We start from the raw sequence: 106,036 nt of genomic DNA on the forward strand, positions 1-106,036 counted from the left end.
GGAGATGCGCGTATTACCTTCGTGATTTGGTTGGATAATTTTTCACTGATTTATTACCCTTTGATTATTCAACATTAGTAAACTATAGCGCCATCATAGTCAGGAGTATTTCTCAGTAACCACTGCCTGGAATTCAGCAAAAATTCATAGGACGCAAAATCAGCATTGTATTATGTAAAAATGGCTGCGAAAGAATTGTATGTTGAAAAGAGACAATTGAAAGAAGCGTAAAGGAGTAAATTCAGTGGGTTGTAGTTTTTTCTTTTTAGCTCGACTATACGAAGTATAAGGAGAGCTATCCTACTCGCCCCGACGTCGGCGTCTTTCCGCGTCCCCACCTTTGTTAAAGTTTTGGTGCACTTTCTCTTTTTTCAACATATCTCTGTAATTACTTGATGGATTTGATTCAAACTTGAAATACTTATTCCTCATCATCATCCACATCATCTGACATAAGGGCCATAACTCTGGCACCAATATTTCATGAATTATCCCCCCTTTTCACTTAGATTTTCAGGTTAAAGTTTTGATGCACTTTCACTCTATCTCTCTTATGACTGAACGGATTTGATTCAAACTTAAAATAGTTGTTCAACATCATCACCCACATCATATGACACAAGGTGCATAACTCTGGCACCATTTTTTCGTGAATTATTCCCCCTTTTTACTTAGAATTTCAGGTTAAAGTTTTGGTGCACTTCCACTCTACCTCTGTTATTACTGAATGGATTTGATTCAAACTTAAAATAGTTGTTCAGCATCATCACCCACATCATATGACACAAGATGCATAACTCTGGCACCATTCTTTCATGAATTATTCCCCCTTTTTACTTAGAATTTCAGGTTAAAGTTTTGGTGCTCTTTCACTCTACCTCTGTTATTACTGAATGGATTTGATTCAAACTTAAAATAGTTGTTCAGCATTATCACCCACACCATATGACACAAGCTGCACAACTCTGGCACCAATATTTAATGAATTATTCCCCTTTTTACTTAGAATTTCAGGTTAAAGTTTTATGCACTTTCACTCTATCTCTGTTATTACTGAATGGATCTGATTCAAACTTAAAATAGTTCTTCAACATCATCACCCACACCATATGACGCAAGGTGCATAACTCTGGCACCAATTTTTTATTAATTATTCCCCCTTTTTACTTAGAATTTTAGGTTAAAGTTTTGATGCACTTTCACTCTGTCTCTGTTATTACTGAATGGATTTGATTCAAACTTAAAATAGTTGTTCAACATCATCACCCACACTATATGACACAAGCTGCACAACTCTGGCACCAATATTTAATGAATTATGCCCCTTTTTGCTTAGGATATACTTATATAGTGTTTTGATACATTTTACTTTAAGTTGATATTTTTGACATAGACTCAGGCTATTGTGCAATATCTTCATCCACAATTGGAGTCATTAAACACTCCAGTGACGGCTTTAGTTTCCTCAGATGTGCCCAGTTTCACTATCCAGCATCGAAATAGTCGAGCGCGCTGTCTCCTGTGACAGCTCTTGTTCCTTTTGTTTTTCTGTTTTTTTTTTTTTTTTTTTTTTGTTGGGTTTAACGTCGCACCGACACATGATAGGTCATATGGCGACTTTCCAGCTTTAATGGTGGAGGAAGACACCAGGTGCCCCTTCATGCATTATTAAATCACGAGGGGGCACCTAGGTAGAACCACCGACCTTCCGTAAGCCAGCTGGATGGCTTCCTCACATGAAGAATTCAACGCCCCGAGTGAGGCTCGAACCCACATCGTTGAGGGGCAAGTGATTTGAAGTCAGTGACCTTAACCACTCGGCCATGGAGGCCCCCTTGTTTTTCTGTAGCAGCGATAAAGTTCTTTATAGGAATATAAGTCTGTAAAAATCTGATATGCTAGAAAATGTTGAGAAAACGTTATAAAGTATTAAGGTAGTTCTGCAGGTTTGATAAACCGGAAGTGATGGCGTAATGTCATTTTTCCGGAAAACGTAGAATAATGCCTGGACTTGGCGTACGGAAATGAAAATCAGTTTATGAATTATGGACAACCTGTGAGTAAATGGCATTGTTACTATCTTTCTAAAGTTAAAATATGAATTAGCTTGAAATAGGTGGTTCTCTTTAATCATAGCCAAATATCTCAAAATTATGCACATGGACCTATACATTTTATTTCACCATATTATAGGCCAAATGTTTTATTTACGCCTTAGAGAAGTTTCATAAAAATCTACATTGTAGAAAAATTTGTATTTGCAGAAATGTTACGAAAATTGCGTTTTTCCCATAGACTTCCATTATGAAAAATTGACTGATTTCGAAATTTTTCAAATCAGTCTAGCAAAAAATCAAGCACACGACCCGATCTTTTTTATTTGCTGAATTTTCTCAATATATTCCGAAGTTTTGAAAAATCAGAGTTTAATCAAACACTACGTTGTAGAAGAAATTTCGAGCCTAAGGTGCAGAACTACCTCAAAGTGGGTTTTATATGAAATAAAGAACATCTGGATTTAGCGGTGTTCAGCCTTTGTAGTATGGTAGAGACTTTAATACGTAAGCGTCTGCCGGAAAAGATCATATGCCTACCAGGAAATGATAAATTGATAAATATTGGCGATACGTGAAGTTTTAGTCGATCTTAATTACATTCGGAAACGGTAAGTGAAAATGTTTAATTCATTTCTCCGTTTGTTCTTAACATTTGTTTTCTGTAAGTCCTGGTTGACAACTAATAAATGTCTCTCATGTGAAAACATTTCGGACATGTATATTCGGATACATCATTCTCGGGTTTTAGAGTTGTGTTGCTTATTATAAACTAGATTATTTCAGAAGGTAGATTTTATTAGTCAGTTGTTAAAGTGTTTGAGTACCCTTGTATCTACATCTTTCACCCAGCCGTCGATTTTGGACTATCACTGGGCAGGTATATCTGGTCAGGTAATGCCACTCTCCCAGGTACCCATTCACTATAGACTAGTAAATCAAAAAGGAATAGAGAATATATTCATAACTTTATCTTGACATCACAGTACATTAGGGGTTCTTACTGACCAATCAGAGAGATGCAATTTAATTTATTTTAGTTAAAAGTTTTAGATTTTACACAGGGAGTCTAAGATAAAGTCTGAGTAAAATGTAATCATTACCCAAGTGAAATTAGTATCATTCCGCAATGTTTTGGACATGTTAAAATTATGTCATCATACTCTTTGATAACACAATGTCTCTGAGAACTAATAATACAATTATTTGTATTGTACATAGCTCTTTGACCTGTGAATGTCAGTAAAACATAGCAAATCACAAAATGCATATTCACTTTTGTGGATAGTCCAAATAATAGGATGTTTTTGGACAGCGTGATAACTTTTGACTGTCCCTGTCCCGTCACGTCCAAACTTAATCTGCATATTTCTGTTAAGAATCTGTCAGGGATGTTTTCTGGTACATGTACAATGTATTTGTAAGATTACATCTCTGATAATGAATTTACATTAAAGCTTAAAATTACCTCCCTGACATATTTTGTGTATTGTTTGTGCAATTTTGTGTCATCAGCAGTCTGCTGTGTATTGAAACCAGTGTCAGGGTAGATCTACTTGCATCTGTTCACATCATATTTCTGATAATTGATCTTATTTAAAATTATCTTTAGGTATATTAAACCCATTTGAAGTTTCTACACAAATATTAATGTTTAATTTATTGGAGCAAGTTAGTCTGATGAGTTTTTTATGACTTTTTGGATTTTTCATTGTCTTCATTTTCCTAATGGTAAAATTAAGATACGGGTAAGGTTTAGAGGGATGACTAATATCAGCGATTTTTTTCCTTCTTTAATAGGGTCCGTAAAACGGACCTTTTCCCAATTGAAAATAATGACCATTTTTCCCAATTTCAAACCAAATTATTCCCAAAAATGACCTACAAACATTTTTGAAACGGCTGCTGTCCCGACATCGTGAAATTCGCCGATTATAGAAAATATGTTCCGAATTTTAATCGAGTGTTTCCTAATTTTGACCAAAGGGCAAATACCCGATTAAAATTCAGAACATGTTCTCTGTCATCACAAGCGCGAATTTAATCAATCGCACCATGTATTGTTTTCGGTAATCGGTTTCCACGATCTTTTTCTGTAGAACCAGTGACAAACTGTGCGAACAATGAGTCACAACAGCAAATATAATGTTCAAAGGCTAACAAAATCCAAGCTTGCTGGCTGCAAAACCTTGTGGAGTTCAGATTCTCACGGGCATCTTCACAGCCTGTTCTAACTTAGGAAACATCCGTTGAATCGTCGACACCGGTGTCTTTTTCATGTCAGAGTCAGGAGAACTCTTGTGTAACTCCGGTTGAATTTGTGCCAGAGTGTGTGCCTTTAGAACAACCATTGTTATCTCAGAGTCAGGCCACTGTATCATGTTGTGATGGTCAGAACACTAGCTCTAGTGTAACTCAATTAGATCCAGGAAAGGGGTTATTCTAATTTTGTATGTTATACAAAATTCCCAATTAGGATGAAAACAACGCTATTTTTCCCAAATCGTCCGGACGCGGACGCTTTCCCAAAATGGCAAAAAAAATCGCTGAATATTTAATACCAGATCATAAAATAAGTCATCCTGATAAGCCAAATGAGTACGGCTATTTAGTGGGGTGATTCAGGTTGGGTATACAAGTGACACTGTGACAAGATACTATCTGTTTGGAGATTTTCCTCAATAAGGTACCGTCTTATTCAGATCAGCAGATAAGTTATTGTACAACAAAAATTAGAACTAACTATAATGCATTCAAAAATACATATACAAAACTAAAATTATGCAGTCCCCCATTTGATGAATGTTTACTCATGCATAGATTTTAATATCAAGATGACCCCTGGTGCTATAATATTGCCAAAGCACTTTTAAATTACATGCGTGGCTTTAAATTTACCAGTTATGTATATACAAGGGCTTCGGAAATTCGCTGGTTTGTAGGTTTTGGACCGATTTTTGACTTTTCAGACCGATTCGTGAAGTGAAAAAACGAAAAAAAATTGGTCCCGTAAAAATGGAGAAAAGTATTAATTTTGGTCTGATATCTCAATACACGATCACCTGCCAAGTAGGAAATTGTTGGTCGCACCTTCAGATAATCAGTAAACGTGTCAATCGTCTGATTGTCACTTTGATAATCGGTCCGTAATTAGTGCGTGACACAATCAGTGCTCGCGCGGCACATCCTTTAATGTTTGCAGACAGCCAACTGCGGTGTATTAAACATTTTTGACTTGTTTCCTAACGTTTCTGACTGGATCCAAATAATTTCGACGGGGATCCACTTCTTTTATTTAGAATCTGACGGATGGTTTATTTCAAAAGGCAATGTTTGATCACGGTAACAAACAAATGGTCGCTGCATTTAGTCAAAGAGCTATAATTGTACATTATAGGTCTTTGATTTAATGAGACATCACATGGAAAACCGATAAAAATAATTTTTATAATTACTTGATTTGAAAAAATTACATGATTCATTTGTTGGGGCTCCAGTTGAAACAAATGCAGAAAATCGTCTTTGCAACCCGACTGTACAAAAAAGAAAAAAATAGACGGGCAACCACGAATGATAAAGAAAACCGGAGTGGCACTGTTTATCAAATCGGTCTTTTAAAAAACGTTTCAAATATATTTTTGGTACTATACATGCGGGAAATTCGATCTCAGCGTTCAAATAACGTACACATTCGGTCCACGGCAGAGTATTCTTTAAATACTGAGGCTGTTTAGCAGAGAATATGTGTCGTGTAACTCACTTTGACGCATTGTATTTTATAAAATTCCGTCAAAGAATGAGGAAACATCACAAAGTATCTGCCGTGTATACGGTATCGAAGTCACGTACGTTGGCTTTTAGACTAGTTACGCACACGGTGTCAATGCCTCGTATTATCTCGGAAAAACATCGAAATTTAAACAAAGTAAGGATCACACATAACACTGAATAACTGTCTTCATTGTATGTTAACGTGCGGTGACTGGTAACTCAGTTTTAATGCATGAAATGTTTATTTCTTTACCCTGTCACGTTTTACAAAATATGTAATATTGGGAATGCGGTGGGTGGGGTAGCGCCGATGTCAGGATTTTCGTTTCGGACTGATTGAGTTATCAAAATTTCCGGAGCCCTGGTATATACCATTATGTAAATTTATATTTGGATGCATTGCACCTTTAATTTTGAACATGACACTTGTCTTCAACAAGCTTACAAAGTATTGTTAGCCAAATTGCAAGTGACATGTTTACGCTGAAAATATATTTGTCAATTCACTCAGTAACAGACTTCACTTCTAAAAATTTCTGTTTTTAGCTTACCTAGTGACAGGGTGAGCTTTTGTGATCGCATTTTGTCCGTCGTCCGTTCACATTTTCTTGTGAACACGATAGAGACCACATTTTGCAATCAATTTTAATCAAACTTGCACACAACTTGTATTGACATAATATCTCGGTTCCTTTCGAAAACTGGCCAGATCCCATCATGGGTTCGAGAGTTATGGCCCCTTAAAGGGCCAAAATTTGCTTTTGTGATCGCATTTTTGTCTGTCGTCCGTCATCCGTTCACAATTTCTTGTGAACACGATAGAGACCACATTTTGCAATGAATTTTAATCAAACTTGCACACAACTTGTATTGGCATAATATCTCAGTTTTTTTTTAAAAACTGGCCAGATCCCATCTTTGGTTCCAGAGTTATGGCCCCTTAAAGGGCCAAAATTTGCCATTTTGGCTTTTGCAGCCATATAGAGACTTCATTTATGATTTGATTTGATACAAACTTGCAAAATATCTTCAACAACAATAAATATTGGATTCCATGATGAATCTGTCAGATCCAATTGTAGGTTCCAGAGTTACAGCCCCTGATTGACCCCTGAAAGAGCCAAACACGATAGAAGTGACATTTTAAATTTGATTTTAGCCACACTTACACACAACTTAAGTCACAATAAGATCTCAGTTTTTTAGCTCACCTGTCACAAAGTGACAAGGTGAGCTATTGTGACCGCTTGATGTCCGTCGTCAGTCGTGCGTAGTCCGTCGTCCATCAACAATTTCTAAAAAAATCTTCTTCTTGAAAACCACTGGACAGAATTACACCAAACTTCACAGGGATGATCCTTGGCTGGCCCCCTTTCAAAGTTGTTCAAAGAATTGAATTCCATACAGAACTCTGGTTGCCATGGCAACCGAAAGGAAAAACTTTAAAAATCTTCTTCTCAAAAACCAGAAGCCCTTGAGCTTAGATATTTGGTGTAAAGCATTGCCTAGTAGACCTCTACCAAATTTGTTCAAATCATGACCCCGGGGTCAAAATTGGCCCCGCCCCAGGGGTCACTTGATTTTACATAGGAAAATCTTAAAAAATCTTCTTCTCAAAAACCAGAAGCCCTAGAGCTTAGATATTTGACATGTAGCATTGCCTAGTGGACCTCTACTAAAGTTGTTCAAATCATGACCCCAGGGTTAAAATTGACCCCGCCCCAGGGGTCACTTGATTTTACATAGGAAAATCTTCAAAATTTTTCTAAAAATAAACCAGTAGCCCTAAAGCTTAGATATTTGACATGTAGCATTACCTAGTGGACCTCTACAAAATTTGTTCAGATCATGACCCCGGGGTCAAAATTGACCCCGCCCCAGGGGTCATTGATTTTCTTTTTCTTTTTGGTTAAATCAATTTCTTGTCCTTAAGCGCAATGATAACAGGTGAGCGATATAGGGCCATTATGGCCCTCTTGTTTCAAAAACTGGCTAGATTCCTTCATGGGTTCTGGAGTTACTGCCCCTGAAAGGCAAATTTTGTGAATAAGTTCCTTTTATTGATTGCACTAAAAAATTTAGCAGTATTGTGGACAAGGTGTTATTTAAAGTTCTGTTTATACATTTTATTTTGTGTGCTCAGATTTCAGAGTGGACTAGAAAAGAAAGAAAAGAGTAATAAAACTTACTTTACATAGAAATATCAGGTAGCAAATAGGAAAATGCATTCTTGCGATTGTGTAGGTAAAACTTGTAAGTGAATTTGTTTTCGTAGTATAAAAGGATGTTTGAACTTAAAGACTAAAGTATTGATTAAGTGCTGGGACCTACAATAACATAACTTTAATTCATAAAAATTGCATTTTGACTTGACTGTAAGCTGTTTCAGGCAGACATGAAGGAAAGGAAGACAATGGAATAAAGAAAAGCAAAAACCTCAATTGAAATATAATATTTTCTAAAATGTTTGTATCTTTTTTGTTATATTTAGAAAGTATATATTAAGTATATACGTTTTTGGAAAGGTTTTTTAAAAGCACTCTTCATACAAAACAAAAAATACCATACCCACGTAACCAGGCAGAAATGGTCTTTAAAATGAAACAAACCTTTTTTTTTTTTTTAAAAATCTGTAATATAGTTCCGCGAATCAAGAAGTGCTGTATAAATTGCTGTAAACCTTTGAACCTTTGAGTATATAAGGGGAGACGGCTAGCTTTAAGCCTGGTCAAACATTGATGATTCCAGGAAGTGACCTGTAAGTTTTGTAGTTAAAAAGAAATATTATCAGTTTTGTTTGTATGTTTAGAGCTTTTTAAAGACCTTTTAAAAAATTCCAAAATATATAGGTTTATATGTTTTCTAAATATGATGAAAAAGATGCAAGCATTGGAAGTCTGTTAATAAAATTTCTTGGCGCTTAAGAATAATGGGCACCCAGACACCCATGGGTAATATAGTGGCATGTGTCTGGATATAAAATTGTTGCCCATCCCAGCTGTTGCATTTAGATTTCGGCTTAAGTTACACATTTTGATTGCAGTTAATTACATTATATCACAAACAGGGAAGTAAAATGGCATTATTTAACATAAAAGTTTTTTTTCTTCAGTTTTATAGAATAAGAAAGAGTAGATTCTTCACCTATATCTATTTGTTTATGCTTGTTTAGTTGGTAGTCTTCTTTGTGTATTGATTATTAAAGGTAGTTTTTGCTTTTCTTGCAGGTACATGTAACTTAGAATGTAGGATTTGATATCATGCATCATATAAAGGTATACTGAAACAAAATGGGATCTACGACAAAAGCTGCTGAAAGGAAAGTGATTATAGAATTAACAGAACTGCTCAAGAAAAATTGTAAGTCTTTTATTCTGTAAGCAGCGCACTTCTTTACAGTGAAATAATCGTGGATTGAAAATGTTCTAAAATTGTTTTATTTGTAGCTATTTGACATTAAAATCAGTCATGCATGTTTGCATAATGGTTGTAAATAATTTTATTTGAAACATCAAACAATTTTCCATATGCATGAAATATTGAAACATTACAGTGTTAAAAGTTGTAACATAAGGGCAAAATTACAGCATTTTGACTGATATATATGTTTTTGTTTTTTTCAAACATCTTGAAGTCAGAAAAGTGGTGGAGCAAATTTATTTGCCATCTTTTGTTCTTTCTGTAATAATATTGCTGTATGGTATATGTATTTGCTTAAAATCTTGTGTGTAAATCATTTACTAGAATTTATTTTCTATATGGCCAGTAGATCTGTATGCATACATATTATGATATTAAGTTTTTAGCTCACCTGAGCAATGCTCAGGTGAGTTTTTCTGATCGCTCGATGTCCGTCGTCTGTCTGTCGTCTGTCATCTGTCGTCCGTCAACATTTAGCTTGTGTATGCAAAGAGGCTGTATTTTTCAACTGATCTTCATGAAGTTTGGTCAGAATGATTACCTTGATGAAATCTAGGCAGAGTTTGAAAATGGGCCATCTGGGGTCAAAAACTAGGTCACTAGGTCAAATCAAAGAAAAACCTTGTGTATGTGATAGAGGCTGTATTTTTCAGTTGGTCTTCATGAATTTTTGTCAGAATGATTACTTTGATAAAATCTAGGCCGAGTTCGAAAATGGGTCATCTAGGGTCAAAAACTAGGTCACTAGGTCAAATCAAAGAAAAACCTTGTGTATGCGATAGAGGCTGTATTTTTCAACTGATCTTCATGAAATTTGGTCAGAATGATTACCTTGATAAAATCTAGGCCAAGTTGGAAAGTGGGTCATCTGGGAACAAAAACTAGGTCACTAGGTCAAATCAAAGAAAAACCTTGTGTATGCGATAGAAGCTGTATTTTTCGATTGAGGTTCATGAATTTTGATCAGAATGATAACCTTGATAATATCTAGGCCAAGTTCAAAAATGGGTCATCTGGGGTCAAAAACTAGGTCACTAGGTCAAATCAAAGAAAAACCTTGTGTATGCGATAGAGGCTGTATTTTTCAATTGATCTTCATGAAATTTGGTCAGAATGATTACTTTGATAAACTCTAGGCTGAGTTCGAAAATGGGTCATCTGGGGTCAGAAACTAGGTCAAATCAAAGAAAAACATTGTGTATGCAATAGATGCTATATTTTTCAATTGATCTTCATGAAATTTGGTCAGAATGATTGCCTTGATAAAATCTAGGCCAGTTACGAATATGGGTCATCTGGGGTCAAAAACTAGGACACAAGGTCAAATCAAAGAAAAACCTTGTGTATGCAATAGGGGCTGCATTTTACACCGGATCTTCATGAAATTTGATCAGAATGTTTGTCTGGATGAAATCTAGGTTGAATTTGAATATGGATTATCTAGGGTCAAAAACTAGATCACCCTGTCAAATTAAAGAAAAACCTTGTGTACGCAATAGGGGCTGCATTTTACACTGGATATACATACAATTTAGTCAGAATGATTGCCTTAATGAAATCTAGGTCAAGTTAGAATATGGGTCATCTGTGGTTAAAAACTAGGTCACTAGGTCAAATAAAAAAACCCTTGTGTATGCAATAGAGACTGTATTTTTCAATTGATCTTCATGTAATTTGGTCAGAATGATAGCCTTGATGAAATTAAGGTCAATTTTGAATACGGGTCATCTGGGATCAAAAACTAGGTCACTAGGACAAATCAAAGAAAAAGGTTTTGTATGCGATAGAGGCTGTATTTTTCAATTGAGGTTCATGAAATTTAGTCAGAATGATTGCCTTGATCAAATCTAGGCCAAGTTTGAATGTAGGTTACCTTGGCTTAAAAACTAGGTCATTATGTTAAATTGAAGAAAATACTTGTTTACACTTCAAGAGACTACATTTTTGGTCCAATCTTAATGAAAATTGGTCAGAATATTTGTTTCCATGAAACCACTATGTCAAACATGTTAACACTGTTATGGTGTGTTTAGGTGAACGACCTAGGGCCATCTTGGCCCTCTTGTTAAAAGTAACCGTAATATACAGAATTATGATGTTTTCTTATTTTCAACCATGAAATGAGGTCATATTTGTATTTAGACCAAAACTCTTGTGCAGTGGGTATATATATTATATACATGTAGTTAATCAAATTGTACAAAGTTTTACATTTTGCATTTTCTGTTTTTTAGCTCACCTCAGCACGAACAGATTTTTTGTACAAAGTTCAGATATCATGTTCCCTTCCTTCAGTCACTTTAGATTGTTGTAGTTATAGTATACCATTAACTTCAGAAATAAATCATGTAAAATATAAGGATTAATTCATTATTAGCTCTAATGTACCCTCAGTATACTGTATCTTTAAAGTTGATTGACTCTATATTGACAGAAATATTTAAAATCACCTACCTACCTAATCGTCTGGAAAATTCTGGGTCAGAGCAAAGCAAAAACAAATAAGGATGACTTTAGATTTGTTAATTTCTTGGTACTGTTATGTTGATTCCTGCTTATGTCTAAAATAATTTGTATTTCAGCTGATAAATTATTGTCGGGGGAGACAAACTTGTGTCTTACCACAAGCTCACTGAGTGTTCTAGCAGTGAATTTCCGGAGGTTCAGTGAGAATACTGGAGAAGGCGAATCATCAGGAACTCATTCTGGAAAAAACAGGAAAAAAGATGAGATAGATTTAAAAACATGGAAAGAAAACATCAGAATATTGATAGATTTTGTCTGGAAAGTAAAAGCTTTAAAGGTAATAAAAACCTTCTACATTTTTCTTCAAATGGCATCTCCTCTGAAACTGTGTAATGGAAGTTGATGAAACTTTGCCTTGATATTTCTTGAGTGGTCTTCTGAAATTGTTCAAACCATTCCACCTGGTTGCATAATTATAGGGGCTAAAAGAGCTAGAAATAGAAAAATCTTCAAACAACATCTCTTAAACTGCTAGTCAGATTTTGAAATATTTGAAACCTTCTACCAAGATTGTCCAAATTATTCATGGCCACCAGGGGCTGTTCTCACTTATCCCTATTTATATAAGTATATAGTGGAAACTGTAAAAAAAATCTTTTTGTATGAAACAGAAGGCCCAATTTTAAAATAATTTTACGCAAATGTTCCTTTGGTGAACCTTTATGATTTTAAAAGAATTTTACACAAATGTTCCTTTGGTTACCCTTTATGATGGGTGTTAAGATCATTCTGGTGGCTGCCAGTGGGCATGGTCACTCTCCCCATATATAAATATTGGAAACTTAAAAAATCTCATTGTCAAAAACTGCTTGTCCAATTATAAAATAATTTTACACAATTTAATGTTTCTTGGGTGACTCTTTATGAAGATTATACAAATTGTTCTGTTTTGTTGAAAAACATGGCCACCAAGGGGTATGGTCACTTTCTACTATATATTGTGGAAACTCTAAAAATCTGCTTGTTTGATTTTGTCTCTTAGTATTGTATGTCATCATCCCTCAACTTTTTACCATACCTCCGCCCCAGAAATTTGGAAAAAAAGCTCGTCATGAACTTTTGTTGTCTGCATTAGTCTTCTGCTAACCAGTACATGGAATAGCAGCTTGCCATGAACTAAATGCCCTCTGAACAGTCTAACAAAAAACCATACATACTGTAGCAGCTTACCATGAACTAAATACTGTAATACTGTCTAAACAGTCTCCCAAATAGTTTACTAATTTATTCACCCCATCCTATATATGGAAAATTAAAAGCAAATTTATTTTTAAGCACAAACCTGTCTTATGGAACAACAATGCAATATATTAGATACCTGTTTCATTTTATTTACTAATTTTTAAGTCTTCATGCTATGTAGCAAGGTTGTATAGATATCATTATTATTCATTGGGGATTAATTTTCGTGGATTTTGTGGTTCAGCTCAACCCCGAAATTAAGTCCCAACAAACAAATTGGTGTCCAAGATAATGTAAATTGTACCCAGTGTCACCAAAAAGACACCATAGCCATCCATTCTGGTCCATAGTTGTGTGCATGCAGCAGTACTGACCTGCAGCTTTTGTGTAGTTTATGTAGGCTTCATCAACTATAAACATATAGGTATGCATTGGAACAAAAACGACCATTTCATTCAGACATTTACCTGTGGTTTGTTTACGACATGCTCATCAAAGTAAAAGTAGATACTAAAAATAGTAGTTTGATGTAGCGTCACGTGACAGACTGCACTATGCTGCGGCTGTTATTTCAATTTTTTCGGCCCGCTCTGCAATGTTTATATATTAGCCTTTATTTTTACTCGATTCGATTATGAATGCTAATTGTGCAAGGCTATATCCCAGGTGCTACAGTTTGACACTTTTTATTTGACTTTTGTCATTGAATATTTCACAGTTTCTTAATAAGTTTTACAAATTAGGGGTCCTATAAGATAACACGGTCGTTAATTGGCATATGATCACTCGCTAATCTCTGGCGGCATAGATTGCAAATTCGATAACCATGATAGTGTTGTCTGACACGTGTAGGTTTCACATGTAAGAACAAAATGATATACTAGATCTATTCCTGTGAAATTATGAAGAAAAAAAATGAAATCCATGAATTTTCATTCCCACGAAACAGCCGTTTTAGCCAAAGCCACAAAATTTCATGCCGAAGAAATTAAATGATTTCACAGTAGGCTGGTCCATCATCCAATTAGGGCCGTACCATTAATTTTTATGCCACCTGCATGTACTGATGCAGGAGGCATATAGTGATTGTCCTGTCCGTCCGTTCATCCGTCTGTCCGTACTAGAATGACTTGATACTAATGCAGATGTAACATGTGACCATTCCTCATCTTCAGACATCACCTGACCTCAGTGTGACCTTGACCTTGAACTTGACCTCGTTTGGACTTGGGTTGCTTTATATGGGCCATCTCTTGGTTAACCAAATGGGACCGTTTTGTCTAGCATCAATACCGCTTACAAGAATGAATTGATACTAATACAGATGTAATCTGTGACCATTCCTCATCTTCAAACATCACCCGACCTCAGTTTGACCTCATTTTGGACGTAGGTTGCTTTGTATCGACAAGGATGCCACCGGGGGCATCAAGCGTTTATTGAATGCTGCTCCTTGCTTGAAGGGGTGTTTACTGAAAGTTTACTCACTGAATAGCGAACAGTGCAGACCATGATCAGCCTGCATGGATATGCAGGCTGACCTTGGTCTACACTGTTCGCATAGGCAGAACCACTTGCTGTCAGCAGACTAAAAGTTAAGAAAACTGTTGCTAAATTTCAGTTGAAGCTCGGTATCATGAATGCCAAGGAGTTGAGTGTTTTACTTTGAGATAACCAGAATTCGACTTAAAATGACATTTTGTGCACATGTTTTCGGTAGGGCTGTCATCGATAGAAACGATATCGATGTATCAACGATTTTTTTTGGTCGATCGATTATCGATTCCCATTTTCAAAAATCGATATTTTACAGGGAGAAAAAACTACCCAAATAAACACTCAGACCCTAAAAAACATCTTAAGTTCACAAAGTTGTAAATTTGGATGAATCCAAAAAAGGAGTGAAGGCAAAATAAAAATGAAAGATGTTATTAATTTTTATGTATTTCTTTTATTTCATAAATACAAATACACACAATCAAACAGAAATATAGAAAGTAGGCAATAAAACTTAAAATAGCATTTACAGGAAGGTATATAGTATTATATGAACAAATAGGTCGTTAATCTAACTTAATAATCAATATATCGATGTATCGTCGATATTTGTCTTCTGATATATCGGTATCGTCGATACGCCTAAGACCCAATCAATGACAGCCCTAGTTTTCGGGATGGGACTTCAAGATAGGTGGAATTTTGAGACACAGAGTTTCAGCTGTATATAAAATATGTTGTAATAATACAAAATGTGATAATAATGCTTTTAACAAGAAAAGAGAGGAATCAAAAATGGTCAGCAGAAAATGCTTCACAATTCTTTCCTTGAGGTTTAGTTACTATTGATTATATTTAGATTATCCATGGCTCGTACACCATGAAGGCACCCATACAGATCCACAGGTTCAGGTCCTTACAAGTGTTGGAAGTGAAGAGGGTACCAATCCATATGGTTGAAGGACTATCGAAATTGAGGGGTCAGCTACAGGAGTTAACTGTGTCCAAAAGTTTGCAGACATTAAAGGTAAAGAAAAATATTTAAATTGGAGACATTAAGTATATTAGAGTTGGACATTTAGATTTGAGATTTTTTTTGGTACATTTTGTTGTTTTCATACTTCCTGTTGGACAGTTATTTAACAAACAGCATGCATTGCTTGTTACAGTGTCAAATTCCTTTAACAAGATGTTCATTTCTATTCAGTTTAAGAAAATTCTTTTAACTACATTATCTAACAGAGATTGGCCAGGCAACTTCATTTATCCTAGCAGTTCAGTTGGTTTGTGACATTTACCTCCCCCACCCCACCCACCAAACCCACTCACCCATTACACCCTCACAAAAACTTTTTTTTTTAGCTCACCTGTCACAAAGTGACAAGGTGAGCTTTTGTGATCGCGCGGTGTCCGTCGTCCGTCGTCCGTGCGTGCGTGCGTCCGTCCGTAAACTTTTGCTTGTGACCACTCTAGAGGTCACATTTTTCATGGGATCTTTATGAAAGTTGGTCAGAATGTTCACCTTGATGATATCTAGGTCAAGTTCGAAACTGGGTCACGTGTCATCAAAAACTAGGTCAGTAGGTCTAAAAATAGAAAAACCTTGTGACCTCTCTAGAGGCCATAATTTTCAATGGATCTTCATGAAAATTGGTCAGAATATTCATCTTGATGATATCTAGGTCAAGTTCGAAACTGGGTCACGTGCGGTCAAAAACTAGGTCAGTAGGTCTAAAAATAGAAAAACCTTGTGACCTCTCTAGAGGCCATATATTTCACAAGATCTTCATGAAAGTTGGTCAGAACGTTCACCTTGATGATATCTAGGTCAAGTTTGAAAGTGGGTCACGTGCCTTCAAAAACTAGGTCAATAGGTCAAATAATAGAAAAACCTTGTGACCTCTCTAGAGGCCATATTTTTCATGGGACCTGTATAAAAGTTGGTCTGAATGTTCATCTTGATGATATCTAGGTCAAGTTTGAAACTGGGTCACGTGTGGTCAAAAACTAGGTCGGTAGGTCTAAAAATAGAAAAACCTTGTGACCTTTCTAGAGGCCATATATTTCACAAGATCTTCATGAAAATTGGTCAGAATGTTCACCTTGATGATATCTAGGTCAAGTTTGAAAGTGGGTCACGTGCCGTCAAAAACTAGGTCAGTAGGTCAAATAATAGAAAAACCTTGTGACCTCTCTAAAGGCCATAATTTTCAATGGATCTTCATGAAAGTTGGTCTGAATGTTCATCTTGATGATGTCTAGGTCTAGTTCGAAACTGGGTCACGTGTCATCAAAAACTAGGTCAGTAGGTCTAAAAATAGAAAAACCTTGTGACCTCTCTAGAGGCCATACTTGTGAATGGATCTCCATAAAAATTGGTCAGAATGTTCATCTTGATGATATCTAGGTCAAGTTCGAAAGTGGGTCACGTGCCATCAAAAAGTAGGTCAGTAGGTCAAATAATGAAAAAACGTTGTGACCTCTCTAGAGGCCATATTTTTCATGGGATCTGTATGAAAGTTGGTCTGAATGTTTATCTTGATGATATCTAGGTCAAGTTTGAAACTGGGTCAACTGCGATCAAAAACTAGGTCAGTAGGTCTTGAAATAGAAAAACCTTGTGACCTCTCTAGAGGCCATACCCTTGAATGGATCTTCATGAAAATTGGTCAGAATGTTCTCCTTGATGATATCTAGGTCAAGTTTGAAACTGGGTCACGTGCCTTAAAAAACTAGGTCAATAGGTCAAAGAATAGAAAAACCTTGTGACCTCTCTAGAGACCATATTTTTCAATGGATCTTCATGAAAATTGGTCAGAATTTTTATCTTGATAATATCTAGTTCAAGTTAAAAACTGGGTCACATGAGCTCAAAAACTAGGTCACTATGTCAAATAATAGAAAAAACGACGTCATACTCAAAACTGGATCATGTGGGAAGAGGTGAGCGATTCAGGACCATCATGGTCCTCTTGTTTACATTTCTCATGATTATCACATTGTTTCTTGATATCCCTTAATTCACCACCTGAACTTTTGAACACACACTCTTTGACAGAAAAATAATAAAAGGAAACTGTTGTAAAGCAGACATTCATTTCATTATATGACATCTGCAGAATCCCTGAGCTATGTTGCTGCACATTAGGCTCATGCACAAACCAATCCCTTGGCATTGTGCAGGGGTTATTACACAAAAACATGCATTAATATCTTGTTGATACATTGATCAAATGAAACAAAGTTCTGATTGTTACTTTATTTAGGACTTGTTGGAGATCTGTGGTGGGGACAGGACCCCAGGTTTAGTATGGCCTCATTTGAAAACAGCATATCTCAGTTTCAACACGTTACAGGAGCTTGACCAGTCACTGGTAAGTCTGTCTTTATATACTTGATATACAGTACATACCAACTGTTTTGTATTAGAAATTTGAAGAATGTGGATGAAAGTGTTGTGTTGTCACACATATTTCACAAAAATGTATTTTTTTTGCTATGTTTGTCACTTGAAATCACTTTGCTTTTTTTATCATGTAACTGTACAGAAATACATTATGAAGTTTACCCTCTAATATCTGAAAAATATTTATACGTATGAAATAAGTTATACCTATGAAATAATATAAAGCATAACCATGTTTAAATATATGTTTAAACATGACAAAGAGGTAGTACACCTGGGGTTTGATTTGATTTGCTAGGGTGTATAACCCTCTTAGAGTGTTTAACATCGTTTTTATCATGCAAGCTATGTCTGTGTATTTTTTATGCTTTCAGAATTATATTCCATTTATTGAAGTGATAGACTTGAGTCACAACAGCATAACTAAAACTGGAGACTGTCTACAGGTATTATTACATAATCCCTTTCAAATTAGGGAATGATTCTATTTTCATTCTGCATAGACTAAAGACATTACTAATGCATTTAGTCTATGTGGAATGAATAAGAAATGCCTTTAGTCTACATGGAATGAATCAGTTATGACTGTTGTCTATATGGAATGTACAGACTAAAGGCATTACTTATTCAATCCACTTAGTTTAAAGGCATGACTGATTCATTCCACATAGTCCAAAGGCATAACTAATTCATTCCACATAGTCTGAAGGCACAACTTATTCATTGCACATAGACTAAAGGCATTACTTATTTATTCCACATACTCTACCATATAGACTAAAGGCATTACTTATTTATTCCACATACTCTACCGTATAGACTAAAGGCATTACTTATTTATTCCACATAGTCTGAAGGCATGACTAAATTTATACACATGTATCTTGGTGCAGGTAATATTCAGTCAGTGTATAGAGGAGCTGTCTTGGACTTATTTAAATGTGGATGAATGATGTTTTACATGAAAAACATTTTCCTATTTTAGGCCACGTAAAAAACAGAGCAGAATCAATAACTTGTTGTGACATTTTAGTCCACGTAAGAAGCAGAGCAGATTCAGTTGATTATTTTGACTTAATGAATTATTACATGCCCTTAAAGCATCAAGTGTGTGTAGTTATGAAATTACATGCTTACTAAGAGTATTCTTTGGTGAATGTTTTATGGATTAAATATGATAAAGATCTACAGCATTCTGTAGACTAGTATTTCTTTGATTCTAGTCTGAGCCTAAATCTACCAGTCACGCACTAGCAGACTCTCCTTTAATGAAGTTTATAGTTGACAAAATAGAAAGCCTGACAACAAGATAAAGATATGTGCAGAGTAACTTATGAAAACTGCACACTTGTGGGACCAGAAAAAAAGTCTGGTGTTTAGATGTTTCTAATATTTTGAAAGTCTGGTATTCAGATGTTCCACTGTAGTGGAGTCCAGAGATAATATTAATCTTGTCTGAAATTATATATTTTGACTTCCATTATTATCGCAAGTTAGAAGTTATTTGTGTAACCCATTTAGTATTTGGTTAAGAATACTTGGTTTACACGGTATAAAGGAGAATTTCGAAGGGCATAAACTGCAGAATAAATTTGATTCACACTATTATATTATTTTATTTTATATTTTATGTTTTTCAGAGTCTGTTAGAATTAAAGAGAATCAACTTTGGCTATAACATGCTGAAGTCAGTGCCTCATTTTTCCTCTGCGAGAAGAATGAAAGTGAAAACATTGGTATTGCGCAATAACAACTTGGAGAGTCTAGATGGTAAATTTCCATACTTACTGTTTGATCCACCTCTTCATGTTTTTCATTGTTTTTTCTTAAATGTAATATGGTAAATACAGTTCACATTTGACGTCATTCTAAAGAACTGTGAAGATGGCAACTATACCCTATTGCATCAAGATGGCAACTATACCCTATTGCATCATTTATTTGTGACATTGGTGTCTGTGTCAGTGTCACAATTTGGTTAAGTTCTTATACATAAGTTGGAATCTCAATCTGCTTCTATGAATGAATGGCAATTATCTGACATGGAGTGCACAGGTTCCATAGCTCTATTTTGCATTTTTACAATGTTATGCCCCTTTTTAGCTCTATTATGCTTTTTAGAAAGTAATGCCCCTTTTTTACTTAAGAATGTTATTCAACATAATTATGAAGTTTAGCATATGGGATTGGTTTGGGACTTCACTCAGGCAGACCAGAGTTACTGCTCTTGATTAGTCAAAAATGTGCCTTAAGTGTCAAAATGTTTGTGTCTCTTATATCTCAAAAGGTAGTTGACCTAGAGTCATTAAACCTTACAAGGTTATTATTCAGCATTGAAGTTGTGCACCATATTTCTGTTTAGAATTTCACTGATCCAGACTAGAGTTATGGTCTGTGACTTTGGAAAAAAATGCATAAAGGGCTTAACAGTTTGTGCCACATACAGTATATCTTTAAATAAAAAAAAATTGACATAGAGACATGAAACCATATACGAATATTATTCATTATCAGCATGTGAATTTTTGCATCTTAAGTTTTGTTTGAGAACTCACTCCACAAGACCAGAGCTATTGCCCTTGACTCTTAGTCAAAAATATGCATGAAAGGCCTAAAAGTTTGTGTCCCATATATCTCAAAAAGTATTTGACCTGGATTTGTGAAACTGTATAGGAAATTTGTTCAGCATGTGAAGTTGTGCACCTAGGGTTTTATTTGGGAAGTAAACCCTCTAACACCCCCTTTCCCCTATCCATAGCCCCCTGCCCAACCCCACCCCCCAACAACGATGACTCGCACACAACCCAGGTAGTATGAAAGTTTACTTAGTCTTGCATTGTCAACTTGTAACATATGACAATACATTGAAAAGAAGAGGGGGCACCAGTGTCTTATGGACACACATCTAATTATTTTAAAGATATATGTGTATTACATCTTGGTAGATCTCTTCTTTCATGCTACTTGAAAGTATTCTTTGCAGTTAATCAAGTGATCTTTTCTAGTACAGTATTGAAATATGTAGAAGGGGTATGCCCATCAAGAACCTGCTGGTTTTATTGCAGGTATAGAAGAGCTGGTTGCCTTGGAGGAACTGGATGTATCAGAGAACTTCCTGCTGGATCACAGGGTCCTGCAAGGTCTGGCAGCCCTCAAAAGACTTCAAGTGGTGAGCCATTAATATGATAATGTTTCAAACAGCAGTATTTCTCAAACTATTTATTCACTTACTTAAATCTTCTTTTGACAAAAAGACACTTGATGGGCATGTAAGTGATAGATGCATGTTTTTTTAGCTAGACTATTTGAAGAATGGTCCGAGCTATTCTACTCACCCTGGCGTTGGCATCGGCGTCACACCTTAAGTTTTGCTATCAAGTACGTATAGCTATCATTTTAAGGCATATAGCTTTGAAATTTATTTTTCCTTTTTTCTAGGTCAATTACCAACCTCAGTATGTCAAGTCCTGTAACTCTGACATATATTTTTGGCAAATTATGCCCCCTTTTGTACTTAAGAAATCCAGGGTAAAGTTTTGCATGCAATTTACTATCTCCAAAACTAATGCAGATATTGATTCGAAATTTCTCATGTGTCTTTGGGGTAATAAAACCAGGTGATAGCAGCAAGTCTCATAACTCTGACCTGCATTTTGGCCTAATTATGCCCCCTTTTGGACTTAGAAAACCCTGGCTAAAGTTAAGTCTCATAACTCAGACCTGCATTTTGGCCAAATTATGCCCCCTTTTGGACTTAGAAAATCCTGGTTGAAGTTTTACTTTGCTATCTCCAAAACTAATGCAGATATTGATTCGAAACTTCTCATGTGTCTTTGGGGTAATACAACTAGGTGAGAGCATTAAGTTCCATAACTCTGACAGGTATTTTGCAAAATTATGTCCCCTTTATAAACTTAAAAAACGTCTTGTTAAAGGTGGATAATCAGATTTTGGCCATGTAACGGATTTGTTCGAAACTTTAGCATCTGATCATTTACACTCATTTATGTTCACTTAACACTTAATAAAAATTAGCTTTTCATTGGAGGTTTTTTTAAAATTTCATTTTCCTATCCTGGTTGCCCAACCAAGATAGAGTTATTTTATCATAAGTATAAATTTGATAAACATACTTTGCCTAAGGAAATGTATAAATATTAGACATATTGTAATATATTTGTAAAATATTTGCATTAAAAATTATGTATTTAGATGGAATTCATTAGAAACGCAAGTTTGAAAAATTATTATTACCTCCCTTTGCCTATCTTGGTTGCGCAACCAAGATAGATTGGAAATAAATGAATTCAGAAGCTACACACAGCTTTAAAACTTGCATTTTGGTTCAGATTGTTCAATAGTTGATATGTCTATCAAATGCAAATATAAAACTAGACATTGTATTGAAATAAAAAGAAATACCCAGCTTTTTATATACTTTCATATTGAAGGGGAGTAATTACAAAATTTTATAAAAATAATAAAATATACATTGCAAATAGGAATCTAACTCTATGTAATCGGTCTTTTTGTTCCTTAAATAATTCTCTACCAGAATATACAAAAAGTAAAAAATGTCATTAAATGTTGATTAAATGTGATTGACCACCTTTAAAGCTTTGCATGCAAGTTATTATCTCCAAAACTAATGCAGATACTTGATTGAAACTCTATATATATTTTAACATTTAGGGTAATATTCCTGCTTCAGGAATTCTGAACAATTCTATTTGTCATGCATTGGCTGCTTATGGACAGCTCTTGTTGAAAAAGTTATACCACATTATATATTTACACTAGTGATAAGTAAATTGTTGCAGAGTGGGTTAGAACTGTAGTTGAACCGGTATATAATAGCCATGCTTGTAAGAGCCAAAACATGGCCGGTATTCACAGGTTATAATACACAGTAGATGTATATGGTGGGAAATATATCCAATGGTCTTACAAGCAACATGGTGTCTGTCGCCAGGTAGGTTTCAGCACAAATTTGACTGTATCATCTATAGACTGCTTGTGTAACACATAAACTCCTTTTTAGCTCGACTATTCGAAGAATAGGGGAGCTATCCTACTCGCCCCGGCGTCAGTGTTAGCGTGAGTGTCACACAAATGTTAAAGTTTGCGTACCACCCCAAATATTTTCAAAGTCCATTGAGATATTGCTTTCATATTTTGCATACTTGTTTACCATCATGACCCCAGTCTGTAAAAAGGAGGAGGCAACTCTATCAAGCATTTTGACTGTATTATGGCCCCTTTTCGACTTAGAATAAATGTTAAAGTTTGCGTACGACCCCAAATATTTTCAAAGTCCATTGAGATATTGCTTTCATATTTTGCATACTTGTTTACCATCATGACCCCAGTCTGTAAAAAGGAAGAGGCAACTCTATCAAGCATTTTGACTGAATTATGGCCACTTTTCGACTTAGAATATTTTTATTGTAATGTTAAAGTTTGCGTACCACCCCAAATATTTTCAAAGTCAATTGAGATATTGCTTTTATATTTTGCATACTTGTTTACCATCATGACCCCAGTCTGTAAAAAGGAGGAGGCAACTCTATCAAGCAGTTTGACTGAATTATGGCCCCTTTTCGACTTAGAATATGCTTATTGTAATGTTAAAGTTTTACTCATAGCTTATATTATACTATCAAGCACTGAGAATAGTTGAGAATGCTGTCCACAGACAGCTCTTGTTATTATAGACTCATAATGCCTTTGTTTAAATGTGGTAGCCACATATTCTTTTGTGAACCCAGTATATATATATATTTCTTGTTTAAGTCCTATTTCTGATCATTATTTCCTGAAATATTTGTCAAAGAGATGAATATTGATGAACATACAATGTAGTAGAAAGTTTTGATAACCTTCATTTATGGCTCTAACTTTAAAAGTTAATGTGCAGTATCTAAAGTAGCACTTTTTTAACCATGTAGTTATGCATAACATGTTTTTGGACAGCTGTTTTATACCTTTTTATGCCCCCACTTTGGGGGGTGGGGGCATGTAGATTTGCCCTTGTCCGTCCGTCCTTCCGAGAATGTTGTGTCGCGCCTAGCTCCAAAAATATTTGACGTAGAGTCACAAAACGTTACAGGAATGTTGGTCAGCATGTGTTGTTGTGCACCTGGGGTTTCGTGTCCGGATTCATTCAGATATGTAGGAGTTATGGCCCCTGACTTTGTAAAAATTGGTCATTTTAGTGTTGTGTCGCGCTTGCTCCAAAAGTATTTGACGTAGAGTCACAAAACTTTACAGGAATGTTGGTCAGCATGTGTAGTTGTGCACCTGGGGTTTCGCGTCCGGATTCATTCAGTCATGTAGGAGTTATGGCCCCTGACTTAGTAAAAAATTGGTCATTTTAATGTGTCACGCGTAGCTCCAAAAGTATTTGACGTAGAGTCACCAAAGTTTACAGTAATGTTGGTCAGCATGTGCAGTTGTGCACCTGGAGTTTCGCGTCCAGATTCATTCAGTCATGTAGGAGTTATGGCCCCTGACTTAGTTAAAAATTGGTAATTTTAATGTTGTGTCGCGCGTAGCTCCAAAAGTATTTGACCTAGAGTCACCAAAGTTTACAGGAATGTTGGTCAGCATTTGCAGTTATGGCCCCTGACTTTGTCATGTAGTGGGGGCATCTGTGTCCCATGGACACATTTCTATTTTAACATAGAATTTAACATAGAATTTAAAACCTTATGGAACTTTACATAAAGTAGTCCCATGTTAAACAGTGACATACCACCCAGCAAGAATTATCTTTAAAACTGAGTGTTGTTCAACTTTTAAAGTACTTAAGCCACTGACCTTTTAAAACAAATTTAACCCATAACCATGCTGGACAGGATTGATTCTGCCTTTGCGACCAGGGTAGATCATGGTCAGCCTGCACATCTGTGCAGTCTGATCATGATCTGCACTGTTCCCTATTCAGTCAGTATCTTTTTGGTAAGCACCCCTTTTAGACAGTTAATGGTACTGTCCAAACTGGAAGATGGACAAGTTCATTTTAGAAATTCAGCAGGGTAAAGGTTAACTGACTGAAATATTTTTATGGTAAACTCTGTAAATCAATAAGAAATAGATATAAATTATATTTGTTACTGTGGTAATGGGCTAAAACACAAGCTCTTTTTTACAGCTTATTTGTGGACTATAAAAACAAACTTTTTTTCAATATTTTTTGTGTTTTTGTGATGAATGATATTTTGTTTGCAGCTCTGCTTGCTTGGAAATCCTTTGAGTTACAGGACTGACCATAGGAACCTGTCACTACAGTACATACATCCACATGCTGGACTGGGTGTGTTTTTGTTGGATGGAAAAAAACTTTCTCACCATGAAATTGAAGTATGTTGCTGTTGTTCCTTTTGGATATGAGCCGCGCCATGAGAAAACCAACATAGTGGCTTTGTGACCAGCATGGATCCAGACCAGCCTGCGCATCCACGCAGTCTGGTCAGGATCCATGCTGTTCGCTTTCAAAGCCTATAGTATTTAGAGAAACTGTTAGCGAACAGCATGGATCCTGACCAGACTGCGCGGATGCGCAGGCTGGTCTGGATCCATGCTGGTCGCAAAGCCACTATGTTGGTTTTCTCATGGCACGTCTCATATATTTTTATGTTGTTAAGCTCTTAGATATGAATGGAGTCTGACAAATAAAGTTAAGAATAAAATTGTTTACAAAATAACCCGATACAGCTTTATGTTCAGAAAATCATAATTTTGTAAGTAATGAGTCAAGTTTTAAATACTGGATATTTGCTCCAAACTATATATTTTGTTTAACCAGTTTAGGCTGCCAATTTTAGGTTTTACAAGAAAATCAGTACCGAAGTATTTATGATCGGGAAACCCCAAGTGTTTTAAATGGTTCTGGTAAGCATGATCTCAGAGAGCCGGAATCAAATATAGCTGTTTCCCAGCTCAGTCCCCATGGCAGCAAGAAGAAACGGGGACACAGGAGAAAACGAAGCAAGGGGAGATTACCAAAGATTGCAAATATTGAAGACTCTCTAGAAGAAGAATACTTGGCCAAGTCATCAGGTACTATTATTTGATTTTGGTTGACGATATCATGGTTTTCAGTCATTTTATGCCCGCCAGGTATTGAGTAGACGGGGGAGGCATATAGTGTTTGAACTGTCCGTCCTCCAGTCAGTCCATTATGCTTTATTGTGTACTCACCTCTTACCATTTTCATTTAAATGAAACTTGGTATATATCATTTGCATAAAATGGAAATGCACATTATTGGTGAGACTTTCATGTCTGGTACCATATTTTTAGCTCACCTGTCACAAAGTGACAAGGTGAGCTTTTGTGATCGCGCGGTGTCCGTCGTCCGTCCGTGCGTCCGTAAACTTTTGCTTGTGACCACTCTAGAGGTCACATTTTTCATGGGATCTTTATGAAAGTTGGTCAGAATGTTCATCTTGATGATATCTAGGTCAAGTTCGAAACTGGGTCACGTGCCATCAAAAACTAGGTCAGTAGGTCTAAAAATAGAAAAACCTTGTGACCTCTCTAGAGGCCATATATTTCACAAGATCTTCATGAAAATTGGTCAGAATGTTCACCTTGATGATATCTAGGTCAATTTCGAAACTGGGTCACGTGGGATCAAAAACTAGGTCAGTAGGTCTAAAAATAGAAAAACCTTGTGACCTCTCTAGAGGCCATATTTTTCATGAGATCTTCATGAATATTGGTCAGAATGTTAACCTTGATGATATCTAGGTCAAGTTCGAATCTGGGTCACGTAGGGTCAAAAACTAGGTCATTAGGTCTAAAAATAGAAAAACCTTGTGACCTCTCTAGAGGCAATATTTCTCAATGCATCTTCATGAAAATTGGTCAGAATGTTCATCTTGATGATATCTAGGTCAAGTTCGAAACTGGGTCACGTGGGGTTAAAAACTAGGTCAGTAGATCTAAGAAGAGGACCATGATGGTCTTGAATCGCTCACCTGTCCCCACATGACCCAGTTTTGAACTGAGTATGACGTCGTTTTTTTCTATTATTTGACATAGTGACCTAGTATTTGAGCTCATGTGACCCAGTTCTGAACTTGACCTAGATATCGAGATAAAAATTCTGATCAAGTTTCATGAAGATCCATTGAAAAATATGGCCTCTAGAGAGGTCACAAGGTTTTTCTATTATCTGACCTAATGACCTAGTTTTTGAAGGCACTTGACCCAGTTTCGAACCTGATCTAGATACCATCAAGGTGAACATTCTCACCAATTTTCATGAAGATCTCATGAAAAGTACGGCCTCTAGAGAGGTCACAAGGTTTTTCTATTAATTGACCTAAGGACCTAGTTTTTAAAGGCACGTGACCCAGTTTCGAACTAGACCTAGATATCATCAAGATGAACATTCTGACCAATTTTCATGAAGATCTCATGAAAAGTATGGCCTCTAGAGAGGTCGCAAGGTTTTTCTATTTTTAGACCTAATGACCTAGTTTTTGATCACACGTCATCCACTTTCGAACTTGACCAAGATATCATCAAGGTGAACATTCTGACTAATTTTCATGAAGATCCGTTGAAAAATAAGGCCTCTAGAGAGGTCACATGGTTTTTCTATTTTTAGACCTAATGACCTAGTTTTTGACCGCATGTGACCCACTATCAAACTTGACCTAGATATCATCAAAGTGAACATTCAGACTAACTTTCATGAAGATCCATGGAAAAATATGGCCTCTAGAGAGGTCACAAGGTTTTTCTATTTTTAGACCTAATGACCTAGTTTTTGATCGCATGTGACCCAGTTTCGAACCTGACCTAGATATCATCAAGTTGAACATTCTGACTAATTTTCATGAAGATCCATTGAAAAATATGGCCTCTAGAGAGGTCACAAAGTTTTTCTATTTTTAGACCTACTGACCTAGTTTTTGACCGCACATGACCCTCTTTCGAACACGGCCTAGATATCATCAAGATGAACATTCTGATCAATTTTCATGAAGATCCATAGAAAATTATGGCCTCTAGGGAGGTCACAAGGTTTTTCTATTTTTAGACCTACTGACCTAGTTTTGGACAGCACGTGACCCAGTTTTGAACTTGACCTAGATATCATCAAGATGAACACTCAGACCAACTTTCATACAGATCCCATGAAAAATATGGCCTCTAGAGAGGTCACAAGGTTTTTCTATTATTTGACCTACTGACCTAGTTTTTGATGGCACGTGACCCAGTTTCGAACTTGACCTAGATATCATCAAGGTAAACATTCTGACTAATTTTCATTAAGATCCATTGAAAAATATGGCCTCTAGAGAGGTCACAAGGTTTTTCTATTTTTAGACCTACTGACCTAGTTTTTGACCGCAGTTGACCCAGTTTCGAACTTAACCTAGATATCATCAAGATGAACATTCTGACCAACTTTCACAAAGATCCCATGAAAAATGTGACCTCTAGAGTGGTCACAAGCAAAAGTTTACGCACGGACGGACGCTGCGCGATCCCAAAAGCTCACACTGTCACTTTGTGACATGTGAGCTAAAAATAGAAAAACCTTGTGACCTCTCTAGAGGCCATATTTTTCATGAGATCTTCATGAATATTGGTCAGAATGTTCACCTTGATGATATCTAGGTCAAGTTCGAAACTGGGTCATGTGGGGTCAAAAACTAGGTCAGTAGATCTAAAAATAGAAAAACCTTGTGACCGCTCTAGTGGCCATATTTCTCAATGGATCTTCATGAAAATTGGCCAGAATGTTCACCTTGATGATATCTAGGTCAAGTTCGAAACTGGGTCATGTGCGGTCAAAAACTAGGTCAGTAGGTCTAAAAATAGGAAAACCTTGTGACCTCTCTAGAGGAGATATTTTTCAATGGATCTTCATGAAAATTGGTCAGAATGTTTACCTTGAAGATATCTAGGTCAAGTTCGAAACTGGGTCACGTGGGGTTAAAAACTAGGTCAGTAGATCTAAAAATAGAAAAACCTTGTGACCTCTCTAGAGGCCATATTTTTCATGAGATCTTCATGAATATTGGTCAGAATGTTCATCTTGATGATATCTAAGTCAGATTCGAAACTGGGTCACGTGGGATCAAAAACTAGGTCAGTAGATCTAAAAATAGAAAAAACCTTGTGACCTCTCTAGAGGCCATATTTCTCAATGGATCTTCATGAAAATTGGTGAGAATGTTCAGCTTGATGATATCTAGGTCAGGTTCGTAACTGGGTCATGTGCGGTCAAAAACTAGGTCAGTAGGTCGAAAAATAGAAAAACCTTGTGACCTCTCTAGAGGCCATATTTTTCACGAGATCTTCATGAAAATTGGTGAGAATGTTCACCTTGATGATATCTAGGTCAAGTTTAAAAGTGGGTCACGTGCCTTCAAAAACTAGGTCATTAGGTCAAATAATAGAAAAACCTTGTGACCTCTCTAGAGGCCATATTTTTCAATGGATCTTCATGAAAATTGGTCAGAATTTTTTATCTTGATGATATCTAGGTCACATGTGCTCAAAAACTAGGTCACTATGTCAAATAATAGAAATAACGATGTCATACTCAGTTGAACACTTGGTCATGTGGAGATAGGTGAGCGATTCAGGACCATCATGGTCCTCTTGTTTATAAAGTCAAATATCTCTGTTACTATTAAAGCTTTTGATTTGAAACTCAAAGTAGTTATTTGCTATCAAAGTCTATACCAGGAGACACAATTCCTATAACTCTGATTTGAATTTTGACAGAGTTATGTCCCATTTTAACTTGGATTTTTTTTTACTGGCAAAGCTCTAATTCAGAGTCAAGCACTGAGAAAAGTCGAGCGCGCTTTCTTACGGACAGCTCTTGTTACTCTTGTCCGCACTATAAGTCAAACATTTCTCATCTGATCTTCACCAAACTTGAACAAAATGTGTTTGACCATGACACCTCGACCAAGTTCGATAAGTAGCCAAAGCGGTTCAGGCATTTTGGAGTTACGGCCCTTGAATTACGGAAAAATCGGCCTTTTTACTCTTGTCCGCACTCTAAGTCAAACATTTCTCATCTGATCTTCACCAAACTTGAACAAAATGTGTTTGACCATGAAACCTCGGGCAAGTTCGATAACTAGCCAAAGCGGTCTAAGCATTTTTGAAGTTACGGCCCTTGAATTACCGAAAAATCAGCATTTTTAGACATTTTTCATACGGGCAGTTGTGGGAGACATAGGCTTTTCTCAAATGCATCTCTAGTTTGGAATGATTTTGCTCCCCTGAAATATGTCCTAAATCAGGATTCAAGCAAATTTGATTGGTGATGTAACTTAGACTAGCAGACTCATATATTGTCTGCTCAATAGGTTAAGTTTTGTATGATATACTGAAATGAAACTTGACCTATAGGTAGCTTACAGCTAGGCCATGCAATGTTTTGATTGCATATGGGGTCAGAGGTTTCAAATACTAAAAATAGATAAACAGTTTCTGCTCAGTAACTTAAGTTTCCATAAAGAGAAGCAAGTTTAACATTGCTTATAGGAAGCTTATATTTTTTATATTATTGAATCACCTAACCTCACATAATGACTGACTGTCAGATTAGCATATTACCATCGCTCATATGTAGTATTATTCCCCTTGACATAGTAAAAGCAGAGTTCTTCCCCTTGACTAAGTAAACATTAGTGATTTTTGACTGTATCTAAGTAACTGATTGATTGATCACCATGAAACTTTACACAAATTTAGATCAGTATAGGGCTGTGGAGCACACACAGTTTAGTTAGGATCACTTCATAAACCAGATTTATTGTCCTTTAATTTACAATCCATTAATTCCCAGATAAAAATGTAATCCAATGATGGACCTCGTGACATTTTACACAAAGATAGATCACTAAAAGGCAGTAGTGCATGCGCATCTTTCATTGAGTTATTGCCCTTTGTATTAAGATAAATAAATTCAAAAAACAAAGTAACCAGTTGATAGATCTTCATGAAACTTAATACAGTATAGATCACTAAATGGCAGATCTTTTCCCCTTGATTTTGTAAAAAAAGGAACCAACAAACTATTGCACAGTCCTTTTGTACATATCATTGTGTATATCTAGAAATGAAATAGCTTTCAAATATAGTCCCCTCATTCACAAACAACTTACTCGGCAGGAGATATAAATTCACTGAATTTGCTTGTCTTTATTTTAAAATGGTTTTGTAGTTTGAAAAACCTGCTTTTTAGCTCACCTGTCACGAAGTGACAAGGTGAGCTGTTGTGACCGCTTGATGTCCATCGTCCGTCGTGCGTAGTCTGTTGTGCATCGTCCATCAAAAATTTCTAAAAAAATCTTCTTCTTGAAAACCACTGGGCAGAATTACACCAAACTTCTTAGGAATGATCCTTAGGTGGCCCCCTTTTAAAATTGTTCAAAGAATTGAATTCCATGCAGAACTCTGGTTGCCATGGCAACCGAAAGGAAAAACTTTAAAAATCTTCTTGTCCAAAACCACAGGGCCTAGGGCCTTGATATCTGGTATGTAGCATCATCTAGTGGTCCTCTACCAAAATTGTTCAAATTATCCTCCTAGAGTCAAATATGGCCCCACCCCAGGGGTCACATGGTTTATATAGACTTATATAGGGAAAACTTTGAAAATCTTCTTGTACAAAACCACATGGCCTAGGGCTTTGATATTTGGTATGTAGCATCATCTAGTGGTCCTCTACCAAGATTGTTCAAATTATCCCCCTAGGGTCAAATATGGTCCCACCCCAGGGGTCACATGGTTTATGCAGACTTATATTTAGGGAAAACTTTGAAAATCTTCTTGTACAAAACCACATGGCCTAGGGCTTTGATATTTGGTATGTAGCATCATCTAGTGGTCCTCTACCAAAGTTGTTCAAATTATCCCCCTAGAGTCAAATATGGCCCTGCCCCGGGGGTCCCAAGTTTTACTTATATAGGAAAAAGCTTTAAAAATCTTCTTGTCTTAAACCATACAACCTAGGCTTTTGATATTTGGTTTGATGCATTGTCTAGTAGTCCTCTACCAAAATTATTCAAATTATGCCCCTGGGGTTAAAAGAGGCCCTGCCCTGGGGTCACTTAGTTATTAAGAGAGTTACCGGTATATAGAAAAAATACTTAAAAAATCATCTGATCCTATTTCCAAGACTGTTTAATTATAATTACCTGACGACCCCAAGTGATATGATGTCACTTGACTGTGACCTTGACCTACTGACCTACTGTCTTGTTTTTTAAGATACAGCCTTTAAATTTTGATGACATACACAGTTTTGCACACAAATCATAAAGCTGAATTTCATTGACCATGAATGTTACCTACTGACTTTCTTAATATTTTATTATCAGTTTGACATTTGAAACATGTAGCTCATATTATCAGGTGAGCGATCCAGGGTCATCATGACCTCTTGTTTAGTTATGGCTCTTTTTTTGGTCTTTGAAATGCTACATTTAAATGTCATGTACTAAATTTCTAAAGTTTCCATCTTATTCAAATGAAAGTTGGTATACATCGTCTACATCAAGCAGACATATGCATATTAGCAGGAGTTTTGTGTCCAGAAACTTTTTTTAGCTCACCTGTCACAAAGTGACAAGGTGAGCTTTTGTGATCGCGCTGCGTCCGTCGTATGTGCGTGCGTGCGTAAACTTTTGCTTGTGACATCTCTAGAGGTCACATTTTTAATGGGATCTTTATGAAAGTTGGTCAGAATGTTCACCTTGATGATATCTAGGTTAAGTTCGAAACTGGGTCACGTGCCATCAAAAACTAGGTCAGTAGGTCTAAAAATAGAAAAACCTTGTGACCTCTCTAGAGGCCATATTTTTCACAAGATCTTCATGAAAGTTAGTCTGAATGTTCACCTTGATGATATCTAGGTCAAGTTCGAAACTGGGTCACGTGCCGTCAAAAACTAGGTCAGTAGGTCAAATAATAGAAAATCCTTGTGACCTCTCTAAAGGCCATATTTTTCATGGAATCTGTATGAAAGTTGGTCTGAATGTTTATCTTGATGATATCTAGGTCAAGTTTGAAACTGGGTCACGTGCGGTCAAAAACTAGGTCAGTAGGTCTAAAAATAGAAAAACCTTGTGACCTTTCTAGAGGCCGTATATTTCACAGGATCTTCATGAAAATTGGTCAGAACGTTCACCTTGATGTTATCTAGGTCAAGTTCGAAATTGGGTCACGTGCCGTCAAAAACTAGGTCAGTAGGTCAAATAATAGAAAAACCTTGTGACCTCGTTAAAGGCCATATTTTTCATGAGATCTGTATGAAAGTTGGTCTGAATGTTCATCTTGATGATATCTAGGTCAAGTTCGAAACTGGGTCACGTGCGGTCAAAAACTAGGTCAGTAGGTCTAAAAATAGAAAAACCTTGTGACCTCTCTAGAGGCCATATATTTCATGAAATCTTCATGAAAATTGGTCAAAATGTTCACCTTGATGATATCTAAGTCAAGTTCGAAAGTGGATCACGTGCCATCAAAAACTAGGTCAGTAGGTCAAATAATAGAAAAACCTTGTGACCTCTCTAGAGGCCATAGTTTCCATGGGATCTGTATGAAAGTTGGTCTGAATGTTCATCTTGATGATATCTAGGTCAAGTTCGAAAGTGGGTTACGTGCCATCAAAAACTAGGTCAGTAGGTCAAATAATAGAAAAACCTTGTGACCTCTCTAAAGGCCATATTTTTCAATGGATCTTCATGAAAGTTGGTCTGAATGTTCATCTTGATGATATCTAGGTCAAGTTCGAAACAGGGTCATGTGCGGTCAAAAACTAGGTCAGTAGGTCTGAAAATAGAAAAACCATGTGACCTCTCGAGAGGCCATACTTGTGAATGGATCTCCATAAAAATTGGTCAGAATGTTCATCTTGATGATATCTAGGTCAAGTTCGAAACTGGGTCACGTGCCATCAAAAAGTAGGTCAGTAGGTCAAATAATGAAAAAACGTTGTGACCTCTCTAGAGGCCATATTTTTCATGGGATCTGTATGAAAGTTGGTCTGAATGTTTATCCTGATGATATCTAGGTTAAGTTTGAAACTGGGTCAACTGCGATCAAAAACTAGGTCAGTAGGTCTTGAAATAGAAAAACCTTGTGACCTCTCTAGAGGCCATACCCTTGAATGGATCTTCATGAAAATTGGTCAGAATTTTCACCTTGATGATATCAAGGTCAAGTTTGGAACTGGGTCACGTGCCTTAAAAAACTAGGTCAATAGGTTAAATAATAGAAAAACCTTGTGACCTCTCTAGAGACCATATTTTTCAATGGATCTTCATGAAAATTGATCAGAATTTTTATCTTGATAATATCTAGGTCAAGTTCAAAACTGGGTCACATGAGCTCAAAAACCAGGTCACTATGCCAAATAATAGAAAAAACGATGTCATACTCAAAACTGGATCATGTGGGAAGAGGTGAGCGATTCATGGTCCTCTTGTTTGAAAAAGCTCCTTTCAAGACTTTATGATATAATTCTGTCAGGCATTTTCAGGGAGGCTGTTGCAGACAGTGTTGATATCATTCTTATTCAATATTTTAGTTGCTATAGTTATGTAGTATGTTTCAGCTGTTGCTAAGGCTGTCATGTGAGAGTTACACTGCTGCTAAGGCTCTCTTGTGAGAGATAAGCTGTCGTTTATACCATCTTGTGAGAGATAAGCTATCAAGACTGTCAGTGACTCATGTGAAAGATAAACTGTCGTTAATACCGTCTTGTGAGAGATAAGCTGTTGTTAATGCAAGTGAAAAGGAAGTGTTGACTGGCATGTGAGAGATAAGCAGTCATTAAGTTTTTTTTGTTTATTTCAGGTAATTCACCATCTACATCCTATGTAGAGGATTCTGAACTTGAAGCTCAGAGACAAGAAGATGAGAAGTATTACGAGAGAATGAGAGAATATTATAAAGATGATTGGTTAAATGCTTTGTCAGCCAACCAAAGTGATATGTTGCAGAAGAACCAGGCTGACACAACACCTGAAGATGTTCCAGACACTCATCATGGCGAGAACAAAAATTTGAAAGAGAATGGTATCAGTAAAGAGGAAAAAGAGAAAGATGAAAATCTGTATAAAGGCGATACTAAAGGTATGCTGCATCTTAAGAAAAAAGACAGTCATGTTTAGGGTAGTTCTAAATGTTTGATACACCAGTAAGTCCTAGTTTAATGAATATTCATTAGGATAATCTAACATTAAACTTGTTTCTTGCATACTGAAAACTGAAACATGCAAGAAATAACTCCTTGTGTATAGTAATGAGATTAGCAATTGTAATGTTCCTTTCCTTCTAAAGATTAAAATAAAAAATGAGCCGTGCCATGAGAAAACCAACATAGTGGGTTTGCGACCAGCATGGATCCAGACCAGCCTGCGCATCCGCGCAGTCTGGTCAGGAGCCATGCTGTTCGCTGTCAGAGTCTATTGCCATTAGAGAGTCTGTTAGCAAACAGCATGGATCCTGACCAGACTGCGCAGATGCGCAGGCTGGTCTGGATCCATGCTGGTCGCAAACCCATTATGTTGGTTTTCTTATGGCGCGGCTCAAATAACAGTTGAAACTTGGTGTCTTAGACTTGCTTATCTTGAAATTCCAGCTGTCTCAAAGAAATTTTCAAGTCCTGCCAAAATTCCTTCTTGATATAAATTGTATGTATTTTCACTCAAGAGTCAGTTACCAGTTACCTACAACCAACGTTTTGAAAACACAAAAATAGATAAATCTTGAAATGTCGTAGTCTCATTAACTGCTAGTCAGATTTTGAATTAATTTTATGTAAGTAGTTCAGATTATTCTGGTTTGGCAAACATGGTTTCTAGGGTGTAGTCTTTTCTTTTCTATAATCTTTATTATAGTGGTTCCTATATGTACATGTATTTATTGAAAAAACCTTTTTGTCAGAAATGGCTGAGCCATTCCAGGATATTTTCCTTGTGTGATCCTGTACTGAAATTGTTAAAGCCACCTAAGGTCATCATGTTCCATTTCTTTCTCAATTTTTTCCAATTGATGACCTTGCAATTTTACTCAAATGGCACTAAATGAAGCAATTTTCACCAGCATATTAATAGCTCCAGTTTACTTCATCATGTTTGTAAACATCATTGTATATGTTCTTGTACAGAGACACCACAACCTGTGGTTGAAGAGGTCATACATCCAGAAGTCCATAGCCCAGTTACCTCTCCTGGCTCCCAGGGTCAGGGGCCAGTTCTCTCCCCTACATCCCCACCGGGTGTCAAGATTGGAGAAACAACAGATATTTATTCCTTGCCGAAGTCAGAATCTGGTAGCAAAACTAAGGAAAAGAATACTAGAAGAATTTTCCACATGTATTCAGATGACGCTCCTGATTCTCCAACATCACCTACAGAAGATAATTCTGAACAGTATGGTAGGGCTTTTGAGTGATTAGCTTCAAATATAGATTTGTTTTCATTTATATTTAAATTGTATGAATATTTCGCTTTAACATAAATAAGTCTCAAGATAGAAGTATTTGTTTGAAATACCTACATATTTTACCTATAGCCAGAAAGTAGGGTTTTTAGCTCATCTGATTTTTGCGTTGCCTGGTTAAGTTTTATGTTTAGGTCAGCTTTTCTCCTAAACTATCAAAGCTATTGCTTTGAAACTTGAAACACTTGTTCACCATCATAAGCTGACCCTGTACAGCAGGAAAAATAACTCCATCCTGCTTTTTGCAAGATTTATGGCCCCTTTTGTACTTAGAAAATATCAGATTTCTTAGTTAAGTTTTATGTTTAGGTCAACTTTTTCTCTTAAACTATGAAAGCTATTGCTTTGAAACTTGCAACATTTGTTCACCATCATAAGCTGACCCTGTACAGCAAGAAACATAACTCCATACTGCTTTTTACAATAATTATTGCCCCTTTTGGACTTAGAAAATCAGTTTTCTTGGTTGAGTATTATGATTGTCAGCTTTTCTCATAAACTACCAAAGCTATTGCTTTAAAACTTGCAACACTTTTTCACCATCATAAGCGGACTCTGTACATCAAGAAACATAACTCTATCCTGCTTTTTGCAAATTTTTTGGCCCTTTTTAGACTTAGAAAATCATGGGTAGGACAATATTTCTATTATACAAAAAAATCAGATGAGCGTCAGCACCCGCAAGGCGGTGCTTATTCAGTAGGGACTAATAAATTTTAAAATCCGCAAAAATAAATTCCCAGAAACAAAAGTTCCCATTCATTCTGTCTGCAAAAGTGGAAATCAACAAGTTCATATTCCTGAGAAATAATTTATTTGCCAAAAACCCACACAGTTTCATTCCTTCGAAATTATATGATTTTACATTCAGTGTGGTAGCTAAATTGTATGAAGTGTGTGTGAATCCATGTAAGCTGACTTGGTGATATTAGACTTGTGTGTCGTTCATGTTTCATTGATTAGTACAGAATTTGTGCAGTAAGTTTTTCATTAATATTTCCCATGTAAGACATTTTAATTAAAACCACAGTCTGAGTTAGTAAAATATACCACAGCCCCTGCAGGACTTTTTAAAGTTACAAAGTTTTTGTATAAGTTGTTACTGAGCACAAATTTGGTATTCTGAGAGTGGCCTCCAAACTAGAGTTAATGACCTTTGACTGTTCTTTTACAAAATGTTCAACTTTTAGAGCTGATATATTATGGAATACTGTAAAATCATTTAATTTCGTGGGCATGAAATTTCGTGGTTTTGGTCAAAATTGCAATTTTGTGGGGATATGAATTCGTGGATTTCAACTTTTGAACATAGAATGAATGGGAATTTTACTTGTTCGTTGGGATTAAATTTCGTGGATTGACTCAACCACGAAATCCACGAACATTAGTCCCCCACGAATATTTAATTTTAATGATTTCACAGTATGTAAGTAAGTGAAAACATTACTTTCAGGATCAGAATGTGAGCCATTCATCATGATGTTACCAGATGATGAGATGAAACAGTTGATTGTGACGATCAATCAGAGATTTATCACAGAGAAAGATCTCAGTGGGAACAAAATAGCTGCCTTAGATCTCAAAAGTTTGAAGGTAACTTCTGTTAGCTGTTTTATATTTTGCTTGCTGTAAAATTGAATACTTAATTGAAGGAAAAGAAATCCTCACACATTAATTCCAGTAAAAAAAAAAGAGCCCAGGACCTAGTTGTTTGAAACTTTAACAGATGATTAAGCTAACGGTCGATTAAGTTTTGGGGTTATATTTCAACATTGCAGAAGACTTAGAAAAATCAAATGTATGAGTTGAGGGTTATGAACACTAAAAAGTCTTCACAGTAAAATCAAAACGGCATACTAGTGTTTCCCACCAAGACTAATATTTTGAATCAAAATTTAAGTAGCATTTAACAGCAGATTAAAGTGTCGAACAAGCGGCCTTTAGTGTATGCCAGATCTTTTACACTACCAGCAACATCACCTTTAAAGTAAAGTATATATATACACACCAAATTGAAGATTCCATTATAATCAACAGTTCCATTGCTCTTTTCATGCCCCCCTTCGAAGAAGGAGGGGTATATTGTTTTGCAGATGGTCAATCGGTCGGTCGGAATGTAGACCAATCCATTTCCGGATTATAACTCAAGAACGCTTGGGCCTAGGATCATGAAAATTGATAGGGAGGTTGTTCATCATCAGTAGATGACCCCTATTGATTTTGAGGTCTGTATATCAAAGGTCAAGGTCACAGTGACCCTGAATAGTAAAACGGTTTCCAGATGATAACTCAAGAACGCTTAGGCCTAGGGTCACGAAAGTTGATAGGGAGGTTGGTCATGACCAGCAGATGACCATATTAATTTTGAGTTCAGTATGTCAAAGGTCAAGATCACAGTGACCAGGAACACTAAAATGGTTTCCAGGCAATAACTCAAGAACGCTTGAGCCTAGTTTCAGGAAAATTGATAGTTAGGTTGGCCATGACCAGCAGATGACCCTTATTGATTTGGAGGTCATTAGGTCAAAGGTCAAGGTCACATTGGCCAGGAACAGTAAAACGGTTTCTGATCTTCTTGTCCAAAACCATAGGGCCTAGGGCTTTGATATTTGGTATGTAGCAAAATCTAGTGGTCCTCTACTAAGATTTTTCAAATTATTCCCCTAGGGTCAAATATGGCTCCGCCCTGGGGGTCACATGGTTTACATAGACTTATATAGGGAAAAACTTTGAAAATCTTCTTGTCCAAACCACAAAGACTATGGCTTTGATATTTTGTAATGTAGCATCATTTAGTGGTTCTCTACCAAGTTTGTTCAAATTATCCCTCTAGGGTCAAAAATGGCCCCGCCCAGGGGTCATATGGTTCATATAAACTTATATAGGGAAAAACTTAGAATCTTCATGTCCATAACTTACATCATTCAAATTTGGACCACATGTATAGTTTTGAGTGGCAAGATGAACCTTGACATGAGCTGACCTTGATCTTGACCTAGTGACCTACTTTCACATTCCTGTAGCTACGGCCTTCAAATTTGGACCACATGCATAGGTTTGTGTACCGAAAAAAACTTTGACCTTATTATTGACCTAGTGACCTACTTTCACATTTTTGAAGGTACAGGCTTCAAATTTGGACCACATGCATAGTTTTTTGTTCCAAAATAGAATTTGACCTTGATTTTGACCTAGTGAATTACTTTAACATTTCTCAAGCTACAGCCTTCAGATTTGAACCACAAGCATAGTTTTGTGTACTAAAATGAACTTTGATCTTGAGATTGACCTAGTGACCTACTTTCACATTTCTGAAGGTACAGGCTTCAAATTTGGACCACTTGCATAGTTTTGTGTTCCGAAATAAAATTTGACCTTGATTTTGACCTAGTGACCTACTTTCGCATTTCTCAAGCTACAGCCTTCAAATTTGAATCACATGCATAGTTTTGTGTACCGAAATGAACTTTGATCTTGAGATTGACCTAGTGACCTACTTCCACATTTTTGAAGCTACAGGCTTCAACCGCTTCGGTAGCCTAGTGGTAGGGCATCCGCTTCGAGTGCGGGAGGTCGTGGGTACGATCCCTGGCCGCGTCATACCAAAGACGTAAAAAATGGTACTAGTAGCTTCCTCGCTTGGCGCTCAGCATTAAGAGGGTAGTGCTAGGACTGGTCAGCCCGGTGTCAGTATAATGTGATTGGGTGGGGTATCATGTCACGTGTCTACGGAGTGATATTCCAGTGAGGCAGCACTATAAAGTTGGGAATTGTGCTCACTGCTACAAGTAGGCACTGTCGTTTATATGACTGAAAAATTGTTGAAAAATACGTTAAACCTCGAACACACACACACACACACACACACACACACGCATGCATATTTTTGTGTTCTGAATTGAAATTTGACATTGATTTTTACCTATTACCTACTTTCACATTTCTCAAGCTACAGCCTCCAAATTTGAAGCACATGCATAGTTCTGTCTACCAAAATTAACTTTGACCTTGGAATTTGTTCTAGTGACCTGCCTTTCACATTTCTCAAGCCACAGCTTTCAAATTTGGACCACATACACATTGGTCTGTACCGAAATGAAATTTGACCTTGATTTTGACCTTGAGCTAGTCTTGAAATTTGGAACATTCAAAAATGGCTCAGTGGATGGCGCCAAGATCACTCTGTAATCTCTTGTTAGGTTAATAGGTTAAAGGTCAAGGTCAGATTAAACCAGAATGGTAGAACTTTTGTTTACAGTGAGCATATAATTTCTGTTCCTTGTGCAATTACTGAATGCATCAAGGGGGGCATTTCGTGTTCGACGAGCTCTTGTTCACATTAAAAATAATGTGAAGCTTTACTTCTATATATATATATATAAAATAGAAAATGTATGTTTGTTTTACTCTGTAGTGAAAATGCAATAAAAGATGTGTTAGATATTAAATTGTCTATTTAAACAGAGAATAAGAAGAACAGAGGAGAAATGCTATGGGCATGATATTATTGGAGGCTTTGTGTTTACAATACTCAATCTGGACTTTGATTATGTACGTAAGGATCTGAGGCACAGACGATATGCTGTGGAGTCGGAGGATGAGGCTAGAGTATGAATATAACATTACATTATTATAACACAGTCTGCATTGTTGCCAAACCTGAACCACTTGTGCTCCTACAAAGTGGGAGAACGATGCATATAGAACTGTCATTGTCTATATTTCCAGTTTTGCACAATATTTGCACTAATTTATGAACATCATACATATATACCTCAAATCTTACATGCCAAATTTCTCATTCAGTATCGGATGGAGTGGTGTCAAACATTTACAGTTAACTACCAAAGAGGTTCATTTAAAATAGACTTTTTTACACACCATGAATTATGTCCCATTGTTAATCTAAAAAAAATCATTTTAAACAGAGTTTTTAATCACTGCAAATGAAGCTGAGGTCGGGGTGTATTTGGGAGTTATCTCACTGTTGGTTGGCTAGTTGATTTATTCTTTGCAAAATATTTGTGGCACTAACATTCTCCACAAGGGACTACAATGAAATTTCATACACTTGATCAACATGAAGTGGTAGGTGTGCATGACAGTTGCTTTTGGGGTCAGTTTAAGCATTGCAGAGTTCTGCACCCTAAAACATATACACTGGCATTATTGGTATTTGGGAGTTTGTGGCATGAATTACTTCAACAGTTTTTTGTGGGTTCCAATGCAATTTTATACACATTTTCACCTTGAAGTGTTTGTCTAAGTGAGGTTTACTTAGAATTTCAGATTAAAATTTTTTATGCACTTTCACTCTATTTAGATTATTACTGAATACATGTAGTTTTCATTCATACTCAAAATAGTTGTTACTCTTCAACATACAAATTATATGCAACATGATACATAACTCTGAGAATGATATTTCATGAATTATGCCCCTGTTTACTTAGAATTTAAGATTTTTTTAAATTTGTTGCTCTCAGTTCTGAATGGACCTGATTTTGACCATTACCATTATCTACATTGTCTATGACAAGAGCAGTAACTCTGGCACCAATCTTTTATAGATTATGTCCCCTCATTTCTGATTGCAGTATTCAGCAATGAAATATATTGTCTCCTCTGACAGTTTTGCTCAAATTGTTATCATGGTAATAATTTCAGCTGCACTTAATCTGGTTTCATTTTCAAGTCGCCACAATTAAAGCTACCTTTTTATGGTTATGAGTTTACACTTTTTGTTTTCAGAGGTTTGAATTACTTTCATCACTTCATATAAAGTCTGACAGAGTGGAAAAGGACCAAATGCAGGTACTGCTTTTATCATTTTCTCCATTTTGTTATGTTTCACATGAACATATTGAAATACTTCGCAATTGCAGTATATAAACAAAGTGTCTCTCTTTTGTAACCGTAGCAACTAAGATTCCAAAGGAAGAACAAGAATTGCAGAAATCGGAGCAAGTTGTTTATTCAGTAATATGTAAGGGAGGCTAATCAACTTCGACTAGGCTGATTAAAAATGATTCGTCATATGGAAACTTGTTTTGATTGGCTAATTCACAGACATCTGTGTCATGCTGAAGGTGTTTTTTTTCCCTCACAAATCTGTTACATAGTTGCTGTTGCATATATATGTTAGAACCAGGAAGAAACAAAAATTTATTGGTCAACAAAATCTTGCTTCCATCTCAGCTGGTACCGGAATTGTGTATTAATTGATTTTAAATAATTTTTCCAGTGTTTGAAGTGTCACCATGATTTTGAAGTGGGTTCTCAAGAATCAACAGATTTAATTAAATGCCCAAAATGTGCCAGTAAAATGCTGATCAAGTCAGAAACAGTAAAAGTTTCCTCATCAATGAATGAGAAAACAGGTGAAAAATCAGTTGAATCATCGTTAGAGGTTGAAAGAGGGACAGAAAACAAGTAAGTGTTCATTTTTAGCTCACCTGTCACATAGTGACAAGGTGAGCTTTTGTGATCACCCTTCGTCCGTCGTCCGTCCGTGCGTCCGTCAACAATTTCTTGTCTGCACGATAGTGGTTTCATTTATGATTTTATTTTAACCAAACTTGCACACAACTTGTATCACCATAAGATCTCGGTTCCTTTCTTGAACTGGCCAGATCCCATTATGGGTTCCAGAGTTATGGCCTCTGAAAGGGCCAAAATTAGCTATTTTGACCTTGTCTGGACAGTAGCAGCTTTATTTCTATTTTTGATTTTTACCAAACTGGCACACAACTTGTATCACCATAAGATCTTGGTTCCTTTCTTGAACTGGCGAGATTCCCTTATGGGTTCCAGAGTTATGGCCCCTGAAAGGGCCAGAATTAGCTATTTTGACCTTGTCTGCACTTTAGCAGCTTCATTTATGATTTTATTTCAACCAGACTTGCACACAACTTGTATCACCATAAGATCTTGGTTCCTTTCTTCAACTGGCGAGATTCCATTATGGGTTCCAGAGTTATGGCCCCTGAAAGGGCCAGAATCAGCTATTTTGACCTTGTCTGCACAATAGCAGCTTCATTTATGATTTGAATTTAATCAAACTTGCACAAAACTTGTGTCACCATAAGATTTCGGTCCCTTTTTTAAACTGGCCAGATCCCTTAATGGGTTCCAGAGTTATGGCCCCTGAAAGGGCCAAAATTAGCTATTTTGACCTTGTCTGCACAATAGCAGCTTCATTTATGATTTGATTTTAACCAAACTTGCACACAACTTGTATTACCACAAGATCTTGGTTCCTTTCTTGAACTGGCCAGATTCCATCATGGGTTCCAGAGTTATGGCCCCTTAAAGGTCCAAAATTGGCTATTTTGGCTTTTGCAGCCATATAGAGACTTCATTTATGGTTTTATTTGATACAAACTTCCAAAATATCTTCAACAACAATAAATCTTGGATTCCATGACAAATCAGATCCAATCGTAGGTTCCAGAGTTATTTTATATCTGATTACCTCCCCTGATTGTAATCAAAATGGATTTTTATCAGTAAGTACTTATAAGACTTATTTGAAATTTCATTATAATTGTCATTAGTTGGACTGAGCCAATCAGGGTAGATAACTATGGACTGATTTTATGTCCAATTACCTCCCTTTATTTCAAATTAAAATGGGTATATCTCCGTAACTAATGAAGATACTGATCTGAAATTTCATTTATGTCAACAGATTTATTTGGCAGATCCTTCTTTTGTTCACTTGCAATAATTTGTTTTTTAATTACTTCCCTTTTACGTTACTATAAATAGCTTATTTTTAGTAACTTTTTTATTATTGGCCGTAGGGAAAAACCGAGACCACTTTTCTGTGGTACGACATGGATGGTACCTCTAATTTTTAGGTGTATTTTGACATATCTGTACCTTGTAAGAATTTTTTTTTTCTTTTTGGTTAAATTTCTTCCCTTTGTTGTTCCTGTCCTTTGGACTTAGATATTTTTTCTGAGGACCTTCTTGTCCTCAAGTGCAATGATAACAGGTGAGCGATATAGGGCCATCATGGCCCTCTTGTTATTGAGGTTGGTAGCCAGAAAATTGCAAACATAGAACTATAAACTGCTCCAACTGTTCTTGCCATAATTTTTATAGCTGTTGCTTAAAGGTTAAAATTTTATGGCACAGTGTGCCCAGTTTGAATTCATCTTCTGAACTAATCCTTTAAGCATCAAACCTTACTTAAGGATTGGTCTTAGTAAAGGACATATTGTGGCGACCTTGGGAGTATTATAAAATTTGTTTGTTTCGGTAGCGTAATATGGAGGTTTTCATTATTTGAAATTCTTATAAAACTGACATCAAAACAACACAAGTTTCCATTTTAATCATATTTTACTCTTGCAATGATTTAATCATCTATAAGATATGTAAAAGAATTAATTCTCCTCAAATATATCAACTGAATCATTCAAATCCAAATTTCAATAGTCTACAACTGTATATCAGTAATACTATAATAAATATCAGTTAATTACCATAAATGCTATTTGAGGTAAAATCCTTTAATCTTGATTGAACTATTCTTTTCAGTTCTAAAAATAGCCAAAGTGTAAGCCAAAATATTTATTAGTTAAATCAAATAACTAAATATAAGTTTCAGTTTTCCTGACTGTTCTGCCAGCTTCTGCTGAAATCTGTGCTTATATACCCTTCGCCCCCTCCCTGGCAGAATCCAGCGAGCGGTGTAAAAATCGCAGAAAAGCTCAGAATCCCGCAGGACTGCAGAATCTCCGGCAGAATTCCGCTGAATTCTGCCGGTAAATAAATCACAGTTTTAAAGAAATCTTGAATGAAACATAATAAGATTTTACCCCAAATCAATGCACAAATACATTATTAATCAGTACCTAAAATATCATAAAGATCAGGGTCTTGTAACTTAATAAATCTTCACATGTTTTTGATCAGTGGTAAATGTAAACAAAACATCCCAATGTTTACTATAGACGACCTACTTAGTGACGTAATTTACAGAGGGCCACCTACATTAACCAGTACACACTATACATGTCTTAAACATCTAACATGTGAAATAAAAGTTTACGGCTTAAATAAATGGATTTATAGGATATTAGGTAGGTAAACATTGAGATTTATCATTTAACTATACAAGGATACAGACTATCCTGCATGACTATTTAACAGTAATGATTTAAACTCCTAAAACATACTATGTTTACATGTACATACCCCACCCATGTTCATAACAAAGCGGGAATTTCAACTTGCAAACATTTATACAGATTAATACATATTTCAGTATCAATACATTTGATAACAGTGAGACTAGGAAATACTGACAATACCTAGGGGTTACATTACCTCCCCCTTAAATAAACTTTTGTGTCCTCACAAAACGCTTAAGAAAACGGTGCAGCTGATAGAAGTGTTCTTACAGTAAATTTTTCTCAATGTCTTAAGATACTGCAATCTCTGATATAACAATTTAACTTATCTTATAACATTACTTACATCACAGAATAAAGGTAACTGATACATATTACAACAATATGTATTTATGAGTTAATAACAACAATACTTTTAAAATAACAATAACATTATGATATAACAATTAGAAAATTTAATACAAATGTTTATTAACATGTACTTAGTAATATAGTGAAATCAGGCAAATATAAGAATTAGCTTGATTAGTAATTTTATACTACCTTAAATAAACTTTAACAATGTTTGAGCAACAATATGGTTAAAATGTAACAAACTGTAACAAATCTGTAAGAACCATTAACAATTTTATTACGCAAAGTCTTAAAGTACTAAATACTGGTAAAATCTCAACAGTCAGCATTTGCGTTAACAACTTATTAACCTTAAGTGTAAGCATAAACATAAGTATATCATTAAAATGTATCAGTACATTAATACCTGAAGACCACATAACAGATAACAAATATAATTGAACATCATAAAATATATTCAAGATCATGCAATATATCATAAAATACATCATTATGCAAATATCAATTGTCAATTTTGCAATTGTTCAGCTAATATTCAATGTGTAAAGTAAGTCCATGGTAATTTACACTTAAACATATTTTCCATACTACAAATAAAAAGCATTGTAGCTGTGCATTGGCCTTAATGCTAAATGCATAGGCTGAATCCTTATGTTTGGAAACTTGACTAGACAACAAGTGTTTAAGGATTTTGAATTTTCATTATCACCATTAGTATCAATACAATAATAGGTATAACATATATCCCATGAAGTTCACTCAAGTAAAAAAAAAATATGGCATTCATGTGGCATATGCACTACAGAGTAAAATTAATAGCAACGACAGCATTCACAATGCTAAATACATATAAACAACAACTGGTAATATATTTCATGAAAATTACAATTAATTACTGAACTAATTTCAGTGTGGCCTTCACAAAACAAGGGTTATCTTTTACCCTATAACAAACACAAGTTAGCATCCCAAGTGTTTAAATTCTGCCTGCCATTTCCTTTAGCATTTATGCTAAATACTATTAATGTTATTCATTTGACTTTAGATATCTCTATACAATAACACTTATAATTTCCATATATCATAGATATTTACTATTGGTATATTTAATACCATTATTCTTAAGTACATCCATAAATTTTATATCAGCTAAATACTGTATATCAAACTCTTGGTACATATTTGTATCACCTTACTTGTACAAACTGTATTTCACAGATGTTTTCCTATTAGTATGCTTAATATGCTATCAAGCTGAAGTACATTCACTTGTCAGTAAATAATAATACCAGTAAAAAACTGTATATAGACTCTCAATACATACTTGTATTCATATTACTTGTACAATCTGTATCTCACAAATGTTTTACTAATTGTTAGCTAAAGTGAATAACTTTATACAACATTATGAATTTTGTTACAGTGAATTACTGTATAGATTCTCATTACATACTTGTATTCATATTACTTGTACAATTTGTATTTCACAAACACTTTACTATGAATGTGCTTAATATGCTGTTAAGCTAAAGTACAGTCATTTGTACTCATCCATAAATAATATACAAATAAGATACTGTATAGTTTCTCAATACATACTTGTATTCGTATTACTTGTACAATCTGTATTCCACAAACATTTTACTATTACTATGCTTAATATACCATTAAGCTAATATTTGTGCTAAACTATAAATTTTGTACCAGTAAAATACTTATTCTGAGATATCAATATTCATTTTACTTAAAACCTAATGTGTGTGTTTAGTCTGTGGTATGGCTGTTCATGAATGTTTGGTATTCTTATGTTGTGACTGTGCTTGTTCTTGTGAATATATGTAGGTTTCTGTGCAAGGTAATTTGACTGAAAGTATGGTCTGTGCGTGAGAATGTGGTTATCTGATCTGTGAGTGATACTGTGATTGTCTGATCTATATGTGTGACTGGGATTGTCTGATCTGTGTGTGAGACTGTGATTGTTTGATCTGTGTGTGAGACTGTGATTGTTTGAATTTTGTGTGAGAATGTGATTGTCTGTCTGTGTTTGTTGATCTTTATGAGTTGAGAGCCAACATTTTTTGTCACACTTGTCATTTAGTACTCTAACTTCATTAACTAATTCACCCATTGCTAAACCCATCGTGTACATCTCTTTCCGAAGAAAGGCAACTTCTTCTTTTAACTTATGTATAGAAGAATCACTCTGTGGACAATCTGCACAAGATGATGATGACTCTGACAGAGTGTCTTTAACAATAAATACTGGACTCTTTGTTGGAGCCAAAACCGGCATACCATGCATAGAAGCTGTGATTGAAAAAGGTGATGGCTGGTACCCAAATGTAACCCCTAGGTATTGTCAGTATTTCCTAGTCTCACTGTTATCAAATGTATTGATACTGAAATATGTATTAATCTGTATAAATGTTTGCAAGTTGAAATTCCCGCTTTGTTATGAACATGGGTGGGGTATGTACATGTAAACATAGTATGTTTTAGGAGTTTAAATCATTACTGTTAAATAGTCATGCAGGATAGTCTGTATCCTTGTATAGTTAAATGATAAATCTCAATGTTTACCTACCTAATATCCTATAAATCCATTTATTTAAGCCGTAAACTTTTATTTCACATGTTAGATGTTTAAGACATGTATAGTGTGTACTGGTTAATGTAGGTGGCGCTCTGTAAATTACGTCACTAAGTAGGTCGTCTATAGTAAACATTGGGATGTTTTGTTTACATTTACCACTGATCAAAAACATGTGAAGATTTATTAAGTTACAAGACCCTGATCTTTATGATATTTTAGGTACTGATTAATAATGTATTTGTGCATTGATTTGGGGTAAAATCTTATTATGTTTCATTCAAGATTTCTTTAAAACTGTGATTTATTTACCGGCAGAATTCAGCGGAATTCTGCCGGAGATTCTGCAGTCCTGCGGGATTCTGAGCTTTTCTGCGATTTTTACGCCGCTCGCTGGATTCTGCCAGGGAGGGGGCGAAGGGTATATAAGCACAGATTTCAGCAGAAGCTGGCAGAACAGTCAGGAAAACTGAAACTTATATTTAGTTATTTGATTTAACTAATAAATATTTTGGCTTACACTTTGGCTATTTTTAGAACTGAAAAGAATAGTTCAATCAAGATTAAAGGATTTTACCTCAAATAGCATTTATGGTAATTAACTGATATTTATTATAGTATTACTGATATACAGTTGTAGACTATTGAAATTTGGATTTGAATGATTCAGTTGATATATTTGAGGAGAATTAATTCTTTTACATATCTTATAGATGATTAAATCATTGCAAGAGTAAAATATGATTGAAATGGAAACTTGTGTTGTTTTGATGTCAGTTTTATAAGAATTTCAAATAATGAAAACCTCCATATTACGCTACCGAAACAAACAAATTTTATAATACTCCCAAGGTCGCCACAATATATCTTTTGTATATAGAAAGGTACCCAAAAGGTCAAGATCTTGTAGGTCAGAAATGTATAAATGTTAGTTTAAGCTTTATGGCATAGTTCTCAGTTTCACCATTTCTTCTTGGCTTCACCTGTAATCACAAACCTTCACATGAGTACCTGTTTAACTTTTAGTCTGCTAAATTTCTAAATGGACTGGTCCATCATTCAGTTTTGGCAGTACCATTTATCATTCTAAGGGGTGTTCACTGGAAATTTACTGACTGAATAGCGAACAGTGCAGACCATGATCAGCCTGCACGGATGTGCAGGCTGATCTTGATTTGCACTGGTCACAAAGGCAGAATCACTTGCTGCCAGCAGGCTAAAGGTTAAGGATCCTGTTGTCTTCGAGTTAAAGTTTTAGGGAAAAGTGGTTCTTATTGAGTAGGAAGATAGCTTTTGGTTTAAGGACACTAGTCTCTAAATAAAAGTTTTAAGGCATGGCAGTGTATATTTGGAAGATAGCTTTTGTTTTAAGGATCTTTTTTGCCTTTAAGTTAAAGTTCTAAGACATAGTTCTGTCATTTGCGATATCCTTTTAATAGTAGCTACTTAACAATTTGCCATGTTAAAAGAATATCCTTGATTTGTGACAGCTGTTAATTGTTTGTAATAAATTCTTTGCTCTGCTAGTAATAGCAGATACCGTAGAGAATAATAGATTTAATAATACTTAATGTATGGTTTTATATCCCATAGTAATCCCACTGTCTTTTTTTGTTAGCTTGTTGGTCCATCCCAAACAATTCCTGTGTCAGCCGTAATAATTCAGGGGATTGCGACAAAACTTTACACAAACATTAAGCATGATCAGAATGGGCTCAAGAGTCAGATCTACCTCCAAGGTCAAGGTCTTTTTTCATTCATTTCATACAAGGGACATCTATAGTTGATAATTCATATACATTTCTGTTTTACAAACTACTGATACTGTGAATTACGGTACATCTGGAGGTTGCTCTATAGGTATTTGTACATTGCAGATCCAAAATCTGGCGTCGTTCAACAGTTCGGAGAAGTAGAAGAGGTCGTGAACCTGTTAAAGATGATGCATTTGATGAAACAGACTCCAGTGTAGTGGACAGCATCGAGATCCCTGAGAAATCAAGTTTAGCTGACAGATATAGTAAGTACAGTGAAAATTTGATATTTTCTATGTCTCTGTTACCATGGTTACAGCAAATTTTCAGATAGGATTATATTTCACAATATTTACATGTACAGTTTTAATGTGAGGATCTCTACTAAAGTAAATTCTACTTTATATTGTCAAATCTGCAGTATTATTGGTTAAGAAATAATAAATCTGTTCCTATATTTTATCAGTTAATAAAATATGGGCAGGAGTTTGGATGCGTAATAATTAAATCACGAGTGCATAGCACGAGTGATTTAATTATTCGCATCCAAACGACTGACCATGTTTTATTAATTGATAAAATTATTGGAACATATTTATTATTTTGATTCTAACAATGCAAATACTTCGCATTTTACAGTACTACATTTTCAGCGTAGTACGTCATTCGGGTCATATGCTGTTACAATTTACCCCCTATGGTTAGAAAGAGTTGCATAGCCAATGGAACGTATAGATATTTGTTTCTTTTTATCAGAATTTTGAGAAGTATTTATGAATTAGCAATCTAACAGCTCGAAAACTAATTATGAAGAGAATCATCAAATTAGTCGAGTTGACCCTGTGTTACAAGTTACGAGCTTAACTTTATATGACGTCACATCATTATGACGTCATACTTTATGTCATACATTTATGACGTCACCGCTGAATCTTAATTAAGCTAATTGAATTCACTCGTAGAGATCAAAACGTGTTTTACGGTCCTACACATAAGTCAGTATGACTTTTTATCATATTTGTGTTTTTGAAATGCTGTTTTCAACCGTTTGGCCCTTAAATAATTCGTATGTAATGGAACTGAAGTAGGATCTCTTATGCCACAATCATAGGGGGTGAAATGTAACAGCCAACCATATTTTATCGTAGATTCATGTATAGGCGATTTCGCTATATGTTTATATAGCAATTGCTGCAGATCGTGTTAGAATTTTCCATAATACATTAAGTATATTCATGGAGTGTGAGAAATATCAGAATTAATACTGAATGAGTCATTTAGCTCAACCTTGTATTCACTTGTATAAACTGTTGTATATATACCAGGAGTGAATACATAATTTCAGGCCTTGGAAGTAGTTTAAAAGATCATGTTGATCAGTTGATACCAGTGATGCTACCTGGTCTGTCTACAAATGGAAATACACAAGGTAAGGTTTGTATTTTTAAAAACAAAAAAAAACTCCTGAAGAAGGTCTAGTATTGACCAAAACGTGGAGCAAAAAATATAATTAGACCGTCAACCATTAGGTTTTCATTCTATTTAGCTTCTCTTACATATTCTTAAAAATGAATTCATGTGAACTTGATTCTAAAGTTTAAATTATTTGAACAGAGGGGATTTTATTTGTAAACTTATTTACTTTGAAAAATAAGTAATGTTAGGTTACTTAACATTGTTTTGTTTAGTAATCAATATATTTGGACAGGTACCCATTCAAAGAAACACATTCTTGGATGATACCTTTTATGGGATAGATACAACCTGATATAACCTGATGAAGGTATTCTAAATACCGAAACCCGAAGTTAAATTAAATAACAGTCTTATACTTTTCTGCTGTTTGAGCGTGTTGTTCTCCCCTCCCACCCTTGTACTTTTAGTTCGGATAGAGACAAGTCCAAATATATCCTGTATGGACATAACAATGTTGAATAATCTTTTTAATCTATGTTTATATTTATCACTAAAGATGGATAACAGTCAGAAGGACATAGTTCTATTAATTGCATAAGAAAACATTACATCAAGTATCTATTGTTGTTGATATTCATAAGGTTACATTTATCGGTCAGTGGCTTTTATCATTTAGTTAACAAGGAGATTTGAGTCAAAGTTTTTTAATTGACCAGTGTGGAATATATTGTATACAATATGGAAACATAGTGGATGGTCACATGGTACAAATGCTGATTTGAAGAGAGAAATAAGTTTTTAGTAATACAATTATATGAGCCACGCCATGAGAAAACCAACTTAGTGCGTTTGCGACCACATGGATCCAGACCAGCCAGTCTGGTCAGGATCCATGCTGTTCGCTTTCAAAGCCTATTGCAATTAGAGAAACTGCGAGCGAACAGCATGGATCCTGACCAGACTGCGGGGATGCGCAGGCTGGTCTGGATCCATGCTGGTTGCAAAGCCACTATGTTGGTTTTCTCATGGCGTGGCTTGTATCTTGTTTTGCACATGTCAGTCGATTAATCTTGGTTTTCAAATCAGTAAGTAGGGTATGGCATTAAACTTCATATCATAATTTTCTTTTGTCAGCAGATAACTCCTATTGTTTTGTAGTCAGTAGGTCGAAGGTCTGTGTCACAGAAATATAAATGGAAAACACTTGGGCATATAGCCTACAAAATTTAAAGGATGGCTGATTAAGTCAATAGTTGAACATTATTATTTTAGGGTTTAGCAGGTCAAAGGTTAGGTCAGTAGTGATCTTGAGGCTGAAGAACACTTGGGCTTGTTGCTGTCAAACTCTGTTGATTATGAGTGTATTTTTTGTGTAGATGACTACTGTTGTTTTCAAGGTCAGTAGGTCAAAGGTCATCAAGGTTACAGTCCCCTCAAGACTCATAATGGTTTCTACTCAGTAATTGGAGAACACTTGGTCTATGGTTGTCAGAGTTAATAGGATGATTGCCTTTTGTCACAAGATGACTGGTTCAATACTTCAGAGGTCAAGGTCACAGTGACTTTTAGATCTGAAAAATAATTCCAGAATGTTTGAGCCTATGACCTTTAACTTCAATATGACGAGTGGTTATTGTCGATAAATTAACCTCTATCATTAACATGGTTATAAAGTCAGAGGTCAAGGTCATAGAATAAAATAATACATACCCGATTACATCTGACAGGTCATACAAATAGCTTTTATTAGCTCTTCATTAATAGATTTTTACTTGCTTATGTAATTAAATCTTTCGTTGTTTCACACAGCTGAGTCAGAAACAAAAGAAGAACTCTCAGCAACCTCTGGGTGTGAACAGACAAACAGCCAGTCAGTGACAGAAATTTCTTCACTTAAGAATAATTCATCATGGTCAGACGTACGAAAATCTGGTGCTTATAAATCAGGTCCCCGAGATAGCGTGTCGTCTGTGGAGAGTGACATTACTGTGCTTGTTGGAAATTCAACCAGTCGTGGAAGTATTGCTGTTATATCAGAATCCAGTAACGAACTTCTCAGAACTTCGGCCACAAATTTAGGACAAAATACTAGGGATAAAAGTGGTGACAATGGTCATGTGACTTCAGGCAATAACATTGTAACAAATAATACAGGTATTAGTGGGACAAAAGAAGGGCAGTTAACTCCAGTTGGTTCCCCACTTACTAACAGTGTATGCTCCAGCATGGTATCTAGTGTATATGAGAATACTCTAGCTGGTAGCGGGGAGGACGCTACTTCCACGAAAAATGGTGCTAAAGTTATTGAAGCAAGTCTGAATGAAGATGATATTGCAGAATCTGTGCCAATTAGACGTTCAAAAAGTGGCAAAAATGGCAGGCGATCAAATCACAGAAATGTTACTATTTATGATCAAGATTTAAGTGTGGGACAGTTTGACAGTAATGTCTCCGCTACAGTACAAGATGCAGTAAGCAAATCTGGTAGTAGGGAAGCAAGCATTTATGATACTTCTGATGCTTCTGAAAAAGACAGTACAAAATTTGAAGATGCTCATGAGTCTAGTGGTCCGTCTATCTATGACACAGCAGTGTCTGATGATAGCATAGAGACAAGTCATGATGACTCAGCAGATTTGCTTTATTCTAGAAGGTCACATGATGACTCTTTAACCAATCAGCTTTTGTCTGGACATTCATCTCCACTGAGAAGAAAAGGAAGTTCAAGGTCAAGAAGTAGGAGTAGAAGTAGGTCAAGAAACAGAAGTGCAATATATGTAGAAGAAAAAGTAGAGTATGAGGCTGAGGATAAAAATAACAGTGCCAACATCCCAGAATTTCCTTCAGAACTTTCACCAATTAAAAGGTCAAGGTCATCAAGACAGTCAGCCAAAAATCGAAGTGCTTTATATGTTGGTAACAATAGTGAAATCTCAGATAAAGAAAACCAGTCTACAGAGACATCACCACAGTCTGCTCAGAATTTAAATGAAACTGACAAAGTCAGTGAAATAAGTCAGGAATCATCATCTAGTGTTCAGTTGCCATGGGAACAAAGTGGGAACCAGTCACCTGAGAAAAGTAGGAGAGATGAAAGTTTGAACCATGATGAATTTGTTAACATTGACCATAAGTAAGTAGTGTGTTAAAGAACTTTAAAGTTGATATATGGAACTTAATGAAGTATATTTGTTACAAATAATGTTAGGAAATAATAATGACAGGAAAAATGAATTGGAAAATTAGATTTATTTCTTTATGACAAAAGTTTTTGCAATTTCTTTTGGTAGCCAGCTTGATTTGTACTATTGGGAGAGCAAAGAACTACTGGTACCTCAGTCAAGAGGTAGAGAGTTCAGTCCTTGGGCAAGGATATTGTTCTTATTGATGGTATAGCAGAAGACAACATGTCTAAAGTCATTCTCCATCTCTGATTCATGCCAGTTACTTGCAGAGATGAGTCTCAAAATTCTTGCATCTGACTGGTTGATTTTGAGCTCAGTCTTAAAATTGACCAATGGCAAAGCTGAAGACTGAGACTGATCTCCAAACTCAGTTTGGCACAAACGATCAATCTCTTGAACAAATTTCTGTATGCATGTAGAGTTTGAGCGAACAAAGTTGGACTGTATCTACATAATTGAGCCGTGCCATGGGAAAACCAACATAGTGGGTTTGCGACCAGCATGGATCCAGACCAGCCTGCGCATCCGCGCAGTCTGGTCAGGATCCATGCTGTTCGCTAACAGTTTCTTTAATTGCAATAGGCTTTGAAAGCGAACAGCATGGATCCTGACCAGACTGCACGGATGCGCAGGCTGGTCTGGATCCATGCTGGTCGCAAACCCACTATGTTGATTTTCCCATGGCACGGCTCATATATATTAGTCTTGAGAGCACATTTAAAAGATATTATTTGTTTATTTGTTTACAGTATTAAACTCCATTTGGAGTTACAAGTGTTCAAAGCAGAAGAGACAGCTCAGTGTGCAATCCAGGTTAGTTAGCTTATGTAACATTGCACAGTACCCATAATGGGCGATCATAAAAACTATTAGGGGGACTACTAACTACACAGCTTGACAAATACAAAGTAATTACACAATTTTAAGAATATTGATTTTATTGATGAAACGAATATTTACCAATTCAGTTTTTTTGACAGAAAATAGAATGAAACAAACGTACAAGTGTTTTCCCCTACAGCTAAATCTTAGGTAAAATGATATTCTTTTTTTTTTTTTTTTTTTTTTTTTTTATGGGCATATATTTATATATTTTATTCCACAAATCACACACATATAATAACATACAAGCTCTATGGCTTTTGAAAAGACTACATTAACAATGTTTGTTATGGAACTACTTAAAATATCATAACCTTACATACTACCTCTTATTAAATTTTTTATATAAAGACAGCTAAATTTCTATATGGACGTAATTCTCCAATCTTGGGCGGAGTACCATATTAATAAGTATTCTAATGGGTAATTAACCAAAAAAGGTACTGGCTGAATAGAGATCAATGCAAACACCCACCAGACTGCACCATATTCTAAGGGGTATTTACCAAAAAGGTACTGGCTGAATAGAGATCAATGCAAATAACCATCTGACTGCACCATATTCTAAGGGGTATTTACCTAAAAAGGTACTAGCTGAATAGAGATCAACGCAAATAGCCATCAGACTGCACCATATTCTAAGGGGTATTTACCAAAAAAGTACTAGCTGAATAGAGATCAATGCAAATAACCATCAGACTGCACCATCTTCTAAGGGGTATTTACCAAAAAAGGTACTGGCTGAATAGAGATCAATGCAAATAACCATCAGACTGCACCATATTCTAAGGAGTATTTACCAAAAAAGGTACTGGCTGAATAGACATCAATGCAAATAACCATCAGACTGCACCATATTCTAAGGGGTATTTACCAAAAAAAAAAAAGGTACTGGCTGAATAGAGATCAATGCAAATGCCCATCAGATTGCACCATGCTGGACGCTGTTGGCTCCACACCCGCAACCAGTGTAGATCACAATCAGCCTGCACATCCATGCAGTCCGACAATGCTCTACACAGCCAGCAAAGGTAAAACCAACCGCGCCAAGCTAGGCAATGGTTAAGATGTAAACCAAAAATATGTATTTTCAAGCAACCAGTAAGGGAGATACTAAATTATAAAATAAGTTCTTTATTATTAGACATTAATTTGTTATAAATGGTGAAAGGAGAATGATAAACATTAAAGTTGCTTTTATCTAAGAGATAATAGTAAAGCATTTCAAACTAGGCAATTTCCATATTACTTTTGACAGATCTTAATGTTAATTTTTTATGAATAAATGTCTACCCAATTTTTACACAAAAAAGAACGGACAACATACATACACACATAAACAAGACAGTACACTACAACAGTAAAAGGATACCACTACTTCTGTCAATTTATGATATAGGAAGACATATAAGGGCGAAAAAAAAAACAACACATAAATAAACATGTTATAAAGGAGACAAGATCAGTGAGAGTCTGTTGCAAGACTCATTTACAAAGTAAAATGGAGCCTTGAACAAGGTGGAAAACAAAAAGCAAACTATAAGTACTGGAGGTGAAAAAAGGGAGAAAAAAAAAATAGATGAACAGAAAAAGTTCAGTGCAGCGCTGGAAAAAGATAATAGACTCTAAATATGTAATTAATCTCTATTCAAAAGCAAAGAAGCATATTCACTCCATATTTCTCTGAATTTATTTAATTTATTATCTTTTTTGGCATTAAACATCTCTGTCTTCAATAGAAATTCCACTTCGGTTCTGAACATCACTATATTTGGAAATATATTATTCATTCTACATTTAAATATTGTATATTTAGCCACGAAAATTAGATTTGTTGTAGCTTGACTAAATTTTTCATTTCCCAAAATCACATCCACAATAGACCAGTTTGTATTTAAATTGGTACATTTGTCCCTTAGCCATCTTTTAACATCATTCCAAAAAGCAGTAGTAAATTCACAGTCCCATAGCAGATGTTTTATAGTTTCACTTTGTCTGTTACAAAAACTGCACAAATTATTGTTTTTAATGCCCATTTTTTCTAACAAAGAGTTTGTCATAGTATTCTATGGTTTATTCTGTACTGGAACCACTGCAACTTTGAATTCTTAGTGACAATAAATGGGAGTCTATATATAGATGACCAATTAAAGTTAACATTCAGGTTTAATTCTTCACACCATTTTCTATTAGAACATGGAAACTTACTAGATTTTAGCAGTGAGTCATAAATAAATCTACAACCTTTCTTCTTACTATTGACAATTTTGACTGACAAAGGTTGTACAGGACTGTCTTCTTTTTTTGCATGATGAGGAATTCTCAGACTGTTAAGAAAACTTCTAATAGATTCTACAATATTTTGATATTGTAGGAAATTTGTGTTTATATTATGCTTATTAATAAAGTTATTAAAGGACAAAAAATTTCCATTTCCATCTAAGAAATCATTAACTAAAATAATGCCATTTCTTACAAATCTTGGAAAACAAATACTTGTTCTTCCAACTTTAAACATACTGTTATACCAGACAGGTAAGGAGCAAAATTCACTCCATGAGTTTGGGCATTGTAAGCTCAATTGTGTGAAACCTATGAACACATCTTTCCAGAACATGTTTTTGACAGTAGTTATTTTATTTTTCAAAAAATCATTTCCATATTTTGTCAAATCTTCCAGGAAAGGGTATATATCTTTCACTAGATTAAAATATTTAGTATTGTAATTAAGGTATCTTCTAATAAAATCTGGAAAGTCAAAAGCCGTTGAGAAGTCAATTAGCAAGAGCATTCCTGGTAACTGGTGTTCTTCTGTATATTGCATAACATCATACACTAACCTTATATTATCACCCATATACCTTCCTGATAAAAAGCCAGTTTGATCTTCGCTTATGAGTTTACCTAATACTGTTTTCAAACGTTGGGCAATGCTGCCTGAAGCAATTTTATAAGATACATTTAGCAAGGAAATATATTCTTTATATATCGTTTATCTTTATCACCTTTTGGTATGCAAGTTATGACCCCTTGTTTAAGAGAAACAGATAATTCTCCCGTTTCCAGAGACTGATTAATAGACCGTACCAGAAAATGACCTATATCTTTCCAGAAGAATTTAAAAAAAAAGCTGCAGTAAAACCACTGGTTCCTGGTGAGGAATCATTAGCCATTTTCTTTAGACTGGCCAACATTTCAGTGTAACTTAAATATCCTTCTAAGCTTTCTTTCTCATGTTCGCTTAACTTAGGTATATTATCATTTAACAAAATGTTGTTTAAATCAATGTTTTCAGTGTGTCTATATGAATACAAATTTTTATAGTGTTTAACTGCTTCATTCATAATTTCATTTTGGCTAGATAGTAAAGTACCAGATGATGAAAGCAGACAGTTCATTATTTTTGAAATATAATTCCTATTCTCTAGATTACAGAAATATTTAGTAGGCTTTTCTCCATCTGAAACCCATTTTGCTCTTGACCTTATAAAGACTCCTTGCATTATTTTTGATCTTAATTCAGTCAATTCAGTTTTTGTTGTCTCCAGTAAATAATAATCAATGTTATTTTGCTTCTCTATTTGGCTTATTTCACTTATTAAAATGTCTTGTCTTTTACTGTCCTGTTTCTTTTTATATGCAGAATAAGAAATAGTTTTGCCTCTTATCTCCATTAATAATGTCTCAAAAAATAATTTATCATCAATATTCAATCTTATGATTTCATTGCTTATTTCTTCTAATGGTTCATTAGAATCCTGTGTTTCTTGTGCATACCTTACTTTAATTTCTTGTATCAAGTTTTTAATTTGTGTTACATATTCAGCATCTCGGAGTAAAGATTTATTAAATTTCCAATATGATTTACCCTTTATAAATTTTCCAAACTCAATACTTAATAAAATCATTGACTGATCAGTTCTATAACCAGGTGTAATTTCTACATGATTCATATCAGTAAACAAATTCCAAAAACAAGGAAAAAATCTAGTCTAGCCTTTTTTATAGGATTCCTCTTAAACCATGTATATTGTTTTTCTTCAATATTTTGTTCTCTCCAACAGTCAATTAAATTATACTCTTCTATCATTTGGAGAACAACTTCACGGGCTTTAGGGTTATTAATATTCAAGTAATTAAAGCAATCTATATTTGGGTCTAAAACCAAATTCCAGTCACCAACAATTATAAATGGGTTCTCCAGTTGTGCAATTTTGTCTTTTATATAAGAATAAAAACCTGGGTCATCTGTATTCGGGCCATAAAGGCAAATCATGGTAAAGTTACTATTTGCTAAAAATGCATGTAAAATGATCAAGTTACCATTTTGATCTTTTTCTATACTCTTAAATTTAAACTCAAAGTTATTATTTATAAGTATCGCAACTCCTCTAGACTGACTGCTAAAGTTACTGAAATAACATTCGTAACCCCACTGTGCACGAATATATATCACTTCTTTATCTGTAAAATGTGTATCTTGTATAAAATATGTATTATGTTTTTTCCTTTTTAAGTAATTAAAAACATCCCGTCTTTTCCTACTATCCCCTAACCCTTGTACATTCATTGAAACAAATGTTATAGATTCAGTCATGTTTTAAGCATGTATTTTACATGGAAAATGTATTAAAAAGTATAATATCATTTTCTTTTGAATCTGAACCTGAGTTTTCCAGTGCTGCACTTGAGAAAAAAAAATTACAAAGAAAAAACAAAACAAAAAAAAAGACCAATTAAGCAAAGTTTCCATTTGTTTTGCTTTAGCTGTTGAAGGCTGTGTTAATTACATAAGTATTGAGTCGAGGAAAAAAGACTCTAACATAATAAAAAGACATTTACCAAGATAGTAGCACTAATAAAAAGTAATACATGTAGATCTAAACGTGTAAGAGAGAAAAAGATAATGAGTATTAAACCCCATTTTCAATTCATCGCATGTGCTAACTGTACTATTAGAAATAAATTGTTATTACATCTCGCACATTGAACTATTTAAATACAGTTAATACATCAAACAAACATTGTGCAAATAACATGTAGTAGTGTTTTTACATGTAACTTTCGTTTTATTTCCTGGTTTGGCCGCTTATGACTTGGATAATTTACTTGTTGTGTACATGTACGCCGCTTAAACCAAAAACACATTTTTATGATATATTAAAACAAAGTTATGATGTAATGTCCTTTATTCTTTACTATCACGGCTACATTGATTTAATTGACCTTTCAATTAATCTAACTTACGTCGTTTATTTTATATAATATATATACAAAATCAAAATAACCTTTTTCTCTATTAATAGAATCATTGACCAAACCAAGGCGAAAAACAAAAACTAACCAATCAGCTTCCGCTTATCTCGACAGTGCGTACTTCAATAACCGAGACAGCTAATTTGCATAAATAAATAAATAGAAGCACGTGTTACACACGGCGTCGGTATTTGACAGTTAACAGCAAAGAGAGTGACTTTTTATACTGTTTTTTTTATATTTGTACTCTAAATATAACATTTTTTATTAAATGAACTTTAGCATGTTCGAATTCAGTGTCGGAAACAAAACTTTGCTGTAAAAAACAAAAAAACCAGAAAAAAAAACCACCTGTATATATTACATTACAGTTAGTTGACAGTCAAAAACAATAACATTCCATACCATTTTAACACTTTCTATAGATATGTCATACTTTAGATTTTTAAATCAAGATGTACTATCAAAATCATGATGCTAACAATGATCTATCCAGGTTAACGTACATGTCTATTAACAAAAAACCACCTATATATATTACATTACAGTTAGTTGACAGTCAAAAACAATAACATTTCATACCATTTTAGCACTTTCTATAGATATGTCATACTTTTGATTTTTAAATCAAGATGTACTATCAAAATCATGATGCTAACAATGATCTATCCAGGTTAACGTACATGTCTATTTTCATTTTCTTCCCATTTGTTAACAGGGCAATTATCTTCCCCTCGTCAGACCAGCAGTTGGCAACTTCTTCTTTTGACGTCAGTTTTTCTAGCATTTTAGCGTTTTTCAAAGTTAAATCTTCTCTGATTACGCATCTGGAGCCTTTTAGTTTTTTCCTAGCACTTATCGCGTTTAGTTTGTGTGTTCTATGTACAAATTTACAAAGCACTGGTCGGTTCCCATCGACACTTCCCTAGTCTGTGTGCTATGTCAATGTCTGTGACCTCTATTGACATGTCTAGTTTGTTCTTTAACAGTTTCACGACCTTTTCCTCAGTTTGTATTGGACTTTCGTTCTTGTCCGCATCGTCCAAACCATAAATACGAACACTATTTCTTCTGGTATACTGCTCTAACTCGTTCAACTGGAACTCACTGTATTTTATTCTGTCGTGATCATAGTTTATCTTACTATTTAATTCCTTGTTCCGTTCCTTAAGCTTATCATTTTCTCCTTTAACTCTCTCTACTTCTTCTCTCAGATCACTTTTAGAGTTTTTTAATTGTTCTATTTCAGACTCTGATGATTTCAACCTTGACTTGACAGATCTTGACAGATCTGACCTGTTCGTATACTTTATCGATCTCTAATTTAATGTCATTGCCAATGTCAGATTTTAATACATCAAGCTTATCATTAAAGAGTTTTTCACTCACCAGACCTTCTAGCCGTTTATCCAGAGCTGTATTTATGTATTCCTTTGAGGCAAGCTCATTAACTTTCTCTTCTAATCTTGTCACTATTTTCATCAGAACCTTCAAGTTTAACCCTGAATCTTCATCCTGATTGTCCTGAACATCTGAATTACACGCTTTCATATCTCCTTTTGTCCGTAGAGACATCAATTCATCAATTTTAGCTTGCTTGTCAGTTTTCTCACTCTCCTTCCGTAATCTGTCACTTTTATTTTCTTTTTTACTTAATTCTGTATTAACAGAAGATCCACCTAAAGATTCACTTCTGTTTCCACGTCTTGAATGCATAGTTACACAGCTAAAGAAATATGTCCCAACTACTATCACTCTATTGATGTTTATCCGTCGCTAAACCGGTTTTATTGAAATGACCGCTCACTAAATGATCACGTGACCACGTGATATTGAAAATCCTTTGTCCGACTCTATTGTCTACACATTGTCGTTAAAAACAGCCTTCAAGTTTCAAATTTTAGAAAAAATCCATTACACAAGTGTTGTAAGTGTTGTAACTAAAGTTATCAAGAACGTACATTAGTTTTAAACTTATTTAGATTTCAGCTGTTTTAATAAATCCAGAATTTTTCGAGAGGTAATGAATGTTAAAATGATACTCAGTCTGGTATTTATATGATCAGTAACTGCTGAGATCTTTCTTGGAAGTCCATATCTATTTCATTGTACGTTGGTTGATTTTCGGTCCAGAATGACAATTTGAACATGTCATGGACAGTCGCGTTCTCAGCTCATTGTAGAATCTTATGAACTCGACCTAAAACGGACGTAAACATCGACAAATCTACTGCAACTATTCGTGGTCATAACGAATAACATTTACAAGCTACAGTCGGTGTTCTAGACATTCAACATTCAGAGGTACAAAAACTAAACATTTGAAGTACAGAATTAAAATATTTCTTACACGGGTTATATATTAAAGTAGTCTATTCAAGAGTTTTAGCCCTTCAGAATCAGCTAATAATAATACAAATGTATCAGTAACCGTTCCCTAATTAGGTGTCTATATACCACGAAAGTTTGTAAAAGGTCGACTTACGTTTCAGATGTGATTTCAAAGAAGACACCTGTGATGGCAAGAATTCCTTGGTATAACATGAAAATTCTTCAAAAAATGTTATAAATGTTGTTTGCCAGCCTTTGGGCATTGATAAATTGGCAAATGTTTCATCACTCAGTCATAATACCCGTCGTAAAAGTTTCCTTCTCGCTAATTGCTTGTCATAATAATGGCCGAGATATTCTAAAATGACGGTTATAATGGAAACCATGGACGCCACTAAAAAGTTAATTGTTCAAAGACGTCAATATTGTTTAATGAAACTTATTTACTGGGAAAGAAACATTCGAGTAAAAGAAAAGGTATGGGCTCGTTTGCCGGAATGCTAATTATCACAATTAATAATGGGTAGATGTTTAAAATCATTATGCAGTTCAACGCGATACGAATGCTTGGCCAGCAAACTGGTACATAATAATGTTCATGTGTAGCAGAGAATGAGATTTTTTTTTCAATTACAGGCTTCGTAAATATCGATATTGTCATGTACTAGTATATATCACTCTGAGATAGTTTAAAGCACAATTCTAATATGACTAACAATGTTTAAATCATCACAGCGATATTATGTTGACGTCACGTCGACGTGATATTTAACGCCATATACGTATCTAGAAATAGCTCTTTAAAAATTTTGATAAAAAAATATTTTACTTAAAGTATTTTTAAAAATGAAACTTCACATACCATAAATGTCTTAATTAATTTTCACAAACACTCAGTTGATTATTAACTGTGCAGAATAAGTTGCAATGATTTGCGCCCTAATTGAACTACTCCCAAAGACGTATTACCATCTCCGGTTCTGGCGTGTATGAACAAAGGAGCGTGATGAGCTACCATTTGGTTTCATACATACGCCAATAACCACTTCTTAGCAAGTGTGTCTAACTGATTCCAAATCAGAGAACACGAATATCACAATAATTGCGATTTGTATAAATAATGGCCACCAAAGCGAAAAATAGAAAATGCTTCAAGCACCATTTTCAAATGTTCCTTAGGTAAATGTCTGCTTAAAGTGTTGAGGGGGGGGGGGGGGGGGGGGGTTAGGGGCGGGTTGAGATGTAATATAATTCTCTCTTGCATCTGTGGGCCTTTTTCCAAAGTAAAACTTGAGAGATGGCCCTTATGTAGGTCAACTCATAATAGCTTTTTAAAAGAAAAATCAGTAGGTTAATGATGCATTAACAAATCTATTAGAAAGGCATTTGGAGCTTCTGCCAGTTCAGAACTAGCGTGAATATTTTGGACATTTAATCATAAAGAGTTCTATTTAGGAAAGTCTAGTTTCATTCATTTTGCAGGTATGCATAAGCATGTTTCGTATGAATGCCAGAAATATATTATCAACTTTGTTTAAATGTATTAACATTCTATCATTTCGAAGTTGATCCTTTTCTAAAGTCTTTTTTTAAAACTCAATATCACTGCCTACTTTTCAGGACATGTTATCATGTTTTGTGTAAACCATTCTTGTTTCCAGTTCCGACAGCCCCAACTGTTCCAGAATTTTCAGGAAATGAGAGCATACAGGAGTGTAAAGAGTGCATACTAGCAGAACTGAATGTACCGGTAAACGTGCAATGTTTTGTGAAGGGAGGATCAGAGCCAGTAGAACTATACATGTTTAGGGATGGGAACATTATCTCAAATGTGAATAAATCCATTACTAGCAAAGATGGCGTTAATGTCTACTACGCAAGGCACACATTTTTACCTAGTACAATGGACTTTGATGTCGTGTTTACCTGCACTGTAAAGAATCCAGCGCTTAGGATCGAATTAGTCAAGTCTGTAGCATTATACATAAGAGGTATGCAATAATCTATAGAATAAAACAGAGATGAAATGCTCAAAACACATACAATGAAATGTTGCTAAATCTCGTGATAACCGCACGAGATCTCGTTATTGAGTATATCAGGTTTACAAGCATCATGTTCACAAAACACCTTTTTTTGGTCTCCGGTGTCTTTGAGTTTGAAATCTTGATAAATTAATTTTACTAAAACTTCAAGATTAAATTCCAAATGAGACTGATCATCAATTTTGAATAGTCACTCGAAACTAGTTATAAAGTTAAAATTTAGTTTTATACAGATTCTATTCAGATACAAATGGCAAATAAAGTTTCATTATCAAACTCAGCTGAGACTTAAAATGTTTTGTTAACACGGGCATTGTGCAAATCATTCCCATTGATATACATTTATTTTCAACTTTAATAGAGCAGATATGTTGTTAGCTAATACATCAGTTTAAACCGTTTTAATATTTGATGTGTTGATGTTGATGGTATATAAAATGAGTAGTGTCTAAAAGTGGTTGTTCTGTTGGTGTTTATGTCACACCGAAACAATTTTGGGACATTTGGCTAATTTCCAACTTTAGATTGTGGGGTAAGGCCCCAGGTAACCTTACGGGCATTATTCAAAGTACGCACTGGTACCTGGAATTATCTACCGACATTCTGTTACACAGTTAGATGTGTTACCCCAGTGTTTATATGAAGAATACGTGTAAATATGATGTACGGAACAAATAATTTTTGTCTACATCCATGTTTCAATGGTTTGCTGCTCATACTGAAGAATTGGGTAAAAATCGATTCTATTATCTTTCCTTGTTTATCGAGATCAACGCTATACATAGTTGTCTCTCTTAGATCATCTAGCTGAATATCGATCACTATCAGATATTTTAGCGAGTGTTGCAAACTGTTATGGTTCGGCTATTTCCGCTTATCATATCACGGGAGGTGCCGACCATAAATAACTAGGATACTATAAAAACATGGGAAGGGGGAATTTATTTTACATCAATTTTAAGTACCGGTAAAACAACAACAACAAATATAGTCATCTTTATATTTACAAGGTTACATACAATGTAACAATTTGGTTTAATTCTGTTTTTCATTGATGTAAAATACAAAACGGAAAAAATAGAAGCCATTATGTTATTTTATTCTTTTATTTTGCATGGTATATCAAAATATGATCAATCATATTCAATTATAATAAATAGATGTGAAATACGTTTTTTTTGTTACATTCAATGGAATTTTAATTGAAATGAAAATTTAACTAATTAATCAATTATTTGTATTTAATCATATTTAATGTGCCAAAACTAATTTTGCGATGTAATGAACATTTGAAAAACATATTGTCATACACTAATAAAATAAAAACCAGAAAAACAAACTAACAAATATACTTTATAATGTAAAAGGTATCTATTTATGACACCAGGGCCTGTTTAATAGTAAGTGTGACCTATTTGCCCCCCGAGCCAGTCATTACGTAATAAAGTATGTGCGAATTATAACTTCCAAACGTTTCATTTCTTAAAAATTAGCGCGGGCTATATCTGCTTGAGATTATCTCTGCTTACATTCAATTCTATTCGATTTCGATTTATTGCATAAAGCTTATAAATGCAATACTTACAGCAAGTGAAAGCTTTATATAATATGGAGCACTAAGAATGCATAATAATTTTCAAAAGAACTAATATATCAATAAACGACAATTTTTTACAATGTTGTCGGAAAACTTATAATATTTTCACTCTAAGGCGAACCTTTAACGTGTTCTATGTTTCTATACATAAGTATCGAACAATTAACCTGTATTCAGGAAAAAAATACTGTAAATCAAAGAGCTATAAACATAAATGTATTTTGTACTTCTTTGCATTATCCTATACATCTTTCATCAGTTGTTGTTGATTAGAAAATGAAAATATATATATATATATATTTATAGTGTATTTAAGTGTCGTTCATTAAACATGTTACAATTTTCAAAATGCTCTTAAAGTATAAACGCAATCACCGAGAAGATTATTATCTGCGTAATAAAAAGACCTGATCAGCCCTAAAATAAAAAAGGTGTTGATACGCAATAAACTTGGTAATAAACAACTATCAAAAAGTGCTTTAATATGGCTGATTCAGAGACTCCGAAATCTATTTACTCAAAATGTTGCATTATATAAATTCCTTGTAACATATATGTGGTTAAAACTTAAACTTAGGGGTATAAATATAATTATGCGAATCTTTAAAATACGAGACAGTGCCTATATCCTTTTTAGAAAGAAATATATATAGTTGCAAAGTGCATATTATCTTATGAATTTTTAGCAAGCAGTAAAATATAGACCATTTATATACTCTAGCTTCTTTTCTAATTGTGTAAATTTCACTCATGAAATTGTTGTGACTTTCTTTTCTTCTCTCTCTCTCTCTACCTTTTTTTCTTTTTTCTTTTATATTGATGCATGCAGTAAGAATTACCAATACAACAATACAATACAATATTTCCTTATTTTGTCAAGGATACATGTCGGTAACTACAGACTATATAATAGATATAACAGATTGAACACTTATCAATAATACTTTTGTAATCATCAGCTCTCTGTATCATAGACACCTTAACTTCGGTCGAGTTCGTGAGTTTCCGCGTGCGTTCGGAAATACCACGGACACGAGCAATAAAGAATTTTACAAAAAATCACCAACTTTTAAACATCAAGGGAAGCAAGAAGACATTAAAATAATTTCAAAATAAAAACATATATAAAAAATTTATTGTCTGTAGAATATTTCAATAGGATAATAAATATTCTCAAGTTATGAATAAAGTGGCTACAGGGGAAAGAATAAGATACGTATCACAGGTCTTTGCTTATTTTATTCAGTAACTATATGCCGTAAACTGAGACTGATAGTGGTGTTTTTTAATCGCCAAAGGAAGCATTAATTCTTCTTTTTAGATATATAATTTTTATATCTTTATAAAGAGAAAAGAATGACGAACACTTCAATAGGATACTAAATATTGTGTGTTCATTCTAATAAAAACAATATTTGTTCAAATTTTTTTTCCTTCTTTGTTTCTATTGGAAAATATCAACCAGATAAAAATCGATATCGCCCAGCCAGGTGATTTCAAAGGTGATAATTTTACCGATAAGGCGGCAAATTTTACCGAATTGTTGATCATGTTCTACTACCACAAACTATAAATGTTTTCCATTATATATGATGACGAACACATTTGAAAGTATAAATTCTTTGATAAAATTCTATAGGTATTACATTTTAGACACTATTGTCTTTTTGTATTTCTCAATTACGAAAATATGTAAGTCAAAAAAGATCCTCTTCCAGATTTTTTGTTAAAGTAGTTTCATTTGTTATATAATATAATTATTATAGTGGTTTTAAATAAAAGAAAAATTACCGCGATTCGGTGTATTCTGTGCAGTGTTGAGTAATCTTTAGAATATGTAACTAAGCTCTCTTAATTGTACTTTTGTGCAGAATAGGAATTTAGAGGTAATTTAGAAAATACTCGTTAAACAACATCTTCAGTTATTCTGAATTTTGACGTACGATATTTAAAATACTGTGCTATCCGTTCAGGAAAGTTTGATGTTTGTCCTTTATAATAAGTTTGCCGTAAAACACGAATGCGTTACATCATTTCAGCTGATCCAGAAACTGTGAAAATAAAGGTTAAACAAACGACAGAAAATGAACCAAGTGAAATACAGTGTATAACAAAGAAAGGAAGACCTCCAAGAAAGTCATCGATATTCATCGATAGTATTGAAGAAGGCAAAACTGAGAAGGCAAGTCAAATTGAGGCAGACCATACATACATTTGATAACCGAAAGAAAGTAATGTGTTGCAGCGATATCCTTAATTTTATCTGCAGCATCAGGTCAAATGTAGATGTCTTATGTAAGTTTCAATTACTTCTTATCAACATTATCTGCAAGAGTTTGTCGATGTCTATAGTCATAACAAAACATCAGAGAACCGACAGAATGTAATGTGCTGCAGCATTAACATCTTGAACTGTATTGCGGCAGCACTTCGAATGTAGATACCTGATATAAGTTTCAATGATATTTTCACCATCAATGTGTTATGCACGATTGCAAGGAATTGACAATGCCATCTGTTGTCATTATTAAAACATCAGATAACCAGATAAAAGGTAGTATGTTGCAGCACCGTTTTTCCAGCAGCACTTAAAATATGTATTATCCAAGTGCAGACAAATTTCTTTCATCAGCAATTATGTGCACTTTTACGTCATAAGCACTAAGTGTCACTTTTAATACTGTTATTTATAACATAATATATAATATAAAACATTCTTTTTCAACCTACATACATTATCTGGTTGGGGGTTATGCCAATTACTCCCAATGCGAGTATAAACATAAATTTTACTATGCATATCAATAAAGTACATATAATTATTATATAAATGTTCATAAAACATAAAATATCTAATTATTTGAAGTTCTTATGTATATTAAAAACGGTAGTGTTTGGTCGGATGTAATTGTACAACAAAAACTGAGACTACCTTAACATCGTTTTTACAGGCTTCATTTTCTCAATGATCATTTTGTATTTGTTCATACTGCATTGTTTGAATGTTTCTTATCATGATGTTAGTCCCACCGAAAAAAGTACGTGTCAAAGAAATAATGAAGAGTAACAAAAACAATGGTGTAACAGAGCTGAAGTTGAGATGTTCTGTAGACGTGTCAAATCCAGGTAGTTCTATTGAATGGGCAGGAGTAAAAAATGTTCCAAAAACTCTGACAATGAAAGAATATACCAACCACAGTGATACTCATGGATGGACATATGACACGGTATTCAATTCTTTTATGAAAATATTAAAAAAAAAAAAAAAACACACACAACAGATTTATAGATTTATAGTTGTTCTCAAATCTGTACATACAGTTAACTCTTTATTTTACATAAGTGTTTTAAAGTACTCGTTAACAGTTTGAATACGTTCATTTACACATAGTGTGTCTGAAATATAGAAATTATTTAAGAAATGAACGTCGGTGATATGAATATTGATGAGATCAATGTAAAAATTCTATTGCATTGATCACTTCGAAAACATTCAGAGGCTTGATGCCTTTCAACATCTTGTGTTTTTCTACTTAACAGAATTATTTTGTAAATGTTCACATCTCTATGACTCTATACTTTTAACAAGAGTAACAAATTACAGACTTTAACACATTCTGGGTGTTCTTCATTTTTACCAATAGACGGGAGAATACGCCGTTTAAGATAAAATCACAGTTTCAATTTCTTTCAGATCTGGGTTTTCAATCTCACCAAATACGATAACGGTCGTAGTATGAGATGTGAAGTTAAAAATCCACAATTCCCAAATTTAGAGTTAGTGCAGCTATACAGGCCAAATATTACATGTATGTACTTTTTACAGCACTCAACTCTCAACTTGACAATTTCTGTTCCAAATAGATTTTTTTTTCATTTGAAGGTAAAAAGACCTTAGCTGCTTTTATCAGTTATTCTAATACCCATGATCATTAATGTTGTATTTTACCTAAAAAGCTCATTTTAAAAGCCATTAATTTTAAATATCGGTAAATATGTTATGTTTTTGTATTTCTCGCGTGCCGATTCTTTCCAGAAAATATAAGAATTTACTTAAAGACAAACCGTTTCCCCTGTAACTAAACAGTTACTGCTTTTACTTTGAAGCATATTTAAAACAGTAAATTGCGATATGGAAAAGAAGATTCAACATGCTGATGTATTGTACTTATTCCAGATGCTCCAATTATCACAGTATCAGGACAGGATAATGGAGTTGCCTACCTTGGTGATGACGTGTTTCTTACTTGCCACGTGGACAGTAATCCTCCATCAACGCTCTCGTGGTACAACCAAACTCACTTAATCAAAGGTAGCCAGACACCTTCGGCTTTGTTTCTTTAAATATCGCAGGTCAATTCAATTTTACTTACTAATACAGTTCGCCTAAAGGCATCAGTAAGACCTACTTTTTAAATGGTTACCATTAAAACATGCAAAATGCCCACAAAGATAGCTAAGCAGGCTTTTTCAAAGTGCGATACGTATGGAAATGAGGTCTATGTACACATTTTTATACATCTGATTTAATACTTGTTAAAACACACACCGTGTCAGACGTTTTAAAACATTCCCATACAGACAATGAATTCACATCTGGACACAAGAATAACGATTTCAAAAAAAACCTGTACTGGTACTTGGGATATTATTCTATTACCTGTCATAAAAAGACTCGATCAGGCTGAGTCTGCTTGGTAAATTAACTTCCTTCAGTGACGTTATTATTTCTGGTCACTTTGGATCGTAAAGTTCGTTAAATTTTACACGCTTGCGTAGGATCTAAAAGGCATATGAGACTCGGTCTGCTATTAGTTTGCTTGATTGCGTTTTATGCTTATAAATGATCTCCATACAGATATAAGATAAAGAAGGCGTAATGAGCGGGATTTTCAAAAACAAGTTGCATTCTTGAATACTAGGCTGGTCATTTTAACTTTTGGGGTTGAACTAATTCCAACATAAAATTTTTGGTGTGGAATAAGTAATATGTAAAGAAATGAAACATAGAAAGAAGTTCTCAAAAATATATAAGCAAATTTTTGAGATATTGCGTCTGGAATGCTGAAGTAATGTCTACAATTAATACTTATTGTGGCCGTTACTGTATTGTTCTTCTACTGGTAAAGTACAGCATAAATGTGTTCTTTGAGTATCAGTAAAAATATATTTTAAGATCTCTAACGCACTTACTGGTAGCCTACCTTTAGTATTTTACCATCTTTGTCATAAAGCGTTGGGGTGTCAAAATTCAGAACATAGGTGTCAAAATTCAGAACAGAATTCCTAACCAAATTTAAACATACATATTTCTAGCATTGGAGTTAAAAGGTTTAAACATCAAATATGTGTATTTCAAAGTCAGAAACAAGAAATAAACATTCATAGGGGATTCTTGAAACAAAAACGATTCACAATATTACTGCAGATGAGTTTGGTACTTAATAATATCAATATTTGCTCGAAATTCATAAACAGTTACGACAATTATTTATGCTTCCTGAACTGCTTTATTATGCAATACATGCATGTGAATAAAGAAATGACACTAATATTTTTCTTAATTGATTTTTTGTGGATAAGATAAATTTGCAATTCTTGTGAAATTAAAATCTGAAGACAGCTGCATTTAGATATAACCTAATTTTCAGAGTTTGGCTTGGATTTCTTTTGAGGACTTTTTTTCCTGTATTGTATACTTAACTAAAGATTATAAATCAGCAATAAAACTTCATGTTAGAATTAGTTTGAGGTTCAGACATTTTGTCTAGCAATATATCCGGCTTAATCATGTTTAAACAATAGCAAAAGTTGATCTTCATCCGTTGTACAATTATTAAAAAGGTCAAATGCACATTTTTTTACGTAAATGGCGTCGAAAAATCAATCACGTTTTAGCTTAGCCCTAAATAGTCGTGACGTTGCCGTTTTTACGGCGATTAATTTAGTTTCGGTGCGTCCATCTAATTCAAAAAGCTTTTTGTTTCATTTTATATAACAGGCCCGTTGAAGCTTATTACACCTCCTTGACCTTAATGAACTATCACAATAACAGTCTAACATGTCATGTGGCGGCCGTAGGATGTCAGGTTGTTTCTGTGTACATGCGGTCATTGGTGTCCATTCAATATCCAATGTATACATTAGATCCGCTTACACAAATACGACAACTTACACAGGCCTAAGGTAGTTCTGAACATTCGGATCAAAGAAATTCTACAATGTAGAATTTGATTAAACGCTGATTTTTTAAAACCTCAGAATATACTTAGAACATTCAGAGAAAAAAGATAGGGTCATGTGCTTGATTTTTTGCGAGACTGTTTTGAAACATTAGGACCTCATGCAAATTTTTCTAATGGGAGTCTATGGGAAAAACACAGTTTTCATAAGATTTTCGCGAATATAATTTTTTCTACAATGTAGTTTTTAATGAAACTTCACACAGTCGTAAATAAACATATAATATGGTGAAATAAAATGTATAGGTCCTTGTGCTTGTTTATGAGATATTTGACCATGATTAAAGTGATCCACACATCACATTTCAAGCTGGTTTTAAGCCATTATTTTAAATTTTTAATGTTTTAACATGAAATTCTAACTTCAGAAAAATAGTAACGTTGCCATTGTAATAAATTTACTCACGGGTTGCCATTAATTCATAAAAGGATTTTCATTTCCGTATGCTGAATCCAGACTTTATTCTATGTTATCAGGATAAATGACATCACATCATTAGTTCCTGATTATCAAACGTGCAGAACTACCTTAAGCGGAACTAATTAAATATTGAATGAACACAAATGGTCGAGAATATACGGAAACAACCTGAGTCAAAGTGTGGGGCAACTCAGTTCATTTCATTTCGTGAACAGAGGCGGTCAAACCAAGTTTGCTATTCGTTTGCTTAGTGGCGCTCAATGCTTTTCAAAGGGCCTGCCTAAAGACATTATTTACTAATGAAACTAACATCCGTCACAACTGTTTACATATGTCAAGTTATGAATTGATGTACTGTCTTTAATAATTAAAGATATGTAATGTCATCGTTCGTTAAAATATTTATTTTTAGATTTTTACTTCAAATGTAGAAAATCCTCATTAAATGTAAAATATTTTTACTAAATATATAAATTAATTGTATGTGTAGACGTACATTTATAATCAAATGTCATGCAGTAACAGCCTATTGTTAAACAACTTCCAGTTTTCTAGAGGCTGTACGCATTTATGCTGTATTTATATGTATACAGTGTGTACTATTTAAAACTTATGCATAGTGCAGTTAATACACATAAACTTGTTAATTATATATTTACATAAACTTTATGTAGTAATTTTTCATGTGTTCAAATACAAAATTTGGGTTTAATATATACCTTAAAACAAAATGGTACAAGTAAAACTTTTTTAAAAATGTTTGCGGAGTATAAGGAGAAGCCTGAAGAAGAACTACAGTGCCTGAACATTCTTCAGGAGGTATATATGCTAAACTATTTTTATCAACAAGGAATTAGTTGCCGACTAAGAATATATCATAAAAATTTGAACTAACATGTATAAATGTTTATACCTTATTTTTTGAAGAATTGTATGGAGCAAAGAACTTTGATCTACAGCTCGTGAATATATCGTTTGACCATTCTCAGACATACACCTGCGTAGCTCACAATAGCATTGGTAGCATTAAATCGAAAAACGTCACTCTGGTCGTAAAAGGTAAAGAACAAAGAAGTCATAAAGTCTCGACTCACTAAACTGTTTGACATTCTTTTTTGTTTGTCGTTTGCATTATTGTTATATTGAAAACCTGATTTGAAGTGATATCAAAGTGATTGTAATATGAAATCGTTCTTAAACGATAACCTAACTGTGTGTTAGAACAAAAATGTGATTCTTGTTTGTAGGAAAAGCAAACAATATTCAAATTATTTATTGAAAATACCTTAATGGAATAGTTTCAATATGTATCTAGATATGCAGTATTTTTCCTCATTCTTTAGACTCACTGATAACTATTTCATTGGCATGAGTTTAATAACAATCAGTAAAGAAATTGCAAAGGAAATATTGCCGGTAATTATGACTTTTGTTTATAAACAAAATCTATGCACTCAATCAGAAAATCACATTTTATTAAATAGTTTTGAAACATTTTTTTTTTAAAATAAAGTTTTAGTTTTCTGTCCTCATTCACAAAGGACAAGCCGATACTTGCAAAATATACTGACAGGTATGAATGAAATATATATGCAGGTATAAGTTTGTACCTGCAGGTATAAATGGTACCTGCAGGTGCAAATCAGAAATGTACCTATAGGTTTAAAATTGTATCTACAGGTAATATTTTATACCTGAAGGTACTAAATAGAAACGTACGTTGGAGTATGATTTATATCTGCATGTATTTTTGTACACTTTTTACCTGCATGTGGTTTTAAACGTTTATACCTACAGATATTAAATTGTACATGCAGGTATTTTTATAAGTGCAGGTAGAGTTTTATACATGCAGGTACACTTTTATACCTGCACGTACATTTCTGATTTGTACCTGGAGGTATATTTTTGTACCTATAGGTGTAAAAATATAATTGCACGTAGAAATTTGTGACTGTAGGTACACTGTTATGTCTTTCGTTCTATCTATTTATTTTGTCCCAAATGTACACCTGTTTGTAAGCATTTTAGTCATCCAATTTATCTCATGCATTGTAGTTTAACAGAACTACATTTGCCTCTTTGGTGGCATACCATTTTGTCAAAAGTAAATGGAATCAACTAGTAATAATAACATTGTACCTGAAAATACAATTTTATACCTGTAGATACAATTTGATAACAATTTTATAACTGCAGGTACAAATAAAAATTGTACTCCATACTTGCATGTACCAACTGATATCTCTACTTATAATTTTTATACATTGCCATGTAGAAAGTTTTTTATACAGATTAAACCTGCACGTATATCTCGGATTTGTACCTACAGGTACAGTTTTATACCTTCAGATACAAACATACTTATGTAGGTACAATTACATTTCGGATTTGTACCTGTAGCTATATTGATGTACCTGCAGGTGTATTTATGTACTTGCAGGTATAAAATCCTATATATTAGCTTTGTACTTAAATGCAAGGCCGTAAACTATGATGGCCATTACGTTTGCCACACACAGAGTTTGCAGCCAGTCTGTTTACCAGTTACAAAAATGTATTCATTTGGTCAGTCACTTTCGGAACTTTGAGTTCGTCAAAAGTACAGTTAATTGTCCGACAGATTATCAGATATTAGATTCACCTTTCATTTTACTAAATATTTATTCGTTTAATCAAATCGGACGGTTTACCAGCCATGCGTCCATGCCTCGCAAAGGAGGAAACACTCATCCTTGTACAATTAATGGTCGAATGCGAGGTGTTTTTTTACAATCAAACTTTAAGATAGTCGTATCAAATTACATAAGCCACATATTGTTTTCAGTCATTTTGCATCTCCAAATGTAGTTTAGTGTTACAGAAGAAGCCTGGAAACAAAGTCCAATCAAGGAGGAAAGTATTAAAACTTCATCGATTGGTCAACGCTACCTTTGCACTGTTTGCAGTCCAATGGATAGTTTGCTTTCTACCAGTCAATATATTTGGGTTTTCTCTGCGAAATATAAGCTCTAGAAATAGCACAGCGGGTTTCCTAAGTATAGAAGGCTGCTTGGTGCCTATAATAATTGTGCGTCGTTTTAGTACTCTTCACCACCTTATTCCCAACTAATGTTCAATGTTCGCTGTCATAAAGTTTAGTGCTTTCTAATAGTGTTTGCTGACTTGTGTTCAACAAAATGAATATCAATACAGACGACAGTAACAAAATAAAAGAAATTAAGAGATTATAAATGAATGGAAGGCTTTCAATATAAAAAACACATCTAGATCTACATATGATTATTTCCTCATACTTATTAAATATGTTGATTTTTAGATTAAAAAGGAAAGGTTTGGTTATTTGAAATAAATTAGTATATTTTATGTTATCAACAAAAATATGACAGCCACATTATAATCAAAGGCATTATAACCCTTTAAGCTGTAGAGTATTCAAAGAGTTATGATAATTTTCGGATTGTAAGCCTTTTCATTTGTATATTTCAGTATAAGATTTCTAGAAAAAAAGTTTGAATTATTTCAATCATCTTCTAGATTCAGAAAGCCAGACAAACTGCGGAAGTCTAACAGTTGAGGCAAATAATTTGGCAGAGGAACACACGGCTATATTACAGTTTAGTATACACCCAGGCAGACCGATAAAATGGGCAAAGAAAATCAACTCGACATTTCAGCAGTTGTTCAAAGGCAACAAATATGAATTTACAAAGAATGATGAGAAAACAATACACAACCTGTTGATTTTTTTAAGTAAATACAGTGACAGTGGGGAATATAGAGTGAATTGTGATACTGCAGTGTCAAATTCGGTACATCTTTATATTGGTAAATACCTTTTTTTGTTAATTAATTGCAAATTTTAAAGGCGTCCCTATGTTGTTGCTTGCTTCTGATAGTGTTCTTACTGAATTTTTCTATTTGCGTTTGCAATCAAATAATCTTATATGTTTGGATAGGTGCGATTTTTATTAACATACTTTTCTATCTGCAATATTATTAAGCAATTGTAACTGTCTAAGTGTTTCAACAAAGAAACATACCCATGCACTGTCGTTGATCACTTGGTCAACTTTAAATATACTTGTTTTGTTCTATCCGAATGACTTGCCTTTTCTTAATGCTATAATGTTCTCTCTCTGACGAGTGTTTATGTGCTGTCTTTTGTTTTCTAATGTTATATCTGCAAGTTGATTGACGTGTTATTAGATTAACAATTGTTAAATTGTTCTATGTCCAATTAAATTCATAATATATAGAATGTGAATTTAGATGATATGAAAAATATTCATAAAATATATACAGTAATCAAAACACGATATTATACAAAAATTGCTGAATGATATTTTTTTCTAGAGAAAATCGCCTGGTAAGGATCTTATGCAGTCTTACATAAAATGATTTAGTTAGTGTATACATGAATCATTTATCATGTATGTTTAAATCTCTGTCATGTTAGTATATTCTCTATCGTCGCTCACAATACTATCCTAAATTATTCTACAAGAAATTTTATTTCAAAAGGTATATTACTAATAATCTATCATTCTTAATAATTTTGTACTTCAAACAATATGCTTACTAGAAGCAAATAAAATAGAATCTGCAAGCGAAACTAAAAGTAAATTTCGTGTATATAACAAAATGATTTTCTCTTCACTTTCTTCAAATGTTTCAGAGAAAACGTTTCCCAGTGCAGCGACAGGGTCCAGTAGTTTATCCTTTGTAGTACCAGTTGTTGTTGGCTGTACAGTTGTTGTGGTTACAGCCGTAATAGCCGTTATAGTGTTTGTCACTTGTCTAAAGAGGCGACAAAATGCACAAGTGGAAATGAAAGAAACAGATCAAAGGTAAATAGTAGACAGAAACACGTATGTAAAACAATATTCTTGTGTATTAATTACGTTTTGCATTACTCGGAAAATGGTTAAAATCACATTTATTGAACATATTTTATAAAATAAGTTTTTGCGGACGAGGCAATTATTCAGTTTATCAGCTTATTAAAGTATTTTGACAGTAATCTTATTTAGATATTTTGATTGCAAATGATATCTCCTGTTTATCGTCATTAGGACATTTTCATATAAAATGACTAAAAAGCGAAGATAAATGGCAAAACGAATTAAATGTATATATATGTATGTAAATGTTAGTATACAAAACACTCAGAACTGTGAACTTAGTTTAATTTTTTTAAAAATAAATAAAAATATCACTCTAATGAACCCGGATTTTTTTCAAAACTTAAATCAATTATAGATTTCAAGAGACTTTCGATTCATAAGTGAGGACCTTGTATTCACTCTATAAGGAATAGTCAAGATTTTATTTTCATGAATACATGTTTAAGTTTCATAAAGTTCAGAGGGTAGAATAGGACATTTATCTACGTTTTAAATTACAGACAGAAACAAAATATTTCCTTCACTGCCGATGTTATATCTTATTTTAAATCAATATAAAAATACTATCACGAAAGTGTTACACATATCTCAGTCATAATTCATAACCATTGCAATCGCGTACAACACGCATTTCAAACATGACGTTTATTTATTTATTTTAAAGTTATTTACCCTCTCCAAATTATATCAAAATGTAGTCTTCATGTAATATTTCGTTTTCAGGAGTACAGGTCCTGGAAGAAACGGTAAGAAAAAAGTATTGAGTAATTTGTATTTTGCCTATTATGTATGCATGCTTTCAGAATGACAAAATCCTAAAAAGATGATTCGTTTGTATTGCATTCTCCAATTTAAGGTGAATTATAAAATGAGAGACGCGCGGTGCAGTAATCACTAATATATTTTACATGTATTTGCTTTTAAAAGAATCAACTTTTCAAGTCTAGAAAAAATTTTGGTTTTCAAACTTCTGGTTAAAATGTGTTTCAGTCTCATTTAAGCAACTTTTGTATGATTTTTTTTCATTTTTTATATAAAATTTATTAAAATGTATTTAACAAACAAAAGCAATTTTTTATTATTTGATAGATAATTGGATATTTCAACAATCAGAACCGAAAGGCAAGTTTTTATACCGTGTGTCGCTTCTGAATTCAATTATTTTCAATCTAACTTTGTCGCATCTAAGATGGACAAAGGGAGGTAATAATAATTTTGCAAAAATGTATTTCTTATGGAGTTCGACTAAATATATAATTATTATTGTAAATCTTTACCAAAAATTACAGAACAGTGTATATCAATATCATTAATTAGACTAAATATGCATATCAAATAGATACTTATATTAGGAAAATAAAATTTTAAGAATACGTGCAATGAAAATGTAACAAGTTGTAAGCACTCATAGCCCATAAATAAGTGTAAGTAATCAGATTTTAAAGTTTTGAACATATCCATTTCTTGACAATAACCCGATTAATTTTCGTTTTAAATATCTTGGCTTTGTTAATTATTACAATCAAGCACAATGTTTACGTTTGTGTCAGAGACTCTAGTTGAAGAGATTGTGAACGTCCAAATGGATTTTTTCTTTTAAAGATTAGCACCATTGTGCTACAGTCTTATATGTGATGTCATTCAGTATGTTATATTTAGTTGATATAAGTGTAATTATCAGTTAGTAACAGACTGTTTTAATTTGGACTGATACACGTTATGACGTCACTGCACTATAGGGGTTAATAAGATAAAAGTATATACTATGGCAATAATTAATAACTTTTATGCACGGAGGACAACTTATCTGGTTGTTTTTACATGAGTGGTTAACAACTATGACCTTGCTCAAAATCATGTCTTAGTGTTTTAGAAATTGCCAAAGAATAATCTTCGGTTTAATTTATAAAAAAAAATTAATATCAAAAGGAACAGAAGGCATTGTGTACCATTCTCAAACATTAACAAGATTTAGCTGACCAAAAGGTTACTTCTAGTGCATATGCGATGATTTGTCTTTTTAAAACCTGATAATAGCATCATATTACAAATTGTTAATATGAAAATGATGAAAGTCTGTTGGTTTACGTTATGCTCAATATTAATATCTGCGAACTTTTGTGCAGAAGTAGCTCTCCCCCGTATGTTTTCGTTACATGATTAACACGAGCGAGCACAAGCATATTACATACACATTAATAACACATATTCATTTACGAAACGCGAGAAACGGATCTAGACAGGTTAAAAAGTGAAAAGAAGCAGTTGCAAATCTGACCTACAACATTTGCACAGATATATCTGTAGCTATAAAACATCACGTTTCATAACATGAGTCTATTTTAGATCATTTATTTCATAACATGATTATTTGGCAGAAGTCTATTTTTAGATCATGCATATTCATTATATTCATCTCTATTCTACAGTATCAAAATTTAATATTCAATGCACGGGTTAGTACTCTATACGAATTATTGTTCCTTGTCAGCCTGCTGTTAGTAACATTCATTTCACAATAGATTTACGTACGAACACAAATTGGCATAGAGGCTATTTGAAATGAAATGCATGAGTCCAAGATGGCGGCGCCCAACTGGTATACGGATGCCTTTGACAGTATCCTTGTATCCATTACCTGCTCAGTCAAGTGTTAAATGTTGACCTTAAGTGTTCCTTCTCAAGAGAGGGAACAACAAGAGTAAATCAAATACAGTGCAAAACGTCCGAGTCAGTATCTATCTCCGTCATTTTTGAATGCGAAAGCAGGCATCCTTATTGATGATATTACACGTGAAGTTCCCAATTCGACGCTTGTTAAGTTACTACAAATTATATCATTCTCATTCTAGTCAAGTAGCATATAATATATTTGTCGACATGCTACGACTTTGCTTATAACATTCTATTCATGTTAGAGAAAAACATTTCCATACATATGCATTATAGATACATATGTAAGTAGGGGACACGAATAGGTTAATTCATATTACATAACAAAACAGTTCTTTTATGATCGTGGAATGACGAACAAAACTTCTTTTCTACTTCGTGTAACTTCTAATCATAAACGGTGCTAATTAACTAGTACAGTACATTATCTAGTTATATATAACAAGGATGATTTTAAACCAGTCTTTCTAATTTTGCAGAACAAAATTTGTTTTTTCTCTGTCGGGATTCTGGTCAATTGTATAAATTGACTGTGGTTGCATATTAGACAGTCGAGTGTCCTTATAATTCAGAATCCACCTATATGCTTTTGGCAGGTGGGCAAAGTCTTTTCCTAATTCTTGCTTAATACAGTTTCACGTAAGCATTGTGAATATAAATTGCAGTATATAAACTCACAAATATCAAAATATGGAATATTTTCACAAAAAAAAAAAAAAATAAATAAATAAAAAAAAAAAAAAATATATATATATATATATATATATATATATATATATAAATATATAAGATTTACTTGTTGGAAAGCATTAAAGTGTTCAGATAAAGCAACCGATTTAAGATAAAACATGTTTCCTTGGAAATGAAAAGGAATTTAATATATGTCTGATATTGAACCAGATTATGTTTTAAAGTGTTCCTTCTGTGCTAGAAAATGTTTATCTGGGCAATGTGTACCTTGCTATTTTATGCTTAATATGTGATATCAGTCTTAAAATGATTTATTAACTTAACGCATTAGTCATTTAGTAGGTTCATCTTGATTAAACACATTTGTTAGTTATCCATTTATCTAAAGATTTGTTCTAATTCATTTAGCGGCTCTCTATGTAAATACGGATCAACAACAGTACGAGAGTGTACTATCAACAACAGATAGGGAAGAAACCCATACCTATTCAAAATTAGGCGCTGATGACGAGAAAACAAACGTAAGATAAACATATAAATAGAACACTTTAGTCATTTTGTTTTTCATTATTTCTTCCTAGAGTAAATAGTTTGCTTTACTTTTCCTTTGGTCAACCTTTATTATAGAAAAAAAATAAAATTCTGAGTAACGACAGAGACACAATTTATATTAAAATTAGGGTGATTGTACTTCGTGTTTCGTTAGAATACATATATTATACTGCCTTTTGCTTTATATACAGTAATATTTATGATATTGTTTAGGTCGTCTTTCGGTCTCCCTAAAACTTATAATGTCCTCTATAACTTTAAACGTGATTGTGTACTTCGGTTTAGGATTGTTCATTAGGAGCAGACTTGATGTTCTGTAGTGTATTTTTGACAAAGAAACATTATCATTGTATCACATTTTGTATATTTAAGCTTCAGTCCCAAGGAGAGGTCAGCCTTGTGCTTGCCGAACTTGATCTAAAGCAAAATTCAGACAATACTGTCAGAAAACCTTTATCGCTACCGGATGAACAAAATAATGGTAATAGTGATTTCCTAGTTTTGGATGAGACCAGGATTTCTTAAAATGACATTGAAGAAATATCTTTTTCAAAGATTCACTGTAAAGAAAATCATATGTTTGATATTCATGTGCATTTTGTAAGTCAATAAATGACTTAAAACATTGCGTCATATATTCGTAAAATGTTACACATTTATCATATATCGTCTTAGCTTGTTCTTGATGGGGGAATCATTTCAAAATGAAAGCCAGTTGTGTAGATGCAGTGTACAAAAGTTTAATTCTGGGTAAATGTACAGAATTCTTTCTTGTTTATATCCTACGATCGCCAGTCGCCCAAACATAAAAGTAGGAGTGCAGGAAAGTTACATTGAAAAATAGTAAAATGAAAAATGAATAATTGAGTCGGAATTTACGACGAATCGACGCAAAAATGTCATACATAGCGACGTAGAATAGTAGGATGTCGATGGTAGGATGTTGGTTGGTATGACTGCGACAGTAGGACAGTACATTAGCGATAGTAAGATTTTAGGATAGCGATAGTGGGATGATATGATGAATTATTGCCATCCTGCTATCCTGATTTCACCATCAATTTTGTTGTAATTGCGCTAAATAACAATTTCAATTGTTATACTTTCAGTAGCAGATGTGTTTTAATGATACACGAAATGCTTTAGTAATATATTTCAAGAATAACTTTGCATATATGAAATTACTATTTATATCTATGGACGGATCCGTCCGATTCCGTTGCATTTATGTTTCCTTTGGCGAAAACACGTTTATTTGTAAATGCCAAAGTAGTGTATAAGAAAACATATCTATATAACTTGATGTCTTATTGTCTTCTTTGATACTTATTGGAAAATCCAGATCTGTTCCATGAAGACTAAGGTCAAGTCTTAGTCACCATCCAAGATAATCGGTCAACGTTCGGTAAGATTCCCAAAATATTGTTTTAAGGCTGTCCAAATGTGCACAGGTTAAAGAACAGCATCATTGAAGATATCCTTACTTACTTGTGCTAGAATTGAGGCAGCGTAGCCGGAAATATGGTTCTACCATGACGGCAAATAAACCTAAAAAGGCATATGAATATAAGCAATTTTGTTAAACGTCTCCCGGATGAAGGGATAGTAGCAAAGAACGGCAATATGATGATAGGATGGTTAAACGCCGTACGTAGGACACCGATAGTAGAAGTGCAGTATAGCAATGGAAGGATATCAGGATGGTAGAATAATGTATTGAATTCATTGTCCTTCATAGAGTACTTAAGTAAAACAAATAGTACAAATATAAAACTTTTAAACATTACCCGGTATGATGATTGCTAAAACAAAATAATATTTCCAGATGCTTCAACACTTTTTTCTAACAAATACACAGTTTATGCTCATACACATGCATGTCTTGTTGCTTAAAATTACACTGGCTCAAAATCATTTTATGCAATAGTAAGTATCATTAAAACCTTTTATACGAACCTGGAAAAATGAAAATTTCTGATTGGAAAGTACCATTATTCTGACTAAATTCAATAAAGGGGCATGCTCGGCTTACTTTATAATATCATGATTATAAACTGATTATATGATTAAGTTAAAAGGTAATAGTTTGATTATATTACGATAAACAATCGAGGATTCCTTCGATTAGAAGCAAAAAGCAACCCTGGCATTTATTTGCAAACGACCTTCTTCTTCCATGTGCAGAACTGAAATGACCCAAAAGGAGATTAAATCGCAACAAGTATATTAATATACCGACAAGACATTAGCTAAAATGGGTCCTTACAACAGGATCGGAGCTCCTTCAGTAACCGGTTTTGAATGGTAATCATTAAAACACATTAAATTTGGTAGAAACTATCAATGTCTGGTCAAGTTTCTTCATTTTATGTGTACTCCAATCTAATTGATTTAAGAGGAGAAATTAGAAAATACAATTCTATCCCTTCCGGATGGTTCCCTTACATCAAACTAAACTTATTATTAACATCTCAGTATTCGTGTTATACAGATTCCTTTCAAGTTAAGTTAAATCATCTTACAGCTTGAATAGATTCGCATAATATGAGGGTGATTTAGTTGACTGACAATATAAAATGCAATTCAATGTTAATATATTATCTGGGTTTTCCAATAGGGAAGTCATTTCTCTTTTGCTTTGAAATTCAGAAATATAGAAGTTGAATACAAATTTTGTTAAGACATAAAAATAGTTTAGATAAATTATCAAAGTTTAGCTTGGCATTTTTTATTTAATGATACCATGCATACCCCTATGCACCGGACCTTTTTAAGGAAATAAGTAAAAAAATGATGGTTTTGTTTCTCGAACGGGAAACAAGTAACTATATTAATTATCAAGTTTCCCATTCGGGAAGTAGGGAATACGATCAATTGATTTCCCGACCCTACTTACCTGGGCATGTGCTATCTTAGCTTTTTATCTGCTCTTAAAAGGTTAGTTTAATTAATATGTTGATGTACTGTTTTAAGTCGATGCAGCTATTTCAATCTTTGTTCATTTAGATCTGTCAATCGTCTTTGTAACGCGTGTTTAGCCTCAACTGACACATGTTGCTGTTTTTATGTTTAATCTTTCAGAGTCTCACTACGTTAACGCAAAACAACCAGTTTATGAAGAGCTAGAACAAAAACTGGATAAGGAAGAAACCCATTATTCAAAACTAGGTACTTATGTTTAGAAAATAGTTTTTAATTCGTTGATATGTTATCAGTCTTTTTTGTACTACTTTGGGAAACGAATCTCTTGATATTTAGATATAGCAAATACACGGGATTTAATTTATATATCTGTTTTGCACAGCAGTGACTTCGGATATTAGGTAGACATTTATTTACTCTGTTGTTTTTGGCCGAAAAAATCTTCATATAGTTAAAACTACTATCAACCTTTCAGCTACAGATTAAGATGAAAGTTATTCCAGAGCATGCTGGATAATTGAGGATCGAGGAGAAGTGAACCAGTGGTACGGAACAGTTAAACAATTACAGACGTGAATGCATCTAATGAAAGTGGTACCAAACACAACATGCCTTAGATGTTGTTGCTGTTGTTGTTGATATTCTTGGTTAATTAATTAATATCCTTATTTTTATATATCTTATTATTGCTCTTGTCTAGTGTTCAGTTGTGTTTCAGTTCTTTGTTTATATTAATATAGTGTTTGTTTATATTTAGTGAGTGAAGGACATTCTCTAACATTGTCAGAACTTGTTCGAACCTTTTGCCTTTTGTTAATTATTTGTAGATGTATGTTATTTTGTTATTGAGGATATCTTAAAATATATATAGACGTACCTTTTGGCGTTTCTATAATACAATGCATGATCATGAAGTATGCAAATGAAACTCTTCACAGAATGTCAGCTAAACATAACCATGTGACTAGTCATCATTTTCTTTGCAGCTCATAAACACAATGCGGGAAACTTGAATCAGAATGAGATAAGAACGCCTTTTCATCATGTTCTCGAGTCATCACTTCGTGTTCTCATGTCATTACCTCGTATTCCCATGTCATCGCCTCGTGTTCTTTTGTCATATTCTCATGCCCTCGTATCATGTCCGCGTTTCATGACTTCGTGTTCCCGTGCCATTGCCTCGTGTTCTCATGTCATCGCTTTATGTGCCGTTATATCGTCTTCTCGTGTCATCGCTTTGTGCTTTTGTTATTGCATCACGGTATCGTATTATCGGATCTTGTCCTTGTGTCATCGCAATATGTTCTCTTGTCATCTCATCGTGCTCTCATGTGATCGTTATATGTTTGCAAGCATTCGCATTTTGCTCTCATGTCATCGTATCGTAATCCCGTATTTCAACCTTACCAATCCAAAGACCTAGAGCGCGAGCTAACGTAACTACGAAATACCGTTAGGGCCATCGCCTTTGGATGTGTTGATCTGAAACGCGATACGCGATAGTACGATAATGAAAACGTGAAATCACGAAACTATGATAACGAAAACGCGACAACACGATGATGATAACGCGATACTACGATAACGAAAACGCGATAATACCATAGTACGATGATGATAATACGATAAACTATCGCGTTTTCACCATCGTACTGTCGCGTTGTCACCATCATCTTTTCATATTATCGCGTTTTCGTTATCGTAGTATCGTGATTTGGCAATTTCAGTATCGTACTATTGCGTTATCACCATCGTACTGTCGCGTTTTCGTCATCGTACTGTAGTGGTTATCACCACCTTATTGTCGCGTTAACATCATCGTACAACCGCGTTATCAACATCGCACTGTCGTGTTATCAACATCGTACTGTCGCGTTATCACCATCGTACTATTGCGTTATCATCATCGTTCTATCGCCTTCCGGTGCCCATGCGCATAGAAAAATTCCCCTTCAGTGTTCTGGTTTCTATTTTTCTTGTTATTTAAGTACTGTTAAAATTAAAAATGATTTCTATTGCTTGTTCATGGGTTGTATAACGATTTTAGCTTAAACCAAATATGTAATTTGGCAAAAACTATGCAGGTCAACCGCTTTGAGTTTTTTATATAGAACAAGATTATGATTACAAAAGAGAATGTCATATTATACCATGATAAGGGCGGGTTTTTGTGTCTGACATGAATATTTTCACGAATATGATGGCTTTTATTTCTACACTGAAGATAGAAGCAAGTGCATATCTTGTTAAGCTCAAGCTATCGATGTTGAATTCCATAAGACGCATAACCACACTGAAATTGGAGCATCGCAAATATTCGAAGAATATTCTGTGCAGTTTGCACGGCACATATTTTCATTTTAATGCATCAAAGTCTGTCAATTTTCTGCAAAAGTAGTTTTCATTTCAATTTAGATTTTTACATGTCAAAATAAAAAGTTAACGCCCTTTACTCAGGAATTTTATTTTTGATTTTACAGGAATGAGAAATGCAGTCAAATTATAACATCCCACACGCTTAGCCTTCTTAAATTACTTTTCTGTAAATGCCTCTAAAGTTGACGAAAGCTGAAAAGGCATACAGAATGAATGGTTAATTATATTGCTTTTTGCTAACTAGCAGCTGTAGCTTTAGGAGGATAATCGATAAAAATCATGTTTTTCACACACGTGGACGGTTCGAATCTGCATATCGCCCTATCGCAAGAGCAGGAGCGGTAGTTTTAAAAGCGTAGTTTCTAACCTTCTGGTTTTTAGCATGTACATGCGCACCGGAAGGCGATGATGCGATAATGATAATGCTTACAGTACGATGATGATAACGCGACAGTACGATGGTGATAACGCGACAGTATGATGGTAATAACGCGATAGTACGATAATGAAATTGCAAAATCACGATACTACGATAACGAAAACGCGATAATACGATAAGACGATGGTGAAAACGCGACAGTACGATGATGAAAACGCGATATTATATCGCATTATCATCATCGTACTATCGTATTATCGCGATTTCGTTATTGTGATATCGCGTTATCATCATCGTGTTGTCGCGTTTTCGTTATCGTAGTTTCGTGATTTCGCGTTTTCATCATCGTATTATCGAGTATCGCGTTTCAGATCAACACATTCAAAGGCGATGGCCCTAACGGAATTCCGTACGGAACACCTTAGTATTGCCACAGTTATAAATTTTCGAAACCAAAGTCATAATTATCATGTAAAGTCATAATTGCACTTGCCAGTCATTCCAAATCTGGAGCAGATAATTTAATGAGCATTTACATTTCTTTTCATTTTTACGATTTCTGTAGGAAACAATATAATTATTTTTCAATAACTTTAATTAAGCTTCAGTATAAAAGCAATGGAATAGTAGAGTAAACGTGTTCAGAAATATATTTTTTTTTGCAAAATATGAGTAAATCATAAGAGATGTTGAATTCTTCAAAAAATACAATTCGATTATGTGCCTCTTTAAATGTTTTTACAAACATTCTCTGTACGTTTTTTTTTTTATATTTTTTTGTAACCTTTCTGAACAGCTGATCATCTGATATGTTTATTTAAAATGTAGAAAATAGCAATGTAATTGTGTGATGGAGTATTTTTATTGTCTTAATGTATACTGCAATAAATACCATATGAATTTATTTATATCTCTCATACTTCTATTTACAGATTACAAGATTTACATGAATAATGCATCATAATGCATGTAATTATACTAAGTCATGAACAGTGAGTCTTCGAGCATAAAATAACGCCACACCTGTTGTTTATTTTTTTTTAAACCCTATAGCAATATGTCGAATATAATATTTTTACCAAGGATATACGAATTACATTTAATTTACATGAGCATTTTGAAAGTAGTTTTAGAGTATTGTTAAAATTATACACCCCCTTTCCATTTAAGCATTGCTGTAGAAAGTTTCATGTGACTGTATCATTATTGTTTTTCAGTCTTAATACGTTAGCAGTTATATTATTTCTATTAAAGGCAGTGCATATGGAACATGGTTTTTGTTTTTGATTTTTTGGTTGGGTTTAACGTCACACTGACACAATTACAGATAAAAAACGATCTCCAGCTTTAAATGGAGGAGGAAGACTCGAGATACCCCTCTGTACATTATTTCAGCACGGGCGGGCATCTTGGTACGACCACCGACTCTCCGTAAGCCGATGGCTTACTCACCTGAGGAATTCAACGCCCCGAGCGAGGCATGCAACGGCATACAGTTCTTGTTTTAAAGACAAACCAGGAAAGCTAGGTATCAGCAAAATCAGGATCATTTAAGCCTTTTTGACAGTGTCACACCTAAAAAGAAATATTTTACATCACAAATGAACGCGAACTGACAGAAATCAAAACCCATATTACACTCGGTCAAAATCCGTATTACACTCGGTCGAAATCCGATTATTTGGCAAATGCCTGATCCACTTTCAGAAGTATTCTAAAGCGTAAGATAAATAATTCTTCGTTTCAAGAAGTTTATAGTAAAGTGGCTACCTGTGAAATAAAATAAAAAGTAAATAGGTGAAGATTTATGATAAAAGGGTCGTTACAGCAGAAATTTGTAACCTGGAATGCATTCGGACCTCCCTCGTAGAATTTACCTTGTCGCCCGGCAAAATCTTAGATACGATAGAACATCCAAGATCAAGTTACCTTTGTTGAGTAGATAGTCCTGTTGTTTTCAATGTGATACGTTAGGTGATAAAGTCAAATGTTTATAAACAAAATACTGAAGTAATCATAATGAAATTTTGATCAATTCCATAACATGTGAATTTAAAAGATGTACTTATCCATTAATCATTTAATGTTTATAAACAAAATATTGAAGTAATCATAATGAAATGTTAATCAATTCTATTACATGTGAATTTAAAAGATGTACTTATCCATTAATCATTTAATGTTTATAAACAAAATATTGGAAAAATCATAACGAAATGTTGATTTTTACTGCATTCGTATTTTAAAAGTAGTATTTATATCCATCAAATGTCAGTTTTACCTATTGCACAAGATTTGGCTTCGCTAAATTCCATGTAAATATGCTTATAGAGACATCGAAAAAATGTTTGTAAATTGTGAAGTGACATCATTTTATGCTTGGAGCCTGCACCTGTACATATTGCATTGTGTTGTATTGTATTGTTTTGTATTGCATAAGAATGCATATGTGTTATGTTGTGTTGTTGTTGTTACTTTTTTCTCACAAGGAATTGTTACGAAGTGACTCGCGTGAAGCGAGCAGCGTAGTTGGAAGGTTTAAGGAGGGTGTACTTTCCATGCTAGATATATATCAATCAACCTGCAAATTTTTATGCAACCTCAACATAATAAGTAATTACACTAAAATCAGCAACTTAGTTATGTATAAACGTGCATACATTCTTTAAATATACAAACTAGATTTTGCACGATTAATTTAACAATCACAGAATAAAGTAAAGTACAATACCTGGAAGATTTGCGTTCATCAAAAACAATCGGAGCCAAACACCGTAAATTGATCCTCTCATGAACTGATGCTGTAATAAATGTATATCGGTTAACATTTTTTATGCAAAACTTCGAGCATATAACGTTTTAATTTGGTTATTTTTTAAATATCAGAGAAAGTTACGTTTGCATGACATCTTACGGAAAACCCCTGCGCCTTGGTAGTTGTCAATTTGTTTGTTTTGTTTTGGGTTTATAGCCGCTTTCAGTCATGTAACGGCGGGCAGTTAACCTAACCAGTGTTCCTGGATTCTGCACCAGTACAAACCTGTTCTCCGCAAGTAACTGCCAACTTCCACACATGAATTATCAGAGGTGGAGGACGAATGATTTCAGACACAATGTCTTTTATCAAATCGTCACGGAGAATATACGCCCCGACCCCGCGATCCGTAGACCAACGCTCTCCCTATTGAGCAAAGCGGGCGGGCTTGGTAGTTGTCAAGTGCTAAATGCAAAATTTCAGTGCTAAATGCAAAATTTTATTTGCTAAATGCTTAATATCAAATACGGACTGTCAAAAGGTACTTGTCAAATGATAAATGCTAATTGTTAATTGACCAATGTGAAACACTAAATGGAAATTCTAACTGCTGAGTGCTTATTCAACCGAAGAGCTTGATATATAACTGTAGATCTAGAATGGCGTCCTAAGATTTTCTTACGAATGTCGGGCATCAAAACTGCGACAAAGCGAAAACGCAGGGTGGTTGTAAATATTTTTCTGCCTATATCGTTTTGGAACATGCTGTTGCAAACATTGGGATGGGAAGTGTACATCAGCTGGTAAGAACTACCAGTGCATCAATCGGTACAGATGTATGTTAAGCAATCAACTGGAATAATAATTTACCTTGAAAACTAGTTTATTTATTCGGGGTTTTTTTTTCAACACAAATAAAATGTTGAATCATAATCATATTTCATAGCTTCATTTCCGCCAATTATGATAAACTACCAGCTCGATACACCATTCCTGTTATAAATGTGATTTGAACGCAGTGAAATTTATCTGAGTCACTCTAGTCACCTTGCATAGGACCCGGTCTAGAAGAGTAGCATCTCGGACGATAACAATCTTTCTATCGATTCGTTGGTGTTTATAATTAGCGTGGGAACGTCACGTGATCGCCCATTGCTGATAAAGGAAACATTGCCGCAGCTATTTAATTTTGGACAAGATTTTGTGTTTTTTGAGACATTTACCGTCAGGATACATAAAGCAGCTGAGTATTTGTTTCATTGAAGGGTAACGGTTTGACTTGGCACTGGTGACTGGGTCCATTCTTGCGAGGAGGCGGTGTATTCAGGTACTTTTGTGTGTAAACAAAGAAAGTCGGAGAACAAAGAACACGAAGTGGCCCTATCAGTGGCAATTTTTGGCTACAGTTTTGTAGCACGGCTCGGGAAAATGATTGACAAAGGCATGATGCCGCATAATTTAGGTCTTGGTGATAAATATTCTGTATTGTGCAAGGGAATTGGGGGGCCTTTCTTTACGGCACCGCTTTCAGTTGCACTCGCAAGATAGTTTCCTTGCAGGGAGGGACCTAGTCATTATTGACATTGGCTCGAACGATATATCTATTCCTCATTTGTCAGTAAATCAATTTGCAATTAACTTGACAAGTTTTGCAGCATATTTGATACAGGGTCTTAACGTTAAAAAAGTGGTTGTATGTCAAATTATTCGGAGGGACGCTGAACCTTTCAGTGCGTATAATGGCCGTGTCATTGATTCAAACATTGCAACTGAGGCAGCCATTAAAACGACGGGTTTGCCAATTGTCTTGTGGAAACACCGATGTGGCTTATGGAATCCATCTGGGGATATTTTTGACGGTCTTTCCGCCTTGGGGTGCATTAAAGAAAAGAGAAAAAAAAGAAGAAAAAGGAAAAAATACATATATGTATATATTTTTGAATGAAAGGGAAATAACTGCAACAGCTTTATTGAAATTAAGCTTATTGGATTGTTCCCTTTGAATTATTTAGCCTCAAAAATTGTCCAGATAAATATAGACGGCTGATTTCGTATGTGGGCAGCCAGGCTGTTTGCACATGCAGCAAGAATATGCATTTATTCCTGATCTTATAGAAAAATGAATAAATAAATGAAATCGGTACATAAATAATTCTACAGGAGGCTGATGCTATGTTGCTCTTTACTGTTTATTTTATTTCAGACATGGCGAGTTCAGCAAAGAAAAGACGTGAAGAGAGGGAGCAGAACCTTGTATAATCAACAGTAACGGCTGTATTAAAAGCACTGAAAGAACAGGGAATTGTTCCTCAAGCAGCACCTGAAAAAGCAAATAATCAGAACAATGAAAAACAAACAAGCAAGAAGGCTGCTCAAAAACAAACGCAAAAACACAGCAATAAACATGATCATCCTCCTGTTAGTGAAGTGGTATCAAATAAAACTATTGATTATGCCGATGACAATAACACACATACTGCACAGCAAAACAATCATATTGATATTGAAATAGACAGTGACACGCTGGATAAGAACAACAGACAGACTGTCAAAAACACACACGTAGACACAGTGCAAACATTACAGCCCTACTGACAGGCGGTGGCAATATACAACTTCCCTCCCCAGGTAATGTGCCGCAAACGGATTTGTTTGCTTGTGGTGCCGCTCTGGGGTCATTGGTGCCACTAAAACTTAAACAAGCAATTTGGAACAATGACTTTGTAGAAATGTCTGACATTCTCTCAAAAAAGAAAATAGAGAACTGAACCTTAAAGTGCCTCCCAAAGGTAGACTGTCGCTGAAAGCCCCGGCACCAAAGTTCCAGAACCTTAACATTACACAATGGATAACAGCATTTTTAACATTTATAGATGCTTATGTTCAAAAGTATCCAGCCGAAATTTCAGGTATGTTGGTGTATGTTAATTTAATAAGAGATCTGGAGCGGGTTTATGGAGGTGAGGTAGCAAATTTCTATGACCGCAACTTTAGGGCGCATCGCCAACATCAAAATTTACGCTAGTGTCATCTGCAACAAGAACTATGGCTGAAGGCTACCTTCATTGCTAGACAAGACGGTCAAATAAGAGCGCTAAAACCAATCAGACCTTGTTTCAAATATAAAAAACAAACTGGTTGTTTTGACAAAAACTGCATGCATCCACACATTTGTTCTTTTTATAATAAATCACACCCCAAGTACAATTGTTTTGCCAAACAAAGAAGCATGCGTTCTCAACCACCACCTTCATCTACAAACTCCGGTCCAGTAGCTGTTGGGGCCAAAACTAGTACTTTTCGTCCCAACATCGGTAAAAAGTAATATTTTGAATATCTATTTGGTTGGTTACCCAGAACAGGAAAAATCATTTCTTATAGATGGGTTCAAACAAGGCTTTAGGATTCCATATCAAACAGAAAAACTACCCGTACCAAAATCATGTAAGAACCATCCTTCAGCCCTTCAAAATGAAGAAATAACCACGCAGAAAATATTACAAGAACTTCAAAGTAAAACAATTTTGGGGCCATTCGAATCTCGCCCAGAAAATTTGATCTGCTCACCATTAGCCCTTGTTCCAAAATCTGAACAGGGTAAATTTAGGCTCATACATGATCTTTCTTTTCCAAACAATAAAGCAGTAAATGATTGCATAGATAGACAGTTAACGGAGGTTAGTTATGATTCGATTGATACAGGGGTAGAAAAGTAGAAAACGTCAAAAAATGTGGTAGACATTGTCTAATGGCGAAAACTGACATTGAAAATGCATTTCGTTTGGTGCCTATTCACAAAGAGTTATAATTTCTGATAGGATTTTCTTGGAAATTGGGTAATAAAAACTATTACTTTATTGATTGCTGTTTAGCAATGGGCCTAAATATTTCTTGTCAAATTTTTACAAGATTTAGTTATGCCTTACAATGGGTTATGGAGGCAAAATTCAATGCCACTATGAGCCATATAATAGATGATTTTATCTTTGTCGGTCCAGTCAATACAGAATTATGTCACAACAGTTTGTCAACATTTTTAGAAATGTGTAAACATATCAATATTCCTATAAAACAGGAAAAAACGGTCCTACCAACCACTTGTTTAACCATTTAGGGAATAGAGATGGATTCAGATGCTATTGAATTCAGACTACCCGAAGATAAAATTGAAAAAATTAAATCACAGCTTCAGTCAATTAAACAACATCGTAAGGTCACCCTAAAACAATTTCAGTCTGTTTTAGGTTTGCTAAATTTTGCCTGTGATTGCGTAGTCCCTGGACGTGCATTTCTGCGCAGATTGTATGACTTAACAAGGGTGATATTGAATCCACATCATTTCATAAGGTTAAACACGGAAGCCTGGGCAGACATTTCCATGTGGTGTAACTTCATAGAATCATTTAATGGCCGTTGTATGTTTTGAGGGATGAATGGATAAATTCTGATTTATTGCATCTAAGTACGGATGCAGCATCAACAATAAGGTGTGCGGCAGTTTTTGGATCAGAATGGGTAGCAGAAAAGTGGCCAGATCATTTTCATTCTTATCACATTAACATTTTAGAACTTGTTCCAACTGTTATTGCGGTAGAGCTTTGGGGTGTTAAAATGGCTAACCATAAAATAGTATTTCATTCTGATAATGAAGCTACCGTTCATGTGATAAACACATTGACTTCTAAAGACAAGATAATGATGAACTGTGTTCGTCATTTAGTTCTTTTGTCAATGAAGCACAATATTATTTGTAGGGCATTGCACGTACCAGGCCGAAACAATTTGGTAGCTGATAGTATTTCTCGTTTTGAATTTCAGAAAGCTTTCCAATTGGCTCAACACCTGAAGCGCAATCCAATTTCAATCCTAGAACATCTGTGGGAAATCTGACTGCACAGGCCAAAAGCATACTGTCGCACGCCATTAGTGAAAGAACAAAGAAATTTTATCTGTTATACTAGAAACGTTATGTTAGTTTTTGTGAAGACAACAATACGCTACACCACCCGCTAGTATCAGTATCAAATTTGTTGAATTTTTTGGCTAGCCTCATTTTTAAAGGGTACAAAAATAATACTGTTGCCGCACATTCTTCAGCTTTAGCGTATATAAATAAAGTTTTTGGGTATGATGACTTCAGTGGCTCATTCTTGGTGAAGCCACTCTTCAAAGGGGCAAAAGATTAGTGATTCTGAGATAGTTGACTCTCGTTTACCAGTTACCTATGAAATTTTACGACAGCTTGTCACAGCTTACTTAAGGTAATACCAAACCTATATACACGGATTTCTTTTGCAACCATGTGTATGCTAGCATTTCATGGGTTTTAGAGAATTGGGTAGATTTGTGTGAAACCAGGCAAAATAGAACTCAGTCTTACAATTTTCTGATGTCAAATTAGTCGACATTGACGGGATAACTGTTGAAGTGGAGCTGCGATTACAGAAGTTCAAACAAAGTAAACAGGCGGTTACTTTGTTTTTGCCTGTGTACAAGCGCAAGTCATGTGTATGTCCGGTAGCTGCCACACAACTTTATTTGTCGGTTGCTAAGCATATAACGGGACTTTTTTCCAATTGGAAAGTGGGACAGCGATAACTTACCGTTTTTTCAATGATTACCTGAAAGCAGCGATAGGTTTTATAGGCTTGAAAACATCAAACTACAAAGCACACTCCTTCAGGATTGGTGCTGCCACTCATTGTGCTATTCAAGGCTTTCATGAAGATGCAATCAAAAGAATTGGTCGCTGGAAGTCTAGTGCATTACAGAATTATGTTAGATTACCTACCTTTAATCTATAAAACTGAACTATATGTATCTGGCTATTATAAAGGAGGGCAGTACAAGACTGCTCCTGGATGACTAGGTTTTGATGTATAGATGTATTGTGTTCATACCAAGAAGTTATGGTGCTTTATTTTTGGAATATGCAGAATGATTGATATGCAGATAGTTTTCACTAATGTATAAGGGACGGGGCCAGTATAAGACTGCTCCATAGGAAAGATTACCGAATATAACAATTAGTTTGTATTAAGGAGGCCAGCATAAGACTGTTCCTTAAGATAGTTGTGTATTATAAATTTGTTTGTTTTAAAGGAGGATAGTACAAGACTGCTCCTTTAGAAATTATTTATTATGATTTTTTATGTTGAAAGAGGCCAGTATAGGATTGTTTCCATACAGGGAATTGTATGAATTGCAGAAGAAACTGTTAAGTATTATTGTCACTGATTGTTCAGGTTATACTCTTTGTTATACTATAATAGAAATCCTAGTCATTTTCTCATGTTAGTATAGAATTACAAGAGGTCAGCAGAAGTCTGCTCTTGTTTTTGGGAGCCTAGTACAACACCAAAAAGGGTTGTTAGTTGCTTTGTTAATTAGTGTTAGGATACGTGCCGTATGAGATTATTATGAGTTTTTCGCAAGTCATAATTTTGCCTAGTTTTTATATATACATAGTACTTTTCTCATGCAATTTAGACAGAAATTTGTTATAATTGACCTACATTAAGTAGTCTGGTTTCTGGGGTGGGGGAAACTTGTATTTGCAATCACAAGTTGTTATGGCGGTTTGGACCCCACCTATGTGTGTTGCTTTTATGCAGACATATGTCCGGTGTATATTTTCTATATTTTCGTCATATAAAATAAATGACATTTCCACTGCATATGCCTTGTATTGATTATATCACACATATGAACCAGTAACCAGACTGGTGCCTTGTCTTATTTTAAGGTAGTGGTGTTTGTGACGGGAATGGATTCAAATATAGTTTACTCACAATTAGAGTCGGAGTACTCATCATTCCCCTGCAAGAAGATACCTTGTGGTCCACGTTTTTGAAGTGTAAACAAAACATAAAAATAATTGTTCACGTAAAATATCGAACTGCAATATTTAATGTTTCTAAATCAGAACCTAGATACATGAAAAGAAAAGGTTAGCACTTGTTTGTTTATAATAGTAATATCGTTCTAGTAACCTTTGACACTATTTGTAAGGTAAGGATGGTTTTATGACATAGACATAACAATATAGCAATAGTGTATTTATGCATTATATAGCTGCATATGCATTCTTAAAAAGAAAACTAATTGTACTTTCTGGTAGTTTTGGCATATTTTTGCACGCAGTTATGTTGTCTGGAGTTATTTAGGAAAATGTAACATTTCGTAGTCTTTCATCATTTCTTTACCGGTATTTTTGAAACATGGCTTGTCCATTAAAACTGTGTCATGTACATGATTACAAGTCATTGTTATTAATTATTTGTGATGTACCGTAAATGGATAAAACACAGTGAACCATATTTTCCAAAAAGGAAATGTGATATTAAAACATCCTTTAGAGTAAACATGGCTGACAGACAATTTTTGAAAGAATCAGTGCTCTTGTTCACAGTGTTATCTTTACATGGTTAGTTTTCAATATATATCATTCATGTACAAGACGCATTAGTTTGTTATAGAGCTATATGTTCTCAATGGTTGAAAAATTAAATCCATAAAAATATATCTAAATGTGAACAAAATAGAATAGTGGAAAGACATCATTTAATTTCCTTCACAGTTTTATTTGTTTTATATCCATTCAGCCCATATTAAAATATCATTTATTAAGATGCAGATACATTGAATGCAGATACAGATATCTCGCCGATACATGCACATGGTACTTCTGTGTTTCATCCAGAAGTTGGTTGAGGTAGTAAATGATACCATAAAGTTGTAATAGTAGCATGTTATTAAAGACACACCACAGAATAATTGTATTCTTTTGTGCTTTCATGATGATGATTATACATGATTAACATAAGAAAGAAATACTAGTATTTATTTTATGCTAACTAATGAAATACTGTATTATATCAGTTAAATATTTTCATATCTCATCACTCATACTGTGAAAATATGAAATCTATATTTTCACACTGTGAGAGATCTAGCTCCGCCCCCTCATTACATTGTGTATGAATTTTAAATTATTTGCTTAAAACAGGATGAAAACTGTAGTCGCACTTTGTTCTTTATAGTACATTTCTCGATTCAAATTATTTTACTTAAAAAGAATTTCAAACCGTTATGCAGCAAAAGATAAAACAAAATGGAACTTTATGTTGCATGCGTCTTTATAACGTCACAGCACGTCTGACGTCATGTCTGTTTACGCGCGTCTGTTTCCCGCGCTGAGATTAAAACAGTTGCAAAATGCACATCTCAACGTAATTGAGCATAAAATAAAAAGAAAATTTGATTGTTTTTCGTGAATATTGAATATATCTCACCTCGAAGTGAGAAAATTTTCACATTTTCACTCGCGCTACGCGCTCGTGAAATTATTTGAAATTGTCTCACTTCTCAGTGAGATATATTCCATATTCACTCAAAACAAACAAATATCCTCTATCTAGTTACAAATTGACAGTTGGATATAAATAGGCAAAGACAATTTGTTAATTAGCTTAACGTTTAACTGAATTATTGTAGCACCTGTCTTTTTGTGGTGTACACTTTGAAGGGAGATAATTATTCGCAACCTGTTTAAAAGTGAATGACGGATTGATGATCTTGGTTTTAACCTTCACCCTGCTAAATTTCTACAATGGACTAGTCCATCATTCATTTTGGACAGTACCATTTATTATCTGAAGGGGTGTTCAGTGAAAATTTACTGACTGAAAAGCGAACAGTGCAGACCATGATCAGACTGCACGGATGTGCAGTCTTATCTTGGTCTGCACTGGTCGCAAAGGCAAAGACACTTGCCACCAGCAAATTAAAGGTTAAATAGGTCACAGCGCAACTTAGATATTTGCTAATACTTTCGTTTTATGGTATTATAATTTCTCAAAAACTAAAAGTGTCTTAAAAAAGTTGAGAAAATTGGAGTACTAAAAGGACATATAACAGCCAAAAGTATATGAAATGAAATAACAAGGGTTTTTGAGAAAATACCCGGAAAGAGCTCTCTTTTCTTCAAACATCCGATGAAATTCTCTATACTGTGTAGATATATCCAAATAATATCTAAATAAAATATTTTCATGTAACAAATAATAAGTAAGTACTGGACTTCAGGTAACGTTATAAGGCCGATTTTTATCCCTTTTCCTATTTTGCATCGTATTTGTGGCAGGAATGGCTAATTTTCTTTAATATTTCAACATTTTATCCCATTAAACTTTACAAGATTATAGTACACGGTGTATAGGCATATCGGATCCCTCTCTGTGGTGAATGAGAAAACGGATCCCTCTCTTTTCGCGCACAGGACACTCTTTGTGGTAAACAATGAACTCCAACGTCAGGGAGCTCAGAAAATCAAAATTTTCGTCCTGAACAAATTTTAGGCATAAAAATCATATGAACCACGGAAAGACGTAGCTATATACCATTGCTTTTTATCGTTACATTTGTTTTATCAGTTGACACAAGTACAAACGAAGATGGAATATAGCCGGAGGTATTGGCTCGAATGAACATCGACTTTCCTAAAAATGTGTTCAGGACGAAAATTTTGGTAAAATTATATTGTGGGAACAACAGGTATAACCAACCTGTTACATATTGAGTGAAACATTTCTTGCCACTTATTCATTTTCCAATCTACGTTTTAGTTCAGGGCCTAGTTGTTCGAAACTTTAACGGGCTGTTAAAGTAACCGCCTGTTAAATTTTGATTCAAAATACTAGTCTTAGTGGGAAACACTGGTATGATGTTTTATTTTTACTATAAATACGTTTTAGTGTTTATAATCCTTAATTCATACATTTGTTTTTCTAAGTTTTCTAAAATTTCGAAATAAAACTCTGGAAGTTGTTCAACTATTACTAAAATTTCGAACAACTGGGTCCTGAGATTTAATTAATAGGTGTAGACTTCGCGTTTCGTCAATCACGTGAAATTTGAATGTAACACAATTAGAATTTTAGGCAGGCACTTTATGCTCATCTTCTGAAAACAAGCGTTGTACAGTTTCCAGTGATGATGAATTGAAATCAAGAACAAATGGACAATTACTACGCTGTATCATGCATTAGGATGTCGTTACGAAAACAACATTTGTTCGGTGGAATAGAAGATATAAAAGTGTCTTATAGAGTTCTGCTAGCGGTTTGCTTATCAGAAGATGGCAATGTCTTAATTAAAGAACTCACTCATAACGATCAGAGCACGACAGTTCAGTTTCCATGTTATCAAGAACACAGGAATGCTACACGAACAGATTATTCTAACAAAATGTAAAGAAACTCCATTTAAGGACAAAGGTTATCAAATCACTTGTAACTGCGAACTGACTTTGTTAATTTGTTTGGTATTTCGCTTCCAAAAATACGGTGACACGGATTATAAATTATGTTTATGTTTTTCACATTATACTCAGTTTGGTCTAATTAATTCCAACATCGTTCCACAAATGGATTTGAAAAGTTGACGTAATATCAGGTTTAGGAATGTCGGTCACACGTATAAATGTTTCCGTATGAGCCTTTGTAACGGACATGTGAGCTAAGTGCCACGGGTTTCGAACGATTTCTGTCTTGTTTGTTGTCATTTAAAGCAAAATTAGTTTAGAGTTTCAAATATTGATACGTCCATTCTCTATTTAACTTGATTGTGACAATATTAGTCTTCCTCGGCCTAAAATAAGTGACTACAATTAAACAGATGATATAAATAGCAAAGTACACCTAGTGCCATTTTTTATATGTCACGGCTTTCATGACGACACATATTTCTATGTCACGGCTTTCGTGACGCATAATATTTCTGTGTCATGAATTTTCATGACATCCAATTTTTCTAGGTCACGTCTTTCATGACGACCCATTTTTCTAGGTCACGGCTTGTCACGGCTTTCATGACGATCCAATTTTCTAGGTCACGGCTCTCTGTCTATAGTTTGACAGACTTGTGACTTAGAAATATTGTGCTTTAGTGGACATTTTCGTAATTGAAAATACGTCTGTGAAACATGTTACAGACATTTTATGTATCATTGAAAAGAGTGCATTTTGGTTACCAATAGATAGTTATCGTTTCCAGTTAACGTTGGTGAAAGTTCATACCCGAGTGACAAACTCTCAGAATACGGTGGAACTCTTTCTTTTTACATGTTGAAAACAATATTTAGACGTTGTCAACTATGCAAAATTGCGGGGCTGATATTGAAAACCAGATAGTTCAGACATCGACCTGATATGTAAGGCTTGCTTGGAGAAAGCCATGTTATTGTAGCAGAACAACAATAATCAGCAATATTTTTTATTTTCGTATTTTACAATTTAAACCAGATCTAAGAATATTTTAAATCATGCACGAGGTTATTATACAACAAATAGAGATAATAAATCTTACATGATATTTATGATAATTAAGTTTATATTCACTGGTTTCCTATTTGTCTAAACACAATCATATGATTAATGACAAAATGTATTACTGACTCGTAGGCAAACGCAAGACGTGACGTCATAACCTTTTAACAATTAAAATAACATGACGTCGTATTTCTTTTGTTTCAAAATACGTTTTGCACACAAAGTAACAATTTGCAACCAATACAAATATACACTGTCAAAAAGGAGATAGGACTAGAAGATTGTCTTCTTCTTGTTGCAAAAAAGTTGCTACAAATATGACAGCAAAGATATTTTATCTAAAAATTGTGTCAGAAAACTAACAAATGCAGTAAACAAAAGAAAATAAAACATCAAATGATTAAATTGACTTTTTATCAAAAAACTTTCAAACTTTTGGTATAGGGAACACATATCATCAGTGTTCGTAAGAATTAATGATTATAAAACAAACGGAAATAATTTGTATGAAAAACAGTATGAATGAACGGCTATAGAGAGATAGGAAGATAATTAAAAGGTAAGAAGTGTACATGAAGCAAAGTGAGCTGGTTGTTTTAAGAGCAGCTGTTTCATGGAAAACGTAAAGGCCTACTATGCCTAATATAGTTCTGCATTGTTTAAAAATAAACTGAGGTTTATAGCGCAACTATGATCCCCATAGAGTAAAGTGTGAATAGTAATAGTTAAAAGCCGAAGTTCGTTCGAAGAAAACGTTCTCTGACTTCATTATTGAGGGCACTTGAAAAAGAATTGATAATTGCTTTCGAAAATATCACACAACTAACTGGAAATAATACCACCAGCTGCAATGTTTTCCTTGTATTCGATTAACCTTAAAAATTTAAGATTTTATAATGAAACAACTGTTGCCATTTAGGTTCGGTCAGTATTGTTAAAAAGCGATATCGACCGCACTAAATGGCGATAATTGTCTAATATTTTGTTTGAAATATACAACTGTAAAAATGATTTACCTCCTATCATATCATTTAAAGTAGCGACAGACAAATTTTGAAATATTGATAAAATTTTATCAAGATCAGATCAAGCTTCTCCTGTAATAATATTCTACTGACTTTTACATTATCGGTCGGGTATCAGAAAATCAAAGTTGTTTTTATATCGGCCCAATATTTGCTTGATGTCGGAATTTATATTGAACGGTAATCGATTTATTTGGTTTTAAATATTTGTCTAACATCAGTTTTAGGTATTGGGCTATTATCTGTTTTGCAAGGTTGGTGTAATATACAGTATTGTTTCCAGCATCAAGCCGATAATGGACAATATAAAAGCAATATAGAACCCATAACTCTTTTCAGTTATCGGTCTGACACAGGATATTTGATTATTTGTATATCGATTTTATAAAAAATATAACATTTGTCCTATTTCATCATTCATTATTTTCATAGTTTTACTATAAAACAATCACAAAAGACTTTCCCAGTTCTTGATAAACTTTTCAAATCCTCAGTAGGGGAAGACGTTATTGTTAGTTTTGAAATGACTGAATTAAGGCCATATAAAAGAAAACAAGTAGAACAACAGGCTTACAAAACATGATTTATCGTCGTTACATATCTTTTTGACGTTTATTCCGATTTTTTATCTAACTCATCAGACGTCATGCTTTGCTTTGGTTTTTTTTGTATAAAATACTTTTAAGTAAATGAAGGTATATAATGAAAGGAGTTTTACAACAGGAGTTTGATCTGGAATTTTGTATTATAGTCAGGCCTGGTCACACTCGGCGCTTAAGCTCCTCGAAGGTAATCCACCCTAGCCGGTACAATATCCCTGATATAATTGCTTTTTAACATTATAAGACACTGTTTTGACAAATAACTTGATACTTTGACATGATGATATGCCTAGTTAACATAATAAGACACTATTTTGACTAATTAACATCACATCGTACGTGATATCATAGCATTTTAACATAGAACACTGTATCGGGAAGTTAACAGCACAATTTAATAAGATACTATTGCCTCTTAACATGAAAGCACGCTCGGTAGACGGTATCACATGACATTGTAACAAGACAACATAGCGTTTCAAGATAATAGCACGCTCGGTAGAAAACATCACACGGTACCTTAACAGGATAGCATAAATTTTAAACAGAATAACACGCTCTGTAGACAAGATCACACGATACTTTAACAAGATAACATAGCTTTTTCTCATGATAACACAATCTGCAGACAATATCACACTTTAACATTATAACATGGCTAGTTAACATAACAAGACGCTAATTTGGCAAGTTAACATTACACCCAGACATTATAACATAGCTTTTGAGCATAATAAGACACTGTTTCAACAAGTTAACACAACATATTGACAGGATGAAATGGCTATTTAGCTTAATAAGACGACACTGTTTCTACAAGTTAACATCACACTTTGACAAAATAACATAGCTTTTTAATACAATAAGGCACTGTTTTGACAAGTTAGCATCGCGCTCTGACATGGTAAAATGAAAAGTCACGATATAAGACAGCTGCGACGTTCCATAAGTATTATCAGATAGGAAAACGCTGTGTATCATAATTAAAAGTTTTACCAGAATAACATGATAATAGAAGTTAAATAAATATATTATGATTGAGTAACACCCGGAAAATGTTATTGTGACATATGACAATATTTGAAGTATGCCTATATGAGCCGTATGCCTATATGATTAGTACTCTAATATATCCGGTACTCCGATATGACCAGAATGTACGTAGGATGATATTGTCCATGTAAATGGGTGAAAGTGATCTCAGTTAAAGGCCATTGTATGTATTTTGAAATTAATTTTAGAAAAGTGTATATATGCAGTCGAGCGTATAAAAGAAATTCTAAGTGCTTACTTGTACCTCATATCGGCAAAATGTAATATATTCAGCGACTTTCCTGCTCTAATGGTGGAGGAAGTCCCAGTGTTATTTAAGGCACAGGCAGAATCTCAAGTAGATCAAACTTGCTGGAACGCTTCCACAAAGACGAAATGAGCAGGGCTGGAACCCACTGTGTTGAGAGGCAAGGGGTTTGAGGTAATCAGTCAGAACCATTCGGTCATCGAGGCCCTACTTTATGAGCTTTATAACAAAGGTATGTCTAATACCGGGGTTGTTTTGTAAAGGGAGTAAAGTAAGATAAATTATGATCATTTTAATGGAATAAAGGCATTTACAGTCCAGCAAGGTATGTTTACTTATGTTGCAACAAGTGCCAAAGAATCCGATTCTACAGAACAAATGGAGTACACTTTATCGCGTCTGCTGATTTCTGCAACTAAGGTAAAAACAACCTTAGTGTGTTTGCAAGTATGTATACTTTAGTATGCCTAATTTTACAGACCCAAGCTCAGAATACTCATATTACAAATTGATAGATTGAGTTAATACAGCCATCAACAAAAAGTTCATAGGTTACTTTTGTGCAGTAAAATACCAATATGACTTATTATGAGAACAAATTGAACAATTCAAACACTTGATCATCAAGGAAGATATGGTAAAATTGTTTCAAAGAAGGATGAGTTAATTACCACATTTATTAAGTAGTTATCATTAATTCCTTATTGTGTACAAGCCACAAGGTAAAAGCACTTGAATCAGGAAGTTACAGATTTACCACTTGCTAGCATATTTATACATTCCGTAATCGCACTTGCTTTTGAGAGTAATCAAACTAATTTATGCTAATGGTTAATGCTGTGAAAAGACGCAGTAAAAGAAGATTTAGAAATTGAAATATTGTGTAGATAACATTTAACATTAGTGAATATCCTACACTAAGTAACTGCCATATCTGCTGATCTAAACTGAATCT

The 106,036-nt window shown here is 34.4% G+C and overlaps 3 protein-coding genes across 5 annotated transcripts; all 3 read left to right on the forward strand.

The window, feature by feature from the left end:
- The first annotated feature begins 2,572 nt into the window (after positions 1-2,572).
- LOC128546396 (serine/threonine-protein kinase 11-interacting protein-like) lies at positions 2,573-55,618 on the forward strand. The gene is made up of 20 exons (XM_053516878.1): positions 2,573-2,665; positions 9,053-9,185; positions 11,828-12,048; positions 15,310-15,477; positions 17,717-17,824; positions 18,231-18,302; positions 19,497-19,626; positions 20,922-21,025; positions 25,087-25,218; positions 25,683-25,917; positions 34,705-34,983; positions 36,020-36,289; positions 37,808-37,947; positions 40,819-40,962; positions 42,106-42,168; positions 42,599-42,786; positions 50,319-50,461; positions 51,541-51,624; positions 53,421-54,744; positions 55,546-55,618. The coding sequence occupies exons 2-20, from the start codon at positions 9,116-9,118 to the stop codon at positions 55,616-55,618; spliced, it is 3,948 nt and encodes a 1,315-aa protein (XP_053372853.1). The 5' UTR covers positions 2,573-2,665; positions 9,053-9,115.
- An 8,166-nt stretch (positions 55,619-63,784) lies between these two features.
- On the forward strand, positions 63,785-69,125 carry LOC128546397 (uncharacterized). Its single transcript, XM_053516880.1, has 3 exons — positions 63,785-63,788; positions 64,927-65,256; positions 68,947-69,125. Exons 1-3 carry the CDS (start codon positions 63,785-63,787, stop codon positions 69,123-69,125), a joined length of 513 nt encoding a protein of 170 aa, XP_053372855.1.
- A 1,481-nt stretch (positions 69,126-70,606) lies between these two features.
- Positions 70,607-89,102, forward strand: LOC123561857 (carcinoembryonic antigen-related cell adhesion molecule 1-like). 3 transcript variants are annotated; one of them, XR_008372704.1, is made up of 11 exons: positions 70,607-70,716; positions 71,085-71,219; positions 74,498-74,629; positions 77,108-77,398; positions 78,249-78,420; positions 79,201-79,223; positions 82,249-82,361; positions 82,765-82,873; positions 83,208-83,378; positions 85,474-85,560; positions 85,790-89,102. XR_008372704.1 is itself a non-coding variant. In XM_053552804.1 (10 exons), exons 1-10 carry the CDS (start codon positions 70,644-70,646, stop codon positions 85,798-85,800), a joined length of 1,146 nt encoding a protein of 381 aa, XP_053408779.1. In that variant the 5' UTR covers positions 70,607-70,643; the 3' UTR covers positions 85,801-89,102. The 3 variants fall into 3 exon arrangements, 2 of the variants coding, with proteins under 2 accessions (XP_053408779.1, XP_053408780.1); XM_053552804.1 differs by lacking the exon at positions 83,208-83,378; XM_053552805.1 differs by lacking the exon at positions 83,208-83,378 and having other exon boundaries at positions 78,270-78,420.
- Positions 89,103-106,036: the final 16,934 nt, after the last annotated feature.

The sequence above is a fragment of the Mercenaria mercenaria genome, chromosome 10, assembly GCF_021730395.1.
Source record: "Mercenaria mercenaria strain notata chromosome 10, MADL_Memer_1, whole genome shotgun sequence".
In the NCBI taxonomy this organism is placed as follows: domain Eukaryota; kingdom Metazoa; phylum Mollusca; class Bivalvia; order Venerida; family Veneridae; genus Mercenaria; species Mercenaria mercenaria.

Coding starts and splice junctions, on each gene's coding strand:
- LOC128546396 (XM_053516878.1), top strand. CDS start 9,116: ATGGGATCTACGACAAAAGCTGCTGAAAGGAAAGTGATTATAGAATTA. Junction 34,984..36,019: donor GTATAAAGGCGATACTAAAG/GTATGCTGCATC, acceptor GTTCTTGTACAG/AGACACCACAACCTGTGGTT. Junction 42,787..50,318: donor GAAAGAGGGACAGAAAACAA/GTAAGTGTTCAT, acceptor TGTACATTGCAG/ATCCAAAATCTGGCGTCGTT.
- LOC128546397 (XM_053516880.1), top strand. Junction 65,257..68,946: donor TGTAGCATTATACATAAGAG/GTATGCAATAAT, acceptor ACATCATTTCAG/CTGATCCAGAAACTGTGAAA.
- LOC123561857 (XM_053552804.1), top strand. CDS start 70,644: ATGAGATGTGAAGTTAAAAATCCACAATTCCCAAATTTAGAGTTAGTG. Junction 71,220..74,497: donor CCAAACTCACTTAATCAAAG/GTAGCCAGACAC, acceptor TATTTTTTGAAG/AATTGTATGGAGCAAAGAAC. Junction 82,874..85,473: donor ACCGGATGAACAAAATAATG/GTAATAGTGATT, acceptor TTAATCTTTCAG/AGTCTCACTACGTTAACGCA.